Here is a 127,162-nt window from a genome sequence, read left to right as displayed (position 1 = left end):
TCTCACCCAGCCCGAGAACATGCATTCAGCGGCAGGCACCGCGTCTGCAGCTGCATCGCCGACTACGCAGACCCAGTACGTTGCTCTACCTCAGCCGCAGACCCCGGCAAGTTCACGGCCTCACTGGTGTTGACGTAGAAGAATGGTTAAAGATGTACGAGCGCGTCTGCAAGGTGAACAGGTGGGATCCTACCATAATGCTGGCCAATGTCGTGTTCTACCTCGATGGAACACCGCGAACGTGGTATTATACACACGAGGAAGAGCTCACCAGCTGGGAGTTGTTTAAAGAGAAGCTGTCGGATGTTTTTGGCAATCCGACCGGTTGACAGCTAGCCGCCAAGCAACAACTCGCCACGCGTGCCCGAACTACTACCGAGTCGTACGTCTCCTACATTCAGGACGTCGTCGCCCTCTGTCATAAATCGACACGTCATGCCAGAGGAGGACAAGGTTGGCCACATTATCAAGGGTATCGCGGACGACGCATTCAACCTTCTGGTCTTCAGAAACTTATCGACCGTCGACGCCATCATGAAGAATGCCGCCGTTTCGAGCAGGCGAAGAGCCGCCGTATACATAATCAGTTTACACGGCTTCCAAATACTGCAGCGACCTCTTCTTGCACCGACCTAACCGACCAATCTAGCGTGCCACCACCAAGTGAAAACGTGACCCGCATTGTGCGCCGCGAACTCGAAGCTGCGTTTCCTGTCTCGCCTCAACCGACGTCTTGGACCAACACTGCTGAGACGATATCGCTGATTCAATCCGTGGTTCGCCAGGAAATTGCTAATATGGGTCCTCCCCAGCGCCTGCTCCTTGAGTCGTCCTGACCCCGGCCCCACCCCTATGCCTGGGTCCTATCGGGGTCCACCCTCCAGTGCCCGTTATCCCTACTGTGCCCGGAATCCATCGGACTGGCGTACACCTGATGACAGGCCGATCTGTTTCTGCTGCGGCCGAATCGGTCACGTTTCCCATCACTGCCGTAGCCGTTGTCGTCCCCGCCTCGAAACCGTTCTGGAATACAAGTTCGCCCCGCAGTTCTTCACCCGTTGCTTCTACGACGCTTCCGACGCCGCTAACCTCTCCTCGTCGCTATACTCGCTCGCCCTCGCCTCAACGTCGCCAGCCACGTCCGCCCCAGTTTCACCGCTCGCCCTCGCCGACCTACCCAGGACCATCCTAGCCGAAAACTAGGCAATGCGGCACCTCGGGGTAGTGCTGCAATGTCGAATTCGCCGCAAAATCCTCCTTTGACACTGTTTACGAAACATAACCTTCTCGACGTCCACGTTGATGGCACACCCGTCACAGCACTCATAGATACCGGAGCACAGATATCGATTATGACCAGCCGCCTTCGCCGCCATTAAGGAAAATGTTACGCCTGCCGTTACTCGGGTCGTACGAATCGCCGACGGCAGCATGGTGGCCGTGGTCAGATTGTGTACTGCACGCGTGAGCATTTCCGGCCGCCATACTGTCGTACTTTTCACTGTGCTTGACCAATGCCCCCATGACCTCGACTTCCTAGGCCTCGACTTCCTCTACTAGGCCTCGACTTCCTCTCTGCCCATTCAGCGCTCATCGATTGTTCTTAAAGTACTGTGTGTCTTGACCTGCCTCTGCTGGACGACCCTACAACACCTCACGAAATTCGCCTGAAACCGACTGATTTTGTTCCCGTTCCACCACAGGCCTTGCAATACATCGAAATGGCGCCATCTATGCCAGTTCCCGATGGTGATTACATCTCCGCTCCAATAACTGCCATCGTTCTCAGCCATAACGTTACTGTCCCGCATGCAATACTGAGAGTCAAAGACAATCGCACCTATCTCCCTGTGGTGAATTTCGGGCTTACGAAGCAAATTCTGCCTAAAGATATTACCCTGGCTACGATCATTGCTTTAGAAGTTCACTGCGTTGAAACTTTTGCCGTCGACACGTCCTGTGAACCTTTCCGGTCTACCAATTGTACTGACCACGACATTACGAAATGATCGCCCCGGGTCTTCCCCCTGTGGAGGCTGAACAGCTCTGCAGTTTATTGTTTTCGTTCAAGGATATATTTGACCTAAACAACCGTCCCTTAGGCCAAACGTCTCTTGTCAAACACCGTATACATACAGGCGATAATCCTCCCATCCATCGGCGACCCTACCGAGTTTCAGCTTTGGAGCGCCAAGTCATCAAAACGGAAGTGGACAAGATGCTCGCGAAAGACATCATTGAGCCATCGTCAAGTCCCTGGGCGTCACCTGTTGTGCTAGTAAAGAAGAAGGACGGCACATGGAGATTCTGCGTCGACTACCGGCACCTCAACCGCATCACGGCGAAAGATGTCTACCCACTACCTCGTATAGATGACGCCCTTGATTGCCTATACGGGGCACAGTATTTTTCATCCATCGACCTACGGTCCGGATATTGGCAATCGCTGTGGATGATCTCGATCGTGAAAAGACCGCCTTTATAACGCCTGATGGTCTTTACCACTTCAAAGTTATGCCTTTTGGGCTCTGCAACGCTCCGGCTACCTTTGAGCGTATGATGGACTCATTACTCCAAGGATTCAAGTGGTCGACTTGCCTCTGCTACCTAGATGATGTTATTGTGTTCTCGCCCACTTTCAGCACACACCTTGAGCGCCTTTCAGCTGTACTTGCTGTTTTTCGCAAGACTGGTCTGCAGCTCAACTCGAAGAAATTTAACTTCGGCCACCGTGAAATTACAGTCCTTGGCCATGTCATCAATGCGTCTGGCATCCGACCGGACCCGGAGAAAATTCGCGCCGTGAAAGATTTTCCTGTCCCACAGTCCGAAAAAGATGTCCGCAGTTTCGTGGGCCTTTGCTCCTACTTCCGTCGCTTTGTTAAAGATTTCGCCACCATAGCACACCCTCTGACGGATCTTCTGAAGAAAAATGTGCCGTTTTCATGGGGAGACTCTCAGGCCGCCGCCTTTTCTCGCCTTACCACCATACTCACCACCCCGCCGATTCTAGGACACTTCGATACGTCAGCCCCTACAGAGGTGCGCACCGATGCCAGTGGCCACGGCGTCGGTGTCGTCTTGGCACAAGTTCAGCACGGCCGTGAACGTGTTATCACGTACGCTAGCCGTCTTTTGTCACCTGCGGAGCGGAATTACTCTATTACCGAGCGCGAATGTTTGGCACTTGTGTGGGCAGTAGCTAAATTCCGCCCCTATTATACGGCAGGCCCTTTTCTGTTGTAACGGACCACCACGCCCTCTGTTGGCTTTCCTCCTTAAAAGATCCCACAGGGAGGCTTGGACGATGGGCTTTGCGGCTACAGGAGTATTCCTATTCTGTGGTGTAAGAGTCTGGTCGCCTACACAATGACGCTGACTGCTTATCCGGTTACCCTGTACCCACGCCCGCCAACGCCGACACGGATGCTTCCGCAAGTGTTCTTTCCATTTCCCAGCTTTTGGACATGGCCCACGGGCAACGCCATGACGCTACCTTGAGGACCCTCATTGACCGAGTACAATCTGCTCCCACTGATCCATCGTTACGGTGGTTCGTCCTCAAAGACGGGATATTGTACCGCCGCAATTTTCATCCTGACGGTCCTCCCCTTCTATTTGTCGTTCCCCAACACCTCCGCTTAACCGTGCTTCAGGAGCTGCATGATGCACCTACTGGCGGACACCTTGGGGTTGCTCGCACTTACGACCGCGTGCGCCACCGCTTCTACTGGCCCGGCCTCCCGCGCTCCGTACGGCGATACGTAGCTGCTTGCAAGTCCTGCCAACATCGGTGTGATGGGAAACGACAAACTCGCCGGTGTTTCCAGTTGGGCCCAGGATCCGTTTAATAATGACACGGCAGACGGGAGCTTGCTACACGAAACACAGACTTTAACAGACACGCTAGCACGATACAGACTATTTACATGCACATGTACGTGGACTAGAGTTCGCGAATCGTTTGTCCTAAATAAACATGTGCCTAGCACTCATGCGTCACCACTCGCCCTACTGCCTCGTCGTTGCGGTGCCCGTGACGGTGGTTGTGCCGGTGGAGCGTCGTTGTGGCTAGGTCGCTGCTGTCGCGCCGCACCTTGTCGCGACGTGGCAGCAGGAAGAAACAGGAGGCCGGTAGAATAAAAGGCCACTGCTGTAGCTGGCCAGTAACGCCTGGCCTGTCACGCCTCGGCCGCTATAACGCCGGGCTCGGTCGGCGGACAGGTAGCTCAGGCGCCCCGGTGGCCAGCAGGAAGCACTGCACCAGGCCGCTGTCACAGCAGGCCGCTGGTAGACAGGAGAGCAGAGCCACGAGCGGGACACGACCAGGTCCGCACGGTAGCAGGACGCCCGGTCGCCAGTCCTCGGGCTCGCTCAGCAGGCTGGTAGCTCAGGCGTCCCGGTCCAAGCAGGAAGCACTGCACCAGGCCGCTATCACAGCAGGCCGCTGGTACACAAGAGAGCAGAGCCACGGGCGGGATCCACGACCAGGTCCGCACGGTAGCAGGACGCCCGGTCGCCAGTCCTCGGGCTCGCTCAGCAGGCTGGTAGCTGGTAGCTCAGGCGTCCCGGTCCAAGCAGGAAGCACTGCACCAGGCCGCTATCACAGCAGGCCGCTGGCGCGCAGGAAGGCCCAGCCACGAACTGGATCCCCGACCAGGTCCGCACGGTAGCTGGACGCCCGGTCGCCGGTACCCGAGCCTGGAGCCGCCGTTTTTGCGAGCTTGCGTTCGAGGCTGCCGCTCGTTCTCACGTTCTGCGTGCTCTCGTCGCTTCTTCGTTCGTGGCACGTGTCGTCTTCTTCCATTATGATCATCACCAATGCCCTTCTTGGTGCTGCCATACAATCACCAACACTTCAAGTTGGCTTGTCACGCACTTTGTTTTGGCACCGCCACACGCCACTATCCACATCATCACAAGGGCCCCCCACTTAAGATAGTTGCGCGCAACTATTCTAAACAACATAGGAGGAGGGTGCGCATGAGTGCTGGCACGTGCGATCGTTCAAGAAAAGTTCTTGGCTTTCAAACAATTCATGTTTACACACTGATCACAAAACACATGGAGACTTCGGAACACAAGCCAAAGTTCTCACAAGAAAATCGAAAGTTCTAACATAATTCAAAGTTCTAATAAAAAACTGCCGTACTGTGCGCGGCAATCACCATGGCACAAAATAACAGTGTCCAAGAAACACGAAAAATCATTCACATCTTTGTCAGAGTCCAGAAAACAGCGCGCCGGTGCAGGTACAGTGAGTTATGTTACCCGCTCCCAAATTAACCGAACCGCGGATGTCTCAATCCTACTTATCGGTCTTTCATGTGGTAACCGCGCACGCCAAGCAACACCAGATGTGCTGCGTCGTGTGAGGTCAGCCACTCCTAAGCGCCTGGTGTAAGCTTGCACAAAGCGATTGTCTGATAATCCTAATCTTGTTGGGATCTTAGAATCGAAATCAGCTGTTGAATTCCACGAATCCACTTTTTCATGATTCAGTGGAAGATTCCGAACATCTGTCTGCTCGTCTCCGTTCACATTTGAAGGTGAGTGACTACGCGCTTGATTATTACCTACAGGCGATTCATTGATAGACCTTCGGTTCACCTCACATGTTGAATTTATCATCAGCTGTTGAGATAGGCTGCTCACGCTTACATCATGTACCACTGGGGTCATTGACTGGATAGTAGGCATTTCCTTAAAACTCATGGATGAGTCCACTCTCCTAGATTGAGAAAGATTGGCTGGGTGACTCTGCTGGCAATCTCTATCGCTGGTTATACCAGAATACAAAGTTGTGTCTTCTTTTGTGTCATGGAGGACGGGGCTCACATGAACTTGCGTTTGCGGAGCAGTCTCCACGATTGAAGAGCATGGTTCCAACAAACAACCAGTACCTAAAGACTTCATTGATAGTAAGTCACAATTACATTCTTGCGATTTCTCTTTGTGGCTTAGGGCAGTTCTTGCATTAGCTTTTTGGACATTGCGAGCTTCGTGATCATGGAAAGCACATAATGCTTGCTCACGCGTCAAGCAACCTTGAGCCACCTCATCGCCCGTTTTCAAACCTAAAGACTTGGTTGCGGGAGGCGGGGAAAAGAGGGCAATAACCCCATTTTGAGCTTCACCATCGGATGGAGTCATGCTGCCGAAAGTCGTAGCGCTAGTGAGCGCTTCACGAGCTGCGATCTGCAATTTGAGGACGCATAGCTCTTCCTCATGACGCACTCGCTCAGCTTGAAGCTGCACTGCATGGCGAGCTTTTTCCATTTCTCTTTCAACAGCACGCCTCTCGCACTCCAATGACCGCTGATGTTCCACCCAGTCTCTCAACTCCACTTTCTCTAGTCCCATGCTCTCGCCTAGCTCGATTAGTTCTTTTAGATGCATTGCCTTTCTGTCCTTGTTTGCAAGCTTACAACCTGCCTCGTCCTCTCCAGTGGCTACGCGTTCGAAACTCTGGAGATTCGCGGGGAGGTCGTCACGTCGTTCGTCGAACAGTGGCAGTAACTTCTGGGGGTTGAAGCAGGGTTGCTTTGGTGACGATACGGGCGCGGCTGGGGCGGATATCTCGCTCTGCGCTCCTTCTTGAAGCTTGAGCTTCAGCTGCAAGATTTGTCGCTGCCTTTCGTCGGCTAACCGCTGACTTTCTGCTGCTGCTTTGGCTGCCTCTAGCTCAGCTGCTCGTTCGTCCCTCTGCCTAGCCTGTTCTTTTTCAACCCACTCGCGAAGTTCAGCGCAAGTCAAGCCTAACTGTGCTGCAGTGGTGGCTAACTTGTCTAAATCCATATCGGATGTCTAGTGCTGCGTGTATACACCCGAATGCCGGTCTCCGCGTTTGGGATGTTACTGGCGGATCCTGGCATGCTCGCCAGATTGTGATGAGAAACGACAAACTCGCCGGTGTTTCCAGTTGGGCCCAGGATCCGTTTAATAATGACACGGCAGACGGGAGCTTGCTACACGAAACACAGACTTTAACAGACACGCTAGCACGATACAGACTATTTACATGCACATGTACGTGGACTAGAGTTCGCGAATCGTTTGTCCTAAATAAACATGTGCCTAGCACTCATGCGTCACCACTCGCCCTACTGCCTCGTCGTTGCGGTGCCCGTGACGGTGGTTGTGCCGGTGGAGCGTCGTTGTGGCTAGGTCGCTGCTGTCGCGCCGCACCTTGTCGCGACGTGGCAGCAGGAAGAAACAGGAGGCCGGTAGAATAAAAGGCCACTGCTGTAGCTGGCCAGTAACGCCTGGCCTGTCACGCCTCGGCCGCTATAACGCCGGGCTCGGTCGGCGGACAGGTAGCTCAGGCGCCCCGGTGGCCAGCAGGAAGCACTGCACCAGGCCGCTGTCACAGCAGGCCGCTGGTAGACAGGAGAGCAGAGCCACGAGCGGGACACGACCAGGTCCGCACGGTAGCAGGACGCCCGGTCGCCAGTCCTCGGGCTCGCTCAGCAGGCTGGTAGCTCAGGCGTCCCGGTCCAAGCAGGAAGCACTGCACCAGGCCGCTATCACAGCAGGCCGCTGGTACACAAGAGAGCAGAGCCACGGGCGGGATCCACGACCAGGTCCGCACGGTAGCAGGACGCCCGGTCGCCAGTCCTCGGGCTCGCTCAGCAGGCTGGTAGCTGGTAGCTCAGGCGTCCCGGTCCAAGCAGGAAGCACTGCACCAGGCCGCTATCACAGCAGGCCGCTGGCGCGCAGGAAGGCCCAGCCACGAACTGGATCCCCGACCAGGTCCGCACGGTAGCTGGACGCCCGGTCGCCGGTACCCGAGCCTGGAGCCGCCGTTTTTGCGAGCTTGCGTTCGAGGCTGCCGCTCGTTCTCACGTTCTGCGTGCTCTCGTCGCTTCTTCGTTCGTGGCACGTGTCGTCTTCTTCCATTATGATCATCACCAATGCCCTTCTTGGTGCTGCCATACAATCACCAACACTTCAAGTTGGCTTGTCACGCACTTTGTTTTGGCACCGCCACACGCCACTATCCACATCATCACAATCGGAAAAAGCCAGCAGTGCTTCCTGCCGGGTACTTACAGCCGATCGAGATTCCAACTGAGCCATTTTTCCGCGTGGGTTTGGATCTCCTTGGCCCTTTTCCTGAGTCCAGCTCCGGCAACAGGTGGATCGCTGTGGCTACTGATTACGCGACGCGCTACGCCATCACTCGAGCGCTTCCCACGAGCTGCGCAACTGACGTGGCCGATTTCCTACTCCGGCTTATCATTTTATTCTATGGCGCCCCGCGACAGCTCCTTACCGACCGTGGCCGCACTTTCCTCTCCCAAGTCATCGCCGATATCCTACGCTCCTGTTCTACCAAGCACAAACTCGCTACGTCCTATTATCCCCAGACCAACGGCCTTACTGAGCGACTTAATCGGACCATCACAGACATGCTATCGAAATACGTCTCACCCGACCACAAGGACTGGGATATTGCGCTACCCTATGTCACGTTCGCCTATAATTCGTCACGCCACGATACTGCTGGGTATCTTTACTTGCTCTTCGGTCGTGACCCTGTATTGCCATTGGATGCTTCGCTCCCCTTGGTACGGAACTCACAGACCGAGTATGCCCGCGATGCCATCGCCCACGCTGACCATGCGCGCCAGCTTGCCCGTACTCGTTTGTTGGCATCGCAGGAAACTCAAAAGCACACTTACAATTGCCGCCATCGTGAGACATACTTTGCACCAGGCTCTCTCGTACTCCTTTGGTCCCCTTGCCGACGTGTGGGGCTCTCTGAGAAACTCCTTCCGTGCTACAAAGGTCCTTACCGCGTTCTACGTCTAGTGACCAATGTCACCTATGCGATCATCCCAGTGACATCCGTCGTGCCAACCGGTTCCACATCACCCGACATCGTACACGTCTCTCGGCTTAAGCCCTATTATGCCCTTCCCGATGGCCCCATCTGAAGCACCGGGACGGTGCTTTTTCCGCCGGGGGTTGTGTTACGGTGAGGAAAACAGACAAGGTCGACGAAGGAGAAGAGGACGAAGTGGCAACAGCCTCTCTGTGTTCTCAGCTGCTGTCTATCTCCTGTAAATACATTCTGTAAATAGTTTATACCCGTGAAAATATTTACACACTCAAGTAATAGATAATAGAGCCTTCCTCAGGTGAGCCTGGTTTTGGCCAAATTTATTGTGTTCGAACTATTATTTGCTGTGCTTGAACCCCATTGTCACGACAACATTGTTGAACTTTTTTTTCTAATCACTTTTAAAAATAACTGGCTCATGTATTTTTCTTGTTGTAGTTGCTGCAGATGTCTAATTTTCTATCATTTTTGCTATGTATGTATGATGAGCACAAAAGAAGGGCCCACCCACATGCATTATGCAGACATGAGCATATGCATAATAAACACTAGGAAACTGTGTTGCATCTCTGTGTGCAGGAGGTGCACAAAGGTTCCCCAGAGGAGCGCCTGCACGTCTACCAAGAAGTGTGCAGCCACTTCCACCCAGTGTTCCGGTATTTTTTTTTCGAGCAATTCCCAGAGCCCAGCCGTTGGTTTGAGCGACGCCGGGCATACATCCACAGTGTGGCCACAGGATCCATAGGCAAGCATACTTGTTTAATTGCTAGCAGCTGATATCCTACAGAACAGCATATTTTGTGTCTGTGTGTTGCCTGACAGAACGAAGGGAAACTGGTGGGCCCAATTTTTCTTATGAAGCGAAAGGAACAACCTACAAGATGCCATTCTATTCATTAAAAAAAAGAGCACCGCTTTCTTATCGTAATCATTCATTCGTAGGAGAAGTCGCAGCAGTAGCCGCAGTCGTCTTTTTGCTTTTTTATGCACGTGTTCAGACGTGATCTTTGGTGTGTTTGTCCCAAGCATCTCACCCCACAAAAGAAACACCAGCGATGTGCTTCAAGGTGTTTACAACGTCGCATAAAAGTTATTCAGAGTGACCCACTGATGCTGCCGGCCCAAGTGAGTGAACATTGTGAGAGTGTGTCGAAGAACGAGTGAAATGTAATAAATGCACCTAAGGGGAGCAGTGCAGTTGAACGAGCTTGTAAGAAAATTTAAGTACGAAGAGAATTCCTTTGTTAAAACCAATAATTGTTATATAACTGGGTTGCACGAAAAAACAACAGCCATTCAAACATTTTAATTAACCCTTTGTGGTCCGAAACTTTTACCTGCTTTCTGGCTGTCCTGGTCCGAAACTATTTTGCCAGTGTGTGGCGCCGCAAAGAAAAACACAAACTGTAGAAGAGAAACTAAAAGGATATTTATTTTTTCTCTTGCATTCTGCAGGCAACTCCTCTACTGATATTTGAGCAGCATGTGATACCGCTCGAAGCATTTTTCTGGGTGCAGTCCAGGGTTGTTACTGCAGGTTTTGCAGAAAAACACAGTTTCCCTCCTGCCTCCATTTGTTTTTCGATCGCTAAAAACAGCACAGGCTTTGCTATTTCAGCCTGGGAGCTTGTAGATGAAAGAGCTCCTCCCATCTAGCCTTTCCTCGAACTCCTTCCGCGCAGACGGGACCCCGATTTTTGGCTCTAACCCTTACGTCCCCCACCAGCTGTTGGAAGAGGATGCGGCGGTACTGTAGGTGTCGCTGTTCTCTCTCAGCATGATTCTGCAGCTGTGTGCGCCTCAAAATAAAGCTATTGACTATGGAAACCTCTAGAAGCCAGAAAAAAGTTTTCGCCACCATTTCATTGTCTTTCGACAAAATGTCTCCACCGCCGTCGCTTTGTCACTCGCTTCTGTCGAATCACTGTCATCACTATCTGATGGAGGCACGTAATTCTCTTCCTCACTGAAGTCACTAAATGCACCACCGTAAAACGCACGCGGTGAAAAAGAGGTCATGCTTCTCAGCGAAACGCGCGAACGTGCGGTTCCGCGCGCAAGTGAGAACGCTCTGGAATCCAGAAGCCGTGATGAGCATTGTGCTGCACCCTAGTGCAAAAAGAAGTAAACTTCAACAAACAAACTTTACTTATCCCTCAAGGGATGGTGCATCATGTAACAAAGAATGCGCACAAATCGCAGTGAGAAAAACCACGAAATTTAACCCCCGAACACCCTTGTCGAGCAGTGCCCGACGGCCGCGTTGCGCTGTCGGGCATTGCCCGACAACGGACCGCAAAGGGTTAAGCAGAAAGAGGTACAGTTGAGCCCACTTGTAGCATTACAGGTTTTAACAGCAGCTGCTGTACTTTTGTGTTTTGTGGTGAAATAAACCGCTTGCTAGTACAGTGTTTCCATTATTGGCTATGGCAATTAAATCTGGCTACTGGGTGTCAGTGCTGAGAAGAAAAGGAGCGCAGAATCGAGGAAATGAATCAAAACTCGAGCCGCTTTGCCACACCTGCCTTTGTGCACCCCACACAGCATGCCTTTGTTGCCCATCTGCCTTTTGCCCCTCTGATGTGGCGAAACGGTGGAAGGCCGATGATGCAAGTGTTTCCATACGCAATGCAAAGGCGAGCGTGGCAAAGCAGTGAGAGTTCTCTCTTTTCGAGGCAGTGCAATGGAGGTGTGCTGCCTTGGCGGTCAATGGGCCACTTTGTGCCGCAGGGGTGTGGCGCAAAGGCGGGTGTGACGAAGCGACTTGCATTTCTTTCTGTAAAAAATAATTTTATGTTCTTTTTTCTTTTGGTACACACACCCAGTAGCCAGATTTAATTGTTATAACCAATAATGTGGCATCATTGGAGCATTGTAGTAGGCGGATTATTTTAAAAGAATAGTCAAATAAGAGGGGTCAAAGTTAAAAGAACAGACTTTAAAAGAGGCACAACTGAGTAGAATTGTGGCGAGTCCTAGTGAGCCTGGCTGAATCAAATTTTGGTGAATCTGAGTGCCAGTGAGCCCGGCTGAGGTGAATTTTGGGGAGTCTGAGTCCGAGTGATCCCTAACCAAAATATACATTTCGTGAGTGAGTCTAGTGAGTTCCTTCGATTTTGACGAGCTATGATTATGATATATGCTTTAATAAAAGCACAAGTGAAACATTACGAACAATTAATTATTTCGATCGCACAGAGGACTTTTCGAAGCTTATATTACCGTGTGTGATCAGTATGACATTTTCAAAAGCAGTCTTGGGAGCCTGAGTGACATGCTTGCCACAAGGAGCACACCCACAAAAGGTAAAAGAAACACCCACGCAACGACCCCGGTGGCACTCTAAAGTGATTCATTTCAGGCGCAAAGAGATGTGTGCGTTTCTTTTGCCTTTTGTGTCGGCAATCATGTCACTAAGCAAGAACCAACTAGGCCAAGAGCTAGTTCTTGTGAGCCTGTTACATCTTTGTATTGGCCACAAGACACTTAGCGAACACTGGCCGAACCACACTGTGTGGATCACTCACCTTGTTGTCTGCTAACCGCGATGTGTTTACATACGAGTCCTCAAAAGACTGCTTGTTCCGTTGGTGTAGCACAGTCGCAAAAGCTGGTCCTGTGCTTCTGGCTGTCCTCTGTAATAACATCCCTGATTGCTTGTGGTGAGCGTGTGATCAGCGCACCCTTCGTTTGCCACAACCATTCAATTCTGTTGTCGCTTTGTGTTTCAAGCACATCACAAAATACAGTTGACACCATTTTAGACAAGTACAGTGGTGGTAGCATGGCATGAATGTAGCGCCTTAGCGACTCCTCGTTATGTGTTGATAATTCCACAATCTTTCTAATGTGTCAATCTTTGTCCTGTTGTCTCAACGTGCTGTGTGTTATTTGATGCCTCACAATAGTTAGAATGAATAAATACCAACCTGCCCAATGCAATGTTGCAAACGATCGACGGTTACTATGCCGATGGCTGGTAAGGGTATGCCAGTGGCTGTTAAGGGTTCGCAATGACGTTTTACCTCTCGAACATTGCATTTTCTTTAGCCCTAAGCGACGTAGGAAACATAATTTTATGGCTCTTATGTGGCTGACGTGCAGTCGTAATGCCAACAGCATGATATCCCAGACCTTCGCAGAATGGCGGCATACCTCAGTAGTTTCCCAAGTTTGTGCCTCCAGCCAACAAGAACGCTTCGCTCTCGTGTGCAGAATACAGTCATGTCCTACTGGTGGTAAAATATATCACAAGCTCGGGAATAAAAAATGGCGGCTGCGCTTGCAGTTTCGAAATGACAGGTGATCGGAATCGTCCGCCATTTTGAAAGAGCTACACGATGCCGCATTTCTTTCTTTACATTGACATTTCTAATGGGAGTTAGGTGCAGGAACGCACCGGGATGACAAATTACACTGAAAAGCCGGTTTTTGGACCAATGTACTGCCGAATTGTAACTGCCGACGCCAGCTTCAGTATGGTTCATTTTTTAGCGTTTTTAAGGGCGAGTCCGTATATAACGAACTACTGATATAATGACCACATTTTGCGGAGCTATCGAGTTCGTTATGAACAGGTTTGACTGTATTACATGAGTGTCATGTGGCAGCTATTCTAGTTTCATTTCGCCCTTTAGTATGACGTTATTTGATGGAAGGTAGTGGCCATTGATAGAAGGATGTTTCAGTTCGCTTTCAAGAGAATTCAGACACGAGTCTGTTCAGGACATGTAGTCAGCAAGCTTGACAGAGACTGCGCCTATCTCTTTAAGAATTTCTAAGAATTTCTTTTTGGCCACTAATGAGTCTATTGAGAAGTTTATTGTTAGGGTCAGGATTCGATTCAACATCACCACTAAGTAGTAGCACAAGCATACATAAGCTATCGAAGCACACACGAAACGTTCACTGACGTTGAGGATGGGGCTGACGTTGAACCTGTAACAATACTCGAAAAAAGCCCGCAGCAGGGATAGTCCGGTGATCCTTCGGTGAAGTTCAGGGCAGAAAAGCCTCTAACAAAGCCTGCAGCAGTGAGGGTGGTCAATGGAGGCTGAGCAACCATTTCATCTTGTGCACAAGTTCACAAGCCAGGCGTTCCACTAAGGCCTATTGACGACTTCACAAGGTCGCCGCAGCACCGGTTATCAGGTTACCTACATAAGTGTTGGGCCAGCTTGCCAGCAAGACAGCAACGCACATTTTGAATTATTCAGCCTTCATGGAGGAAGTGCATGACATTTCCCTCTATGAAGACGACTTTATGGTGTCATTTGACGTGAAGGCGCCCTTCACTTCAGTGCCTGTTGACCTGGCCATAGCAACGTGCAGAGATCTCCTGCTGGTCGACGACACGCTCGCTGAATGCACCCCTTTGGAGGTATAGGACATTTGCAAGCTTTTAGATTTTTGTTTGAGTAGCACCTACTTCACTTAAGGCAAACAGTTTTACAGGCAGATTTCCGTTACTACCGCCAACTTGGTCATAGAGATCACTGAACAGAAGGCCCTCGCTGGCTTCGATCCTGCGCTAAAGGTTTTCATCCGCTACGTAGACGACTGCTTCTGCATTGTGCGAATACAGGACGCTTCACACCTTCTGCGTCTTCTCAACTCAGCAGAAGCAACCATGCAATTTACAACTGAATACGAGTGTGACAATAGCCTCGCCTTCCTTGATTTCCTTGTGCGGTGAAGTGGAACGAGACTCTCATTTGCTGTGCACAGGAAGGCGACTCATACCGGCCGGTACTTCAATTCATGTCACCCGGTTTGCCACAAGCATTCTGTCGTCTCATCACTCGTGAGGCAGGCCACGTGCATCTGCTCAAGTAACGACCAAATGCAGAACGAACTGAAGGCAATTCATCACGAATTATCCAGGAACGGGTACCCCAAGAAATTTATCAACAAAATGGAAGTTAGTGTCCTCCATCCCAAGCCGTCTCAAGGCAAGTCGTCCACAAAATGTGCTGGCGTCCCATATGTGCCTGGCGTCAGCGAAGCTCTTAGCCATGTATTCTCAAGATACAATCTTTAGCCGTCCAACAAGCTGAGAAATGAGCTTGTTAATGTAAAGGATTGGCTTGAAAGCAAGAATTACCCTGGTGTTGTCTACAAGGTACCATGCACAGACTGCCTGCAGCTGCAGTTACATCGGCGACACCGGCAAATTCACAAGAAGATTAAATGATCACCAAAGGGTGATCAACAAGAAAAAAAGCCTCAACGCCCTTGCCAAACACGCCGACAATCGCAGTCACCGCATCGATTGGGAAAACACTGCTATAATAGCTAAGGAAAAGAATCCAATGACACGACTCTTGTTAGAATCTTTATTCAAACTACGGATATTAGTATCAACAGGACTGATGGAAATCAGCCTGCTAACTACACCCATTCTCTACGTCACGTTTTGGTATAAAGGCAACTTGCGGCTCTTGCCCACTCTTAGTGTGATGAAGGAACCCGTGCAGATCCCGAAACGTCTCTGTGTTATTTTCACCTTGACTTGGTGAGTGACCACAATTTATTCATCATCAAGTTATCTGACCAGATGAACTTTCGTCGAACTCTGGCTACAGACCAAGATTTACTAGAAAAGTAGCATAACAGTGCATACGTTACCACTGGAAAAAAAAATAAAACCATGTGTGCATATCTTGCATGCAGACCTAAAATGGCAGCTTCATTTGATCTTAATCGTGCACACCTGGAGCTACGTGGCTGTGTTGCAGACAGCTTGTAAGTTTACTTGGAAGTCTGAAAACATGTGTCTGCATGCTTCATTCTAACTTACTGACTACAGCTCGCACAAATTCATTCGAGAACTCCAAATCCTTATGCCACCATATGAAAATGTGTGAAATTGGTAAAAAGAAAACTGTGGTGCAGTGGCCTTGAGTGAATGTTTGCGGGACCCCAAGCAGTCCTAGAATTTAAACATTAGGATCTCTCCTTGTGGACATTTTCATCATGATGTGCACAGGACGTATTTGGATGTCAAAGCAACATTTGGACATTTTGTGCCATCTGCACTTCATATCTTATGTGGAGAAGCAGGAAAATGAGCTGGAATATTTTTAATGAATCTGCAAGGCAACAAAATCATGTGTGGAAGGATTCACTTTATTGATTGTCATGTTGTCAGCAGTAAAGTTCTGAAAGGAAAGGTGCTGAGGACATTTATTGTCGCCACTCTGAAAGCCACCAGAGTCGGGAAGCATTGTTCGTATATTGATGCGGTGCTTGGAAGCAGCAGTTGTCGGGAAGGGCCAGTGCCGACAAGGAAATGTTGCTGCCACCAGGTGGAAGCACAGGCGATGCTGCCAGAAGGATGGCCTCAGAACTGGCAGTTGATGTGGTCTCAATAAGCGATGCCTGGAGGCAGCAACTGGCTAATGACCACAACCATAGATAAAGTTAGTCTGTTGTGCTGAGTGATGTATCAGGTGCCAGCACCATACTTTATGGGAAGCCTTAGAGAAACAACTCGTACAGAAGGTTCTGTTTTATTGATGCTGAACAACTTGGTAGCTTGCATGCACCAAGCTTCTCAGTTGTCACGTGACCCATCTGGTTGATGATGACCTTCAAGTGTTCAAAGGGGCAGTCCAGGGAAAGAAGTATTTCATCCAAGATTGTTTGCAGAAACATCTCCTGGCTGGTGACGACAGAACACGGCTTTCATGAAAAAGACGTGTGGGTGATTTCTTGAGCATTTAAGGCAGAGAGTTGGGCTGTTTATAATTTTGATAAATACATGTTCCAGTGCATGAGAAAAATGTAAAAGAAATGCACAGACAAAGGAACGACAGAAAAGGTAGAACATTGGATTTCATGAGCACTGCGGTGTGCCGTCACACAGAACTGTGGCACAAGGCTTGCTTAACATCACGTTTGCAGTCCAAGTCATCTCAAAAAAAGTGCTGGTAGCAGCGTGTTCTTTGATTGTTGTCACTATAAAGAGATCAGTCTCCTGAAGGCTGCCTGAAGCCAATGCACAATTGCAAAAGTCTTGCTGCTGGCTGACAACTGCAGAATTGCATTCTGCCAGGCTGCTAATTACAGCTGCTGGGTGTTGCAGGGCAAGTTGGTAATAATTTGTAGCAAAAGCATGTTGCTACTGTTGTGTTAGTAGCACGCTTTTGTAAGTTATTCGTGGCATGGACTTGCAAAAGTCTGCATTCTTTGCTGGTTGCAGCGTTCTCTGGCTATTCTTTATTAGAAGCTAACTGACATTTTGTTTGCTCATGCAGTCGGCTATGTGTTGGGGCTGGGAGACCGACATTGTGCCAACATTCTCGTTGACAAGCACTCGGCTGAACTGATTCACATTGACCTTGGTGAGTGTACTGCATTTGAGCTTCTGTTGGTGTCCTGCCGTCCTTTAATTATGTTTGACGAGTGGTTACTGTCATAAATCTGCTGGTTTGCTCTGCAGCTTGCCCGGACATCAAGCTAATTAAAGTTCAGCTGGAGCGAAACCTTGCTTCGAATAAAAATACAGGGGTGGAAGTGTTGCGTCAATTGCACCATCTGCGCCAACACGAATTCCAAATGAAGCCATTAAATTTTAGTGGCAACCACACTCGCAGCCACACAGCCACAGCCATTGGCTAACGTTTACTCATGGAATGCCAGTCCATTATAGCATCGGCGACTCGGCTTATTAGGAGCATGAGTGTTTCGGGGTACTTGGCCGCAGGAAAATAAAAATTGGTTTGTGCTACACAATGCACTACGAATGATTAAAAGCCTTGTGTGTTCGCACGCTGTGCAGACCAGCTAGAGATGATTTTAACTGGCAATTCAGAGGAAAAGCTGTGCTGTCAGCTGAGCTGAATGTCATGCGGTCTTTTCAGCCTGTAGCTCATCAGTTTAGTTATGCTGATGCATTTTAGGGCTCGCTTGCTCTATCGATAAATCTGCCTCGATTAACGGCAAACGCTGCACATGTAGCATTCCAAGTCTATTTTGCATGCACACCACATCTGGGATGACAGTGCGGCACGGCAACAAACAGCCTGCTTGCTTCAGTGAAACTCCTTCACCGCAGGTGCAAACCCTAATCTTCACTCAAATTTCGGCTACTCCATTTTCCGCACAACCATCAGACTTTTGCAAGTATTGAATGCGAGCCAGGGATATGAAGTTTAGGTTTTAGTCAACCTTAGCAGCCAAATGGTGGTTTTAAGAAGTCAATGAAAACATAAACTGCATTTGCAGCAACAATGTTTACCATGCGACTTGTGTAGATCAAGCCCACAAAATTCACTAAACCATAGTTCGCCGTCCAAAATATTGGTCGCCATTATACATTGGTTCTATGGAGCTTGTGCTGCACAAGTTCCCTAATAAGGGAACTTGTGCAAAAAGAAACGATTAGCGGTTACATCAACCTAACGTAAACCTCGTCATATAAGGGCCTAAGTTATCCCACTGGGAACAAGCGGCTACATTCTTTTCTAAACTGTGGGGTCTCACATGTGCTCTTGGGACAAAGGAACGACAACACAGTAGTGCAAACAATCACAAGGGCATTTATTGCGCCTTTCATACACCAATGCACACTAGCCGAATTACTACCAATAAAACATTCACATGGGCGCGCGACAAATCAAGGAAATCCGACTCACCGTGACCGGATAGCGAGCGAATAGGTTCACCCCATGCTATGATACCATCGCCTAGTCGTTCACGTGTACGGTCACACGAACGGTGGCGCGTTCGAACGATCCATGTTCGTCCATACCGGTGCCCCGCTCCGAGCCACGCGAGACGTCTCGCGAAGCGTGGATCGGTGCACGCGCGGGACGTCCGCGTCGCTCACCGATCCCAACCCAAAGAGGAAGCGCCCTCGACTTTTCTCTCCCAAGTCACCCCGCCGTTCGGCGGCGTAGGCATCGCGACACTCGCGCCACCTCCCGCAATGCGCTGCAACCACCACGACCGCCGCGGGCTTAGCCATGCGGAGAAGCCGGACTACAGGAGACATGCGGGGAAAACAACATCAGGGGACGCGTGAGAGTCGCGCATCCCCACACAATGCATCAGAAGCTTCTGGCCCTGCATTTTTGGTCATTATCAAACATGAAGCACAGGCTGTAGTGCAATAATTTAATGGTCTCCATATCTAGAGATTATTTTTTAAAGATCGTTAAACGATGGGTCTCTAGCTTTTGATTGGAAAAAAGCTTCCATCGTGTGCATTCATAAATTAGGTCAGCGGAACATAATGTCTAACTATCGTCCAGTATCTCTAACATGTGTTTGTTGTAAGATCCTTGAGCATGTTTTATACTCATCCATTATGCAGCATATCGATCAACATTCCCTGTTCAGCTCAAGTCAGCATAGCTTTCGGCAAAAGTTTGCCTGCATTACACAACTAACAGAATTTGTTCATGATTTGGCTTTTGCATTAGACAATCTTAAATATATGCATTTTATATTTCTTAATTTTAAGAAAAGTTTCGATGCAGTACCTCACACATTATTAATAGAAAAATTGTGTAGTTAACTGTTGATCCTCTGGTTGATCCTCTTGGATTTCTGTGTACCTGCATCAGAGACAGCAGTATGTTTCTGTTGATGGAGCACAATCAGATACTGCTGATGTTTCATTGGGAGTACCACAAGGATCGGTCCACGGGCCATTATTATTTCTTATATGGGTCATTCCACGCCAACTGTCCCAACTTTGGCGCTCGACCATCAGCGATTTCTTTGAAAAATATTGAGGACTATCTACTTAAAGCAAGAAGTCTTCCTTTAAAACATTTTTGCGAAAAAAAATTTTCAGCACTGCTAGGAACATCTGAAGTTTTATTGTGACAGCAATGATATGGACACTCCAAGCGGATTTGTGCCGTCGTCGTCGCTGTCGCCGTGAGGTTCCGTATGACATCAAACGGCGATGAAATCATCGCTGCGCTCTGTATGTGCAAGTGAAAGCGCGCGAGGGACGTGCGCTTTCACAGGGAGTGAACGCACGGCAAAGAGCAAACGCGCGTTCTGCGCCGTGCTCCCTGAAGGGCTGCAGAATTAAGCGTCTCTTTCCTCCTTTACAATCAACATATCTATAGAGCAAACACGACTTCTTTAGCTGCGGCACCAAATGCGTATTTCTACAAAAACGTTGCGAGGCGAGAAAGTGGTAAAGACTTCCGATGTTGCTCGACGAGTGTCCCGTTCTGATCGCGTCGAAAACCTCCGAGCCGCCGCCAGAGCCACCGGCAACAGTCTGCAAACGCCGCGCGTGTTTGGTGCGAACGCCGACGCGTCGACAACAGTTCTGCGCATTGCTGGTGCTGCTACATGTCCAAGTTTATACAGCTGATAAAATTACTATCCTTACTGCTTATAGCTCTTTACTAATTTGCTATCGCAAGGGGTGCTTCGCCTTTCGGGTGAAACTGCAACATTTTTTTAGAAAGCAAGTATGAGTCGTAAAATGATGCATTGTTAAAAAATTTGCTCTTCTTAAATTAGGCGAGGACACAATTTGCCATTGAGAATGAACATAGGCTTTTCACTTAAAGGGTCCCTGAAACGGTTCGGATAAATTTTGTAGACGTGTAGGGTACAGCTACAGTAAAACATTCGCATCACAATTTAAGTGAAGCGTTTCATATTAAGAGCGCTACGGACGATTACAAGTTACCCTCCTCGCTAGCCATGCATTACCTGCTCAACTCGTTCACCGAGTGATCGGGGCTAAGCTCCGCCTTCGCTGGCTTACGTCATGATGCGATGTAATGTCGTCTACTTCCGGTTGTCCTGGAGCCAGCGCGCGAAGGCTCTCCAATCTCTCCGCTAGCCGCCCGGCCGTCGATCCCCAGCGAGAGCGATCAAGCACCATGCGTTGTGAGCATTCTGTCGCAGCGTCGAGCGTGTCCGGTATTCTGGTGACCACAGGCAAGCTGGGTGTTTTGATGGATGGGAAGAGGCATAAACTAAAGCCCCTTCATACTGCTATGATGTAGGAGCTTCGTAGACGTACGTGAGCGGCCTGATCGGCATACACGGTCCAGCCATCTGGTGTCGCAGAGCTTAACCAGCCAAATGCAGAGCTAATATTGCTGTAACCAGGTGTAAAACATTTTAAACATATAAAAAGGCAACGTGTTCAAGTTACGCTCCTGCAGAAAATTTGAGCCAGCAGCAAAGTTGAAAAAACTTGGTTACTGCTATATTAGCTGTGCGTTTGGTTGACCTTTGTGCTTCCAGGTGGCTGGCACCGTGTAAGCATTTCATGTTTGCGCCTCCGTTCATCACGTAAAATGTGATAAAACGGCCAGTACACTTGCGCTTGCGTTTACCTGAATACTGGACATGCTAAACTCTATTGTGACAATCCTTCGACATGAAGTGACGGCCGCAAACGCGTAGATGCTGGCGCCGTTTCGATACTGACAGTCCGATGTGCTGCAGCCACTCCACTCGTCTGCTGCTTTGCAGTGGGACACGATGTCGCAGTTTGACATGTCGCCAATCGCTATGTTTGCAGCCCACAACGCAACAAGGGTGAACCATGGTGCTCGCGAAAAGAAAGAACAAGACCAACACTGACCGCGCAGCTCTCGTCAACACGGAGTACATTGTAACACAAGCAGACGACACTTGCTGTCTGCCGGAAGTGCTTTTTGCCTAGTGATACATGTCCTTATGCATTCTCTTTCTGTTACTTTCTTTTTATAGAAACAAATTAACTAACATCTAAACTATTACGAACTACATTTGTTCTCCATAATGTTGAAAACATTATCGATGACGCGCCCTGGGCAACCAATCGGATAGCTGGCCCTACTGACGTGTTATGGTCAAATCGCGTCACTTGGTCACAAAACTCAGCCGATTGGCATGCTGCGATCGGTAGCGATGTACCTTTTTAAAACCTTATACAGTGGAATCTCGATGATACGATCACGGCTAATACAAATTTCCAGATGATACAAATTTTTTTGTGGTCCTGGCTGAGCCCCATTACTTTGCAACGTGCTAGAGAATGGTTGTTACGAATCAATTTTCGACCCGCGTTGGTTGATACGAATAAACGCCGCCCCACCGACGGCCGCGAAAGAGAAGAGTGCGCAGTCACGCGCTTTCTCCCTTTCTCTTTTGGTGCGGAGGCACGGACGCGGCGCCGGACAGCGCGGAGGTCGCGACTGGGCGCGAAGAGTTTGAAACGGTGGCGCTTTTGTTGCTTTTGTGCTTTTCCTCCTTTTCCGCGTGTCATCGGACGGAGTGGCTGCTGTGCTTCGGGCCGCATTCTTTGTGTTTGCGCCATTTTGCCTAGTCGCAGCGAGCTATGTCTACTGAGATACGATCTCGGCTGATTCGCGCAGCCGTACGCCGAGGCGCGGGAGCCTCCGTTGGCGCGTCTTTCGTCGACCGCATTATCGGTGCCGATGGCACAGGGCGATTGTCTGTTTCGCTGCTGGAGTCGCACGGTGCAAGATAGCGCGGCACGTTCAGTCGGGTGCTCCTCCGCTTCTCCCGCTAATCACCGTATTTTTCTTGCCGTAGGAGGCTTGCGCTTCCGTATTCCGAAGGCGTGCTTTGTCTAAAATTTCTTCTCCCACGAGCAACGATCCATCACTAACCTGCGAGCTCTCAGTAATCCGAATTCTGCGTGGCAAGTGAAGACACCGGCGTGGTTTACGAAGCAGACAACTGCGGTTGCCATCTTGCAACCTGCCACAGCAGCACGGCAGCCAATCGGAGGCTTGCTTTCATCGGAGGGACCGTGTGACTACCTATCGTTTGTGCTTTTGTTACAAGATGGCGACGACGGATGAATTGAGAAGCGGAACGGTGAAACTTTGAGCTTTCGAACGATACCAAGATGGCGGCGCTCGGTGGCGGGAAATACGAGATATGCCTCCCTGAACTGCGGTGTTTTTGTGCGATTTAAAGCTGTTTTCTCGCCCTGTGCACTGATGAATTAATCTTTTTCGGCCACTTTTAGTGCGTTTTCAGCCAAACCATTTTGATATAGTGTCACGTAGTAGTGACGCTGAAGTAAACAGTAGTAAAACTGTGTATGACGAAACTGGTTGTTTATTGGGTGAACCTGTGCCCACAAAAGCAAGCTACACTCGAAGCACAACGAAAGCGGCGAACACAGTCGGCGGTCGTCGAAATCTGATCAGCGGCGAGACGCGTCGGCTTTTATACCTGAGTCATCGAAGGTTCCAGATTAATCCCTGATGCCCGCGTGTCTTCCAGAAAGTTCTAGCCAATTCGCGTCGGTCACACAATCACATAACATAAGCGTCAGTGAAAACAGGCTACGAAAATAAGCATCGATAACGTTCTAGAAACTTCCGATACAGGCGCGTCTTGCGCCGAGCGATAACGTTTAACATTTGTTAGCTGGTGGAAAGCGGCCACCGGTGAAAGATAAACATGTATACGTGTCAATACCCTCCCCTTAAAAAGCATCGTCCCGATACTACAAACACGAAAGCGAAAACAAAACCACGCGTACAGAAAGGGACAAAAATAACAAAGCAACAAAGGGCCTAAGTTCGTCAGCGGGCGTAGAAAGGCTTAAGACGCACTACGTGGATGACTTCAGGTCGTGCTCGGCGCCGCTGTGATTGCGAAATACCGTCTTGCACGACCTCATAGTCCAGTGCGCCAATACGTCGGATGATCTTATATGGTCCGAAATAGCGACGTAAGAGTTTCTCGCTAAGTCCTCGTCGGCGTATCGGAGTCCAGACCCAAACACGGTCTCCGGGCTGGTACTCGACGTAGCGTAGTCGAAGATTGTAGTGTCGGCTGTCGGTTCTCTGCTGGTTCTTGATGCGCAGGCGGGCGAGCTGTCGACCTTCTTCGGCACGCTGCAAATAGGTGGCAACGTCGAGATTTTCTTCGTCGGAGACATCCGGTAGCATGGCGTCAAGCGTCGTTGCCGGTTTCCTTCCGTAGACCAGGTTGAACGGCGCCATGTGCGTTGTTTCTTGTATGGCCGTGTTGTATGCGAAGGTCACGTACGGAAGGATGACATCCCACGTCTTGGGGTCGACGTCGACGTGCATTGCCAGCATGTCGGCGATGGTCTTATTTAGGCGCTCGGTGAGGCCATTCGTCTGCGGGTGGTAGGCGGTGGTCCGGCGATGGCTTGTCTGGCTGTAGCGCAGGATGGCTTGAGTTAGTTCAGCCGTGAAGGCCGTACCTCTGTCGGTGATGAGGACTTCTGGGGCACCGTGACGCAGGAGGATGTTCTCAACGAAGAATCGGGCTACCTCGGCGGCACTGCCTTTGGGCAAGGCTTTTGTTTCGGCGTATCGGGTGAGATAGTCCGTAGCTACGACGACCCATTTATTCCCGGACGTCGACGTCGGAAAAGGCCCCAGTAAATCCATCCCAATCTGCTGGAACGGTCAGCGAGGTGGCTCGATCGGCTGTAGAAGTCCGGCTGGCCTTGTCGGCGGTGTTTTGCGTCGCTGACAGTCTCGGCATGTTGTTACGTAATAGGCGACGTCGGCAGAGAGGCGAGGCCAGTAGTATTTCTCTTGTATCCTCGCGAGCGTGCGGGAAAAACCGAGGTGTCCAGCCGTTGGGTCGTCATGGAGAGCTTGCAGAACCTCTGGACGCAATGCTGAGGAGGTAGTTGGCTCGGAGGGGCGAGAAGTTCTTCTTTAAGAGAATGTCGTTTTGCAAGAAAAACGACGCCAATTCTCGCCTGAACACCTTCGGCACAATGACAGTCTTGCCTTCCAGGTAGTCTACAAGGCTCCTTAGTTCGGGGTCGGCTCGCTGTTGTTCAGCGAATTCGTCGGCACTGATGGGTCCCAAGAAAGTGTCGTCATCCTGGTTGTCTTGTGGCGGTGGTTCGACAGGGGCGCGAGACAAACAGTCGGCGTCAGAGTGCTTCGCCCGGACTTGTAAACGACGGTGATGTCGAATGCTTGAAGTCTAAGACTCCATCGTGCGACGCGACCTGAAGGATCCTTCAAGTTAGCTAGCCAACACAAGGTGTGGTGGTCGCTCACAACTTTAAAGGGCCTGCCATAGAGGTAGGGACGGAACTTTGATGTAGCCCAGATGATGGCGAGGCACTCCTTTTCTGTTGTGGAATAATTTGCTTCCGCCTTCGATAGCGACCGGCTAGCGTAACTTACAACCCTTTCTAGTCCGTCAGTCCTCTGCACAAGAACGGCGTCGAGTCCTATGCTGCTTGTGTCGGTGTGGACTTCAGTATCGGCGTTTTCGTCGAAATGCGCAAGTATTGGCGGCGATTGCAGGCGTCGCTTCAGTTCTTCAAATGCTTCGACTTGCGGCGTCTCCCACTTGAACTCGACGTCGGTCTTCGTGAGGTACGTCAGTGGCTCGGCGATCCGTGAAAAGCCCTTGACAAAGCGCCTGTAATAGACGCACAGTCCAAGAAATCTACACACTGCTTTCTTGTCGGCCGGCGGAGGAAAGTTGGAGATGGCTGCAGTTTTCTGAGGGTCGGGGCGCACTCCAGACTTGTTGATGACGTGGCCCAAGAACAAGAGCTCCTCATATGCGAAGCGGCACTTTTCTGGCTTTAACGTGAGTCCGGAGGTTTTGATTGCTTGAACAACTGTTTCAAGGCGCCGCAGGTGTTCTTCGAAACTTGAGGCAAACACAACGACGTCGTCCAAATAGATGAGGCAAGTCTGCCACTTCAAGCCTGCCAGTACTGTATCCATGACGCGTTGGAAAGTCGCAGGTGCCGAGCAAAGACCAAACGGCATGACCTTGAACTCGAACAGTCCGTCTGGTAGTCTTCTCCCGGTCCCTCTCGTCGACTTCGATTTGCCAGTAGCCGGTTTTGAGGTCCATCGACGAAAAATACTTTGCGTTGTAGAGTCGATCCAAGGCGTATTCAATCCGTGGGAGGGGGTATACGTTCTTCTTCGTGATCTTGTTGAGGCGACGATAATCGACGCAGAAACGTAGGGTTCCATCCTTCTTCTTCACTAATACCACGGGGGACGCCCACGGACTCTTGGACGGCTGGATGATGTTGTCGCGTAGCATTTCGTCGACTTGTTGCCTTATGCCTTCGCGTTCGCGCGCCGAAACTCGGTACGGGCTCTGCCGGAGTGGGCGGACATTTTCGTCAGTTATGATGCGGTGCTTGGCGACAGGGGTTTGTCGAACTTTTGACGACGACGAGAAGCAGTCCGTGTATTGCAGGAGCAGAGCTTTTAGTTGTTCTTTTGTTTTCCTGGGAAGGTTCTGATGGACGTCGAAAGTTGGTTCAGGTATTATAGTCGTCGTTGCAGGTGCACTGGAATCCGTGAAGGCGAAAGCACTGCTGGCTTGTACTATTTCGTCGATGTAGGCGACCGTGGTGCCTTTGTTAATGTGCTTCTATTCGGGGCTGAAGTTCGTGAGCATCACCCTTGCTTTCCCTGCACGCAGCTCAGCTATGCCTCTAGCGACGCAAATTTCACGGTCGAGCAGTAAGTGATGATCGCCCTCGATGACGCCCTCCATGTCTGCAGGCACTTCGGTACCGACGGAAATCATTACGCTGGAGCGCGGCGGAACGGTGACTTGTTCTTCAAGCACATTCAAGGCATGGTAACTTATGCTTGTATCCGGTGGTATCCCGTTGTGCGTTGAAAGCATTATCGACTTGGATCTTAAGTCGATGACTGCACCGTATTGGTTTAGAAAGTCCATGCCTAGGATGACATCCCTGGAGCAGTGCTGCGAGATTACGAAGCTCGCCGGGTAAGTGCGGTTGTTTACCGTGACTCGGGCTGTGCAGATTCCAGCCGGCGTTATTTGGTGGCCTCCCGCTGTCCGGATATCGGGTCCTTGCCAGGCCGTCTTCACCTTCTTTAACTTGGCGGCGAACGCGCCACTGAAGACGGAATAGTCGGCGCCAGTGTCGACAAGAGCGGTGACGTTATGACCATCGATGAGCACGTCCAAGTCGGTAGACCGTCGTCTAGCATTACGGTTAAGTCGTGTCGTGGCGTCGGATCACGGCTGCGTCGGCTTGCTCCGCTGCTGCTACGTCGCGTCGGCCGGTCTTCTTGCGGCGGCGAAGTGCTGTAAAGGCTGTTGCTAGGCGGCGTGCTGATATCTCGTCGTGATGATTCGCGAATCGTCGGCGGCGGCGGAGGATCTTCGGCATTGCGTCGTACAGCAACCGCACCTCCATCGGTTGCTGCCTTTAGTTTCCCGGGTAAGGGCTGGGAGATCGGCCCCGGGTGGGACCGGTGTACTGATGGCGATGCGGCGAGATGTAGCGGCCTGGTGACGGCGAGCGTGAGGGTCGTCGGGGTTGCCACTGGGCTCCGGCGAGGTAGTCGGCGATGTCGTGCGGTCGTTCACCCCGCACTGGACGCGGCGCGTTTACGGCGAACCCTCGTAGGCCCATCTCGCGGTATGGGCATCGGCGGTAGACATGGCCGGCTTCCCCGCAGTGATAGCAGAGCGGGTGGTGGTCGGGGGCGCGCCAAATGTCCGTCTTCCTTTGGTAGCTGCGCTGTGCGACGGGCGGGCGTGCTGGCGGCGGCGTCGGTGGACAACGAAACTGCGGCGTTACGGGGCCCTGGCGCGAGCGCGGAGGGGGGCCTTGACGACGGGCGACGGCGGCGTAGGTCATCGCTTCCGGCTCGGGTTGCGGCGATCCGGGAAGTCCTAATGATTGCTGGATTTCCTCCCGCACAATATCAGCGATGGAAGCAACTTGAGGCTGCGACGACGGTAGCAACTTCTGCAGCTCTTTGCGTACTATCGCCCTGATGGTGTCTCGTAGGTCGTGGGAGAGTGCTTGGACTTCGGCGTACTGTGGCGTTGAACGGCAATTGTATTGCCGGTTGCGCATGTCCAGTGCTTTCTCGATCGTCGTAGCCTCCGAGAGAAAGTCTTGGACTGTCGTTGGTGGATTCCGCACCAGTCCGGCAAATAGCTCCTGCTTAACTCCCCGCATGAGCAAGCGAACTTTCTTGTCTTCTGCATAGCGGGGTCGGTGTGCCGGAATAATCGAGTCATTTCTTCAGTGTACATACCGATGCTCTCATTCGGCAGCTGTACACGGTTTTCCAACAAGGCTGCAGCTCTTTCTTTTACGGACGACGCTCGTGAAGGTGTCCAGGAATGCGGCTCGGAACAGGTCCCAGGTTGTTAGTTCACGCTCCCTATTCTCGAACCAGGTTCTGGCACCGTCTTCAAGCGAGAAGTAAACATGGCGCAGCTTGTCGTCGCAGTCCCACTTGTTGAACGTAGCGACCCGGTCGTATGCCTCCAGCCAGCTTTCGGGGTCTTCAAATGGCGATCCGCGGAAAGTCGGCGGCTCCCTGGGTTGTTGCATCACAATTGCAGATGTTGGCGCAGGGACTGTCATGGTAGCTGCTGCCGAGGTCATGACTTTTTTCCTCTTGGTCGCTGTGGTCTTCTCGGGAAGAAGTCCGTACTCTGGCAGAAGTCCTTGCTGCCTACGGCTAGCTCGCTGGTCCTTGGCGACGTTGGCGTTGTCCTCCGGTTTCGGGCTTGGATCACGGCTTTGCGGGGGCGTTCGCTGCATGAACGCACTAGCACCTCCACCAGATGTCACGTAGTAGTGACGCTGAAGTAAACAGTAGTAAAACTGTGTATGACGAAACTGGTTGTTTATTGGGCGAACCTGTGCCCACAAAAGCAAGCTACACTCGAAGCACAACGAAAGCGGCGAACACAGTCAGCGGTCGTCGAAATCTGATCAGCGGCGAGACGCGTCGGCTTTTATACCTGAGTCATCGAAGATCCCTGATGCTCGCGTGTCTTCCAGAAAGTTCTAGACAATTCGCGTCGGTCACACAATCAGATAACATAAGCGTCAGTGAAAACAGGCAACGAAAAGAAGCATCGATAACATTCTAGAAACTTCCGATACAGGCGCGTCTTGCGCCGAGCGATAACGTTTAACATTTGTTAGCTGGTGGAAAGCGGCCACCGGTGAAAGATAGACATGTATACGTGTCAATAGCGTAGATCAGGCGTTGCAGATACCGAAACGCGTGGTTTTCAAAAATTGATTTTTCTCGCGATTTTCGCGATCTGATCCCCGCGTTCCCCCTTAATTTAGCTAGTTTTAATTGTTTCGATGATATGAATTTCGGCTAATACGAATATTTTTCGTAACCCCGTGAGATTCGTATCACCGAGATTCCACTGTAATAAATTACAGTAAAAGCTCGATGATACGATCACGGCTAATACGAATTTCCGGATGATACAAATTTTTCTGTGGTCCCGGCCGAGCCCCATTACTTTGCAACGTGCTAGAGAACGGTTGTTACGAATCGATTTTCAGCCTGCGTCGGTTGATACGAATAAACGCCGCCCCACCGACGGCCGCGAAAGAGAACAGCGCGCAGTCACGCGCTTTCTCTCCTTCTCTTTTGGTGCGGAGGCGCGGCGCCGGACAGCGCGGAATCCGCGACTGGGCGCGAAGAGTTTGAAGCGGTGGTGCTTCAAGAAATAAATGCTTTTTACGTGCATGTGCCTGAGTGAGTTAACCTCTGACTCTTTAATTTAGCCACAGTCGAATCTCGTTAATTCGAACACGCTTATTTCGAACATACCGCGTACCGACAATGCTCTTAGCAGCGCGCCAAATAACGCGGCGGCGCCTCCGACTGGCATTGCTCCGACACCGCCATAGAGCAAAAGCTCAGGAGAGACCCCTCAATGCCGCGCGCGATGGAACGGGGGGGGGGGGGGGAAGAATCCGCGGCAGAAATTTCCCCCTCGCAAATTGCAAGGCCGCCGTTTCTGCATTGCGCCGGAACAAGCGTGTACGTGCCGACTAGAGTGTTCTAGACAACCGTATTCTAGCACACACTAGTGCCGACGTCTCAGCCACGCGGATAAAATGGCAGTGAACCCTTCTCCTCTATTTTCTAGTCACATGTTGACCTTGCACGCTGCGGCAGCAGCGCAGAGGGAAGCAGCGGCGGAGGCACAGTCGGGTCAACGAAACTGCCACGCCCGCAAACGCTCGCTTCCCGATAACGGCAGAAAACGAAACTTCAGGGGGCGGCTAAAATAAGCTGGCGCCAGCACGGCGGCGGGCGCGCACTGAGATGTGCGCACGGAGTCGAAGGTGAGAGAGCTACGAGGGAGTTGAGAGGGAGGGCGAGGGGAGCCACCGAAGTGGCGGAGTTGACGCGGCCAAATCCACTTCCCTGCCGCCCTCCTCCCTCACCTTTGACGGTCTCCGCGCGCACCCGTGTGCCGGCGCCGCCCGCTCGCTCCCTGAAGCTTCGTTTTCTGTCGTTATCGGGAAGCGACCGTTGCCGGCGTGGGCAGTTTCGTGGCCCGCGCTTGCTATGCGCTTGCGCGCTGCGATATTTCACGACTCTCACCGTTCGTGCATCGTGCTATGGGGCACGAATACTTCAAAAATACGTCCTTTTAATTCGAACAAATTTTCGGGCCCCTTCGAGTTCGAATTATCGAGATTCGACAGTAGTTTTAATTGTTTCGATGATACGAATTTCGGATAATACGAATATTTTTCGTGACCCCGTGAGATTCGTATCATCGAGCTTTTACTGTACACGCTTTATGTGGAGCGCTTAAATGCGTCAAATAATGATCATAAGGACCTACTCTAACGACTCAGTACGTTTGTACAAAATCGTCAAAATCATTTCAGCGTCCCTTCAAAAAAGGTTTTAGCGATCTTTACGTTGGCGTGAGTTCTTTATACAGTCCTAAATATGCAGAACTTGGTCCATATTGGGAATTTTTTTTGTAGAAATATAACTTTTACCCAAAGGTTATATTTTATAGTACCGTATTTACTCGACTGTTATACGAGTTTTTTTTTTCCAAATTTTTGCTGCCTGATGTCAATCCTCGCATTACAATCGAATACCAAAATTCAAGTTGTCTAAAAAGTGCAATGATGCACCCAATTCTAATCAACAAGTGAAATGTGCGAGTGAAAGCGCGTGATAAACGCGTGCTTTCATGAAGATCGAATGCACGGCGGAGAGCAAACGCGACGTCTCCATTGTGCGAAAGGTCGTGGGGGAATGGGAGGGAGGGGAGGCAACGTTTAGCTGCGTCACCAAATGCGTATCTCGCGACCGGGTGCAAGGGCAACTGGTGACAATCTCCCATGCGAAAGCAGGAAGGCAGCTCCGGAGAGAGGGGGTGCTGCTTCTACTTTGGCGTACTTGTACTTTGCGCGGCTGCGGGCTGTCGGGCGCAGCTTATCTTGAAAGCGATCTCCACACGGTTTTGACCTTTGTATGTGCTGTGCTTTCGCTGCTCAGTTTCCGTTGAAGCGATAGACTGCATGAACCTTTGCCCACTGCTGTCGCCGTGCTTGCTCACGCCAGTGTTTTGACAGTGGTTGTCTGCGGTCATCGAGTGTGACCTATTCATGTTTGCTTTGCACACTGACACCATGTTTGTTCATTCAGTTAGTAAGCGAATGTGTCCAATTTTATGCAGCCGATAAAACTACTATCCTTACTCCGTATAGCTCTTTACTAATTTGCTATCGCAATTGATGCTTCGTCATTCGGGTGAAGCTGAGACTCTTGCATGCATCCAGCGGTCTTGCGTTACCTTAGTGGTTTTCTTTTTCATTTTTTTTTTTGTGCTGGACGCAACAAAAAGTCACCCCTCTCGTTACTTTCGCAGTTTTATTTTTTCTTGATGAATGCAATAAAAAGTAATCTCTCGCGTTACAATCGCGGTTGCGTTACATTCGAGTAAATGCGGTAACTACAGTTAAACCTGCTTATAAGGAACCTCCGTATAACGAATTCCTGGATATAACGAAGTTTTTCTATTCCCCGCCATTACTCCATAGAAGCACATGTATTTGAGACCTCTACGTAACGAAGTGGCAGCAGGAGACCCCCTCGATATAACGAATTTTCCCCTCCAGCAACCTAGAGATTTCGCCCCAAATTTCGTCATTTTTGCGCGAGCAGCAACCGGAAGCACCTTCTCCGCCGCGAGGAAATGCGAAGCGAGCGCACGCGTGCGTGCGTGCGTGTGCAAGGCGGGCCTGCATCCCTCGACCCGGCGATCTTGCCGCCGCGGGCGTGACCTTTCCCCCTCCCTTCATTCAAACCTGATCCTGCCGCTTGCTGCAGCTGGCCTAGCCCGCCAAGCCGGCACTCTCTTCTTTTCCAGTTGATGTTGCCGACGGGCTGGTACACGCTGTGACACATCACACTCGACGAGCGCAGACACACGCTGTCAAACGCTGGCGGCATGTGGAAGCACCGCTGGAGAAGCGAGTGAAGTCACCTTCCTGCTCTTGTCTATCGCTTCAATGCAAACTGAGTGCCGAGAACACACAGCACGCACAAAGCTACGAGCCGCCGACGCACCTACACTGCTAGACTGCCCCAACGCACATCGCTTTCAAGATACGGCCCGCGCGCTGCCGCGCAGTACGCAGTTGATGCCAGGGTACAGTACAACGCTGCCCCGCTATCCCTCCCCCCTCTCTCCCTCGCCGGTGCCTCGAGCACAACGGAAGAAGGCGCGCTTCCTCCCTGCTTTTCTGGCGCGTGCAAGATTTAGACGCGGTCGTCGGCTCCCCTCGCACGTTTTCACTCACACATACAGCATACAACGCACGGCGACTGCGTTATCGCCCTTGGACTTTATACGGAATATCTATGAGCCAAAACCAATTTTAGGGCCACAACGTGTCATAGACACCATCTTTAGATAGCAAATACGGATCTCAAGGGCCATACTTTTGCTGACGGAAACCGAAAATACGTCATAGTTGTCGCCCCCGGCACTTTGGGCGGCCAATGCCATCGTTAAGCCACCAAGCCAAGCGACATGAAAAGTGAGAATGGCCGCTTGGGCCGACGCGGAGTGGCAGTTCGCAACGTATGATGCGGGAATGGTTCCACAGTTGCGACGCAACAGCAGGGTTACCAATGCATTGGGCTCTATAGGAGCAGTGCCGGGACCGGCCGAAAACGACGTAACAGCCGGGAAAACGCAGCCCCCGGAAACGTAACAGCGGGGTTCTACTGTAACACTATACGACGCTACGACGCCATCGTGACGCTCGCTCTTCGTTACCGATGCCTCGCGCTTGTGCGAAACGACACGCGTCCACGCATCCGGTACCTGGTGTGATATTCCAAGGATGAGTGTTTCGACGAAAACGGGAAACGGGTGCGCGTTACAATTGAGGGCGCGTTAGAATCGAGTAAATACGGTAAGCGTTTCTTTTTCAAATTTTTGTGCCGAACCTGCATATAACGAAATCTTCTTTATAACGAAGTTTTCCGGGAATTTGTCAATTTCGTTATATCCAGGTTTAACTGTAATTACCAGACAGTTGTACTGTAAGTGAAAAATAATTTGGGATGGATATAACGTGAAATGGCCAGTACAGCTGGCGACAAAGTTGCGAAAAAGTGTGTTTTAGCCATTGCCCTAGCAAATATTCTAATACAAAAACTAATAGCCTATTAGGTTATTGACACTAATACAGTCTATTAGGTCTAATAGTCTAATTAGTCTAATAGATATTGGTGTATTAGTCTAATAGGCCTATTAGTCTAGTAGGTCTATTAGTGTATTAGTCTAATAGATCTATTATTTATTTATTTATTGAAAGATACCTTATAGGCCCCTAGAGGCATTGTGTAAGGGGGGAGAGTACAATAAAGAATTATTACTTATACAATAGTTAATACATATGTGAATACATATGCAAAACATATAGGGTGAGAAATGTGCTGATATACTAATACAGTGTTACAATATGACCTAGGAAACAAACCGAATGCTTTGAACGCGACAGCTCATTTAACAATAAAATATCACACAGTAAAACTTAGTCAACAGAATTACAGAGCAGGAGCGACATAATCAGGCTATAACAAAACAGTATGAAGGCGTATTTGCACATTAATAACGGGAAAGGCAATGACAAAGAATTATATGTCAGGTTATGTAGAGTTGTTTGAAAAATTCGTTGTTAGAAGAAGCCGGAAATTTTCTTGGTCACTTTCATAAACTATGATGTTAGGAAGTTCGTTCCAAAGACGAATGGCTCTTGGAAGAGCGGAGTAATTAAACGAATTGGTCTTTCCATAGATGCGCATGAAATTGAACCGATTGTACAACCGCTGTGACCTGTAATGAGGAGTTACAAGATGCAGAACTGATGGCGCTGTGTTATGGACGTATTTATGAAATAAGGATAGCAGGGCTATATCACGACGATCATGCAAGGGCTGTAGTGAGAGGTCGAGTTTAATTTGTGTAATGCTTTTAGTATAGTCGTAACAACGTGAGATAAAACACGCTGCCCTGTTCTGAATAGATTCGAGTTTTTCGATCAAATATTTTTGATGGGGAGACCAGACGGATGCAGCGTATTCAAGCTGAGGGCGGACAAATGTTAGGTAAGCTAGTTTACGAATATCTTTAGTAGAATTATGTAACTTACGGCGTATGTACCCTAATGATCTCGAGGAATTAGCGCATATGTATTCAATGTGCATTGACCACGAAAGAGTCGAAGTTAGGTTAACACCCAGATACTTATATTGCAGGGGCGTAGCCAGAAATTTTTTTCGGGGGGGGTTCATCGGTCCGACCGGGGGGGGGGGTCAAGCGTCTGCTTTCCACTACGTGACGTGATCGATAATAAGTATCGGTAGTTTAAGCACACTCTATGCATGTATATCAAAGACATGGGACCCCCCCCCCCCCTCGCATGTGTGTGTGGCACTGTGTGCTTGTGAGGACATTAAGTAAAAAGTAATGTAAGCTCAGTAAAATACAGTAAGTACGACAGGTACAGGTACAGGGGGCGTTTGGAGCAACCGTCTCTCATCGCGCCACTGAATGGACCAGTCTTCGAAAACGCATCATTGAGACGACCCGCCCGATCGGAGAAGACATCATTAATTGTTAATCTCCGTTAAGCGTAGATGGCGTCGTCCTCGTCGGGGCGAAGTGCTTTTCACAGGTCAAGGACGGCTATACATGTGAAAATGCACGTGTTACCAGGCTATACCTACTCCCATAGCAATAGCTTGTTCGCTGCGTCTTTGCGCTAGAAAACTTAAATACGCGCAAAAACGAGTAATGCTTTTTTTTACGAAGCTTTCGTCGCCTTGCATTTCCTGCGGCAAGTGCATGGGCCGCTGTGTCTTCCGCTGTGTGCGAGCGTGCAGCCGTCATTTGCCTTTACGTCAACAGATTCAGAATTGTACAGAATATTTCACCGCACTGCATAGTTATGGCATGTGTACGCATTTTAAGTAGTGCGTGCGAGTCATTTCTGCTTCACTTAGGCCGGTGCAAACAGGAAGTGGCCTTGTACCTCACAGAATCTCGACTGATTGGTGTACTAGTGATGCAGGAATGAACTCCGGTCTTGTTCAGTGCATAGCGCACATAATCAATTTCTCAGGACGCGTGAACTGCGACAAGAACTGTCCGCGCCTGCAACAAGAGTTTACCTACGCTGTACTGCGCACAGCAGTAATCCATGCTTGTCGGCTGTCTGTTTCGTGCATTCTGTTGCGAGTCGGTGGAATTTCACTGCTGGCATCAACCCTTTCGTGTGTACATTGCTGGTTTGGGATTCCACAACACAACAGCAACTACCAGCCTTTCGTAATTGCTGGTTTGGGATTCAGCAACACAACAGTAACTACCAGCCTTCCGTAGGGGCGCAATCGCAAACGAGAGACGTTTTGCGCTGCAGACTATGGCTACGTTCACATTTGGGAAGCGGCAAGCGAGTGGAGAGGCCAAAGCGGCCGGAAAATCTTTTCCGCGCATGTCCAAGTTCACATTTGTTTTGCTACCACCGCGGCCGCGCTGCCGCTTTCGTCCACATCCATCTAGTCTGCGTACGTTTGTCGGCGTGGTGGCGCTCATTATCGCATTATTTCGAACGGTATGTTCATTCACTGACCCACCCGTCATCAAAAGTGATCATCTTGCGCAATTTCGCGTGTCATCTGCGACCTTCGGTAAGTTCCTCGTTGGCGTTCTGTAATTCTCCTCACACGGGCGCGGTAGCGCTGTGTCACAGGTTGCTGCCTATAGGCGTGATTATATTTCTTTAATAGCTTTTACTTACAAGTTGTAATAACATTTCATCATTTCGTATTATTTTCGGCGCCTCCAGGACACGAAAGCGGCAACGGGAACGCCAAAGCTAAAACCCGGGCTGGCCCTTGTGTTGAGGCTCGCCGAAGCCTGCGCGTCCTACGTGAGACCTACGCTCCCAATCTATCGTCGCGACGAGAAAAGCACCCTGCGACTTCTGCAACATACCGTGCACGTGCGAGGAGAATTATGGAGCGCCAACGAGGAATCTGCCTAACTATTGTCTTCAATGGAAGTGGAAGAAGAAATGGCTTTTATACTTCTACCTACTTGTTTTCTAGAAATGGAAAATGAATAAACGGAAGACAAGAAAACCTCGGAAACGGCAGTGGTGGGTTCGCCTGGCTTTGCAAAAGTGTAAGAAGTTGGGTCACGCCAAGGCTTCGTTGCCGCACCTCCTGTCGCGCGACGTTGAATACTATCGCGAGTATTGCTGACAGTACGTTTAAGTGCCACTCTTGTCGTAGAGCAAGGGGTGGTTCTTGATCGCGTCGATCAGCATTGCAGCGTACACTTTTGGTGCCATGTTCAATGTTACGACCGGAATTTTACATGCTAGTGCAGCTTCCGGTCGAGCAGAACGACTTTCCGCCGCGTTTCCGCTTCGCCATGGCGAAAAAATCGGTCCGAGACCAATTTGGCTCGCCGCCTGTTTTTCTGCCTGTTTTTCCGCCTAGGCGGGCGGATTTTTGCAAGATTTTGCCGCTTCCAACAGCTTCGAGACCAAGTTCCTACGCGAACGCGGCCTAACCGGCACCTGAAGGGAAGCGGCGGAAATGGATACCGGAAATTTCGACCACCTGGGGACTTTAACGTGCACCTAAATCTAAGTAAACGGGCCTCGAGCATTTTCGTCTTCATCTAAAATGCGGCTGCCGCATTTGTTGCTTCATTTGTTGCGCATTTGTTGCGCATTTGTTGTTTCAGAATGCGGCCGCCACATTCGCGCCCAAAACCTCACAGAGTGTCAAGGCCTTGACAAACACCGTGACAGTTTTTTTTCCATATGCAGACATGATTCGCTGTAAATTACCAACCCAAACGGAAGCGCCCAGGAATGAAAGTGTGAAAGTAGCACCGGTTTCTTGAAATATCTCAGCGCGAAGCGACGAGAGAAAAGGGTGGGTTAGTGGGGGGGGGGGGGTGCAAAAAATTTCGGGGGGGGTTTGAACCCCCCCAACCCCCCCCTTGGCTACGCCACTGTTATATTGAGTATCATGCAAAATAGTGATGTTATTAGTGAGCATGCGAAAAAGTATAGTTCGCATGCTTGCGGGTAAAAGAAATAATAATTTGTGTATTAGTCTAGTAGATCTATTAGTGTATTAGTCTAGTAGGCCTATTAGTGTATTAGTCTAATAGGTCTATTGCTGTGAAAGAAAATGTTGCGATGCACCAAATAACGAAAAACAGGTAAAATTGATAGAAGCATTTATTAGCACAGCATGTTTTTTTTACAGATTCCTCTTTTGAGATCTTCGTCAGGTCAGCAATCTTGATTGAGAGCTTTTCGTTGACTTCGACCAGAGGACGTACTTTTGAAAAAGTGGTTAAAAAAAACCTGGGCACAAAAATACCACATATAGAAACATTTGAAAGCAGGGGTGCTAGCTCTACCACTAAACGTTTAAGCTGGCAATATTTGCTTCCAAATTAGAATAATGTGGCTCCGCAATATTTTAGAACAGTTGATATGTGCTAGCTCAAAATGTTTATCATAATAAAAAATGATGCCACCTGACATGACAGGACAATTACAAAGCACACAAAATCAACATAAGATGCGTGTTCCATCGAAACTATAGACAGATATAAGAAATTTTAGGCAGAAATCTTGCACAGTGTATCAGAAACAGGCATGTTATTGCTGCAACACACACAGCAATCGGCCCGACGGCACTGTACTTACGTCCACCGTCAGGATTAAAAAAAAAGAAAACACTTCATGCTGTACTACAGAAGCATAAATAAGAAGTATAATTACCTCGAAATGGTAAATCGGCGCCGGGAAAAACGCTGCATATAACGGGACCGCTCAAATTCTTCGAATTAACCGAAATTTCGAATTAACCGAGTTCGAATTATCGAGGTTTTACTGTACCGGTCTCTGCTTGCGCGTGTTTCCCCTTCATAGAGAAGCATCCTAGCGGTTAGGAGAACTGGGGCGGACGCAAAATTTCCCTAGTCAATGGGGGAACATCTAGAGAAGACAATCAGTTCGTCAAGTGCTTGCTTTATTAGCCAGTATTAGCCTAGCCAATTCACGGCGATCCCGTGGCGCTGCCTTGTTTGATCACCTGGTGACACGCCCATTGCTCGCCTTCGTTGCCTCCGTGTTTGCAATGGATGTACATGACGCCGGTTCGGCTCAGGAAGCCTCTGTTTCAGTAGATATCATAGGCACTGACTTCCAAGCTATCCAAAGTTTCCGCTCATGAATTGAATCAGGATTAGTGTGCTTTGCTCCTCGGTCTTCATTTGGCAAATTTATTGAAGCAGCGGCTTTTCACTTTCCTGACTCAGTTATGTTCGTCGGTGCGGTCACTATCTAATTATTTTCTGCCTAATCGCTCGCAGGTGTGCTCAGTTGCAATAGATTTGTTTTTGCTGTACACAAGGCTTGGAACGTAGCTGTTCTGTACTTTGTAATAGCTTGTAGCAAATACAGTATAGACCACTTATAACGTAACCACTTATAGTGCAGGACCGGATATAGTGCGGTCTTTTCAGACTCCCGTTAATTTTCCCATAGCATTCCATGTATACACGTATCGCTTATAGTGCAGTTGCGGGAAACGAAATACCGGTTACAGTGCGGCTGCCTGGGAGTACGGAAGTCAGCGGAGACGGCGAACACTCCCCTCAAACGGGCGCCCCAAGGAGTGCTCGAGGAAGAAAGAGAGACGCAGTGGAGGAGAAGGGCATGTGGTACGAACGAACAGCCACTGAGGCTGAAACCAGAATCTTGAGTGCGAGTCGTGAAATATCACGGCGCGCATAGTGAGCGAGGGCCACGAAACGGGCAACGCTCGCTTCACGATAATGGCAGTAAACGAAACTTCAGCGAGCGAGCGGGCGGCGCCGGGCATGGCACGGCAAAGGGTGCACGCGGAGACCGTGGAATGTGAGGGAGGAGGGCGGCAGGGAAGCGGATTTCGTCTTGGCAACTCCGCCGCTTCGGTGGCTCCCCTCGCCCTCCCTCGTAGCTCCCTCACTTTCGACTGTCACCGTGCACGCCCACCGTGCAGGCGCCGCCGCTACAGCCGGCTCGGCGCCAGCTCCCCGAAGTTTCGTTTTCTGCCGTTATCTGGAAGCAGGCTTTTGCAGGTGTGGGTAGTTTCGTTGGCCGGCCTGGGACAGCGCCGCTGCTTCCCTCTGTGCCGTAGCCGCAGCATGCAAGGTCAACACGTGACTGGAAAGTAGAGGAAGCATAAAGGAGAAAGAAGGGTTCACTGCCATTTTCTACGCGTGGCTACAGTAGCATGGCTGAGACGTCGGCACGTACGCGCATGTTCCGGCACAACGCAGGATCAGCAACCTTGCCATTTGAGAGAGAGTGAAATGTCCGCCGCGTTTTTTTTTTTTTGTTTGTTCGCGCACGACATAGAGGGGTCTCCCCCAAGCTTTTACTCTATGGCGGTGCTGGAGCAATGCCGGTCGGAGGCGCCGCCGCTTGATTTGGTTCGAATTAACGAGATTCGACTGCAAATTGAATGCAAACGTTCTAGCCGCATTCCTCGACTGTTGCATACGCATGGCGGCTCGGTGCACATGTTTTGCATATGTGCGGGCCTTGAAAATTGTTGCTTTGGTTATAGTGCGGTACTGCTTATAGTGCGGATACTCGCGACTCCGGCGACTTATGTTATAAGCGGTCTACACTGTATGTATTACCGCTTAACTCACTTACTCCTGTTTGGCCATCACGAGACATTCAGCTTCAACCATTTGTATGCTGTCGGTGTAGTTGCTGTTACCCATGCTTTGTCGCATTGATTCAAGTGTGCGCCCATTCACATATTCTTAATACGTTGGCGATGCAGTGTGCGTAAGCTTGCATGCGAATTGGGGCAGATGTGTGTGGATAACGTGCTCGAAACATACTATGCCAGAAAGCGGTGCTACTGCCTTTGTTATTGTTTAACTAGTGGTACTCACTCTTGCTAACGTTCCGGGATATAAGTCTTTTCTTTAGAGGTTAGCGATACAATGCTTACAGATGAGTGAACCTTTAAAGCGACACTTTATATGTCTAGGTGAAATCGTATAGGGCCAGGCGAAATCGTCTCTGTACAGAAAACTATCATTATTAGCATTGGCTTGGGCGTCGTCATCTTCTTCTGCAGCTGGCTCGTTGGCGCCCCTTGGGTGCTCGTGCCACTGCTCCCGCATTCGTCGTCGTCTTCTTCCACAGCTGGCTGTGTTGCCGCTAATTATGCCAGCGTAGAATTTCACTTCTCTTCTGTCGTCGTAATGGGTAGGCTGCACTTATGGGAATATGAGCCATTCATTATATTACATGACGGACAGATTTAATTTTGAAGCAACGTAATTTCGAAGAATCGCAAGCGGCAATGGGGGGCGAATGCGGCGGGCGGATGCCGCCGAACAAACTCAAGAGATCGAATGCAGCGACAACGGTGGACTGTGGCCATACCGTCAGTGACGTCGTTCTCTCCGTTGCAACCGAACGTGTGTGCAACCTCATAATTGAGAAGTACTTTAATGAACCCGAGGGATTAACTCAGTGATATAGTTACTGAGTTAATCCCTCGGGGCCGCACGTTTCAGCTTCGCTGGTTAACCATCCTCACGGAGTGGAAAGGCCAACTTTTTTTTTTGCTTTTTCTTTATCCACGAGGAAAGTCGTGCATCGTTCTCGATGCACAACTGGTGCCGGCAACACAGGCTGTTCGTATGCATGATCGGTGAACTTGGTCACACATGTTCATTCCATTGCTTAATATGCCAGCCCCTATTTTTGTAGCCAACTAATGCACGTCTTCAATCCACCGCTCCACATTTTGCCGCATGAATCCAGCACAGTGCGCGAGCGTAAACCCAGTTGCAGTTCGACGGAAACATCGCACAGAAAAAGGGCAGAAGCGATAACGGTTTCGTATTCATGCGCTTTAGCTGAGGCAACGTGCGACACGCCGCTGAAAGCGCCATCTCGTTTCTCAAGAACAAACTGCTCCACGAAAAGTGTCAATAGAGCGCATTTAACCAGACGTCGCTCTACATCGACGGCCTGCATAGCATCATCCCGCCAAACCGGGAAGTTACGCCAGTGTGTACAGAGTGTAGTTACATACACTAATATTGAGAAATGGGCGAAAACATTGTGATTAAGAGGAGAATCTGTTGCTTTATTATGGCAAATATATAGCAAGTATCAACCAGCACAATCGTGTTTTAGCAACCACGTTGGCAATGTCGCCTCGTCCTTAAATGCTTTGGCATACTTAAGTTCAAACTACAGTGGAATCTCGATGATACGATCACGGCTAATACGAATTTCCGGATGATACAAATTTTTCTGTGGTCCCGGCCGAGCCCTATTACTTTGCAACGTGCTAGAGAACGGTTGTTACGAATCGATTTTTGACCCACGTCGGTTGATACGAATAAACGCCGCCCCACCGACGGCAGCGAAAGAGAACAGCGCGCAGTTACGCGCTTTCTCCCTTTCTCTTTTGGTGTGTAGGCGCAGACGCGGCACCGGACAGCGCGGAGGCCGCGACTGGGCGCGAAGAGTTTGAAGCGGTTGCGCTTTTGTTGCTTTTGGGCTTTTCCCCACCAGAGGCATGAGGAAGCGCGGCCTCCGCAGCGAGCGAAGGTTGGCGCGGTCTATCGGTCTATCGCTTTAACGGAAACTGAGCGGCGTAAGCACAGTGCATACAAAGGTCAGAGCCGCCGCAGCGAGCGAAGGTTGGCGCGGTCTATCGGTCTATCGCTTTAACGGAAACTGAGCGGCGTAAGCACAGTGCATACAAAGGTCAGAGCCGTGTGTAGATCGCTTTCAAGATACGGTGCGTGCGACAACACCAACAGCCGGCACAAGCGCGAATGCATTTGTTGGCAGAGTAGAGCAAACGCGACGGAAGTCGCGTTTGCTCTACGCTGTGCGTTCGCTCCCCGCGAAGGCGCGCGTACCCCGTGTGCTTTCACTCACACATACGGCGCACTGCGGCAATTTTATCGCCCTGGGACTGTTGCTCCATGTCTCATGCTCCTCCTCCGCATCGCCCTCGTTGATCTCCTCTCCCATCGGTGGGCACACCTCATTGAGAAGCGTGCTCGCTACTGCCCTTGTCGGGGAGATTTTCCCGTAGAAGCCGCATTATAACCGGTATTTCGTCTCACACGGCTGTAATGTAAGCAGCATGCGTATACATGAAGTTCTATGGGAGGGTAAACGGGTGTCCGAAAAGGCCGCGTTGTAGCCAGTTCTCCACTATAAACGGTTGCGTTATAAGTGGTCTATACTGTAAATGCTTTTTACGTAGGTGTGCCTGAGTGAGTTCACCTCCGACTCTTTAATTTAGCTAGTTTTAATTGTGTTTTGATGAAACGAATTTAGGCTAATGTGAATATTTTCCTGACCCCATGAGATTCCTATCATCGAGATTCCACTGTACTGCATTTAAGAAGATGGTGGAAAGAAATAAATATGTTTAGTTGCTTGCCCTCTCTGTCTTTCTTGTTGTTAAATGTTAAATTCAAACCGAATGAGACAATGCGCTGATTTCGATAGTGTAGGTTTCACAGAAAGAAAAAAAAAACCTTTGTCAGCGCCCTCATGGCATGGTATCGAAGGACGAGTAGATGCTTCCATAACAAAATACAGTGTAGACTGCTTATAACGTAAGTTGCCAGAGTCGAGAATATCTGCACTATAAGTGGTACTGCACTATAACCAAAACAACGATTTTCAAGCCCTGCAAGTAGGCAAAACATGTAGATCAAGCATGTAGACACGCTTTGTTCTATCGCGCGCACATCGCGATTACGTTTTCGCCAGTCAGCTGGTGAAAACATAATCGCGATGTAGCCGGTGCTCTTCATGCTCGACAGCTTTGCGCCGAGTCGAAACAGCTGTTTGCCATAACCGCTGCGGAAAAAACCGTGACTGCTATCGACGTGATTATGAACGGCGACTTTGCGGTGATGAAAGCACGTGCCCGACGCACGCACAGAGTCTGGATGAATTAACTACCATTCGCTGCAACAACTGCAGTCGAAACTGCGGTCACTATCGATGCGATCATCGATAGCGACTACGCAGTTTTTTAGGCACGTGGCCGACGCGCGTACCAAGTAAAAACGAAACTACTGTTAGCCGCAACCGCCGTAGAGAAAACCACGGCCGCTATCGACGCGGCCGTGGATGACAACTACGCAGTTATGAAAGCCCGCGGCCAATGCAGTGTTATGCGCGGCGGTAAACTGCAAGAATACAGGCTTAAAAGACACAAATAGGCTCGAAGTGTTCCGGCGTTGCTGTCATCCACGTAGGATTTCAACTGATAGCTTTGGCGATGCAGACTCCGCCGCTTCGTTTCGGTTGGACGCTAGCGCCGTTCTTGCTCTTTTGCGTCGCACATTTGCGGCGCTCCTCGCTCACTGAGCTCCGAAAGTAGTCCAAATTGACCGATGTGCGGCCAAATAAGTCCGAATTAACGAGAGTTTCATTGCATTGTATTGCCACATGGTGTGGCACAGCGAGGGGACTGAGAAAAGAAGAGGCCACTAAGGTGGGCCAAACGCCAATCACGAAGCACCGAATAACGACATCCGACGACGCACGCCCCATCAAACAACAGCCTTATCGTGTCTCGCCGAAAGAACGTGAGGCAATTCAAGCCCAAGTAAAGGAGATGCTAGATGATGGTGTCATTCAGCCTTCGCACAGTCCGTGGTCTTCCCCGGTCGTTCTGGTCAGGAAGAAAGACGGAACGCTTCGTTTCTGTGTTGATTATCGACGCCTGAACGATGTTACCAAGAAGGACATGTACCCACTACCACGTATCGATGACTCTTTAGACAGGTTGCGGCGAGCTAAGTATTTTTCGTCTCTCGATCTCAAGAGCGGTTACTGGCAAATTGAGGTAGATGAACGAGACCGCGAAAAAACTGCTTTCGTCACTCCAGATGGCTTTTACGAATTCAGAGTACTTCCTTTCGGACTCTGTTCGGCACCGGCAACTTTCCAGCGAATGATGGACATCGTTCTCGCTGGTCTGAAGTGGCAAAGCTGCCTCGTCTACCTCGACGACGTGGTTGTTTTTTCGGCGACATTTGACGACCACCTGAAACGACTGCGGCAAGTTCTCGAAGCCATCCGATCGGCTAACCTCACCCTTAAGCTCCAGAAGTGTCATTTCGGCTACAAGGAGCTGATGTTTCTGGGACCCGTCGTCAGCGCGGAAGGCGTTAGCCCCGATCCCGCGAAACCTCCCGCTGTAGCCACGTTTCCAACAGCGACCGACAAGAAGGGTGTCCGACGCTTCCTGGGTCTTTGTGCATACTACCGGCGTTTCATCGAAAATTTTTCGAAGATGGCGGAGCCTCTGACTCGCCTCACGAGGGACGATGTATCGTTCGTCTGGGCCGCAGAGCAAGAGACTGCTTTCACCGAGCTTCGACAGCGTCTGGTGTCAGCACCAGTTTTGGCTCACTTTGACGAGGAGGCGGAGACGGAAGTTCATACAGATGCCAGTAACGTTGGTCTTGGTGCGGTGCTTGTACAACGGCAGGAAAGCATTGAAAGAGTGATCGCATACGCAAGTCGCACGCTATCGCGTGCAGAGAGCAACTACACCACCACAGAGAAAGAGTGTCTTGCCGTCGTATGGGCACTGGCCAAATTTCGACCTTATCTCTACGGCCGCCCATTCAAAGTGGTAACCGATCATCACTCGTTATGCTGGCTTGCCAATCTGCGGGACCCTTCTGGACGACTGGCACGGTGGAGTCTACGTTTGCAGGAGTACGACGTGACCATCGTGTACAAGTCGGGCCGCATACACGAAGACGCTGATGCACTCTCGCGCGCCCCTATCGACACTACCAACCAAGACATTGAGGACGACGGCGCTTTCCATGGGGTCGTAAGCGTTACTGATTTGTCCACACGGCAGCGCGCAGACGACGCACTACGGCCTATATTCGAACATCTGGAAGGACGAAACCCATCAATACCGCGGCATATCGCTCGAGGATTGTCGTCTTTTTGTTTACGAGATGGCGTCTTGTATAAGAAGAACTCCGCTGCCTGCAACAAGACCTACCTTTTGGTCGTTCCAGCAGACCTCCATGCCGAAGTTTTGTTCGCCTGTCATGACGAGCCTCCGTCTGGCCATTTGGTTTTTACGCGAACGCTTGATAGAGTGCGCAAATCCTACTACTGGCCGAAACTTGCCGAGTGTGTTAAGCGGTACGTCCAAGCCTGCCGTGAATGCCAGCGCTGAAAGTCGCCAGCTGTGAAGCCTGCGGGATTGCTGAATCCAATTGACCCACCTAGCAAACCTTTCAACCAGGTCGGCATGGATCTTCTGGGCCCGTTTCCAGTGTCATCTTCTGGCAACAGGTGGATAATCGTTGCCACAGATTATTTGACGCGGTATGCTGAGACAAAGGCGCTGCCTCGAGGCACAGCTTCTGAGGTTGCCCAGTTTTTCATACAGAGCATCGTCCTCCGCCATGGCGCCCCATCGCATGTCATCACAGACCGAGGCAAAGCCTTTACGGCACAGCTCATTAAGACGTTTTTAAACTCAGCTACACGACCCACCGAAGGGCAACTGCCTATCATCCGCAGACAAACGGCTTGACCGAATGACTGAACAAAACGATGACTGGCATGATGTCTATGTACGTCGACGTACAGCACAAGACATGGGACGAGATACTCCCTTACGTACGTTTGCCTATAACACTGCTACGCAAGAAACAACACGCTTCACGCCGTTTTACCTCGTTTACAGCCGGGAAGTGCAGACTATGTTAGACGCAATGCTGCCGTGCGACGACATCGATCATCTCAATCTCGCCCAAGATGCCGAACTTTTCGTGCAACACGCGGAAGAAGCCCGTCAGCTTGCCCGAGTGCACATAAAGAAACAACAGAGCATCGATGCGCACCGTTACAATCTCCGCCATCGGCAAGTCGAGTTCCAACCTGGTGATCAAGTCTTGGTCTGGACTCCCGTGCGCCGAAAAGGACTATCTGAGAAGCTTTTGAGTCGCTACTTCGGACCTTACAGAGTGTTGCAGCGAATTAGTGACGTGAATTACGAAGTCCTTCCTGACTTAGGCCAGCCTCCCCGACGTCGACAACCGCAATCTGAGATTGTGCATGTTGTGCGGTTGAAACCATACTATAGCCCCTAATAGCCGACGTTTTCAGCAGCTTAGGCTAATTTTTCTTGTTTCTCGTCCCTGAGTGCTTTGTGACTACATCGCACACCACAGTGATTGTCACTACAGCCTGTGTGTTCGTCCTAGGCCATCTCGGCGCTCTCACGTCAAGCCTATGTATGTAATCCTTTTTTTTTTTTTTTTTGAAGAGGGGGTAATGCCACATGGTGTGGCACAGCGAGGGGACTGAGAAAAGAAGAGAACAAGGTTCGTCTCGGCATCGCGCGTCGACGCTTACGCTTGCCTGGATTCTTATTCAGCGTGTTTTGTATAGCAGAGTATACGCGACAGTATAATGCATACGCCAGCCGGGAGCACGCACCTTGTTGAGAAGCGTGCTCGCTGCCGTCCTTGTCAGCGAGATTTTGCCACATTATAACCAGTATTCCGTCTCACGCGGCTGCACTGTAAGTGGTATGCATATATACTACATGGAGTTCTATGGGAGGGTAAACAGGAGTCGGAAAAGGCCGCGTTGTAGCCAGTTATGGACTATAAACGGTTACGTTATAAGTGGTCTATACTGTACAAGGGTCTTCACAAAAGTGTGACAAGTAATTTCATGGATACAGCTTCTCCAGTGGCACAACTGCTACATATCGCCAACTGAAAGGTGCCTTTCCTCAATGTGCAAGCCACACTGGGGATATCCTGCACTCGATTGCAAAATTTCACAGCCTTGCTTTGGAATGATCTGAGCACGCCTGCTAGGACGTCTGCCTATACTAGGGCATTGTACAGTCTTGTCTGTCACTTGTTTTTTTCTGGAGAAACATGGTTGCAAAAAACACGATTGTGCTGGCCGATATTTGCTACATATTTGCTGCAATAAAGCAACAGATTCTCTTCCTAATCATAATGTTTTTGCCCATTTCTACATCTTAGTGTACGTAACTGCGCTCTGTACACACCGGCGTAACTACCCGGTTCCGCGTGACGACGCTATGCAGGCCATCGGTGTAAGGCGACCTCCGGTTAAATGCTCTCTATTGGGGCTCGCATTCTTTATTGGCTAGGCTAATACTGGCACATAAAGTACTCAAATAAACACTTGAGGAGCTGATTATCTTCTCTCGATGTTCCTCCATTGACTCGGGCAATTTTGCGTCCGCCCAAGTTCTACTTACTGCTAGGACGCGTGCAAGCACAGAGACCACTATAACACATCTTCAAAATTTTTTTCTTGCTTAATACAAAAAGTAATTTGATTAAAGTTTCTCAGTCTGTAGACAATGGATGTTGCTAATAAATAGACTATTTGGCGTATTTTTGCCCCAACTACCTCAATGCTAAATTTACAACTAAGCAACAGCTAAAACTAACTTTTTTGCAACTTTTTCGCCAGCTGTACTGGCCATTTCATGTTATATCCGTCCCAAATTATTTTTCGCTTACGGTACTACAGTACAATTTTCTAGCTATTAGTTACTATAAAATATTGCCGCGTCGGTATTCGTGCACAAGTGCACCCTGGCGCCGACAAAGACGACGACCGGGCTGCTCGAGATTCCGGAGGGCATCTAGAGAAGAAGAAGAGATTCTTGTTGTTGGCGCCTCTCTGGTTCCTTCTCCCGAGTACGGCGCGGTGCTTCTATAATAAAGCGCCTGAGATTTGTGCATCGCGACACTGGTGGAGTTGCTGGGTACCGTCGCCTCATGATCGGCACTCCTACGAGCAGCCCTGCATCTAGCCCCACAAGACACCCACGCGTCGAGACGCCTGTGCACCGCACGAGCCGCCGCCTGCAAGGTTTGAGCCCCGAATTTGGCGTCTTGCAAACATCGTCTTCATCAACGGCCGCCACCCCAGCTCCAGCAATGGCACTTCCAAGCAGCCCAACTCAGGTAACCGTTCAAAACCTTCGGATTCCTGAACCATTTCACGGTGACGCGCATGAAGATGCGTTGGACTGGCTGGAGAAATATAAAAGGGTAGCGAGATCGAATCACTGGCGCCCCGACCAGAAGCTTTTCAACGTCTATTTCGCACTCGAAAAAAGTGCAAAGACGTGGTTTGAAAACCGCGAGGGAAGTCTGACAACGTGGGAGGACTTTTCGCGTCGGTTTCTCGACACATTTGGGGACACAAATCGACGTGAAAACGCACTGCGCCTTCTCGATACGCGCATCCAAAAGCCAAATGAAGGTGTCGCCATGTTTGCCGAAGACATGGCGCGTTTGTTTCGCCGCGCAGATCCCAACATGCCGGAGGCTAAAAAGCTCAGCCATCTCATGCGTGGTGTCAAGGAGCAGCTGTTCGCTGGCCTTGTGCGCAATCCACCGACAACAGTGGACGAGTTCATTAAAGAGGCCACAGCAATCGAGCGGGCGCTGCAGCAGCGGTACCAACAGTACGATCGTCTGATTGCCGGGCACCGACAGGAGCCGCAGCACTGGTTACGGACGATGAATCCTGCTTGCGCCAGTTGATACGCCAGATTGTGCGCTAGGAAATTGCGAAGGAGAACGCTAGGCTCGCACCGCCGCACGAGTTCCCGGTTGCCTCCATCGCTGAAGTGGTACGACAGGAACTCCGACAGGTGCTTGCCCCTTCCGAGCCTCGTACCGAGCTGTCATACCAGCCGAATCCATATAGCTACGCAGACGCGGTCCGCCGTCCGTCGCCGTCTGAGCCGCCGTACCAGCCGAACACATACAGCCATACAGACGCTGTTTACCGTCCCTTGTCCTCCCTGCCGTCGCCACAATACCGTCAACGGCCTCCTGTCGCAGCCTGGGCCCAAAGGGAACCTGTCAGATGGCCCCAGCTCCGTAGGACCGATATATGGCGCACTGAAGATCGGCGGCCATTGTGCTACAATTGTGGCGAACCAGGACACATCTATCGTTTCTGCCCTCATCGCCCAGCTGGCTACCAGAGTGGCCCATATGGCACTACGCGTCGCCTGGCTGACGAAAACCGTGTCCCCTTCGACGACAGCCGCACTGGCCGGCAAGTGAGCTCTTCGAATCTCCGGTCGCTCTCACCGTCTCCAGCACGTTTCGCCTCGCCGAACAGCCGCACTTTTGCTGACGTCGTGAGAGGTCGTTCTCCCAGCCCACGGCGGGGAAACTGAAAGCAGCGACCTCAAGGGGGAAGGTTGCAAGTCCTCAAATTGCCGAAAATCCCCCCTTGTTGCCGAGAACGGAAGGCGCGGAAAACGTAAATAATGCCGACAAAACTGTGACTGCCGACCTCGCTGTTACGATTGACGGGCACGAAGTGACGGCCTTAGTAGACACTGGCGCGGACTTTTCAATTATGAGCGAGCCGCTGGCAGACAAACTCAAGAAAGTCAGGACTAAATGGACGGGCCCTTATATTCGCAATGCTGGCGGCCAGATTATGACTCCTACAGGCAAATGTACTGCAAGGCTCACGATCGGGAACGCAGCTTTTGTCGCCACATTTGTGATTCTGCCGGAGTGCTGCAAATCACTCATTTTAGGCATGGACTTCTTAAGGGAGTATGGTGCCGTTGTCAACATACGCGATGGCGTAGTAACGTTTTCTCCTGCTAACGACATGGCCAATGGAACAGAGCGACAGCGCCGCACCTTACGTATTATCGACGAGGACGTCTGCATACCGCCACTGTCTTGCAGCCTTGTTTCCGTCAGTTGTGGCACACAGCTCACCGAAGAAGCGGTCGCGGAACATGCAACCACCCTCCTCTTCCGCCAAGGAGTCGCCATCGCCCGTGGCATCGTCTCCTTAGTCGACGGGCGTACAGATGTTCTATTGACAAATTTCACAAACGAACGTCGATATATCAGTAAAGGCACCGCTGTCGTGTATCTCAATGATATCGACCACACTGAAGACTCTTTTGCTATGCAAGGAGAAGCCAAGGCTCCTACAATGCCATGCACACCTGCCGTCGATATTGGACCGAGCTTAACACCTGCAGATTGACACCGGCTTATGGAACTGCTTGAACAGTTTAAGGACTGCTTCTTGTCTACGTCGCGAGTTGGTCAAACGCCGCTGACAAAGCATCGCATCATCACGGAGGAGACAGCAAGACCCATCCGACAGAACCCGTATCGTGTAGCTCAGAAAGAGCGCGAGGCGATACAGCAGCAGGTTGAAAAGATGCTACAGGATGATGTCATCCAGCCGTTGAACAGCCCATGGGCATCACCTGTGGTGCTTGTCAAAAAGAAAGATGGTAGCTTGCGGTTCTGCATTGATTATCGCAAGCTGAATCATGTTACAAAGAAAGATGTGTATCCGCTGCCGCGGATTGACGACTCTTTAGACAGGCTACGGCATGCGCGCTACTTCTCCTCTATGGACCTTAAGAGTGGATACTGGCAAATAGAGGTAGATGAGCGTGATCGAGAGAAGACGGCATTCGTGACGCCTGATGGGCTTTATGAATTCAAGGTTCTGGCGCCTTTCGGCTTATGCTTGGCCCCAGCCACGTTTCAAAGGCTCATGGATACTGTCTTATCCGGTCTGAAGTGGAAGACATGCCTGGTGTACCTCGACGATGTGATTGTTTTTTCCGCCACTTTCGAAGAACATCTAAAGCGGCTGCTGTCAGTTCTTCAAGCCATACGGTCCGCGGGACTCACATTGAAACCTGAAAAATGTCACTTTGGGTTTGAACAGCTTCAGTTTCTGGGTCATGTAGTTAGTCAAGAAGGAGTTAAGCCTGACCCCGATAAAACTGCAGCAGTCACAAAGTTCCCTCGGCCTACGGATAAGAAGGCGGTCAGACGCTTCATGGGTCTCTGCGCTTATTACCGACGATTTATTGCCAATTTTGCACATCTCGCCTCTCCACTCACCCGCCTCACTAGAGACGACGTTGCGTTTGTATGGGGAGAGGAGCAAGAAGTGGCGTTCAACGAGTTACGGCAGCGTCTACAAACTCCGCCAGTACTCGCTCACTTTGACGAGGATGCGTCAACGGCGATCCATACCGATGCCAGCAACGTGGGCCTTGGAGCTGTCCTTGTTCAGTGGCAAGACAGTGCCGAGAGAGTAGTTGCTTATGCAAGTCGAACATTGTCACGTGCTGAGTCCAATTACTCAACCACGGAGAAGGAATGTCTGGCCGTCGTATGGGCAGTCACGAAGTTTTGCCCGTATTTATACGGCCGCGCCTTTCAAGTAGTAAGCGACCATCATTCGCTTTGCTGGCTGACCAATATGAAAGACCCGTACGGACGTTTGGCACGTTTGGCAAGAGTACGATATGACAGTGGTGTATAAATCGGGAAGACAGCACCTTGATGCCGACTGCCTCTCCAGATCACCTATAGAATCACCGAGCGCAGATGCGGATGAATGCGCAGGCTTTTTAGGGATTGTTGATGCGGCCGCCATCTCTCAGCAACAGCAAGCCGACCGAGAGCTCAACACCTTGATCGAGTTCTTGGAAGGGCGAGCTACGAAGGTGTCAAGATTATTTTCCCGGAGTCTACCTTCATTCTGTTTGCGCGATGGCGTTCTCTATAGGAAGAACTTCTCTCCAACAGGGAAGAGCCATCTGCTAGTAGTTCCCGAAGTTCTGCGCCGCGAAATCTTGCAAGCCTGCCACGACGAAGCCACCTCGGGCCACCTTGGTTACACGCGAACACTAGCACGAATCAAACAAAACTACTACTGGCCTAGGCTCGCAGACGAGGTGAAGCACTACGTGAGGACATGCCTTGAGTGTCAGCGACGCAAAGCACCACCGACTAAACCCGCTGGGCTATTGCACCCCGTTCCAGTACCGGAAACGCCGTTTGCTCAAATTGGCATAGACCTCCTGGGTCCCTTTCCACTATCTGACAGCGGCAACAGATGGGTCATAGTCGCGACGGACTATCTAACCCGATATGCGGAAACCAAGGCGATTCCGAGCGGCACGGCAGCTGAAGCAGCATGATTCTTTATCGAGAACATTGTCCTCAGACACGGTGCTCCAGCGATCATCATAACCGACAAAGGAGCCGCATTCACAGCTGAGCTTCTGCGAATTGTGCTCACGCTGAGTGGCACAGCCCATAGGAAGACGACGGCCTATCATCCACAAACAAATGGGCTTACCGAGCGCCTCAACAAGACCATCGCAGACATGCTTTGCATGTATGTCGATGTGGAGCACAAGAACTGGGACACAATCTTACCATACGTCACATTCGCATACAATACGGCACGCCAAGAAACAACGAAAATGACGCCTTTCGCTCTGGTCCATGGTCGAGAAGTCACTACAATGCTTGACGCTATGCTGCCTCATGACTGCAATGGTTCAGATGCAGATGCCGCAGATTTCACTGAATGCGCCGAAGAAGCACAACAGCTCGCCCGCGTCAGGATAACTAGTCAGCAAGAACGCGACGCACGACGCTACAATCTCCGCCACCAATTTGCCGCTTATACGCCTGGGGAAAGAGTCTGGATTTGGTCTCCCGTCCGACGCCGAGGGCTCTCGGAGAAACTTCTACGCCGGTACTTCGGACCATACAAGGTTCTACGCCGTATTAGCGACGTGACCTACGAGGTGGTTGGTGATGGTTCATGCTGCTCGAAACGTCGTCAACAGGTGCCTGAGGTAGTGCACTTAGTGCGCATGAAGCCTTATCATTCAGAGTGAAGTGGACACCGCCAAGCTATCAACTACGAGTCTTTCTGCCACGATCTGATCAGCATCGGGACGATGCTCGCTCTGGAGGGAGGGTAATGCCGCGTCGGTATTCGTGCACAAGTGCACCCTGGCGCCGACAAAGACGACGACCGGGCTGCTCGAGATTCCGGAGGGCATCTAGAGAAGAAGAAGAGATTCTTGTTGTTGGCGCCTCTCTGGTTCCTTCTCCCGAGTACGGCGCGGTGCTTCTATAATAAACCTCCTGAGATTTGTGCATCGCGACAATATAGCTTTTGGGTAAAAGTTATCTTTCTACCAAAAAATTCCCAATATGGACCAAGTTCTGCATATTTAGGACCGTATAAAGAACTCACGCCAACGTAAAGATCGATAAAACCTTTTTTAAGTGAAAAGCTTATGTTCATTCTCCATGGAAGATCCTGTCCTCGCCTGATTTAAGAAGAGCAAATTTTTTAACAATGCAATTTACAACTCCTGCTTTTGAGCTTTCTAAAAAAACTTCAGATGTTCCTGGTGGTGCCTAAATTTTCTATTGCAAAAATGTTTTACAGGAAAACTTCTTGTTTTAAATAGATAGTCCTCAATTTTTTTCAAAGAAATCGCTGATGGTGGAGCGTGAAGGTTGGAACAGTTGGCGTGGAATGACCCACATACATCAATGACATCAGCTTTCAGGTAACATCATCTATAAGGATGTTTGCAGCTTATTGTATCTTATATAAACTGGTATGCGATGATGATGACTGCTGTTCGCTGCGGCAATTCAAAACTCCCATGTCCCTGCATCGAATACGTCATCGAGCAACACTGGTCTTTCTCGCTGCTGCGATTAGCTGCACACGCATGCACAAGCCGCAGCTTACAATCGCACTTCCCCACTGACTTCTCTCGAGCATGCCTGGCTCCGCGAGCCACGCCACACTGCGTGGCCACGCGTGGCGGTGCGAAAGATTGGTGCATTCACTTCTGCACGGCGCAGGCAGGCGCAGCTGGGCGTGGCCTCCGAGATCTCCCGGCGCAATATCGGGGGGTCACGCGCAACTGCACGCGCCATATCATGCTGTGTGGCTACGCGCCGCGGTGTTAAAGATTGGTGCATTCACTTAGTGCCACGTAAGCAGCCGCAGCTAGGTCTGGCCTCAGAGACCTCCCCGGCGTGTGGGTCATGCCCTGCATTCACTTCTCCCTCTGGCTGGCAGCTGGGCGTGGACTCCGAGGTCGCATTGGCATTGGTGCAATCTCGGAGTGCGCGGCGAAGTACGCTTGCCTCCTCGATCACCACGTGCTGCTCGACCATGACGAGCCAAGTGGAAAGCGGACGCGAAAGGTGCTAAGTCGCATGTTACACACACTGAAGATTCTTTTGTGGTTTTATTCAAATTTCATCGCATGTGTGGCCACGTAGTGGTTTCGTAGGCAGCGAAGCCATCTTCGTATTTCCATGTTTACAATTGTGCGCACCACTGGCCATATATTGCAGTAAATGGCAGTAATGGATATAACGAAGCAACGGACATAACGAAGTAATGTCGGCTCTCTTTCAACTTTGCTATAACGAGGTTCGAGTGTGTTAGACTGGAAACCACTAGGTTTGTGAGGCCTCACAAAGTGCACTCCGTGTTGTGATATGATACTAGCACGCAAAATGTTTTCAGCTGCTTCACAGTTGTGCCTCGTCTTTTGGTGCACTTGTATGTTGTTGTTCTTTTTGTTTTATCTAGTGATAACACACGACTTTCATTTTTTACATCAGAAGTTGTAACCATGAAACTTTCTTTCTTTTTTAGGCTGTGTTGACAGTGTGCTTACGTTGTTGTTTCTTATTACTTTTTTTTTTACGCAAGATGTGCTGAACAAGTAAATCTGTTCGTGTTTCTCTTCTTGTTGGTGCACCCTGTGTATGCCTCTGAGTGAGTGCACAATAGTTATGTATCGAAACCCCATGTCATGCTTACCTGCTTTAATTTCTTATGTCTGTAAAGCCCCCCACTGTAATGCCGATAGGTGCTGTGGGTAAACGATAAATAACTATAAATATATAAATTTAAAAGGGGGGGGGGTACGTAGGACAAGCACAGACTCTCACTGTGTACTCACGGATAACTAGGAGATACATGACACAAACAGCACATGCACGAAAACAAAGCTATCAAAATGCCATCTACACGTGCGCGTCAAGGGAAAGTTTCCGTTATACAGGTTGACGAACTGACACTATCATTTTCTTTCCTTGATATTTAGAAAGGCTTCTTGGGCCATTCTGAAAGCCCCGTTTTCGCGCATGTGCCATGCGACATTGACGTTTCCTATGCTACATGCGCTGCAAAACATGTGGGTGAATTATGCTTATTGCAATTGGGTTGGCGGCTATAGTTGCGAATGGCGACGTACGAAGGCCCGCAAGGAGATTTGTTAATACTGGAATAGGGAACCGAGTAAGTGGCGGCATTTTTTTGTGAGCAGGGTTGGCGAGTACTGTGGGGAAGCTGCCATTGTGGGTGCCTACACTCAGTTGCGCGTACCTCACACCTTTTCTTGTTCACATAGGATCTAGCAGCTGGAAAACGTATCATATGATCATATTTTGGTGACTGAACGTCGGTGCCAAAAAATGTTTTCCAGAAACATATTATAACTGGCAAAAAAGAAGCATAACGGTATTGGGTCACTTTTTTGCATTTGCAATCACAAACGTTGGCACTGGAAAATCGTACAAAACTGGATCGTATCAACAATGTTCTGCTCTGTCTTTAACAATATTACAGTGGAACCTCGTTGATACGATCTTCGCGAGAACCAGAAAATAAAACGTATCATCCAAAAATCGTATCATCCAAAGCAAGCCCCAAAACCTACGAAAACAGGTTTACTTGGTGACAAACTCGCAGCAAAACTTCCTGTGGCGTCGAGTGATACTGCTCTGCATAGCATGCGTGTTATGCGGAGCAGCATCACTTGACATCACACGAACCGCAGCTGAGCAACCTTAAAATAGCTCGTCAGGTTTTGCTGAACTTTCTTTTTTTTTTCAAGACGTAAACAAGTTCTTTTGAAAGACGAAGCCGCCGTTTCCTCACTCAACTGCACATTTGCGATGAAGCCCCGAAGAGGGTCTCACGCTGCGAGTGCGTTGCCAGCAGTTGAGCACCAGTCACCGCAGCTGTCACGACCTCCTTCGGTGCTGATGATATCGAGTTTTTCTTTCAAAATCAGCACCTTGCGTTTCATTGACATAGCCATGGAGGTCACGGCGCCACGAGGCCAAGAATTCTGAAACAAACGAACACTGTAGAGCAACGTTACACAACGGCTATCGGACGAGGCCAGGCGCTTCATTCAGCCACGTGACCGCATCTTGCCTGAAAAGCTAACCAAAACAAGTGCGAGCAGACGATACTGCAAGTGCAAAAATAGTGATTGGGCGGGTCCGCATGATACCAATGTTCTTCCATTAATGAAGGCGCAGCTCTCATTGGTCTGCTTTGCTCACGGCTCGTTTGCTGCCGGGGCACGCGGCAATTTAATTCCGTTCGGGACCGATCCCTCCCACGGCACGAAAAAACCTGCTTCGCGGCCGCTTTTGAGGCGCACGTTTTTCCACCAGTGTCACCAGTCCTTAACTCGCTCGTGGGTCGTTGGAATGTAATTTAATCTAGTACACTTAAATGTAAAGCTACGAGTTTTAGAAATACCAGTTTGCAGTCATATCATCCAATCTCAGGTGAAAATGCGATCAAATCAACCGCATGAAAATACATTGCTCCTATGAGGCATTGGCCGGGAAAAAAAACACGTATTACGCAGAATCGTATGAACGAGGTTGCACTGTACTAGTTGTATTAATAGTACTAGAAGGTGTAACACATGGAAAATGAAACAAAATGCAAGCAAGTGCAAAGTATTGAGAATTTCTCGTTAACTTTCAAGAAGTGCTTGCAAGTATTACATTGATGGTTCTGCTCTTGTGGAATTAACTACTTACAAATACTTTTGAGCCCACATTAACGCTAACCTCCTTGGCAGCCGCACATTAGTTATGTTGTTGATAGGGCTAACCGCATGCTTGAGTGCTTGCACCTCTTAAACTCCTGTTTTGTAAAGCTTTTGTTCGTTCCAAACTAGAATATGTATCAGCTCTGTAGGATTCATTCATTCAAAGTCTCACTAGCCACCATTGAAGCTGTTCAGAATTGAACATGTTTCATTTTCTGTTACTACTCTCATCTTCCTAGCGTATTGACACGTATACATGTTTATCTTTCACCAGTGGCCGCTTTCCACCGGCTAACAAATGTTAAACGTTATCGCTCGGAGCAGGACGCACCTGTATCGGAAGTTTATAAGGCGTTCCACGCCAGGCAAAGAGGGATCCTTATGGCCCTGCAACTGAACTGCAGTGCTGATGGACAAACCATGGGCCAGGGCACTGACAGTAAGGAAAGCCAGGTGACCAACTCTGGGACTGGCAGTACACACACTTCAGGCATTGCAGAGGGCTCGATTACATCTATGAACCTTGGTGGGCAACTCTACCGCAGGCTGGTGATGTATGTGTAGGTATCCTCGGGGGGCACCTTGCAGACACAAAAGATGAATGGGGAAGCATTGTGGCCTTCACGCAGACTGTGCTGACGCAGCTGCCGCCACTCTTCTAGCACCCGTGTGTAGCGAAGCACTTGATTGGTCTTGTTCATCTCCATAGAAACCCTCAGCAGGCCCCGGTAGTCGTACTTCAGACCATATGCCTCTCCAAACAGTTTTGTTCCAATGGCAATAGAACGGAGGTAGAGGTGCTCAGCCTGCTCATAGAGCTTTATGTCATAGTTGTAGAGTGAAGCTAGGTGACCGACCGACAAGGCCACCTCGTAATCCTCAGGTCCAAGTAGTCTCTCTTTGATGTCAATCGCCTTCAGATGCATCTCTTCCGCCTCCTTGAAGCGTCGCATCGACTGGTAGAGACGACCAAGGTTTCCATAGTGCTTGGCTGTCTGAATGTTTATCTCCCCAAAGGCCTGGCATGAGAGGCGCAGTGCTGACACGTGTAGATCCAATGCTTCCTGCAGCAGCCGCATCTCTTGCTCCTTGTCGGTGTTGTCAATAGCTATCTCCTCCAGGATCAGCGCTTTCACTCTTTTTGAAGAAGCCAGGAGTAAATGGTCTTCAGGAAGCAGACGGGTCATGATCTGCATGGCCTTTTCAGCATGGTCTCTTGCATTCTGAAACCTTCCAGGTTGGTACTCGAGAACATAGAATGAGTAAGCAAGATCTTCATGTGCAAGGGCAACATAGAGGTTGTTGCCACCGTGGACACTTTGCCGTATATCCAAGACTTTCCTATAGACTCGTACAGATTGACTCACAGAGTCTGTGTTCAGCAGGTAGAAGCCATAGTCAAGAAGGGTGTCTGCTGTTTTTGGGTGTTCCCGACCAAAATGCTCCCAGGCCATGTGAAGTGCCTGCTTAATCAGGAGCTCCGCCTGCTTGAATTCCCTTTTTACAACACATGCTTTCGAAGCTTGTCGGAGGACATTAATAATTGACTTAGGGTGTGCATTGGAATTAAGGTGCATTAGAGCCTACATAGCCCATTCATATGCCTCTTTGTACTGGCTACGGCTGGAGTAGAGTGATGAGAACTCGGAGTAGAGGCCCGCCAGGTTGAGCGAGTGGCCCACATTGGTGAGCTTGACAATGTACTGCTTGGTCTCCTCCAAGGTATCCATGGCCTCTGTGAACTTGCAGTACGACTGCTGTACGTGCTGGAATGTTGCCTTAGGCAACATTCCAGCGCAGACACCCAGTGCTTGTAGTCATCTATCTTACGACACAATGAAAGACAGCTAAGCAGAACCTTCTCACTCTCACGGAACCAGCCAGCATCGCTGAGGAAATTGCCAATAGATATTCCTACAGATATTAGGTACTCAAAGGAGTAGTGGTGTGGTGAAGCATTTCGTGATGCAGATGCACACCGTCGGTGATAGGACTCGACTATGATTGCACGCTTCTGATCCGCGTTGTTCTTGGGTGGCAACTTGGGCCAATCGCTCCAGTCGTGAACTTCGTCCGGGTGTCACTGGGAAGGTCCACAGGGCGCACGACGTTGGGCTGAATCCATTGGCCCACCTGTGGCTCTCTCGCAACGGTGTTGGCTGCGATGCTGGAGTCCAAGAGCTTTGCACTGGGTGTGCAAAGCTCCTGTGCATCCGACGTATTGGCGCACTGGACTATGAGGTCGTGCCAGACGGTATTTCGCAATCACAGCGGCGCCGCGCACGACCTGAAGTCATCCACGTGGTGCGTCTTAAGCCTTTCTACGCCCGCTGATGAACTTAGGTCCTTTGTTGCTTTGTTATTTTTGTCCCTTTCTGTACGCGTGGTTTTGTTTTCGCTTTCGTGTTTGTAGCATAGGGACGATGCTTTTTAAGGGGAGGGTATTGACACGTATACATGTTTATCTTTCACCGGTGGCTGCTTTCCACCGGCTAACAAATGTTAAACGTTATCGCTCGGCGTCGGAAGTTTCTAGAACGTTATCGATGCTTCTTTCCGTTGCCTGTTTTCACCGACGCTTATGTTATCTGATTGTATGACCGACACGAATTGAGTAGAACTTTCTGGAAGACCCGCGGGCATCAAGGATTAATCTGGAACCTTCGATGACTCAGGTATAAAAGCCGACACGTTTCGCCGCTGATCAGATTTTCGCCGATCGCCGACTGTGTTCGCCGCTGTCGTTGTGCTTTGGGTGTGGCTTGCTTTTGTGGGCACGGGTTCGCCCAGTAGGGAGTCAGTTTCGTCATGCACAGTTTTGCGACTGTTTTATTCAGCGTCACTACTACGTGGCAGTATCATCAATGAAAATGCCGTTACATCGCCCATCACTTCCGTCTCGTAGAAAAATAACATGTCTCACCTTATTTAATAAGATTTATTACCATAATTCTCATAGCTTAAGGAAGAGCTACTGTCCCGTTCATACCTCGTATTGACCGTCATCATAATGCTAACCAACACTTTCATTCTTCCATTTCTGAAGCATGTAATGACAGGAGCCACTTGCCCGCCTCCTTCGCTGTGGCTATTACCGATTCGAGTGACTTTAAAAATGCACTTCAAGATCATATTGTGACCTGATAATTGTATTTGTGTTTACAGTATTTGATGTCCCTACTTCCTTCTGTAATGCCCTGCAGGTATTTAAAGTAAGCAAATTATTGAATAAATAAATTATACTTAGTAAAGACGAGGACAAATAGATTACTCCATCTCCCGCTAAAGGGAACTATGTGTGGATGCGAAGCACCGGAGAGATGGTTAGCTTGAGCGGGAGATGGTTTCGCGGTAGCGGCCCGAGCGCTCATCGCAGCGCTGCACAGGAGAGAGAATGAGGCGCTCGCACTCCGTCATTTTCATACCACGGAACTAGCGTGGCGCCCCCAGCGGAGTATGCAGCTGTCGCACCACCTGTCTAGCGCGCCGCTCCGGATTCCTAGAGGAGAGAAAGGGGTCGAGCTTAGGAGAGGAGAGAGAGGGGAGGGGACGCGCATGCGCTGTAGGGGTGTGGCATGTGGGCTCCGCTCCGTAGAGTATTCCTAGAAGAGAGAAAGGGGGAGCATAAGAGAGGAGAGAGAGGGGAGGGGACGCGCATGCGCTGTGGGGTGTGGGACGTGGGCGCCGCTCCGTACAGGATTCCTAGAGGAGAGAGAGGGGGAGGGGATGCGCATGCGCTGTGGGGGTGTGGGATGCGGGACAACAGACTGAGCCACTGGCAAGAAATGCTTCACATTTGAAAAGGAAACACACGAGCATCTCCTTTTTTGTCCTCGTCTTTACTAAGCGCTCCATTACTGCCATTCAAGGTGAACCAACAAGCCCATCTCGCCATACTTTCTTACTATGCAGCGAGCGCCTTCAGACTGAGCACAAACACTTCTTTTATTAAACAATCAACAGAGGTGTGCACTCTGGTCTCGGAATGTGCCTCGCACAGTTTATTGATAACGCATGCTGATGCTTGTCCCTCTACATGTGGTTTCCAAGTAGCAGAAGCGCTTTACACGATGAGATTTTTGCTTCCTTTACACCATTAAGCAGGTTTCGTCAGTGTTGAAACTGCCCTTTGCTTTCCTCAGGTGTTGCATTTGAACAAGGCCGTGTGCTCAACACACCGGAGACGGTGCCGTTCCGCCTGACTAGAGATGTTGTGGATGGTATGGGCATCTGTGGTGTGGAAGGAACATTCCGTAGGTACGTCCTGCTTTCACATGTTCGTTCTCAATACCTGATTGGCCAAGTTGTGCTTGTTTAATGAAGCTTAAGAACCATGATGCGTGGCATTGCATTAAAAGCAGCCATTGTCAATATCGATGATACGAATCTCACGGGGTGGGCAGGCAGGCAGTGAACTTTATTTTAGGTCCTGAGGAGCGACTCCGAGAACCCCTTACGGGGGAGGAGCCACCGCGGGCCGCTCCCACGTTGGGACGGGCAGGTCTTGCCTGACCCTCACGGGGTCACGAAAAAAATTCGTATTAGCCGAAATCGTATCATCGAAACTCAATCAAAACTAGCTAAATTAAAGAGTCGAGAGGTGAACACACTCAGGCACACGTACGTAAAAAGTATTTGCAGTATAGACCACTTATAACGTAGCCGTTTATAGTGCAGAACTGGCTACAACGCGGCCTTTTCCGACTCCCGTTTACCCTCCCATAGAACTTCATGTATACGCATACCGCTTACAGTGCAGCCGCGTGAGACGAAATTGCGGCTTCCTTGGGAAAATCTCACCGACAAGGGCGGTAGCGAGCACAAGGTGTGCCCACCGACGGGAGAGGAGATCAACGAGGGCAATGCGGAGGAGGAGCATGAGATGTGGAGCATGAGTCCAAGGGCGATAAAGTTGTCACCGCGCACCGTATGTGCAAGTGAAAGCGCGCGGGGGACGCGCGCCTTCATGGACAGTGAATGCACAGCAGAGAGCAAACGCGACTTCCGTTGCACGAAAGGCCATGAGGCTATGGGAGGGAGGGAGGGAGGGGGGGGGGGGCGACGCTGTGCTGCGGCGCCAAATGCATATCTTGCAACCGAGCGCAAGGGTAACTGGGGACCCAAACTCCCCACGCGAAAGGAGGAAAGCGGGAAGGTAGCGCAGGAGGGAAGGAGTGGGGGACGGCTCCTACTCTGCCAACAAATGCATTCTTGTACTTTGTGCCTGTGCTGGCTGTCGGTGTTGTCGCGCGCACCGTATCTTGAAAGCGATCTCCACACGGCTCTGACCTTTGTATGCACTGTGCTTACGCCGCTCAGTTTCCGTTGAAGCGATAGACCGCACTAACCTTCGCTTGCTGCGGCGGCCGCACGTGGGGAAGCGCGGCCGCTGCAGCGAGCGAAGAGAGAAAAAGAAAAGCACAAAAGCAACAAAAGCACCACCGCTTCAAACTCTTTGCGCCCAGTCGCGGCTTTCGCGCTGTCCGGCGCCGCGTCCGCGCCTCCGCACCAAAAGAGAAAGGGAAAATGCACGTGACTACGCGCTGTTCTTTTTCGCGGGCGTCGGTGGGGCGGCGTTTATTCGTATCAACCGACGCGGGTCAAAAATCGATTCGTAACAACCGTTCTCTAGCACATTGCAAAGTAATGGCACTCGGCCGGGACCTCAGAAAAATTCGTATCATCCGGAATTTCGTATTAGCCGTGATCTTATCGAGATTCCACTGTATACTGTTACAGGGAGAAGGGCCAGTACATTCATAGCAGTGTGCACTGTTGTTTTTGCACATCTTGTGAGCAACTTGTACTATCACCTTTTACTTTTTATACTCTGTTTTCGCGTCAACTCGTTGGTGGTTGTCTCGTGTTTACAAAATTCTGTTCACTCCTCTTGTAAACCTGTACATTTTTTTGTGATGTTGATTTCTTTTCTAGAGCTTCGGACTTGTTAAATTGTCATTTTTATGTGCTATATGCGATCTTTGCCTCTTGGTTATTTTAGTTTTGAGAGCTTTTTTTTTTGTGTCGAAGGTATCCGTAAGTTAAAAGATGGGAACCAGGCTAAGGGCATGCGGCCTTGATGACATTCCTGCTGCTATTATAAGGAATTGTGCGGACGCGTTATGCTCTCATTTCACTCAGTTGTTCCAGAAGTCCCTCAATGAAATTGACATGCCTTATGATTGTAAGTTAGCGCAAATCGTGCCCATACATAAGAGTATGTATGTATGAATGGAGTGAAACTCCATTCAGAACTACAGACCCGTTTCCCTAACTATAGTATAACCTGCAAAGTTATGGAGCATGTAATATATAGTTGCGTTATGGTCCATTTAACCAAACATAATCTCCTAAGCCCCAGCCAACATGGTTTCAGATGTGGTTTACCTTGCAATACACAGTTGGTAGAGTTGGTAGAGTTTATTCACGATTTAGCCTCAGCAATTGATAAGGAACTAGTTGTGGACTGCACTTTCTTAAATTTCTGTAAAGCATTTGATGTAGTCGAACACAGTCTCCTGCTTTCCAAATTAAAAGCTTATCACTTGGATGGTAAGATAATAGAGTGGGCATTGCCAAATATTTGTTATTGCGGAAACAGGCTGTTGTTCTGAAGGGTATATCTTCACAATATGCACCAGTTGAGTCGGAAGTTCCCCAAAGCGCAGTGTTGGGACCACTATTGTTTTTGTTGTATATTAATGATATTTCAATTGGTATACGGTCTTCATTCGAGGTGTTTGCCAATGAGTGTTGGCATATAGAGTGGTACATATGTGTTGTATATAGAGTGGTACATATCAAGAGTAGCGGTAAATTGACAGTCATGACTTGGTAATGCCTGCCGTATGTGCTCGATCCCACTAATTTCTTATTCTCGAGTGAATTTTCTTGTCTTGATCAGGATCACCTGTGAGTAATTGGCCTAAACAAACATACTCTTGCTCTAGATGGTGATCGTCAGTCGTCAAATAGTTTAATAATTGGCCATACTGTGCCAGAGGTGCAATAAGTGGAGATTCTCAGCATGCTTTATTGTTGGCACAGAAATGCCCCATGATGGCACCATGCCAATCTTCTATAGCTTCTATGGCTGTTTCCCTCCAGAAAATGGCAGGCTTTTTCTATCTTTATGGCAGGCACATGATGGATACAGTAAAACCCCGGTGATACGATCCCGGCTGGTCCGAATTTCGGTGTGATACAAATTCGTAACATTCCCCGGCCGAGATACATTGCTCACAATACGAAAAAAATCAGCTGTTCCGAACGCGTTGCCGCGCCGCTGCGGATCATACGAATGCGTGATCAACAGCGGCGGCAGGCGAGCCAGCGGAGCGACCGGCACAGACACGTGGCTCTGCAAAAACGCTGGTAAATGGAACGCGAAAGCATTTGCGACGGTTAATTCGAACATAAAATGCTCTCAGCAGCGTGCCAAATCATGCGGCGGCGCCTCCGACCGGCATTGCTCCGGCACTGCCATAGAGTAAAAGCTTATTAGAAGAGACCCCTCAATGCCGTGCGCGAACAAAAAAAATTTAAAAAAGAAAGAAAAAAAACGCGGCGGAAATTTTACCCTCTCTCAAATGGCAAGGTCTCAAATGGCATTGTGCCGGAACACGCGTGTACGTGCCGACGTCTCAGCCACGCGGAGAAAATGGCAGTGAATCCTTCTCCTTTATGCTTCCTCTATTTTTTAGTTACGTGTTGACCTTGCACACTGTGGCTACGGCGCAGAGGGAAGCAGCGGCGCTGTCCCAGGCCGGCCAACGAAACTGCCCACGCCGGCAAACGCCCGTTTCCCGATAACGGCAGAAAACGAAACTTCGGGGAGCTGGCGCCAGGTTGGCTGGAGCGGCGGCGCCGGCACGGCAGCGGGCGCACACGGTGACAGTCGAAGGTGAGGGAGTTGACAAGGAGGGCGAGGGGAGCCACCGAAGCAGCAGAGTTGCCGAGGCCAAATCCACTTCCCTGCCGCCCTCCCCCCTCACCTTACACGATCTCCACGTGCACCCGTCGCCGTGCCAGCGCCGCCCACACCCTGAAGTTTTGTGTTCTGCCGTTATCGGGAAGCCAGCGTTGGCGGGCGTGGGCAGTTCATGGCCCTCGCTCCTTATGCTCTTGTGTGCCGCAATATTTCACGACTCGCACCGTTCGTGCATCGTGCTATGGTGCACGAATAATTCAAAAATACGTCCTTTTTCGAACAAATTTTCGGGCCCCTTCGCGTTCGAAATATTGAGATTCGACTGTACGTGGAAGTCAATGAGGTTTAGGTCGGGACCGCGAAAACGCGACGTAGCAGCCGGGAAAACGCAGCAGCGAGGAAGGTATCAATGGGGTTCCACTATTAGGAATCTCTTCTGGTAAAAAAATTACATTTTTTCTTGATTTTGCGTATGTTTTGATGATACGAATTTTGGGTGATACGAATATTTCATGTGACCCCGCGAGATTCGTATCACCAAGATTTTACTGTATTTTGGTGGATGTTTTCAGCCTTTGAATGAACAAAAGCACAGACGGTACACTGCATGATTCGATGTCACCGCTCTGCATGTAACCTTAATTGTTCCCAGAGTAAAAAAAAAATTATGGGAAGAAGCAAGTGTGAAATGAGGCACCTGGTTATGAAAGCTACAAACATAGCACCTTCTGATGACACATAGAAAGTTGATATATCTTCACACACATTATACAATACACCTTGTAGTAATCAGTGTAGATTTGAAGGTGTCTGCTGGTAATTTTCTTTTTTTTTTGTGGTCTTGTTTTACTACCCCACAATGTGTCCCATGACTCTTTAGGGGTGGTATGGCAGCAAAAACTGGAAATGCATGTGGAAGGTAATGCTGTGCATCGTCTCGTGTATGTCCACGTCATGCCTGCAGAACAAGAAATTAGAAAACCCCTTTACACCTGCTATGTGGCACAACATAACATTTCAACTTTGCAATCTGTAAGGCTGCTTTCTTGGGCCCAGGTCCATCACCAAAGCTGTACCAGCATAGCTGAACACCAAACGTCTATTGCCGACACATATATCTGCACAACATGTACCTGCGCGTATATGTAGCTGACTGTTTCCCAACTGTGCTAGGGTGAGACAAGGACAGAGTGAGGCAGACACATGCACTTTAGCAAATGACGTTATTGAAAGTTGACGTCATCGTACAGCCATGGGATGCTGCTGAGCTGTACGAGCATCTATAAATGTGGACATGCAGAAATAAGGGCATGCCTCACTCTGTTCTTTTCTGTGAAGCACACCTCATGCACAATATGAATTAGCAACTCACCAAAGAAGCAGCACTCTTAATGTTTCCCAATGTCTTGCCAATTGTCGGCCAGTTCAGCTATATGCACAGTCATGTTCCCTGGCACATGTGAGCGTGGAATGTGAGCTTGTGCCATCATGGCCCCAGATGCTGCGAGCGCACCATGGAGGTGATGCGTGCCTCCCGAGAGCTGCTGGTGACGGTGGTGGAGGTCCTGCTGCACGACCCGCTCTCCTCGTGGACCTTGAGCCCCGAACGTGTGGCAGCATTGCAGGCTGACGGCGACGCCCTCCCCCCTCAGCGCCCATCCCCAGAGTTGCCCTACATGCAAGGTGAGGAAAGGCATGTGCGATGCTATGACAATGCATAGAAGCCCCTTTAAAAGAAGACTGCAGACTTCTTTTACGTTTACGACTACAACAGCAGCGGCAGCATTCTTGTACAGCAAAGTCCCATCTTCTTGCTTTCTCTGCCTGCTCGCCTGAGTTTGGCTTGGCTGCTGGTCGGTGTCTGTGAGTGTATGTATACATGTGCGCCGAATGCAAATACCAGCTGGAGCTTCTCTCCCCGTGTTCTAACAATACGTGGAGGGAAGCACTGCACATTGCTACTGCATGGCAGTGCCCAGGCCTCGATGGTGGGCGAGACAACAGAAAGCCATTGTTGGCATCACTTTCCACCAACCGCCTGATTCTTGGCACATCCTTTATAGCGCCATGTGTGAGGCAGGTCGCCTATACCTGTTTTGTGTCACTGTTATCATGAACATGACGAAAAATTCATTTACAGTGGAACTTCGTTGATACGATCTTCGCGGAAACCAGAAAATAAAACGTATCATCCAAGTATCGTATCATCCAAAGCAAGCCCCAAAACATCACAAAACAGGCTTACTTGGTGACAAACTCACTAGCTAAGATCCTGTGTCATCGAGTAATATTGCTCCACATAACACACGTGTTATGTGGAGCAGCATCACGACACCACACGAATTGCAGCCAACACACTTTTATTGAGCAACTTTAGAACAGCTCGTCAGTTTTCGCTGAACTTTCTTTTTTCAAAGTCTGTAAGTAAGTTCTTTTGAAAGCTAACAAGTTCCATGACGTAGCTACAGAGGTAACAGTACCACGAGGCCAGTAATTTCAAATCAAGAACACTGTAGAGCAGCGTGACACAACGAGCGATATGACTGGTGGACGAGGGCAGGCGTTTCATTCAGCCACGTGACCGCATGAAGATCTCGCCTGAAAAGCCAATCAAAACAAGCGTGAGCGAAAGCTGACACAAGCTGACGCAAGCAGACAATACTACGAGCAACGTTAATAGAACCAACTCAGTTTCACAGCTCCACTGAAAACATGGGCTCCGTGGCAGTCGTGAGAACTAACGGCGCTGCGATCGAGTCGCGCTACCGGCAGCGCTTCCAGTTGCATGCCTTTGCTACAGCTGCGTCCCATGTGGTTGTTATGGTGCTGCGCATTTGTTGCATCCTGCAGAAATTCGTTCGGAGGTTTGAGTGCTTGAGCTGGTCTGCGGAGGTGTGAAGCCTGGCTTGTGTCGAGCATGTGATATGCTGACGTGTTTTGCGCCGGGTTGCACAAGTGGCTACAAGTTGTCAGCTAAGCACTACTTTTAATGCGTAAACATTCTTTGGCGAGTACCACAGGTCCATCAAGCAAAATGTGTAATTTGCGAACTTAAAATGTTTATTCATTATAATATAAATGTAGATGATTGGTATCTTTATAAGAGATAAGGAACAATAAAAACATTGATCAGAGGCAATACCCATAGGGATACATAGGGCTCCATAGAAAATGCATGGGGAAGCTTATAGTAGAGGTGAGCCGAATGAAATTTGGGGGTTTGGGGGTTGGCCAACTCCAAATTTGGATGGGGGCCAACTTGGGTGTGGGCCACCGCGCAATACGACTGTAACTTTCTCCAAGGAAGTGCATAGCTTATACAGGGTGTCCTAACTATCATGCACCAAGACTTAAAAATATGCAAGTACCACGAAGCTGGACAGAGCCAAGGTAATGTTGTTTGCCATCGCATGGAGATACCCAGATGGATGGATGGAAAAACTTTATTAAGCTAGTGAGTTTGGACCCTTCAAGGGCCCAGGGCCTCCGCACAGCCCTCACATTACGCGCGTGTGTCATGGCACTGGCACCCCGGTTCACGCAGCGAAGTTGGGTGTCCGGGTCCTGCGACGCAAGGAGGGCCTCCCATTCCTCCCATGTTCCGATGGCGGGCTGTTCCCGTGGGGGAGGATCGGCAGGGCAGCCGAAGAGGATGTGGTCTAAGGTGGCATGCGACTCTCCACAGAGTGTGCACTCTGGTGAAACGTGGCGGAAGTGGAATAGGAGCTGAGGGGTGGGAAGAGTTCGGGTCTAGAGTCGCCTCCAGAGGTTTTCTTGGGAGTGGGATAGTCGGGGGGTGGGGAAATGGGTAGCATCGAGGCAAGGCGTGCTTGTTTGGTAATATCGGAGAACGTGTGTGCCCGCTCCCTCGAGAAAGCCCGGCTGAGGTCGCCATTTGCCCGGCTAACAAGTCCTCGGGCTATGTTATCGGCGGCCTCATTTCCGAGATTGCCAGAGTGAGCTGGCACCCACACAAGCTCTATACGTCTATCAGAATTTTGGACGCACATTCTCGATATTTGCCACGCTGGGGGATGGACACGTCCGCGGGCAAAATTAAGAATGGCTGTTGTAGAGTCGCTAACTATGTAAGCCACATTGGTTTGAGCGATTGCTAAGGCAATAGCAGCTTCCTCTGCTTCTTCTGGGGTACAGGGGGAGTCTATGAACTGGGTGAGTGGGGGGGTTGCTGGATGATAAGCCACAGCTACAGAACGGTCTGGACCACAAGCGGCGTCCACCCAGCGCACATCCTCTAAAGTGCCATATGCGTTATGGAAAGCTTTGGCTCATGCGATGCGGTGGGATTGATGGTGCTCCGGGTGGACGTTCTTAGGGAGGGGTTTGATGATAAGCGCGACACGCATGGTGCAAGGGAGAGATATTAAATCTACATGTGCGGGTATGCGAATTCCGAGAGAGTCCAGTATATGCTGTCCTATTTCTGTGCCAGCCAGGCGAAAGTATTGTGCTTGTCGATGTGCCTCTATAAGTTCTTGTATAGTATTGTGCATTCCTAATTTTAAGAGCCTGTCCATGCTAGTGTTCTTTGGTAGGGTGAGCGCTGCTTTGGTAGCCATGCGGATTAAAGCGTTGATTTTATTTTTGTCCGCACTGGAGAGGTTCAGGTTAGGATATGCATAGAGAATGTGACTGAGCACAAAGGCATGCAGCACCTTGAGATTGTCTGCTTCGTCTAATCCGGCTCACGAGTTTGAAATCCTTCTAAGAAAATGGATGACGGAGTAAGTGGACTGTTTTAGTGATTTCAGGGTAAGATTGTTTTTTCCCGTGTCCTGTAAGTACAGGCCAAGAAGGCGGAGTGTGGGTGTTTGGGGTATGGGAGTTTCAGGCAGATAAATCATGATGGGGGCGACAGGGACATGCCGCGGCCGGATTATGAGGAGTGCTGACTTTGTGGGGGAGCATTCAAGGCCAGTGTTTGCCGCGTGGGTAGCTATAGCTGTGGCTGCTTATTGAAGTGTCGATTCTATGTCGCCATCCGAGCCGTATGTGGTCCAAACCGTGATATCATCCGCGTAAAGTGTGTGTCCCAAGTGTGGGATGCGGCTGAGAGCTTTGGCCAGGGCAATGAGGGTAATATTGAACAGAAATGGGGATAACACCACCCCTTGCAGGGTGCCAATGTTACCAAGGGTGAATGAGGGCGTCTGTATATCATCTATATTCAGGGAGGCAGTGCGGGGCCCTTTTAGGAAGGCCCAAATATACTCATAGGTCTTAGGTCCTAACTGCAGCTCTTGGATGCTCTGCAGGATGGCACTGTGCTTAACCTTGTCAAATGCTTTACTGAGGTCTATGACCAGGATTGCTCTGGTGTGGTGTAACATATCATTGAGGATGGCATGTGAAATCTGTAGCAGGGCGTCCTGTGCCGAGAGATGAGGGCGAAATCCTACCATGCTATGGGGATATAGTCCATGGGATTCCATCTGTTGCGCAAGACGGCTGAGGATGACATGCACAAAGAGTTTGCCCAGGCACGAAGTCAGAGAGATGGGATGGAGATTTCGGGCATTGATGAACTTATTGGGTTTGGGGATGAAAATTATTTTTCCACGCTTCCATTCAGCATGTAGCTCCCCCATTTCCCAGCACTCATTGAAGTACTCTGTGAGAAGGCAAACAGAATGGTCATCTAGGTTTCTGAGCATGACATTAGTGATTTGGTCATCTCTAGGAGTTGAGTTTCGGAGCTTAATGACGGCTGTTCTGACTTCAACCTCCATCATAGGAGCATCGAGGGAGGGTTGATCAGGGCCTGTGTAGTCGGGATATGATACTGCTTGGCCCACAGTGGTATAAGTTGATTGAAGTTCGCTTAAGAGTGCTTGCTGATTACATCAATTTTTATGGGTAAGCCTTTTCAGTGTAAGTCGGGTTTGCTTTTTAGTTTGAGTGGGGTCGATCATATGTCGAAGAAGATTCCAGGCCCTGGCGTTGGAAAGATTACCTCGTAGTCCGTCACATATTTGGTGCCAATTAGATTTACTAAGGGGGGCACTGGGCTCTTCTATTTGTTTTTCAAGTTGTGCCAGTTTGAGTTTTGATTCTGTTTCTGGGTTTTCCAACGCGTGAGAATACTGTTTTGTGCTTGCAGTAGGTGCGCTAACCTACTATCTGCAATCGGAGTTTCATGGGTGGCGTCGAACGTTTGCGTAACAGCTTGAACGTCCTGCTTGAGTTCTGTCATCCATGTGTGGAGGTTAAAAGGGGATGTTTTGCCCTCTCTGTGCTTACAAAGATTATCCCGGCTAGTCATGCGGGCAGGGTTGCTTTTTAGCTTTTTTGGCAAAGTCAAGCGTTAGGATATAATGATCACTGCCCAGAGCCTCATTGGAGTTCCGCCAGACTGGTGTGGGAAGATTGCGGCCAAAGTTCAGATCTGGGCTAGTGTTGGGGGTGACACACTGTTGCCGATTCTCGTAGGTCTGCTGAAATCATTATATATAGAAAGGCCCTGCATCTGAAGGGTGTTCTGCTCCTCTCTTGTTGGTGTGCATGTGCGCAGTTGAAGTCCCTTAAGATAATGAGAGGGTCCTTCTTTGCAACGGTGGTGGTGGCTTTAATGAGAGTGATTAATTCTGAGACCGGTTGCCTCAGAAGGAGGTAACAGTTAAGGATGAAGAGGGGATGGGATTTGTGAGTGGACGGGATTAATTCTAGAAATGTGTGGGCTACCGGAGAATTCAGTACATGGCAAGTGTAGGTACAAAGTTTTGAACATAAGTGGTGACACTGGGGTTTGTAGTGATGTCAGAGGGTACCAGAGCATATCCTGGCAACGATACATTTGTGCCAGCATCCTGGAGTGCTACTGTATCAGAGGGTGTGGAGGAAGCAGAGAGTAGCTGCTGCAGGGGGTCTCGTTTGCGGCGAAACCCCTTGCAGTTCCATTGTAGAATGGGTAATGGGAGATTATTTCCCGTCAGCAAGGCCATGCTGGAGGGTGGGGAGGGCAAAGCATGGGAGGTGCTATGGGGTTGCCGGCTGGAGTATGTGAAAACATCCTAGCAATTATTTGTGGCATTTTTTGAAGAATTATGGTGGTTATCCTGACTAATAATCATTTGTGTAAGCTTAGTGATGGTGGCTGCAATATAATTTTGAGTTTGAGCCAGAATATTGGCTTCTAACTGTTGGGCAAAGTCTTTTAATTAGGAATCTGTCTGGAGTGTCGTCTTGCCGGCGTTTCTTTTGGGGATGGGGTGTGGCGAGTTGGGGTGTTGGTAATGGAGGGGCTGGGAGGGATAGAGTTAACGGCTGCCCTGAGATGCCTTACCTCTTCCCACAGGTGTATTCCTCCCGCAGTGAGGTTGGGGGTGTACTAATGGCTTTATTTAGTCCATGCTCGTTGACGATCTTGATGAGGCACTAGGGGTGGGGTTTCGTCTGGGGTTTCGTCACTGTCTGTTTTCGAGGCTGGGGTGTCCTAGCTTTGCATGAGCCTGTACCGGTAAGGTGGTTCCCACCACAAAGAATGCATTGTGGCTTGCAAGGGTCCTCTTGCGTATCGTGCTTCTCGCCACACCATAGGCAGAGTCCAGTTTTTGGAAGAGGGCATACATCGTACCTGTGACCAGGTTTCCGACAGTTTGTAGAGGCATCAGGGCTGCCCTTGTTCTCGGTGCAGCGGTGTACCACACACATATATTTAATGGTCTGTTGTACAGGACCAGATGCAAAGGTTATTAGAATGGATGCAGTTTTCCCCATGCGTCGGGCCGCTATGATGTTGGCCTCCGAGTTGCAATGCTGCAAGTCATTTAAGATTTGTTCTGGTGTTTCATTCCAGTATGCTCGGGAAATCACACCTTTGACTGCCGCTGGAGGGGCCGCGATGTACGTGGCTACCGGGTATTTGTTCCCATCTATAGTGATTTCCTGTATTTTCACCAAAGCGAGAGCTGTTGCCTCCACTACCATTGCCACCGTGAATGTAATGTTTGTGGGATGAACTCTGATGTACACTTCACCCAGCACTGAGCAGCTGGGTGTAGTACGCAATGCCTGCAGGAGACTTGGAGCTGGAAGCTTCTCCAGGGAGAGCCCCCCTCGCGGGCGAAAAACAACTCTTATCATTCCCGCTGGCAATGCGGCGAGTTGTTTACTTCTTTGTACGACCGCGCGCGTCGTGCGTAGCAGCTGTGGCGTCTCTTTGAACGCGGCTGGAAGGGTGACAGACGCAGCGTCGGTCGGTGCACTGGCGTTGCTGGCGTTTGGCTTAGCTTGAACCGAGGCCGTTGAGATCGGTTTTGGGGGTGAATTCGAACCCGGGGCCCAATTTCGATAAGCACAGTTTGCCACTCACCAGGGTGATAGTCCTGCGGGGGAATGATCTCTCCTTCCACTAGCTCCCTCATGGTTGTTGGGGAGTGAGGAATGCGCCGCGCCGGCGAGGCTCACTTCGATGAGGCGAGGCTTAGTGCAGTGACGTGGCTGCCAGAGGATTCACTGAATAGTTCTCAGATATCACAGGGCGCATCCAAAAGATGGTAGTGGTTAGGGTCCGTGTACCTTCCTGGATCCGTTGAGCGCCTTGGTGGGTCCTAGGAAGGATTTAGCTGGGCACAGGAACCAGAAATTGGCGGAGCCGATACGAACCGCGTCCGCACACTCTAGTCCCCTAGCGGCCTCATACCCAGATTATTTTGTGCATTCTGCCTAAATACATAATTAGTCTTAATTAATTAATCAACTTCTCGAATATTGTCGGAAAAAAGACGACGACGTAGTGTCTCTTGGCGGAGTGTTGTTTTTATACCTCTGGATATTTTTGTGAAATCTCCAGTGTATCGATCAGGCGTTGCGCCTTGTTCGGTGGCGATGGACGTGGACCGCCCAGGGCGTCTGCTGGATCCGGCGGCGTCAGCGACGGCTGCCTCCAGGAAGCGGATCGGGCTCCAGACTGACAGCGACAGCGAAGGCACCCATATGTACTCGCTCAGCAGCGAGGACCCTTCTGACGACGAAGGCTTCGAACTTTTGCAGATCCGCAAGGCGAAGAGAAGCTAGGAACACCAGGTCCTCTTTGTCCTCCAGTACTGTTCAGCCCATGCGGAACTCCGACGCCAACACCATTCTGTTTATGCCTGTGATACCCAACGGTAACATGAAGCGGCTTATCAGGCAATCTGTCTCGATGCTGCTGGAGACCGTGGTGCCAAATGAAATCACGGACATTAGAGTGAACACCTGCAAAAATGTACTGGTGGTTGATGTTCTGCATGTGGGTGCTCTTAGCGCCCTACGCAAGGTAACAGATCTTGATGGCATGCAGGTGCGCAGCGCTCTCACGTACCACTGGGCTCTGATGTCATCACTGGTGTAATATATCATGTAATATATCATGTGGTGTAATATATCCTCAGCAATGACTTGCCGATTCTGGTTAAAGCAGCAAGTGATTGTGACATCATTGTTGATGTCTACCACCTGGACAACTCACGTTGCGTGAAGATTGTTTTCAAGGGCAACTGCCTCCCGTCTCATGTTAAGGTAGGCCACTTTCGGCATCCTGTCCGGCCTTTTATTCCGAAGCCTCTACAGTGCCGTAAATGCATGAAGATCAGACACGTGAGCAGCGTCTGTGAGAGCGAGACAGTGTGCCCCCGCTGCGCTGAACCACACGCAGCGGATAAATGTGCCGCCACTGTCATGAAATGTCCAAACTGCCACGGATCTCATGAGGCCTCATCGAAAGACTGCCCTAAGATTAAGAAGGAAATTGCTATCTTAAAAGAGATGGCAAGAGATCATTCCTCTCATCGAGAAGCCGCCGCTAAAATCAGGAAGCGACGCTCCCATCGCCGAAGGTTCTTCATGAAAAGCTTCTGCATCGGTGATGCGTGTGCCATGTCCACAGTCAGCTCCTCTACTGCCACCCAGGCCATTGACATCAGAAAGGCCTACAAAGGACAAGGGCACTGTGAAGAATACGGACACCGAAGCCTGGCCTGCGTTGCCAAAATGGCAACCACCAGCAGAATCGCTGGACGCCGATGGAAGTCGACCATCCTGGGCATCTCCTGCCGGCAAATTGACTGAACAGGATCGGCAAGTGGTTATAATGGTGCGATCACTAATGAATACGATTCGCATGCTACTGAAAAAGCTGCAGACACCAACAGCTCAAAGCGCATTGCAAATACTCGATGCACTGAATCCAGTACTTGCAAGCCTCCTATAAGCATCATGGCTCACCCAGTACTTTCTTTTCGCACTGAAGTTAGAAGTGCAACGATTTTTCAATGGAATGCCAGAGGCTTGAAGTCCCGCATATCGGATTTGCACCAATTTGTCTTGAAGAATCGGTTCCCTATACTTGTTATTTGTGAACCGAACGTATCAAAGCCCTACAGACTATCTGGTTACGAAGCGTTTGCTTCTTCCACATGCGAGGAACGGAGCAACGTTCTCATTTGCATCCGCATGGACTTGGAACTATGTTTCGCATGCTGTTCAGCCTCATGACTACAACCAATACGTATGCCTCCGCGTCAAAAAGAATAAAATGGCCTTTACTCTTATTGGTTGTTACATCACCCCATCAAGGCGGTTTGACCCTGAAAGGCTGAAATACATATTAAAGGAAACTGATGGCCCCTGGGTCATCACTGGGGACTTCAATGCGCACCACTTGCTTTGGGGAAGCACCAAGATAAACTCCACGGGAAGGAATGTTGCGTTGCTTGCCTCTGATTATGACCTCTGCGTCATGAACGATGGTAGCCTGACGTATCTGCGGTGTCCTACGTATAACAGCTGCCTGGACTTGACTTTGGTGTCACGGAACTTCACATCACATGTTAAATGGTTTTGCGACATCGAGACTCATGGGAGTGATCACATTCCCACCTACCTAACGATTAATGGACTCACTCGGTCTTTCTCTCGTGGTATCTTGAAGAGGACTGACTGGACTATGTTTACGTCGCTTATGGAAGAAGCATGTGGGGGAGATTTCGCCGGCGACATCGTCGACACCATCGCAGAAGCACTTAAGGTTTCCAAGTGTTCATCATCATTGTCATCAAGCCGAATGGATTTCGACATTGAACTTGAAAGACTTTGTGCGATTCGACGGCGTGCAGAACAACAATACAGACGCACTAAATCAATTTATGATCTGAGAGACGCACGTCACATTCAGAAGAAAATTCGGCGTCGCATAGACAAACTAGACAGAGAGCGATGGAAGACATTCTGCAAGTCACTGGACCCTCGCAAGCCGCTTTCACATATCTGGAAGACAGTACATGGTCTTCGTTCATCCCCACAACAACGACGCCCATTTGCAGCTTTGGCCCTCCATCTTGGCCAAACAGAGCTTGGTGTGGCGGAGGAATTCTGTGCGAGAGTCACTGGCGAGCCTGTCAACATCAACGTTGATGTAGGTGACCTCCCAGTGGCTAAGGTACCGGAAATGGATGTGTCATTTACCATGGAAGAACTCGAAGCTGCCCTGGCAGTCTCTAAACGATCATCCTCTCCAGGCCCTGACGGTGTCACCTATTCTGCCCTGGGACACCTTGGACAAGAGGCAAGAAGAGCACTTCTGAACAGCTTTAACAACTCATGGCTAGAGGTACAGTTCCCCGGCAATGAAAGTTAAGTCGGCTGGTACCATTACTAAAGCCGGGAAAATCTCCGTTGGGCTTGGTGGCATATCGCCCTATTGCTCTTGCCAGCTGCATCGGCAAGGTTATGGAAAGGATGGTCCTTGCACATCTAGGATGGTATCTCGAGCGTTACAATATCTACCCCGCTTCCATGGCAGGCTTTCGTAGGGGTCGTTCTTCAATGGACAGCGTCATTGACCTCACGACATTTGTGCAGCAGGAGAAAAGCCGTAAGCGCATATCAGTTGCGCTCTTTCTTGACTTGAAAGGCGCGTATGACAACGTTGCACATGATGCCATCGTCACCTCCCTGGAGACTATTGGAATCGGCGGCCGCATGCTTCGTTGGTTATCCGACTACATAACTCGCCGGTCGTTTTTTGTGCAAACAGAAGACTCCATATTCCGTAGTGTTGAGACGCAACCAAGGACGGAAAAAAATTCAGGACAGGAAAGAGCGTCACTTGCAACTATGATTGATTCGTTACCCAAATGCTACCCATTGCTACCCAAATGCTACCAATGCTACCCATCGTTACCCAAATGATTGGGTAACGATGCAAACTTTGAGTTACGTGCGCAAATGTACGTGCACACAAGGCCATCTTCTCCTATAAATTTGACTCTTGTCTGCTTTCAATAAATTAGTTGCAAGTGACGCTCTTTCCTGTCCTGAATTTTTTCCGTCCTTGGTTGCGTCTACAGACTCCATGCTTTAGTCGTACAGAGCTCTATTTCTAGGATACCTACGCTACAGCCTTCCAGTGTTGTCCAATATATGCAATTCAAATGTTCGCTCGTTAGAAAACTTACAGGGCCAACATTGCGCACTTGCTTAGGATTTCCTCGCGGTGCGTCAACACCTGCAACAATCGTCCTCACCAAAGATCATCCGATCCAAACATACGTTGCACTCGATTGTCTCGGAGCGCATATCCATCATTTTTCCCACGTCCCCGATCATCACTTGGCGTTTTTGCTTTCGCAGAGACCTCGTTCCACGTTTTCTGAAGTTATTGTCACCAATCCAGATTGCCTTCCATCAGGATACAGCCCAGCAGCAAGGCCTTCATTCCCCTTGTGGTGCCTGCAACAGCCTCAGGTGCGTCTAAGTATTCTGGACGTAAAGAAGAAGGCCAATCACCCAAGAATAGCTCTGCAACAGATGACGCTGCTATTAATTAATGGGACCTACTGGGACCGAATACACATCTATACTGGTGGTTCCGTCTCATCTACCAGTTCTTCAGGTGCTGTTGTCAGTCCGGCTACGAAAAACACACTCAAGTTCAAACTGTCACACGTCACAACATCAACGGTGGCAGAGCTTGCTGCCCTGCATGCTGCTGTACAATACCTCCTGCAAGGGACACCTCAGAAATAGGTCATATTTTGTGATTCTAAGGCAGCACTTCAGAGTCTGCATTTTGCCATTTATCACAGGACTCATGAGCAGCTGGTATATTAAGAGATAAGAGAAGACCACCATGAAGCTATCGCTAAAGGGCATGAAATTATATTTCACTGGCTCCCGGGACATACCAGCATTGCTGGTAATGACCTTGCTGATGAAGCCGCCTGGCCTGCTCACCTGGAAGGCCGACCAGACCCAATCCCCCTTATCCAGGACCGACACTGCAGGAAAACTTCATATCGTGGCTAAAGCTATGACACATAAATATTGGTCTTCTCTTAACCCGAAGTGCCATCTCCACAAAATTGACCCATCCTTGATGCTTCAAGTGCCATCAAACATTTCCCGCTCTGAGGCGACAGTATTGTGCCGCCTCTGGCTCGGGGTGGCATTTACAAAGGCCTACTCGTTCCGCATTGGAATGGGGGATACGCCAATGTGCGACTCTTGTGGAACCAGAGAAACAATTGAACATGTCTTATGTATTTATTTATTTATTTTATTTATTTATACAATACTGCAGGCCTTGGCGTGGCCCAAGCAGGAGCGACATACAATGATAAAAAGAGATAATACCAATACCAGACGTAAATTAAGAGTGCGCAGAATACCACTCCAATCCATCAGCTGCGAGTACAAAGCACGGAAAAGAACACTTGTTCGTGTAATGAAGAAATTTCCAAAACAAATAAAGAACATGTTTAGAAATGAATCAATACAATTTAAGCGAAGTAAAAGAACAATAACGCAAGGATCAACTTCAGCAATCAATTCACAAGAGAGCAACATGTCAATAATTGAGATTGTCAAGGGAATCAATGCTGGTTAGTAGCGACTGAGGTAAATTGTGCCAATTCGTAATAGTGCGTGGGAAAAAAGAATACTTAAAGACGTTACTTCTGGCATTATAGGGAGTTAAAGAGTCAGCGTGGCGATGCCGTGTTCGGCGTGCAACCATTGGCGTTACATAAGGCTCTGGGGTGAGGGAAAGGAGGTTATTTTTAAGAAGAAAAAGAAATTTTAACCGCTGGATTTTTCTTCTCATTTCCAGTGTTTGGATACCATGTTCTTTAATTAGTGCTGTCGGGGAATCAGTCATGCGGTACTTTGAGAAAATAAATCTGATTGCTTTACGCTGAATTCTTTCTAGTGCATCAATGTTAGTTTTGGTGTAAGGGTCCCATACTATGCATGCATACTCAAGTTTTGGTCTTATTAGTGATGTGTAGGCTAAAAGTTTAGTTTCAACGGGAGCTAGCTTTAATTTATGACGTAGCAGACAAAGTTTACGAAAGGCTGAGTCACATACGTTAGTAATGTGAGTATTCCAGTTTAGGCTATTTGTTATTGTGACGCCAAGATATTCCCTCACCTCGGTTAGCGGTACAGATCCTAGGGCATAAGGAAAAGATAGGCTATTTAATTTTTTAGTTATTTTCATGTACACTGACTTGTTAGCATTTAGTTCCATATTCCAGCGACTGCACCAACAAAGAAGATTTTGAAGGTTATTGTTCAGGGTTATCTGATCACCGCGGCTGGTTACTTCACGAAACAGCACACAATCATCGGCGAATACTTTTATTTGAACAGGTTCAGTGATTACGCTGGTAATATCATTAATATATATTAAAAACAATAAAGGCCCTAGAACGCTACCCTGAGGGACACCTGAGGTAACTGGCAGTTCACGGGAATTGTAAGTGTCAATGCTTACAAACTGTTGTCTGTTCCTTAGGTACGCTGAAACCCAATTAATAATGAAACAAGGAAGGTTAATTAATCAAAGTTTTTCAATCAATTTTGAGTGCGCAACAAGGTGAAATGCTTTCCTGAAGTCTAAAAATATTACATCTACCTGGCCGGATTTGTCTAAAATATTCGCAAAAGAATGGATAACCGATGGTAATTGGGTGACAGTGGAAAAACCCTTTCGAAAACCATGCTGCGAAGGTGAAAGAACGTTGTTATCATTTAAGAAATTAGTAATGAAGTTAGCTATAATGTGTTCTAGCATCTTACAGCACGCTGACGTTAGCGATATTGGGCGATAGTTACTTATCAGTGTTAGGTCACCCTTCTTCGGTACTGGCACTACACGTGCAGTTCGCCAGTCAGTAGGAAGGGTTGCTGTGGATAATGATGCACGAAAAATAATAACAAGAAACAGGGACATCATTTCTGCGTATCGACGCAGAAAAACATTCGGTACGTTGTCGGGACCAGGGGTAGATTTGGTTTTCAAGTGAAGGAGCATGGAAACTACGCCAGGTACAGATACAAGCTCCGGGTTCGCACCGGACGATGAAGAAGAAGGAAGCGCAGGGTCATTTGTATTGGTAAAGGCACTGTGGAAGTATGCGTTGAAATGTTCCGCAATACTTTGCTTTTCGACGATAAGAATGCCACCATCAACTATTTGCTCCACTGGTTTGTTTTTTTTACTGAGGAATGCCCAAAATATTTGTGGCGCTGTGCGAATAAAATTGGGTAAGATATGATTAAAGTACCGCCGTTTCGCATGCCCAATAGACGAGCTCAACGTAGCTTGCGCGTTTTGGATTTTTGTTCTAGGGGCGTTCTTTCGTCTCCAGCGTTTTATTTTTCTTTTTAAGTGAATGACTTCTCGCGTCACCCAAGGATTAACTTTCGCCGTTTTCTTTGTTTTGCTTGGTACGTAATTTTGAATACAGTATGTGCAAAGTTCCTTGAACCGGTCCCAAAGTTCTCTAACGTTGCTTCCTTGAAAGCTGCTAAGGTGAACATCTAGATAATCTAAAATAGTTTCGTCTTGGGCAAGCGAAAAGTCCTTCACTAAAACACTTTTCGTTTTACTCAGATTGCATTTTTCCAAACTACGTGAAAAGCACACCATTTCATGGTCAGATATGCCGTGTTCTACCGACACTGAAAAAGTTTCGATTGTTCTACTAGCAAACACAAGATCAAGTACTGATGACGAGGAACTATGCACGCACGTGGGTAAATTTACAACTTGTTGTAAATTGTCGCATAGGATTATGTCACGCATATAGCTGACATGGGGAGCAAGTTCTACACTGGAAGAAATACGTTCCCAATTAACTCCTGGAAGATTAAAGTCTCCTATTAAAAAAATTGTTTTGTGTACGAATGACGTGATATGCGCACACAAATCACTCAGAAATTGGGATGGTGAGCCAGGCGCTCGATATACTGCAAAAAACAGGAAAGATTGTCCCCAGCAAGAAACCTTTATGCTAATAGTTTCTATATCGTCAGCCTGACGCAAAAGAGTGGCTGATATATTTTTTTTAAGCAGCACAGCAGCCTCCTCTGGTTGATCTATTGCGACGAAAAACATGATAACAAGGCGGGAACACGTCTTCATCATTGATTCCGCTGTGTAGCCAGGTTTCGGTTAGAATAACTATGTGCGGACTATAGCCCATGATAACAGCCTCAAGTTGATCAGATTGGTTGACAATGCTACGGGCATTGATATTTATTATTCGTAGTTCTTTATTACCGAGGGTTTGAAGTCAGTCTTTCTTAGAATTGTTGTACTTTCCAATTTTTACTCTAGTGTTTTCTGTGTCATTCCAAATAAAAAGGTTGGCATCTATATGAAGTTTCTCGTTGATTAAAGCGACTTTCCCTTTTTGTTGTCTTTCTTCTGAAGCACTCTCCCACAGAAGTTTACGCTTCCTGAGTGTGTTTGGTGAGTAATCATTTTGTACAGATATACCGGTACCTTTCAATTTGTAAGCATTCTTAATAATTTGCTGTTTTTCTTCGTAAGCTTGAAAGTGCAAGATGACTGCTCGGGATTTACCAGGCCTACCAAGGCGATGAATTCGGCCAACTGACTGGCATGCTATTTCAAGCCTAGTGGAGAAAATGTCAGTTAAAACTTTGCGGCGCAGCACTGCCTCTGTCTCGTCTTTATCCTGTGATACGCCAAATACCACTAAATTTGAACGTCTACTCCTGTCCTCCAAATCAGTAATCTTGGCCTCCAAGGATTTTACCGTGCGTTCAAGGCTGTCCACGCGTGCAGCTTGCTTTTCTATTTCTGAGAAACGAGCATCCCAATCTACAAGACGTTTTTCCATGTTTGTTTGTTGATTGCGCAGCGCCGCTACATCCTCGGCTAACTTATTCTGACCCAAAAGTATTTTTTCCAGCAATTGACGAGTACTAGAGTCATCTGTGTCAGGGCCGGGATTTAACTCAACGTTGTGGGTTCTTGGTGTCTCACAGGAGACCAACCACCGCGGGTTCGAGCTTAGCGAGCCACAGGGCCGCATCAGCCGTCGCCTCCAGCACCGCTCGCGCGCGAGCTCAGAGGCCGCAAGGGGCTACCGAGCGACACACGCAAAAACACAGTAAAGCCCTGAGTTGACGGAAACCGTTTACTGAAACCATCGGCACCAGCACTGCACAAACGCCCGCGCGGCGGGGAGCCAAAGGGGTCCCGCACCAGGGCGAAAATACAATAACAGGCGCCTATAGCACGTCGCGGCGAGAGCACAGGCTCAAGCTGGGACACGCCGCTAGGAAAAGTCCCGGCGGCTATGCTACTTGCTCTGGCGATAACCAATGGGTCAACTCGCGAGAGCACGGGCAATATCCTTCGGCTTAGGCTTTCGGCAAGTGCGGCTCGGCGAGGTACGACCTCGCGCGAGCACTAATGGCACCGCTCGTCGGCTTAGCGTCGGGAAAGGATCAGCACAAAGTACGCGCTCCCCGCACGGGCAAAGGCACCGTGCGCGAGCTCCAGTCCTAGTCACAAAGGTGTCGGCGGACGAGAGGAAAGCATGAATGTACCGTGTGCTGGTCCCGGAGAGAAGTCCACGCTTCCCCGCTAGCAGCTGACAACCGGCCGCGTCGTGACGTCAGCGCTCCGCCCTCACCGCAAACCGCCGCGTGCGCAGCGCCACCGCGGGAACCGGTTAGGCGGCGCGGGCGGAGAAGGAGGCCAGCGGGGAACGATGGCGAGGGATGGCAGAGCAGGCGAAGCGCGCGCAATCATGCCGGCGCAACCCTCAATCCCCACAACGTCTCCGCACAAGAGAAGCAAGCACATACAGTACACATCATATGCCATTGAGACACAGTGCTGTGGGCACGGCAAAACCAAAAGACAACGACAATCGCTCTTTAAGGAGCTGTAGTAAGGACTAACCTGCACAAGGCAGAAGAATGGCCCATTAGACCACATGCTCATTCCCGGTCTGCCGTGCCCACTGAAGTGGAATGCCTGAAGCTCTTGCTTTATAGCCTGATGCAGTGAAGTCACGTGAAGGAAAGATGGCGCTGTTGGAACGCCACGCGTCAGCGGAGATATGATGCCAGGAAGGTGAGGCACCGAGCACTGCGACGTTCGTGACGCTGCTGTAGATTGGGGTCGCGTGGTGATGTTTTGAAGAATCTGATGATCGATCAGTCCAGTGAAGCTTTCGTCTTGCTTCGTTGGTCCGGCATGTCCAAAAACAAGCGCCTGCACAAGGCAGAAGAATGGCCCATTAGACCACATGCTCATTCCCGGTCTGCCGTGCCCACTGAAGTGGAATGCCTGAAGCTCTTGCTTTATAGCCTGATGCGGTGAAGTCACGTGAAGGAAAGATGGCGCTGTTGGAACGCCACGCGTCAGCGGAGGTATGATGCCAGGAAGGTGAGGCACCGAGCACTGCGACGTTCATGACGCTGCTGTAGATTGGGGTCGCGTGGTGATGTTTTGAAGAATCTGATGATCGATCAGTCCAGTGAAGCTTTCGTCTTGCTTGGTCGGTCCGGCATGTCCAAAAACAAGCACCTGCACAAGGCAGAAGAATGGCCCATTAGACCACATGCTCATTCCCGGTCTGCCGTGCCCACTCACCCCCATGTCTCTGTCCCCAGTTCGACATCGAGCGTGAAGCTCTCCGGGCAGCATTGAACCGGCTGGACTCTCGACCATTTTCGGAAATGAAGATCCTTGGACCATGGCCGTATGCGTCGATGGCACAGAAAGCCACGAAAGCCTACCTCAAGTCGACAGGTCTTGGCGACCGTCTGTAGACTTTGTGCGAAGTTTCAAATGTGCGCGAAACTGTGCTCTCTCTATTTCCTTTCTCTCTTTTTTCATCCCTATACGCCCTTTCCCCAGTGCAGGGTAGCAAACCGGACGTGCGTCTTGTTAACCTCCCTGCCTTTCCTCTCTTCTATTTTGTGGGGTCTCACTCGGGCTCTTGGGACAAAGGAACGACAACACAGTAGTGTAAACAATCAAAAGGGCATTTATTGCACCTTTCATACACTAATGCACGCTAGCCGAATTACTATGCATAGAATAATCACACGGGCGCGCGACAAGTCAAGGAAGTCCGACTCACCGTGACTGGATAGCGAGCGAATATGTTCGCCCCATGCTATGACACCATGGCCTAGTCGTTCACGTGTACGGTCACGCCAATGGTGGCGCGTTTGAACGATCCGTGTTCGTCCATACCGGTGCCCTCCTCCTAGCCACGCGAGACGGTCTCGCAAAGCGTGGATCGGCGCACGCGTGGGACGTCCGCATCGCTCACCGACCCCAACCTGAAGAGGAACCGCGTTCTCCCTTTTGCGCCCGCCTAACCCCCCACCGTCAGGTGGCGTTAGCAGCGCAACACTAGCGTCATCTCTCGTAATACGCTGCAACTCCGCCACCATAAAGCTACGCGGCGAAGCCTTATTACGGGAGCCATGCGGGGAAAATAACATCGGGGGACGCGTGAGAGTCGCGCATCGCCACATCCCCCTAACCTTAAATCACTACACATACTCCGGCGAAACATGTCACAAGGTCTATCAACGCGTGCGTCGAGAACAAAAGTTAGTACATTGAACAGTGGCCGTGCTGAGAAAATGTCCACACGTTACCCACAACATGCGAGCCGACATTGTCTCTGGGGTTCACCGCTGGCGTCCATTGGTCACAGCACCACCTCTGCAAATCCGATGGCACGACTCCAGCCCAGGACTCTGGAAACGGCGACGCAGAAGTCTGCTCGAGCAAGTGTTGCTCGCGCCGACGCGCCCTGCCGACGAGAGCCGCTGTAGCCGTTGGTGACCAGTGGCTCTTTTCCCAGCCGCCAAGGGTAGCGAGCCGGACACAGGCAGTCGCCGAAATCGCTGCGCCGAACTGCCCACAGGCATCTGCATCGCCTGGGGTAGCTCGATTGTAGTCTGGGGCAGCAGCGCTGACTTTGTCGAGGAGACAGCAAACCAGGGGTGACTCCGCTCACGCTGCGTACACTCAACGCACTTGACAAACACCAAAGTAGTGCAAGGGAGAGGAATTCTGTATGCGCATCGCCCACGTGGTATGATGTTCAATTCGGCTAGCAAAATTTCGGGCGTCTATTCATATGCTAAGTTCACGCGAACAAAGCTCGCTTTCTTGAGTCGAACAAGTAATTTCAATTTGTGCCAAGCGAACTAATGAGGGAAGCAATGTGCGACCCCTAAAAACCACGGTCCACCAGGTTGTGTCCCTCCACATGCGACAGGCGGCTTCGTAAAGCCTTAGGCCTAATGCGTCGTTACCCTGACAACAACCGGTATAAAAAAAACATCACCCAAAATGGCACAACAGGCAGCTGTGAGGAGACGTGAGCTCTGCGAGGTGGTCCTACCCCGCTCGGTGCACACAACATGACGGCGCCCACCGTTCCAGACGGTGTCGGAGCACCCGGTGCCAGGCCGCAATACCAGTCAGCCCTTAACGGCACCCGTGGCCCACGGCCACCCGGCTCCCTGAGCTGCGACTTCCGAAGTCAAAGAGATAGAAGAAGCTATTTACATAAGAAATTCAGACCACCCACGAGGCTTCCGTACTCACTCGCTTCAGGCTTGCCAATGCTCCGCGGGTGCTGGGCCTCGCTCTCCCAGGATGCAGACCCCGTGGCTCTTGTACTGATGAGTGTACTCCAACAAAACACTCGCGAAAAGGGTTAGCATGTTGAAAAGTTCAAACACGCTACAGCAACCGTCGCCTCGTTCAAGAAAGCACGCCGCCGACACTAGTGATCAAAATCCACGCTAGGACTACGCTTCGGTTGAAACAAAGGTTGGCTCGGACCGAGAAAAACTGTTAAAATTATTGTTCGATGCCCCAAGAGGTCCATGTTGGGCAGCCAGATGTGAAGTCTCACTCAGGCTCTTGGGACAAAGGAACGACAACACAGTAGTGTAAACAATCAAAAGGGCATTTATTGCGCCTTTCATACACTAATGCACGCTAGCGAATTACTATGCATAGAACATTCACACGGGCGCGCGACAAGTCAAGGAAGTCCGACTCACCGTGACTGGATAGCGAGCGAATATGTTCGCCCCATGCTATGACACCATGGCCTAGTCGTTCACGTGTACGGTCACGCCAATGGTGGCGCGTTTGAACGATCCGTGTTCGTCCATACCGGTGCCCTCCTCCTAGCCACGCGAGACGGTCTCGCAAAGCGTGGATCGGCGCACGCGTGGGACGTCCGCATCACTCACCGACCCCAACCTGAAGAGGAACCGCGTTCTCCCTTTTGCGCCCGCCTAACCCCCTGCCGTCAGGTGGCGTTAGCAGCGCAACACTAGCGTCATCTCTCATAATACGCTGCAACTCCGCCGCCATAAAGCTACGTGGCGAAGCCTGATTACGGGAGCCATGCGGGGAAAATAACATCGGGGGACGCGTGAGAGTCGCGCATCCCCACATCCCCCTAACCCTAAATGACTACACATACTCCGGCGAAACATGTCACAAGGTCTATCAACGCGTGCGTCGCGAACAAAAGTTAGTACATTGAACAGTGGCCGCGCTGAGAAAATGTCCACACGTTACCCACAACATGCGAGCAGACATTGTCTCTGGGGTTCACCGCTGGCGTCCATTGGTCACAGCACCACCTCTGCAGATCCGATGGCACGACTCCAGCCCAGGACTCTGGAAACGGCGACGCAGAAGTCGGCTCGAGCAAGTGTTGCTCGCGCCGACGTGCCCTGCCGACGAGAGCCGCTGTAGCCGTTGGTGACTACTGGCTCTTTTCCCAGCCGCCAAGGGTAGCGAGCCGGACACAGGCAGCCGCCAAAATCGCTGCGCCGAACTGCCCACAGGCATCTGCATCGCCTGGGGTAGCTCGATTGTAGTCTGGGGCAGCAGCGCTGACTTTGTCGAGGAGACAGCAAACCAGGGGTGACTCTGCTCATGCTGCGTACACTCAACGCACTTGACAAACACCAAAGTAGTGCAAGGGAGAGGAATTCTGTATGCGCATCGCCTACGTGGTATGATGTTCAATTCGGCTAGCAAAATTTCGGGCGTCTATTCATATGCTAAGTTCACGCGAACAAAGCTCGCTTTCTTGAGTTGAACAAGTAATTTCAATTTGTGCCAAGCGAACTAATGAGGGAAGCAATGTGCGACCCCTAAAAACCACGGTCCACCAGGTTGTGTCCCTCCACATGCGACAGGCGGCTTCGTAAAGCCTTAGGCCTAATGCGTCGTTACCCTGACAACAACCGGCATAAAAAAAACATCACCCAAAATGGCACAACAGGCAGCTGTGAGGAGACGTGAGCTCTGCGAGGTGGTCCTACCCCGCTCGGTGCACACAACATGACGGCGCCCACCGTTCCAGACGGTGTCGGAGCACCCGGTGCCAGGCCGCAATACCAGTCAGCCCTTAACGGCACCCGTGGCCCACGACCACCCGGCTCCCTGAGCTGCGACTTCCGAAGTCAAAGAGATAGAAGAAGCTATTTACATAAGAAATTCAGACCACCCACGAGGCTTCCGTACTCACTCGCTTCAGGCTTGCCAATGCTCCGCGGGCGCTGGGCCTCGCTCTCCCAGGATGCAGACCCCGTGGCTCTTGTACTGATGAGTGTACTCCAACAAAACACTCGCGAAAAGGGTTAGCATGTTGAAAAGTTCAAACACGCTACAGCAACCGTCGCCTCGCTCAAGAAAGCACGCCGCCGACACTAGTGATCAAAATCCACGCTAGGACTACGCTTCGGTTGAAACAAAGGTTGGCTCGGACCGAGCAAAACTGTTAAAATTATTGTTAGATGCCCCAAGAGGTCCATGTTGGGCAGCCAGATGTGAAGTCTCACTCAGGCTCTTGGGACGAAGGAACGCCAACGCAGTAGTGTAAACTATCAAAAGGGCATTTATTGCGCCTTTCATACACTAGTGCACGCTAGCCGAATTACTATGCATAGAACATTCACACGGGCACGCGAAAAGTCAAGGAAGTCCGAATCACCGCGACCAGATAGCGAGTGAATATGTTCGCCCCATGCTACGACACCATGGCCTAGTCGTTCACGTGTACGGTCACACCAACGGTGGCGCGTTCGAACGATCCGTGTTCGTCCATACCGGTGCCCTCCTCCTAGCCACGCGAGACGGTCTCGCGAAGCGGGCCGGCGCACGTGTGAAGCGTTCGTGCATGTTGGTCGCCGATCCCAAGCCAAAAAGGAAGCACCTTCGACCTTTCGCTCCCAAGTCACCCCGCCGATCAGGTGGCGTTAGCATAGCGACACTCGCGCCATCTCTCGCACTGCGCCGCGGCTCCGCCGCCGTAAAGCTACGCGGTGAAGCCGGATTACGGGAGCCATGCGGGGAAAACAACATCAGGGGACGCTTGAGAGTCGCGCATCCCCACAGCGAATCTTTATTTTTTTTTTATTTTCAATACTGCCACTCTCAGTTGAGAGCATAGCAGGTGGGCATTACAAAGAGACAATCATGCTAAAAAAATCGACATTTTGTAAACATGCGCTCTTATACAGGGCATTTAAAGCAAAGATCACGCACAAATTCAGGTTAACATTTCAAAAACATGCATACTGCGCACACGAAATGAAGTACAACCACAAGGAAGGATTACAACCAGTTTGCCAAGCAAAGAGAATCAACGCCTTGTCGATCATGCACAATGTGCAAATAACAGGAAATAATACTGGGAAAGAAAAATAAAAACGCGAAGCACAATCAGGCAAAGGATTGCAATCTGTTAAAAAAAAGGGAATGGAATAAAGAAGCAAGCAAGTGATAGTATAAGAACGAAGTTATGTGCAACAGCATAACCAATCCCTTTCACCAAGAAAACCGGTACACATTTCATTGGCCATCACCAGCAAATATTAGGAAAGGAAATACATCGTATAAGTGCAGCAATCTAAGAAAACGGAACTAGCGTGCAAATGAGAGAGTGTGCGTGGCAATGGCGATGGTACTAGAGGTTAGATGTTCTTCTTCTTTCTGGGGTTTTACGTGCCAAAACCAGTTCTGATTATGAGGCACGCCGTAGTGGAGGGCTCCGGATTAATTTTGACCACCTGGGGTTCTTGTAACGTGCACTACAACGCAAGCACACGGGCGTTTTTGCATTTCGCCTCCATCGAAATGCGGCCGCCGCGGCCGGGATTCGATCCCGCGATCTCGTGCTCATAGAGGTTAGATGTATGTTCTAACTTTGCACTGAAAGGGGACACTGTTTCAGCACCCGTGATATCTGGATGTAAGCGATTCCATTCACGTATCGTAAGTGGGAAAAACGATTGCCCAAACGAGTCGTTGTTGAAAGAATATTCAATTAATATGTATTTATGCTTATGACGAGTCGGGCGCGACTGTGAAAATGCGACATGCTTAGACACATCTATCTTATAGCAGTGATGCAGTAGTTGGTACAAAAACTTGAGACGTGCCTGCTTTGCTCTTGTGGATAGAGTCCTAATGCCAGAAGAAGTCGGAAGGTTAGTGGGAGAGTCCGTGCGTTTATACTTGTTATACACAAATCTTATGGCTTTGCGCTGTACTGACTCCAATTTTGTTATACTAGTTAGGGAATAAGGGAACCAAACCGTGTTAGCATATTCTAACACTGGTCTTACGAATGTAGTGTATGCTAGAAGCTTTGAGGACGCGGGTGCCATTCTTAAACATCTTTTTACATAGAATGGCTTGCGTAGTGCGGCTGCCATGATGTTGGCAACGTGTGTGTCCCATCTGAGGTCTGACATCAACGTAACGCCTAAATGCTTATGTTGTTGAACACTCGCTAGTGGTTTACCATTAATAGTGTAAGTGAATTGGGACGGGTTCTGTTTACGTGTTACTGCAATGGTTACGGATTTTTTTAAATTAATGGACGTTTGCCATTTAGCGCACCAGTCTACTAACTAATCAAGGGACGCGTTGAGTTTAAGGTGGTCTGTGAGGCTGTGAATTTCCTTATAAATAATGCAGTCGTCTGCGAAGAGCTTGATACTACAGTCAATATTTTCTGTAATATGATTTTTAAAGATTAAAAATAATAGTGGTCCCAGGACGGAACCTTGAAGAACTCCAGAAGTTACAGGGACAATTTCTGATTTAATACCTTCGAAAAGCACGAACTGTGAGCGGTTTGTTAGAAAATCTTTTATCCATGAAAAATTTAATCCCTCTCTGATTACACTTTTTAGTTTTGCGATTAGTTTACTATGACATACGCAATCAAAGGCCTTTGATAAATCAAGTAAAATCATGTCCATTTGGCCGCGGTTGTTGATGTAAAGTGCGAGGTCATGAACTACCTCGGTTAGCTGGGTGATAGTGGACAAACCGCTACGAAATCCATGCTGATTAGGGTACAAGAAGTTTAGTTTCTCAAGAAAAACGGTTATGTGTTTTAGGATAATGTGTTCGAACAACTTACACGAAGTGCTAGTAAGAGATATCGGACGGTAATTTGCTACTGAAGACTTATCTCCTGATTTGTGAATGGGTATTATTTTGGCAATTTTCCAGTCATCTGGTAGCTGAGACAAAGTAAGTGATTTACGGAAAATTAGCCCAAGATACTTGCTGCACCATTCCGCATATTTTCTAAGGAATTCATTTGGAATATCGTCTGGGCCACTGGATTTTTTAGGATCGAAGTTTAGCAGTAGGTTGAGTATTCCTGCATCTGTGAATTCAAGACAATCAATGCTTGATGGACCAAGGGATGAAATGGGAGGATCGATACCGTTATCTGGGGTGAATACTGAGCGAAAGAAATTGTTGTATGCATTAGTTTTTTCCTCTCTTTCCTCGGGACCCGTGTGCGACGCCGTGAAATTATTAGTGCAAAGGTGTCCCCAAAACCTGTTAGGATTGCTTTTAATAAAACTAGGAAGGGTGACGCTGAAGTAGTATTGTTTGGCATTTTTTGCTTTCTGTCGGAACCCTGCTTTCGCGCAGTGTAGTTTGTGCCGAATGGACAGCTCGCAGTTTGTGTTTTTCACCACCCTGCGCAGTCTTTTTATTCTTTGCTTTGCCTGAATTACTTCACGTGTTATCCAAGGATTGTTCACTGTTGGTTTCCTTAGTTTCGTTGGTATGAAGTTAGTAATACAGTGGATAACAGTAGATTTGAACCTGAGCCAAATTAGATTAGTATCAGTGGCTGCATCGGAAGCTAGCTGTGAAAAAAATTCAAACTAATCTGCGAGATGGGTTAGCACACTGTTATCGTCTGCCCTTTTAAAATCGGTTGCAGTTGATCTACGCTGTTGATCTGCAAAGCTAAAGCCGAGCGGCAGCAAGCAGATAGGTATGCTATGGTCAGATATGCCCTCTACTACATCAGTTTGAACCTGGTCTATTGGAAAGTGCTGGCTAATAAGTATCCAGTCAAGTATATTTTTAGTTGTGTTTTGTGTGAGCGTTGGAGATGATACGATTTGATGAAGGTTAAAATTCAACATTAGGTCTATCAGTGCGTCCGCGGCAGCCGATGTGTGGTTAAGTGTAGTCCAGTCAATGTCCAGAATGTTAAAGTCTCCCATTAGCAGGACACGAGAGCTGCGTACGTGATGTTGCATGAAGTCTTGAATTGTGGTGATGCACTCGTAACCTGAAGATGGGCTTCGATAAATGCAACCAATAAATATGGGGGTGCCATCACAAAGAAGCCGACAGAAAATGGCCTCGGCGTCTGTCACAACGGGAAGGCATATATATGAAAGGCATTTTTTGATTAGTAAAGCGACGCCACCACCACGGGAAGGTCGGTCTTTGTGAATAATGACATAATTGGGAGGAATGTGTCCAAGTTTATGCAGCCGGTAAAACTACTATCCCTACTCCGAATAGCTCTCTACTAATTTGCTATCGCAATTGATGCTTCGCCTTTCGGGCGAAACAGCCACATTTTTTTTTGCTTCTTCCCTCATTAGCTATTCTGTTTTTGTCCCCCTCCCGCATAATCGATTATGAACTGCCTGATGTGGCGGGCACATCTAGTCACAATTGATGTCGCAGTAGCCTTTCAGTGTAGCATAGCCGTTGAAATCCAAGCGTTCACATCGCCCTCAGGGTTCGTGCTGCGCTTGCGAAGCTGTCATTCATAGGGAAAACCATGAACTCTAATTGCAAAGGCAGTATAGCTTTTCAGTGGAGCAGAAATTGACAGTCACTTTAGCATACGTCAAACAGGGTGAAGGCGAAAGCCTGCGTGCTTAAGAGACATTCATTAAATTACTTGACATTCTCATTCCAATGCATTGTTACTTCTTGCTTGTTTTTTTGACCAAAAGTCACCGGTTCGAGTGCCTTAATTGATGCTACCTTAATTAATGTTGCCCTAATTAACAGCAAAGGCCGTGGGTTCGAGTACCTTAATTAACTGTATATTAATTAAATGTACCTTAATTAATTTCGCCTTAATGCCAAAGGTGGCGGGTTCGACTCCCACATAAGTTCGAGGGTTAAACTCCCACTGATGGTCGCAGGTTAGAGTGCCTGAATTAACTCGTATCTTAATTAACACAATGACGATGGTGACCTGCGCACCTTTATGATTGTTGCATGAGCATTGCTTACTTATAGAAGACGATAACGATGGTGACCTGCACATCATCACAATTGTTGCGTGAGTGTTTGTATATAGGTAAGATACGATGAGTGGTGTAGTAAGTGAATTATTACACCGAGTCGTCATCGTGTACGATTTCACTTCGACAACACAGTTTTTCGCTCGAGGACATTGAAGGTCGACTGAAAGATAAGACATAAAAGGCTTTCGCCTTAATAAATTTACGCAGACGAGCGAATGCGTGTGCAATACCAAGCTGCCGCGCCACTGCAGCAGCAGCCAACGCGGCCAACCGGTAGCCGGACTCGACTGCAGCGCCGTTAGTTCGTGCGACCACCGCGGGGCCCACGTGCTTGCGCTGGCCAATATGCGGAGCTCCGAAACTGAGTTGGTTCTAGTAACGTTGCTTACGAGTGCGAGAATATAGCCTTAGGGCTGGTCCGCACGACACCAGTTTCCCGCGCCACGGTCGGTCTGGATGGCGCGCGCTCCCTTGCTTCTTTAAAAGAGCCTCGAGTCCGGTCGTGCCCGCACGTACATCACTGAAGGGGGCAGCACTCAGTGGTCTGCTTTGCTTGCGGCTCGTTTGCCGCCGGGGCGTGCAGCAATTTAAATTGGGCCAGGACCGATCCCTCCCACGGCACGAAAAACCTGCTTCTCGGCAGCTTTCATGGCATGCCGCCGCCGCCGCGCAGCATGCGTTTTTCTGCTATAGTCGCCGGCCTTTAACACATTGTTCATGGCTTGTTGGAATGTAATTTAATCTAGTACACTTGAATATAAAGCTACGAGTTTCAGAAATACCAGTTTGCAGCTGTATCATCCAATTTCAGGTGAAAATGTGGTCATATCAACCATATACCAAACACATATCAATGTATTTTCATATATATATGAAAATACATTGCTCCTATGCAATGCTGGCCGGGAAACAAAAGAAAAACGTATCATCTCAAAAAACGTATTACGCTGAATCGTATCAACGAGGTTCCACTCTATCTCAGCATACTGTCAATCAGTTGCTGGGATTTTTACAGGAGGGGTTTTGAATACAGGGTATATATGTAAGGACTTACATACTACGGTTCATTTCGTAGCATCTTCAATGTTGTTTGCAATAGTCAGCGCACGTTCAAGACTGAGCAAAGTTCCTTCTAGAAGTAGGTGTTCCCGAAGAACATGGTTGCTCGTTTTCGCTAAGCTGGTCAACTTCCTCACCGAAGTCGCAACTCGATGAAAGTTCACGGTACGCGTGGCGAACGCAACTGCGGCCTCCTCAGGCTGTTGGGTGCGTTGTCCGAACCAATGTCACTCCACGACGACGTTTGTTTAAAAGTGAAGTAGGCGTCCAACGTATCCACCGCTGCATCATACTGATCGCTCGTGCCGCTTTCGTCCTTTTGCACTGCATGTGGTGTCGACGCTTTCTTTTTCGGCAATGCGTAGTACAAGCGTTGCCCTTCCACACCCAAACAGTGCAGCAGTAATGGCACACAGGTGGGTTGGCGTTGCTCCCTGATGCTAGGAGACAATTCTTGAATAGGCGGTGCCACTGCATCCAAGGAATGGCTGGCATTCTGGGCATACGGCAGCAACATGTGGGGGTACGATCCCCAACCTGTAGCGCGTGCGATCGCAGCTACGTAGGTTTCGGGCGAATAAGGCAACAAGCGAGACAATTCAACAACATTTATTGCTGTGAGCAATAAGACACACTTGCAGAGGGAAGTCCACTCTATAAAAAGGAATAAATAGGCTTGCCTCGTTGCGTGTAGAAGTCAAGCAAGCGAGGTCACTCACGGGTTGCAGCGGGTATATCCATAGGGGCAGGTCAGGTGTAACGAGGTCAGAGAGCCCTGGGGGTCCCTTGGTTGCGCTCTTTTATACCTTTTATTGCGATAGCAATTATATGGACACTCCAAAGCAGATTTCTGCCATCGGCGTCGCCGTCGCCGTGAGGTTCCGTATGACGTCAATGAAGATGAAATCGTCGCCGCGCGCTGCCGAACGCTGTATGTGCGAGTGAAAGGGCGCGAGGGACGCGCGCTATCACGGGGAGTGAACCCACGGCGGAGAACAAACGCGCGGTCTACGCCGTGCTTCCTTAAGGGCTGCAGAAGTAGGCGTCTCTTTCCTCCTTTACAATCACCATATATGTAGAGCAAACGCGCCTCCTTCTGACACACGAAAGGCCATGGGGGGGAGGGGGAGGGAAGGGAGGCGAAGTTTAGCTGCGGCACCAAGTGCTTATTTACATCAGAGGCTCTGGCAACAGTCACCAACACCGCACGCATTTTGTGCGAAGGCAGCCAAAACGCCGACGGCGTCGGCAAGTTCTGCATGTGGCCGGTGCTGCTGCATGTCCAAGTTTATACAGCTGATAAAGCTACTATCATTACTCTGTATAGCTCTCTACAAATTTGCTATCGCAATTGATGCTTCGCCTTTCAGGTGAAACTGTGACAACTTTTTTTACCTTCTCGCGAGGGGAATGTCCTCCTCGCCCGTCAGATGCCTTCCCTCTTCCCGTGCGGGTGCGTGCGTCGCGAGAGGCGAGCGAGAACGGGGAGAGGTCAAAGTGCCTCTCTCTTGTGTCCGCCCGGCTCCAGCTGCGTGCGCTACGTGCGCATGCGACGACAAGCGTACGCAGGAGAAGATGGCGGTGTGAGCTCCCCACAACCTCGGGCGGCTTGTGCAGACTCGTTGCTTCAGCACTTGGTGATAGAGGTGATATTATTGCAGAAGATTCAAAACTAGGGCGCATGCGCCAATTATCAGGTCGGATTTCCTCTGGCAGAAAAGGCGTCATAGCCAACACATAGGATGGTGTTTTAGAGTGTACCACGGCAGCTGGCATAAAAAAATCTGCATGAGAAGCTCCTTCCAGCTCTGTGGAAGCTACTGGCGCCTCAGGCAATAAGGAAGGCGAACACATCAAAATGTTTTCATCCGTGATTTGTCACCTGCAACCGATGTCTGTAGCATTTTAAGCATCCGCAGTGTTCGTTGTTGTGCAACAATATGCAAATGTGGCATGGTAGTAGACGTACAAATTATATTCACCTTGTGCAAGCACCTGTGTTCTCATACCTCGCAGCCTTCTGCTAAACGCCGCTTATGAGATACTCCACTGAAGGCAAGTGTTAAAGCGAAGCCTTATATGGCTAGGCGAAACAAAAAAGGGTCTGTCTATTTCCTGTGCACAGAAACTATCATTGCATCAGCATCATCTTCTTCGCAGCTGGCTTGTTGGCGCCCCTTGGGTTGTGCTCGTGCTCGGCATGCACTCATGCCACTGCTGCCGAGTTTGTCGTCTTCTTCGACAGCTGGCTCCGTTGCCGCTCATTATTCCACCATAGAATTTCTTCACTTTTGTCGTCGTAATGGAGAAGCCGCATTTACTGGGGTATGAGCCATTGCTTAGAGGGTATGAGCCATTCATTGTCTTACGTAATGGACAGATTTAATTTTGAAGCAATTGAATTTCGAAGAATTGCAAGCGGCAATAGCGGGCGAATGCTGCTAACCACGCCGCCGCGCAAACTCGAGACATTGAACCCAAGCGACAACGGCAGACTGCGGGCATATCGTGAGTGACGTTGTTCTCTCTGTCGCAGCCGAACGTGTAACCTCATTAATGCAAAAGAAAGTAAGAAAGAAAAAAACGCAGAGCTTTTCCGCTACTGTGAAGATGGAAGCCAGCGAAGCTGTGACTATGGTGGGTCTGCTATAGTGAATTTATATATTATCATTATTGATTATATTGAGTGTCTTCGGCATGTTCGTCAAAGAGTAAGGACACCGACGTCTTGTTTTCTCCTGGCACAATGGCCAAGTAGTGTGTTTGCTGCGCCAAGTCTGCCCCATCTTCATAGACCATAGTATGAGCCACTGTGTTCATAGCCGTGGCACACTGCACAGCAGCATCAGGATCCTGTAAGATCTCTCCCGCTCCTGCTCTCGGCGGCTCATACCCACATATCCAACGCAGGTATGAGCCACACGTGATTTATTTCTTTCCTTCCTTCCTTCCATCTTTCCTTCTCATTCCTGGCTCATACCCATATTTCCCTGTCTCATACCCACATATCCAATGTGGGTATGCGCCACCCGGGATTTTATTATAGTTAATCGTAACATAAATACGAACACGTGATATTATTGATGTCATGGCTTATCAGTCATGTCAGTCATCCGTTTTGACAGCTGTGCTAAGGCATAACTGGCGGGAAACCGCCACGCACATGGAGCCAAACCACCACGCACATGGAACCGAAATTGCTGTACACGCCGGTCGGTCTACGGTCGTGATCTGCGCGTGCCGAGCACGCGTGCTTGGCACAGCATCCAACAGCACGAGTGCAAACCAAGGGGTGCCAACGAGCCAGCTATGGAAAAAGGTGACGATGCTCGAGCCAATGCTGATGATGATAGTTTTTTTCTACACGTGGACATGATCCTGGGGAACCTAGGCCTTAACAGCTTCGCTGTAAAAAACAAAGATGTAACCAATAATTGAGAAATACTTTAATGAACCATCGGAATTAACCCAGTCATAAACACCGGGACCACACGTTTCAGCTTCGCTGGTTAACCATCTGTACGGAGTGCTTGGGCAGTGATTTTTTTTTTTATAACGAGATGCCGCCTACGTCGGGTCCCCAGAACTGCTGTATAAGCAGGCCATTGCAGCGAATGCGCAGCCAGATGCCGGCGTCGGTGATACATCACAACAGCAAATGTTTCGGTGCTGTAACTATAGGCCGAGTTTAGTGCTGGGGCTTCATTTGATTTGCAGTACTTTTTCTCAGCAGTGCCTTGAGGTTTGCTTAGCTGATAACACGGGCAAACATCCTTTTGATGTTGCTCACCCACACCACGTCATCTGCCTAGTTGGCGTTTGCTCGTCGCCGTCATTGTGTACCATACAAGAGCGGAGTAGAAAATAATAATGTAACACGCCGAAGTGGCTCAGTTAGCTAAGGCGTTGCACTGCTGAGCACGATATCGCGGGATCGAATCCCGGCCACGGCAGCCGCATTTCAGTGGAGCGAAATGCAAAAGCGCTCATGTGCTTGCGTTGTAGTGCACGTTAAAGAACCCCAGGTGGTCAAAATTAACCTGGAGCCCTCCACTACGGCGTGCCTCATAATCAGAATTGGTTTTGGCATGGAAAATCACAGAAAGAAGAAAAATAAAATAATAACGCAATGAACGATTAGGCTTTTAAAACGTTCCGCATCAGTGCTAAGGCTGTGGTGCCATCTGCTAGGTTAAAATCAAACCCGTTTTATATCTTGGCATCATCTGTGTAGGCCTAACAGCATCAAAACAAAGAGCTGATCTCAATAATGACAAAACATAGATAGTGTCCTGCCCTCAGAATGAGGCAAGACTTAGTGATGGTTGATTTCGCCTTTTATTTCTTGCCATCAGAGTGGAGAGCAAGTAACGAGCGTGGATTTGGATCGAAGTGGGCGCATGCAAGGTAGCATGTGAGAAGCCATGGCTAGTGTATAAAATACAACCTGGAGAGTGTTGACAGTTAGACTGGGCTGATTATTCTTCCTTATGTAATATAGCTTGTACTAGAAAATAAACGAAAGCTTACTCTGTGTGTGAAATAATGCTTTTATAAAAGACCTACTTATAGTTGATGAGAAAATAAATTCCTATTTTTCTGTATGGCCTCATTAGTTATGAACTTTCTTGGCAGTGCTTATGTACAGTGATGGAGAGGAGGTTGGAGGAGGAGTGGCGCTACATTGAAAACTGGTTTTATCTAGGGACTTTGTCAGTGAGGAAGTGCGATATAGTGAGCTTCTAAGCAGGATCGTAGCAACGTGCGATGGTGCGGGGGCGTTTTGAACTGCCGCGGCGAAGGAGTGCCAAACCCTGCAGAAAGTGAGGTACTCGGTGCGCAACGGCCGGGTATGTTTTTGGTTTTATTGGTTTTATTTTATTCATTATATCCATTGGCAGGATAATTTCACTTGGTTATAACGAGGTTCGAGTGTATCTATATTTTCATGCCTACCCATGTGTTGTTTGTTTCTTTTTTTAAGTTGTGCTTTGTACTTTTTCCAGTCTAAACACCCACCTACAACAATGCCTCACAGTGAATGTATGTATAATAATAATAACAAACTGTTTGTAATGATTGAGGCATTCTTAAGCGTTGGGTTTTGTTGCAGGGGACAATCGGCTGGCGCGGCGCATGCTCCTGCGGCTGGAGCAAAAGCTGCGAGGCCTGGAGGAGGGCGCGCCCTTGAGCGTAGCAGGACAGGTGAACCTGCTCATCCAGCAGGCCAGGGACCCACACAACCTGAGCCGCCTGTTTCCTGGCTGGCAGCCCTACGTCTGAGCATCAGGGACAGCTCCCATTGTGGTGCGCCTTCTCACTGACCAGCTTTGGCCAGCAGTGTCTCATAGGACGACCTTATAACTGTGCCTTGCAGGCTAAAGTTGCTGGTCACCAAATGTAGGCAGCCGGTCCACATTTTATTGTGAGCTGGCCAGAGATGCCATTCCAGCCAGCGGGAATGTTCTTGTTTGTTCCTGGCCGATCGCCATCTAAGGTGGCCGCTTGGGGTGCCACTACAGTGGCTCTCCCCCAGTGTGTGTGGTAAAAAAAGGAGAAACATAAAAGGCAAGCAACTAAAGTTGGATCAGGCCACACAACTAGGTCAATGGGTGTGAGTGACAAGAATGTGCTCAAGGCAATGAAACAACACATATACAGTGTGTCCCAGTTAACTCGGACCAAGCTAATTAAAAAATGAGATACGAAGGTGCGGCCAACAGCATGTAAGACTCGGAAAAAAATAAAACTCGCCTGCAGTGAATTCCTGAAGAAAGGAACAGGACTGAAAGGAACTATGTGTACAGCGCTGTGTCCACATCATTCCTTTCAGTCCTGCATTCTGCTTTGTGCACTAAAAAAAGTTGTGGCTATCAACTGTATGAAAAGCAACTTATGCGTGCCATCTTTATCACTGCGCAGAAAGGCTTTTCGCTTATGCCTATTTCATAAAGTATTTCATCATCATATCCTTAGCAGTGAGCTCATTCTAGCACCTATTTATCTGTCATCTCGACTTGATCACCGTCATAAAGTAACAGGCACTTTTTGTCACACAAACAGGTTTTTATGTTCATTTATTCGACATGCAATGAACGACTGGAACCACATTCCTGATGCTATCGTGTCAATCGAACACAGAGCACTTTTCTGCCAAACCTTGTTTGCTTTTTGTCAACTGTGACCATGCACGTGGCCACATGCGCCGTATTCGCACAAGCGCTGTCGCGCCGTATTTTCCTTTTGTCTATTTCAGATGTTGCTTGGTTTATATAATTTGAATGTCATAGTATTCTTGTTATTTGATTTCTTAATGATTCCATCCATTGCACATGTCACTTGCATTATTTAAATTTGTTGTAATCATTGTTATTGTTTTTCGCATGTACCCCACTCACCTATATAATGCCTTGGTGCTTGAGGGTATGTGAAATGAATAAATAAATATATAGATAGTCAGCTTGAGAGAAGCTCCTCACCTGCACAGCCTTGCTGTGTGTCTCTGGAGCATCTTTTGGGGATATCGTTGGCATATCCAATTGCAGCGTTTGACGATGTTTGTGTCAAAGTGTTAACAGCTGCAGGAAGGCTAGGTGTAGTGATGTTGGCATCGGAGAGTCGTGTGAGGTGCAGGGTGACAGTAGCATGTGAGCTGTGACATTCCTATCGTTTGTAGGGTCTCACACATGCTCTTGGGACAAAGGAACGACAACACAGTAGTGCAAACAATCAAAAGGGTATTTATTGCACCTTTCATACACTAATGCATGCTAGCCGAATTACTACGCATAGAACATTCACATGGGCGCGTGACAAATCAAGGAAGTCCGACTCACCGCGATCGGATAGCGAGCAAATATATTCGCCCCATGCTATGACACCATCGCCTAGTCGTTAACGCGTACGGTCACGCGAACAGTGGCGAGTTCGAACGATCCGCGTTCGCCCATACCGGTGCTCTGCTCCTAGCCACGCGAGACGGTCTCGTGAAGCGGGGATCGGCGCATGCGTGGGACGCTTGCATCGCTCACCGACCCCCACCAAAGAGGAACAGCTGAGCCTTCTCCCTTTTGCGCCGGCGTGACCCCCCGCTAATGCTGTAGAATTCGTCAGTGTTGCCCACTATGTCCTTATGGACTAGAAATCCTACCCCGGATTCTCTCTTATCTGGAAGACCTCTGTAGCAGAGGACGTGGCCGTTAGTCAGCACTGTGTAAGCCTCACCAGTTCTTCTAACCTCACTAAGGCCAATAATATCCCAGGCAATGCCTGATAATTACTCAAATAGTCCTGCTAAGCTAGCCTCACTCGAGAGGGTGCGCGTGTTGAACGTTGCCAGGTTCAGTTTCCATTGGCAGTCGTCATAATAAAGCCGAATAAGAGGTACAAAATGAAGGTAGTACAAGCCTACGCCCCAACTTCCAGTCACGATGATGAAGAAATAGAACAGTTTTATGAAGATGTCGAATTAGCAAGGAGAAAGGTGCAAACTCAGTATACTGTAGTCATGGGCGACTTCAATGCAAAAGTGGGCAAAAAGCAGGTTGGTGAGCAAGCAATTGGCAACTACGGAATCGATTCTAGGAATGCAAGAGGAGAGATGTTGGTAGAATTCACAGAAAGGAATAGGCTCCGAATAATGAATACATTCTTTAGGAAGCGCAGCAACAGGAAGTGGACCTGGAAAAGCCCTAATGGAGAAACAAGGAATGAAATAGATTTCATACTCTCTGCCGATCCAAGCATAGTGCAGAATGTAGAAGTGTTAGGTAAGGTAAAGTGCAGTGACCATAGGTTAGTGAGATCTAGGATTTCTCTCAATTTGAAGAGAGAAAGAGTGAAATTAGTCAAGAGGAAACAGGCCAACCTAGACGCAGTAAGGGTGAAAGCAGACCAATTCAGGCTGGTGCTCGCAAACAAATATGCAGCTTTAGAACAGGAAGATGAAGAAAACATAGAGGTAATGAATGAAACCGTAACTAGGCTGATCTCAGAAGCAGCAATTGAAGTGGGAGGTAAGGCACCAAGGCAACCAGTAGGGAAGCTCTCCCAAGAAACAAAGGACCTAATAAAGAAACGTCAAAACATGAAAGTGTCCAACTCAAGAGATCAGATAGAATTCGCTGAACTGTCAAAACTGATCAACAAGAAAAAAGTAAGGGATATTCGAAATTATAACGTGGGAAAGATTGAGGAAGCCGTAAAATATGGACGCAGCATTGAATCAGTAAGAAGAAAGCTTGACATAGGACAAGGCAAGATGTATGCACTGAAAGATAAGCATGGTAATATCATCAGCAATTAAGATGACATAGTAAAAGCAGCGGAAGAATTCTATACTGAACTGTACAGTTCCCAAAACAGCCAAGCTACTTCCATTCAAAATAGTGATGAACCGGATACAGAAGCTCCTTCTATAACTAGCGATGAAGTTAGAAGGGCCTTGAAAGACATGACCAGGGGAAAAGTGGCTAGAGAAGATGGAATAGCAGTAGATTTAATCAAAGATGGAGGAGATATCACGCTTGAAAAGCTTGCGGCCCTTTATACGCAATGCCTCACAACTTCAAGTGTACCAGAGAGCTGGAAGAACGCCAACATTATACTTAGCCATAAGAAGGGAGACGTTAAAGAATTGAAGAATTACAGACCCATTAGCTTGCTTTCAGTATTATATAAAGTATTCACCAAGATAATTTCCAATAGAATCGGGGCAACACTTGACTTCAGCCAACCAATAGAACAGGCTGGCTTCAGGAAGGGATATTCTACGATAGATCATATTCATGTCATGAATCAGGTAATCGAGAAATCTGCGGAGTACAATCAACCTCTCTACGTGGCTATCATAGATTCTGAAAAGGCATTTGATTCAGTAGAGATTCCAGCAGTCATATATGCATTGCGTAATCAAGGAGTACAGGAGGCATACGTGAATATCTTTGCAAATATCTACAAGGATTCCACAGCTACCTTGGTTCTCCACAAGAAAAGTAGAAAGTTACCTATGAAGAAAGGGGTCAGGCAAGGAGACACAATCTCTCCAATGCTATTTACTGCATGCTTAAAAGAAGTATTCAAGCTCTTAGACTGGGAAGGCTTAGGAGTCAGGATCGACGGCGAATATCTCGGCAACCTTCGGTTTGCAGATGATATTGTTCTATTCAGCAACAATGGAGACGAATTACAACAAATGATTGAGGACCTTAATCGATAAAGTATAAAAATTGGGTTGAAGATGAATATGCAGAAGACAAAGATAATGTTCAATAGCCTGGCAAGGGAACAAGAATTCATGATCGCCAGTCAGCCTCTAGAGTCTGTAAAGGAGTACGTTTATCTAGGTCAATTACTCACAGGGGACCCTGATCATGAGAAAGAAATTTACAGAAGAATAAAATTGGGTTGGAGTGCACACGGCAGGCATTGCCAAATCCTGACTGGAAGCTTACCACTGTCGTTGAAAAGAAAAGTGTACGATCATTGCATTCTACCGGTGCTAACATATGGGGCAGAAACTTAGAGGTTAACAAAGAAGCTCGAGAAAAAGTTAAGGAACGCACAAAGAGCGATGGAACGAAAAATCTTAGGAGTAACGTTAAGAGACAGGAAGAGAGCGGTGTGGATCAGAGAACAAACAGGGATAGACGATATTCTAGCTGACATTAAGCGGAAGAAATGGAGCTGGGCAGGCCATGTAATGAGTAGGATGGATAACCGGTGGACCATTAGGGTCACAGAATGGATACCAAGAGAAGGGAAGCACAGTCGAGGACGGCAGAAAACCAGGTGGGATGACGAAGTTAGGAAATTTGCAGGTGCAAGTTGGAACACGCTAGCGCAAGACAGGGGTAATGGAGATCGCAGGGAGAGACCTTCATCCTGCAGTGGACATAAATATAGGCTGATGATGATGATGATGAACCCCCCCCGCTGTCAGGTGGTGTCAGCAGCGCAACACTAGCACCATCTCTCGTAATACGCTGCAACTCCGCCACCGTAAAGCTACGCGGCAAAGCCGGATTGCAGGAGACGGGAGCCATGCGGGGAAAACAACATCAGAGGACGCGTGTGAGTCGCGCATCCCCACATGTTGTGACCAATGCGTGTGCAATTTGTATGCTCGCCTGGCACCTGGTGTCCTCGTCTGAGGTTTCGCTAAAGTGCATGTTGGGGGGACCCCACGAAGCATACTCGACCATGCGAGAGGAGCTGACTCCATATGTGCAGTAGCACAACTTCGTTCAGAGGCCGGTGCATGCGTATGAGAGAGTCAAATGGTGATGAATCGTTCCAGTTACTATGGCATCAATGCCACCGCTTGGCAGTTCTTCACCCTGGAAGCCAGACCGGACAATCCTGTTTCACAAAAACTCACAGCTTCCTTTTTGGTCTCGGCGCTTCACGTGTCTTGGGCTTCCAGGGTTAAAAACAGCCGAAATTTGGTCGGTTGTTGACTCCATTCTTCACAGCTAAGACAAACTAGGAAGACTGCCCGTTTCGAGTGGTTATCTCCAAGAAGGGCAGCCAGCAACCGCAATGGTGGCCCACTGGTAGAGCATCTACTTCATGTGTGGGAGGCACTGGGTTTGAAGCATAGCACTGCGGGAAATCCTAATGCGTAGAGATGTCCTCTGGCCTGGTGCTAAGCCATGTAGGATCACCGATTACATCGCAGCCACTGAGTGGAGACCTCGACGGCCTTCCCGTTCACCGTCTACGGGACGCTACCTGTCGCCACAGCGCCGACCATACACAGGCCCAACCCGGGGCCAGTCCATGAGCCCACATCCGGAAAACTAAAACCAGCAGCCAATGGAGGTGTGGTTGCTGTCCGTCGAACTGACGGAGAACCTCCGCCGCCACCGAGGACACTGAAAAGAATATCTCGACGACATATCAACAAGATGTCACCATCCTGATGAAACCTAGAAGCAAAAAAATATGCCTACAAAAGAAGACCTGACGACGCGACATTCCAGCCACAGGTCAACACGATGCAACCGTGATCCGACGCCAAGACCAAACTGCAACGCAAGACACAGAACCACCGAACTCGACGTGCTTCTCGACAGCCACGCTGTCACTGCTTTAGTCGACATGGGAGCTGACTATTTTGTCATGAGTGGACCCATCTCAGCCCAGTTGAAGAAAGTCAAGACTGAATGGGAAGGCCCTTAAATTCAGACCACTGGAGGGCACCTAATAACACCGACTGGAATCTGCACGGCAAGAATTACCATGCATGACCGCACCTACCCTGCCACTTTTATTATCCTCCAACAATGTTCACAAGACGTCATTCTCGGCATGTGCTTCTTGAACCAACATGACGCAATCATCGACCTGAAGTCAGAAGTTGACAACGCTATCCGAAGACCAAGTGATACCGCCGGAGAGTGCTCATAGTCACCATGCCTTGAGGTCGCTCGAAGATCGTCAGCATCCCGCCTCGCTCCAGCATTATCATTTCTGTGGGCACCGAAATGCCCACAGACATAGAAGGCGTCATCGTGAGCGACTAACGTCTACTCCTCCACCGGGAAATTTGTGTCGCAAGAGGGATCACTCGACTGCACAGAGGGAAAGCGAAAGTGATGCTGACAAATTTCAGCCAGGTGTTCAAGCACTCAACAAGGGCACGACGACCACATACATCACAAAAATTGTGGAAACCAGCAAGGCGTTGCATATACCTCGACGACCATAGTTCCCGAACCAAACTTCAACATAAATCCTGGTCTCCCCAAAAGTAAGCAGCAACAGCTCAAAAGCCTTCTCTGACAATATAAAGGCTGCTTTTTGACGTCATCGAGGATTCGACAAACATGCAAAGCATCGCATATTAACTGAAGAGTGTGCTCGACCGTACCGCCAGAGCCCTTACCGAGTTTCGACGTGAAATGGGAAGCTATAAGGCAACAAATCTCTGCATTGCTACACAACGACATCCTCCAGTCGTCGAAAAGCCCGTGGGCATCTCCTGTAGTGTTGGTGAAGAAAAAGGACGGAACCCTACGTTTTTGCGTCGATTATCATCTGCTGAACAAGATCACAAAGAAAGACGTATGCCCCTTCCCATGGATAGACAATGCATTGAATCTCAAGACTGGCTACTGGCAAATAGAAGTTGACAAGAAGGATCACGAAAAGACCGCCTTCATTTCACCAGATGGCCTCCATGAGTTCCAGGTCATGCCATTCGATTTGCTCAGCACCTGCAACCTTCCAGCGTGGGATGGACAGGGTGTTAGCAGGGTTGAAATGGCAGACCTGTCTAGTCTACTTAGATGACGTCGTCGTCTTCGCCGGGAATTTCAAAGATCAGCTTAGGAGGCTCGGGACAGTACTAGAGGCCATCTAGTCATCAGGGCTCACTCTGAAGCTGGAAAAGTGCCGCTTCGCTTACGATGAGCTTCTGATCTTGGGCCACGTCATAAGCAATTCTGGAGCCCGCCCTGATCCGTAGAAGACATCTGCCATCGCTAAATTCCCACAGCCCATCGACAAGAAGGGAGTGCGCAGATTCGTTGGCTTGTGTGCCTATTACAGGTGCTTCGTCAAGAACTTTTGGTGCATCGCCAGGCCCAATAACCTCTCTCACAAAATCAGACGTCGATTTCAAGTGGCAAGCAGCGCAAGCGGATGCCTTCCAACAGCTTAAACAGCACCTGCAGTCACCACTAGTGCTCGCCCACTTCAATGAAGACACCGACATCTACACTGACACGACTAGCCTAGGCCTCAGTGCCGTCCTAGTCCAAAGGAAAGACAGATTTGAAAGGGTCATTGCTTACACTAGTCGGTTGCTGTCAATAGCAGAAGCTAATTATTTTACGACGGAAAAGGAATATTGACTTGCCATCATTTGGGCTACTACCACGAAATTCTGCCCTTACCTATATGGCAGACCGTTCAAAGTTGTAAGCAACCACCATACCTCGTGTTGGCTGACAAATTTAAAGGACCCTTCAGGATGCCTCACACGCCAGCGTCTGAGACTCCAGGAATTCGACATCACCGTCATCTATAAATCGGGACGGAAGCACTCTGATGCTGACTGCTTATCACGCACCCCCATTGACCCGCCGCCGCAAGGTGACGAGGATGACGACGCCTTCCTAGGAACAATAGGCGCAGAAAACTTCGCTGAGCAGCATTAAGCAGACCCAGTACTAAAAAGCTTCGTCGAGTATTTGGAAGGCAACACCGACGTTGTCCCTTGGGCATTTAGGCGAGGATTGTATTTGTTTTCGCTGCAAAATGGCGTCCTCGTTTGCTAAACGACGGCCAGCGGGATTACTACAGCCAATCGAGCCTCCTTGTGGACCATTTCAGCAGATCGGGATGGATTTGTTGGGACCTTTTCTGACGTCAACATCTGGAATTAAGTGGATCATCATGCCTGACTGCCTTATTCGCTACGCCGAAACGAAAGCTCTGCCTAAAGGTAGTGCGGCCGAAGTTGCTAAATTCTTTGTCGAGAACATCCTGCTGCGACATGGTGGCCCAGAAGACCTCATCACCGACAGAGGAACGGCCTTCACTGCAGAGCTCACCCACACCATTTTGCAACACAGCCAAACAAGCTACAGGAGGACAACTGCCTATCACCTACAGACGAATGGCCTTATGGAGCGGCTTAACAAGACTCTCGCTGACATTCTTGCAATGTACGTTGATGTCGAGCACAAGACGTGGGATTGCCATCCTGCCATACGTAACCTTCGCATACAGCACGACAGTGCAAGAAACAACACAGATCACGCCGTTCAAGCTGGTTTATGGCAGGAACTCGACGATGACTCTCGACGCCATGCTGCTGCATGTCACTGACAAAGAGAATCTCGACATCGCCGCCTATCTCCAGCGCGCCAAAAAAGCCCGACAGCTCACCCGCCTGCGCATAAAGAACCAGCAGAGGGCCGACAGCCAAAACTACAATCTTCGATGACGCTATGTCGAGTACCAGCCTGGCGACCGTGTTTGGGTTTGGACCCGAATACGCCGACGAAGATTTAGCGACTTAGCGAGAAACTTTACAAGATCATCCGACGTATTGGTGCACTGGACTATGAGGTTGTGTCAGACGGCATTTCGCAATCACAGCGCCGCCACTCACAGCCTGAAATAGTCCATGTTGTGTGCCTTAAGCCCTTCTACCAGCGCTAACTCTGGAACTTTGTTTCTTTGTAGCATCGGGACGATGCGATGCTTTTTAAGAGGGGGCATTCACACGCGTACTTATTTATCCTTTTCTCGGGGACTGCATTTCACCCACTAACAACTTAACGTTATCGCTAAGCGCAAGACACGCCTGCATGATTGGAACTTGCTCGAATGTTATTGATGGTTCTGTCCGTTGACTGTTGTCACCGAAGCTTATGTAATCTGATTGTATGCACAACGCGAATTGTGTAGTGCTTTCTGGGAGACACACGGGCACCAGCGATTTCTCTGGAACTTTCGCTGACTCATGTATAAAAGCCGACGTGCTTGATCGGCAGATTAGATTACGATGATCGCCGACTGTGCTTGCCGCTATCGTTGTGCTTTGAGTGTTACTTGCTTTTGTGGGCACCAGTTCGCCCAATAAAAAGTTAGTTTCATCATTTACAGTTTTGATGCTGTGTTCTTCGCCATCACTGCCACGTGACAATATTCACAAGTCTCTGTAAACCTCTTGCATTGTCCACTGGTAGCACCACGCCATCTGCAAACTTCATTCCAGGGACCTTCTGTTGCACTCTTTGCCCATTACGAATCCAAGACAAATCAAACCCGAATTCACCGTTTTCCAGTCGTTCTATGCCCCTAATATAATGCGGGAACAAAAATGAAGACTGAAGACATCTTTGGTTCAGTCCACAGTGAATTTCCGCCACTTCACTTCATTGCATTTCCGGGCTTCCTATGCAATTTGTACTCAGTTGTTCCTATAAATCTCTCTCATTATTCCACGAATTAGTCATTTATGCCTTCATGCTTGAGAATATCCCATAACAATTTCCTGTCTATGTTGTCATAGGCTTCCTTAATATTGTCTCGGTACACAGGCCTGTAGGTATACAGGTAGCGTAGGTGATAACACGATCACATCCCTGTTGGCATTGAGCTAAGACGGCTCCGATACCGTGACCACTGGCATCGGTACAGACGTCTGTAGGAGAGGATGGGTCAAAGTGGGCCAGTATAGGTGGCGTGGTGAGAATGTTGGTCAGGTGGGTAAACGCGGCAGTTTGAGCGGGACCCCACATAAATGGCACGTCCTTCTTGAGAAGATCAGTAAGTGGTCGGAAAATCACTGCGAAGTCTTTAACGAACTGATGGAAGTAGGAGCTGAGTGCTGCAGGGCTTTGGACGTCTTTGACAGACTGAGGTACAGGAAAAGACGTGACAGCACAAATTTTCTCCGGGTCTGGTTGAATACCGGAAGCGTCGACAAGGTGGCCCAGCAGTGTAATCTGCCGACGACCGAAGTGACACTTCGATGAATTTAGTTGGAGCCCAGCCTCACGGCAGACTTGAAGAACAGCTGACAAGCGCTCAAGGTGTGTCTCAAATATAGGCGAAAATACGAGAATGTCGTCTAGGTAGCAGAGGCATGTTGACCATTTGAACCCTTGAAGCAGAGTCCATCATACATTCAAACGTGGCTGGGGTGTTACATAGACCGAATGGTATAACTTTGAATTGATATAGACCTTCAGGGGTGATGAACGCAGTCCTCTTTTGGTCCTTTTCATCTACAGAAATTTCCCAATAACCAGACCGAAGGTCTATTGATGAAAAGTAGTTGGCACCATGGAGACAATCGAGGGTGTCATCAATGAAAGGCAAGGGGTAGACATCTTTTTTGGCAGTTCGGTTTAGATGATGATAATCTGTGCAGAAACGCCATGTGCCATCTTTCTTTTTAACAAGCAAAACGGGCGACGTCCAAGGGCTCGACGAGGGTTCAACAATGCCTTTGGCAAGCATAACCATAAGGCGACACAGAGCTGCTGCTTGTTCAGGCAATAGGTCTGCAGCAATCACGGGACGAAATGTTGCATCAGGGCAAATAGCATCCTGTGGACATGGTGAAGAATCGGAGCAGACGTCTACGGATAACGCCGGGACGTGGTCATCTCCTATAGCAGGCAGCCTTGCAACTGATATGCCGTGGGGGAGAACTCGCTTTTGTCAGGTCAAAATTCACGACGAGGAGGCATGTCCGGTTAGCGGCGACAATTATGGCGGAGTGGGGCACAGTGATATTGCACATCAAAAGGACATCAGGAACAGGTGTGGCGACGTAATCATCATCGGGCACAGGGACATATAATGGCAAATCAACAAAAGTCAAGGCTTTAGGCGGCAGGTGGACGAAGGCAGTCGTACTAAAGTTGTTCGGCACGAATATGCGCGAGTAGAGGAAGTTCGAGGCAAAGGGTACCGGCAGAACAGTCGATCAAAGCTGAATGCGCCGTAAGAAAGTCTAGACCATGGGGACAATTGGTCAGCACTGTAAAAAGAGCTGGAACGTGGCGGTCATCGATACTTATACGGGAAGCACACATTCCAGTGACGGAAACAGTGCTGCCATTGGCAACGCATACAGCTCGTGTAGTAGCAGGCGTGAGAACCTTCTTCAGTTGACGACGGAGGTTATAACTCATTATGGACAACTGGGCTCTAGTATCTATTAACGCCATCAAAGGGACACCGTCAACATGAACATCAAGTTCTCGTTCATTGGGAGCGTCAATGGAGGATTTCGACACGATGAAGATAATGCAGCAATATCTAGAAATGCTATCCATAAAGGTGTATTCCAAGCTATTGAAAGCTTGTCCGCACTTTTGTTAGCAGACAAGTGCACTGCAATGTGACATGCCTTTTTCTACTCCCGACAGAAATACGCAGCTACACAATTCCTGTGGGCATCAATGTTGAAATGACGCCCTTGTCCCTCATCCATTACACCTGTCATGAGCCACAAAATGAAGAAAGAAAGAAGAAAAAGCAGAAGATAAGAAGAGAACAAGAAGACTCGAGGAGTTGGTGGCAGAAATAAAGAAAAAAGAAGTTAGAAAATAAGAGCGGCTGAATAAAAGGAATGCAATATGAAAGTAGAAGAAGAAGCGCAAAAGTGCACGCGCAGCTACGTGGCCAACGGGAGAAGGGACACGTAGCCGAGGAGAGCAGCCCAGCTACGCTCTGGGACGCAGGCAGGCAGAAGGAGCTGGAGGCCGAACAGGACGGGTGAATCGCGGAGACGGCGGCAACCCAATGGAAGCTGTGCTTCAGCTGCCGCGGCCACGACCCGCGAGCTGAGCGAACGCCCCATCGGAAGCCGCAGCTACAGGCTGACGGCACCGCTTCCCGGATTCCCTGCGGCTACGATCCGCAGGCTTGCGGAGTTGACCGGGCGATCCAGGCGCCTCGGTCACCCCACCATCCTGACCCCCGAAACAGGCCAAACAGTGGACTGAACGTCGGACACAGCGACTTCGAGTCTACGACGCATCGGCGGGCCCAACGACGTGTCGCCGGAAGCCACGACGACGAGGTGACGTGGCCACGTCGAGGGACGCCATGTAAATATTTTGGACTTATCAATTCAAGGTAGCTGAGGACTTTGGGGTATTTCTAGAATTGACTTGTGCTGTAAATTGTTTGTTTAGTGCTGTTGTCTTTGCCGTTTGTTTTTACGATTATAAATGTTTGTCTTAAACGTTCGACTTGTCCCTGTCTGTCTTTAGTCCACCGAAAGCCGTGACAACACCCAAAATCGTGCCGTGTGGTTCCAATTTAACAGAGCTCCAGTACCGGCACCTGGCTCTGCTGCATATAGATGTGTGGGATGTTTAAAACAAGTCAGGCTTTCCTAGGACTGTACAGGGCATCCCGAGATTTCCTGAATCTACATCCCCAGGGCCGTGTACTGTCGATTAATACCAAGTGTTGCATCACATGCTGTCACTTGTGGGGATGCGCGACTCTCACGCGTCTCCTGTAATCCGGCTTCACCGCGTGGCTCAGCGCCGGCGGCGGTCGTGGTGGTTGCGGCGCATTGTCGCGATGCTAACGCCACCGAATGGCGGGGTGACTTGGGAGAAAGAGGTTGAAGGCGCTTCATCTTTGGCTTGGGATCGGCGACCAACAGACACGAACGCTTCACGGGACCGTCTCGCGAGGCTAAGAGCAGGACACCGGTATGGACGAACACGGATCGTTCGAACGCGCCACCATTCGCATGACCGTACATGTGAACGACTAGCCGATAGTGTCACAGCATGAGGTGAACATATTCGCTCGCTATCGGGTCGCGGTGAGTCGGACTTCCTTGATTTGTGGCACACCCATGTGAATGTTCTATTGGTAGTAATTCGGCTAGTGTGTATTAGTGTATGAAAGGTGCTATAAATGCCCTTTTGATTGTTTGCACTACTGTGTTGTCGTTCCTTTGTCCCAAAAGCATGTGTGAGACCCCACATCTGGCTGCCCAACGGGAACCACTTGGGGCATCGGACGATAATTTTAAGTTTTGCTAGGTTCGAGGCAACCTTTGTCTCAACCGAAGCGTAGTCCTAGCGTGGATTTTGATCGCTAGTGTCACCGGCATGCTTTCTTGAGCGAGGCGATGGTTGCTGTAGCGTGTTTGAACTTTTCAACATGCTAAGTGCTTTCACGAGTGTTTTGTTGAAGTACACTCGTCGGTACGAGAGCCACGTGGTCTGCATCCTGGAAGAGCGAGGCCTAGCGCCCGCAGAGCAATGGCAAGCCTGAAGCGAGTGAGTACGGAAGTGTCGTGGGTGGGCCGAATTTCTTATGTCAATAGCTTCTTCTATCTCTGACTTCAGAAATCACGGCTCAGGAAGCCGGGTGGCCTAGGGCCACGGGTGCCGCTACGGGCTGACTGGTATTGCGGCCTGGCACCGGGCGCTCCGACACCGTCTGGGACGGTGGGCGCCGTCAACTCGGATGCTGTGTGCACCGAGCGGGGTAGGACCACCTCACAGAGCTAACGTCTTCTCGCGGCTGCCTGTTGTGCCCATTTTGGGTGATGTTTTGTTTTTGGATGCCGGTTGTTGTCAAAGTAGCGACGCATTAGGCCTAAGGCTTTACAAAGCCGGCTGTCGCATGTTGAGGGACACAACATGGTAGGCCGTGGTGTTTAGGGGTCGCACATTGCTTCCCTCATTAGTTCGCCTGGCACGAATTGAAATTACTCGTTCTACTCAAGAAAGCAAGCTTTGTTCACGTGAACCTAGCATATGAATAGACGCCCGAAATTTTGCTAGCCGAATTGAACATCGTACCACGTGGGCGATACGTATGCTGAATTCCTCTTCCTTGCACTACTTTAGTGTTTGTCGAGTGCGTTGAGCGTACGCAGTGTGAGCGGAGTCACCCCTGGTTTGCTGTCACTTGCACATCGTCAGTGCTGCTGCCCCGGACTACAATTGAGCTACCCCAGGCGATGCAGATGCCTGTGGCCAGTTCGGTGCAGATATTTCGGCGGCCGCCTGTGTCCGGCTCGCTACCCTCGGCGGCTGGGAAAAGAGCCAGCAGGGCGCGTCGGCGTGAGCGACACTTGCTCTTGCCGACTTCTGCATCGCCGTTTCCGGACACCTGGGCTTGAGTCGTGCCGTCGAATCTGCAGAGATGATGCTGTGACCAACGGACGCCAGCGGTGAACTCCAGAGACAATGTCGGCTTGCATGTTGTGGATAACGTGTAGACATTTCCTCGGCACGGCCATTGTCGCATTTGTTCGCGACGCGTGCGTTGACAGACCGTGTGACATGTTTCGCCAGTGTATGCGTAGTGATTTAAGGTTGGGGGGATGTGGGGATGCGCGACTCTCACGCGTCTCCTCTAATCCGGCTTCACCGCGCGTGGCTAAGCGCCGGCGTCGGTCGTGCTGGTTGCGGTGCATTGCGAGAGATGGCACGAGTGTTGCGATGCTAACGCCACCGAACGGCGGGGTGACTTGGCAGAAAAAGGTCGAAGGCGCTGCGTCTTCGGGTTGGGATCGGCGAGCGATGCGGACGTGCCGCACGTGCGCCGGTCCACGCTTCGCGAGACCGTCTCGCGTGGCTGGGAGCAGGGCACCGGTATGGACGAAGACAGATCGTTCGAACGCGCCACCGTTCGCGTGACCGTACACGTGAACGACTGGACAATGGTGTCATAGCATGGGGCGAACATATTCGCTCATTATCTGGTCGCGCTGAGTCGGACTTCCTTGATTTGTAGCACGCCCATGTGAATGTTCTATGGGTAGTAATTCGGCTAGCGCGTATTAGTGTATGAAAGGTGCAATGAATGCCCTTTTCATTGTTTGTACTACTGTGTTGTCGTTCCTTTGTCCCAAGAGCACGTATGAGACCCCACACACTTGAGTGTGAAATTCCTGATGTATTCGTTATTCAATCTTGCAGGAAGTTCCAGCTGCACATTTCACTACCTCGAGGTTGTCCCAGGGCTGCCATCATCATCAGCTGCTGCTGACTTGAGCTCACTTGAACAATGGTGGCTACACTGCCAGCTGTGCCATCCACTGTGGAAACCAACCTGCCTGTTGCTTAGCCCAATTGTAGTGGTGGCCATATTGGAAAGTGACCTGACATGTTCTGTACTTATTGAAACAGTTGAAATAAGAAAGTGTTTATGGGTGCCTAAAGTTAAGTGAATACTGTGAATATCTGGAGCAGGTTCTTTGGTTTCTTTCTTTTTTTTTGTATGTATTGCGAATTCAGTAGCTTGGGAAAGCACCTTGCAAATTATACTATACTACATTCAAAAGTAAGCAGTGAATGGTTTTTTATAGCTATTGCACATCACAAGCTTTGGTACAGAGTGAATTTCGAGATGCTAGGAAAGTATTGTGCTACAGGAGGGGCCAGGGCGGTGTAAAGCCACTCTGTTTCCCGAGGAAGGCCTTGTGCACTGTGGTGATGCATGTTTGTGCTGTCAGCATGATATGAGAACCCCTAAAATATTGCCGCCCTGTTTACTGTAGTTGATGATCTGCCACCATAATACGCAGCATGCATGTGCAAGTTGTCACACAAGGGTTTAATGTGCCTTGCCATGTAAGTTAAAGCACTGGATGTGGTCATGTTCCCAATATGTTTTGTTTAGCTGTAATTCTCTCTTCTTTAAAATCTGTTGGGTGCCTCTTCACATTACATTTGTCACTTATATGTATTCATGCAAATATGATATGCACTGACTGTAATATCTCTTTTCGTTAATTCATGCTCAACAGAGTTGTGTGCCACCAGGGAGTGGATGTGATTCCGATGAGGCAATTCTTCTGATGTCTGCGTTTATTTGTTCAGTTGTGTGTTATGTTCTCATGTAGTGGTAGCGGCCATTGTTACCACTTTCAGCCGTGCCATAGCACTCTTCTTTAATGCACTTTGATCTGGCTTCAGACATCAGACAACCAAGTCAAGGAGTGGTGGATGTTCTAGTTTCTCCTTGCAACATACTTGTTGAGGCACTGCTGAAAAAAAAAAAAAAAAAAAGCTCAGCCTTCGCCAGGATATTGTGTTGTGCAAGGTCACCATCTCATGATTGTTTGTAATGTTGGTGTTGGTATCAATGGTATTGCACTTGTAACACGAAGTACCCTTGTGAATTTTATTCCCTTCAACTTCCAAGAACTTGGCCACCTGTGTAAGGTTTAGGGCATGATGTCGCCTTCTATTCCTACCCTGCCAAAATTTCTGTCATTCACACCCTTGCTTCTTCGAGGCCTCGTTTTCCCAGACAGTCACTTGGCAGCTGGAACCGAGTGTTACACTATTGTTGCAGCACCATAATCTGCAAGTCAGTTCAGGTCTGAAAGTTTGTGGTAAATGTTTGAACTGCACAGTATGTTGCTCATGCATAGAGTCTCACAAGTTGCTGCATTTAGTTTTTGCACTTACTGTTATAATCTCAGCTGCTTGCTGCCAGAAGGAAACCATTTGTTTACTGCACTTGAGGTCACAAAACTTTAGAAATGCCTCGAACTATTTATTTATTTCAAGTGAACTTTCCTATTGTGCATTTGTTTACAAAACCGTTCTTTCTGTTATATTCATTAAGGTCAACAATGTGATCATTTCATGCCTGCTTAAGGGGGTCCTGAACCACCCCTCGAGCTAGGTTAAAAAACACTTTCCACAGATAGCACATACTGAACATCTCAAACAAATTTTGCACTTGTGCACGGGGTGTTAGGCTCGCAGGCGGAGTGCAGATTCCCCTTTTTCTCAAACACTCTCTCTTCAGTAAAAGCCTTCGTCTCAAAGGTGCTGCTGGCGGCTTCCATATTTCGTCATATAGCAGATTCTCATACATGGCTGCTATCGGCCGAGATCAATCATGATGCGTGAGCCAACTGTCGTCTGCTCATACTCAGTTGCGCCTGCCCATGTAGGAATGAAACCTTGCTTATTGGGTGTCGTTGCCATCAACTCTCACTAATTTTGATTAGTGTGGAGCACTCGACTAGCGTTGAACTATGCGAATGGGGGGAAAGGTAAATATGGTGCTTGAAGTATTGGCGCTCGAACTAGGTCTTACTGAAAAATTATTTCACTTAAGTATTCCTAGGGGGTACCATACTCGTTCGAAGATATTTTCGAGACTTCAAAGAAATGTGGTTCAGGGCCCCTTTAACATGCTTTGGCTTATCAGTTATCATTATGTTTCACTCGTAACGCTCAACTTATTTTGTTTTTTATGTGCAGCATGTTATTTGCTTGGCTCACTGTGCACTTTACTTCAATCTGTTTATTTGCCATAGTGACAGATTTTGTCCGGTGGTTTCTTTTCTGTTTTGTCTAACATTGCAGGGGATACAGGTCCTACAACTACCTCAAGAGCATTTTATTCAGTGCAGGTTTCAGTATGATGTCATCAAGCTAAGGCTCATGTGTGCTTTTTTTACCTGGTTTAGTCGGTTTCATTTTTGATTCCAGTTTATACACAGTTCTTGCACTGTAGCATTGTGCTAAGTTACATTATTCTCAGGTTTCCTATAGCTCCGAAAGTTTGCACCTACCTCCATAGTGTACTTGTTCTAACCTTGTTATTATAGGGGCAGAAAACAAACAGAACACTTGTGCTCATGCCTCTGATAAATGGGATACACACTGTGTGGGAGCAGGCTCTTCAATGCACTCAGGTATTCATTTCAATACATTTTCTCAGGAGAGGTCTTATAGGTAGCCATATTTTTTTAATATCTTTGGTAACAACTTTTCCCTATATAACATGAAATGGGATATGTCAATGAATATGCCTTGTCTAACACATGTGCATGACAAGCCTGTACATGCACTGATGTTGGTTGTGTTTGTTGGTGTTCACACACTATGTAGTAAGCATTTCCCATGGACGAATGCACAATCATGACACTTTGCACAAAAGTGCTTTCAAATGTCTTGCCACTACCATGGCTTTCGCATGAGACCTACAGTAGTATAAGCAAAAGGTCAACTAGTGCATGATTCATACTTTGTTCTGTGGGCACAATGACTAGTGATAACTGCTACGGCTACACTGTGCTTGCATTAGCAGTTTAAAATGTGAGCACTAAAATGCTGCTCTTTCATACAACTTGTTGTTTGAACTTTTGTACATTTTTCTTTTTGCAACCGACTCTTCAGTTATGCACACTATATACAGCATAAGTGCCCCGTGAGCTGTCTCAATAAAGGTTTTCTGACATTTATTTTGCTCAAAATGTTGTGTCCACCCTTGCCATTAGTGTGGGCAGTGCCTCTTATAAAATAGATGCCTGGAACAGGGGCGTAGCCAGAAATTTTTTTCGGGGGGGGGGGGGGGTGGTTCACCAGCCTGAGCGCGGGGGGGGGGGGCAAGCATCTGCTTTCCTCTATGTGACGTGTTCGCTAACAAATATCGGTAGTTTAAGCAGACTCTATACATGTATATCAAAAACATGGGACTACCCCCCCCCCCTCGCGTGTGCTTGTGAAGAAATTAAGTAAAACGTAAAGTAAGCTCAGTAAAATACAGTAAGTACGACAGGTACAGTGGGCGTTTGGAGCAACGGTCTCTCATCGCGCCTATGAATGGACCAGTCTTCGAAAACGCATCATTGAGACGACCCGTCCGATCGGAGAAGACATCATTAATTGTTAATCTCCGTTAAGCGTAGATGGTGTCGTCCTCATCGGGGCGAAGTGCGTTTCACAAGTCAAGGACGGCTATACACGTGAAAATGCACATGTGACCAGGCTCTATACCTACTCCCATAGCAATAGCTTGTTCGCTGCGTCTTTGCTCTAGAAAACTTAAATACGCGCAAGAACGCATAATGCTTTTTTTTTTCAAAGCTTTCGTTGCCCTGCTCTCTCATACAAGAAGGTTGCATTTCCTGCGGCAAGTGCATGGACCGCTGTGTCTTCCGTTGTGTGCGAGCGTGCAGCCGTCATTTGCCTTTACGTCAACAGATTCAGAATTGTACAGAATATTTCACCGCACAGCATGTGTACGCATTTTAAGTAGTGCGTGCAACTCATTTCTGCTTCACTTACGCCGGTGCAAACAGGAAGCGGCCTTGTACCTCACAGAACGTCGACTGATTGGTGTACTAGTGATGCAGGAATGAACTCCGGTCTTGTTCTGTGCATAGTGCACATAATCAATTTCTCAGGACGCGTGAACTCCGACGAGAACTGTCGGCACCTGCAACAAGAGTTTACTTACTCTGTACTGCGCACAGCAGTAATCCATGCTTGTCGGCTGTCTGTTTCGTGCATTCTGTTGCGAGTCAGTGGAATTTCACTCCTGGCATCAACCTCTTCGTGTGTACATTGCTGGCTTGGGATTCCACAACACAACAGCAACTACCAGCCTTCCGTAATTGCTGGTTTGGGATTCAACAACACAACAGTAACTACCAGCCTTCCGTAGGGGCGCAATCAGATACAAGAAACGTTTCGAGCGCAGACTAGATCCTGCGCGAGCGCGGCCTAACCGGCACCTGAAGGGAAGCGGTGGAAATGTATACCGGAAATTTAGGCCACCTGGGGTCTTTAACGTGCACCTAAATCTAAACGGGCCTCGAGCATTTTCGCCTTCATCTAAAATGCGGCTGCCGCATTTGTTGCTGCAGAATGCGGCCGCCACATTCTCGCCTAAAACCCCACATGGTGTCAAAGCCTTGACAAACACCGTGACAGTTTTTTCCATATGCAGACATGATTCGCTGTAAATTACCAACCCAAACGGAAGCGCCCAGGAATGAAATTGTGATAGTAGCACCGGTTTCTTGAATTATGTCAGCGCGAAGCGACGAGAAAAAAGGGTGGGTAAGTGGGGGGGGGGGGTTGCGCAAAAAACATTTTTTGGGGGGGGGGGGGGTTGAACACCCCCCCCCCTGGCTACGCCCCTGGCCTGGAATGTTGCCTCCACGTAATTAATGCACGCATTGATAAGTCTGTTAAGAAGGTGTGCACTTGGGCAAGTGGGTAATTCATTTATAACTTGCTAAACCACATTACTGCCCTCATCGAGCAAAGAACTATGGTTTCTTGCATATTCGCCTTGGTCACATTGAGGGCAACATTATCTGTTGTTTTTTGTACATACGTTCTGTTACCCTTGCATTAATTCCAGTTGGAAGCAGCACCGTGTTTGTCTTACATGTTTCTTTGTCTACAAGTCCCATCAGTAATGCACTTTAGCAAGCTAAAGAACTCTGTTAAGTTTTTTTTGTTCAACCAACCTTAAGCTTCAGGCGAGCGGTTCTTTTCTTGTAAACACCACAGTGTCACCCACAAGAGCCATGTGCTATGTGTGCTTTACGGTTCCCGAGTTGGAGAAACATACGATAGAGCTCTGATGTGACAAGCTGAAAATAGTAGTTATATTCTAATAGCACATGTGCATGATGGTGTCGCGAATTTCCTCCATGGGCAGCGACACAGACCCTCAACACTAGTTTGTCCAAATACTAGGCTACAGAGAGCACTGAAATGATGTGAGGAACAGATTACGGGGCTCATGTTATCTGTTCCTCTTGTCTTCATGAGTTTAGTGTTGCATATAAAGAGGGCTTGGACGCACACCAGTGCAACCACCTGGGAGCAGCTACAATGAAATGGCAACTTCACATTGGAGAAGTTTTGGGTACCTGAAACAAAGTCGGTCAGAAAAGTCTCTTTGCTATAAAGGCCCCCTTGGAAACATACCTGCAGGAGCAGCTTCACGTTTCACATGGAAGCTGCTCCTGCTTCACATGGAAAAGTGTGAACAAGGCCATGTGCATCTGTGGCAAGGCATACATATTGATAACTAGATAAGAACCAAGCGGAAAAGAAATGTCTATCTTCATAAAGCATTAGAACCATTGCAACTGACAATGGAACTATTCACAGTAAGACTCGGGTGGAGGCTGTTGGCTAACCTTTCATTAAAACGTCTGCCAAACATTTCTATTGTCCCCTTTTTTCATAATGCAGTGTAGACCGCTTATAACGTATGTCGCCGGAGTCGCGAATATCCACACTATAAGCGGTACCGCCCTACCCAGGTAGCACAAAAGAGATACATAACGTTTTTGTAGCGTTTATCCAAGACGATAAAAACGGTTTAAAGAAGACATCAGTGAGACAACTTCGTCGGTAAAACGTCGTATATATCGGCTAATGTCCGGCTTAATTACTTTTCTGAGACGATCTATAACATGTCTTAGACATATTCGAAAAGCTCGTCTAGAAATAGGATTGGAAAAGAAACAAATAAGCCCTTTGCCAAAGCTATTCATATCCAATTTCTAAACGTTTTCAAGACGTTATCAAAAAGCTGGTCTAGAAATGGTCTTGGAAGGTTTACGATAATCTGAAGCTAATTTTCGGGGGTTACAGATGAGTCCAAGCGTCGGTGTCGAGTGCAAAAGAGCTCCTGGTGCAGTGCCAAGCACTGTTGCCCATCGACGCCGACGCATCCTCTACCATGCAAGTCACATGAAAATGAACAAGTCCACGAAAATGAATCTAGAATACTGTCTTTGGTATGCAGCAACGATGTTTACAACCAAAATGGGAATGAAATCCCGCTAAGAAAAAATGGGCGTGTCTGGATGAGCGTCCAGGCCCGGGCTTTTGCGCCAAGTGCGCATGGAATGAGGACGTACAGTACGACGAAGCAAAAGTTTATTGAAAAAATGCAAGATTTCAGCAAAATGTATAGAAATACAAAGTAAATTAAATTAAAAGTACCCCAACAATGACTAAAGTTTGGAGATACAATTTTTAATGAACTAGAAACCGATAAACAATGACTACAATATGCAAACAAAACTCGTAACGTTTCTTATTTAGCAAAGTAAACAGCCGATTCAGTCAGATGAACAGACTAGAGTTATTTAGAGATTGATATCACAGCAACTGCAAGAAGCAGACTGAGAAATGTGATTTGATCGCATGGTAGCTGCCTACAAGCAATGTTACCAATAATCTAGAAGCTTGAAAAGAACACAAAAATGAATAACGCTGCATTGTATCAAAAACAAACACTGGGAACATGTTAAAAAAAAAACAATACTACCTTTGGGATAAGTCCAATGATGTAATGGTGTAAATTAAAAGAACCATAAAACCAAAAAGCAACAATCAAGTAAAAATAGTATAAAATACTCAAACGGGGAAATCAGTGTCACAAGTGTACATCATTGTATTGCAGTGTACGATGAGACTGAGCAATCCTACATAAATAAAATAATCTTAGCATTCTAGTACACGAGACATGGATGTATAAGCCTGATATTACAAACTTATATAAACCTGGAAATTAGAACTATTGCACTGAAAGCTTCATTCAAGTAACCAAGGAAGTAATTCTTGGTTTATATGTAAAGCATTGTACAAGAGGCACATATGTACCACTCTGGAAAAAAAAAAAAACAAGCATAAGGTCGCCATGAATCATCAAACCAGTGAATACGTTTGTACACTGCCATATTACACTTTACACACATCTCCTGTTTCCTAAAGTAAAAAAAAAAAGCGCTCTGAATGACAAGAAGCTTTTGCACATGTAACCCCGAGGAAACGCTTTATCATTTCGCCCTCTAGCAGCCATCGTCATCTTCCTCAGCCGCTTTTTATACAGGGTGTTTCACGTAACTTGGCCCAAACTTTAAATATGCAAATGCAATGTAGCTGGACGTTTGTCGCCGCTTGGAGATACTCAGATTATTTTTTTTATTCCACCTAATTAGATAATTAGTCTTCAGTAATTCTTCAACATCTCGATTATTATAATTAGATAAGTGTCAATGAGAAATTGTAGAGCAACATGAAAACCTCCCGATACAGCTTTCTGTTGCTCAATAGGTGCTACTTAAAAACGTTTTTAAGAATATGATAGAAGCCCCCAAACACACTCAGAACTGCTGCGTGACTGGCCGCTCGAGCCAGTTTGACACTTATCTCATTGATAATTAACTATAACTGAGAAGTTGATTAATTATTGAAGAGCAATTATATAATTAGGCAGAATGCAAAATATTTATTTATTTATTTATTTAAAAATACCTTACAGGCCCAAAGGGCATCGAGTAAGGGGGGTTTACTTAATACAATGAAAGCACAAGCAAACTAGTATGAACAGGGTTACAATGCAAGTGAACATCAAAACGCAAAGCAACAGAGTAAATTGCAAAATGCAAAACAAGTCTCCAACGCAAGTGAAGAAAAAAAAATGCAGCACAACAGAATACGTTTGCGAAATAAGCACTAAAAGAGCCTTTGAGCTTGCAACATGTAGCAAAATAAACAAAAGAACTTAAATGACGAGACCATGTTACAGCTTTTATTTAACAAAAAATATGTACCTCAAGCTTGTGGCGAAATGTGTTAAGGTTATCAGAGGCGATATCATCGGGAAGATCATTCCACATGCAGATGGCTTGTGGAAGTGCGGATGTGTTAAAAGCGTTCGTATTGCCAAAGATGCGCGTGAAGCTGAGGTGATTATGTAGCCTGCGTGACGTGAAAAGGGGGCGTTCAAGGTGTAACGAGGCTATTTTATTGCTGTAGATGTACTTGTGAAACAGGCATAGGAGAGACATTTGACGGCGAATAGCCAATGGTTTAAGGGAATGATCAAGTTTAAGTTGAGTCACACTTGAATGATTGTCATAGTTCCTTGAAATGTAACGGGCAGCTGTGTTCTGAACTGCTTCAAGCATGTTAATTTGATAATGAGCGGAAGGGGACGAAACAGATGAGGCATACTCAAGTTGTGGGCGGAATAAAGTTAGATTTGCGAACGTTTGAGGGGCAATGACGGAGGTTATGTCGTAAATACCCTAAAGTTTTTGAGGCTTTCACGCACGCAGCAGTGATGTGTTCAAACCAGGAGAGGCCTGGTGTAAGGTAAACGCCAAGATATTTATAACATGATGCCCGCGAAAGCTTGTCTCCCTGTATGTGGTAGGAAAAAATGGAAACGTCACGCTTACGTTCGAAAGAAATAATTTTATATTTGTTTGTATTTAGGGTCATGGAGCCAGGTGCTAGACCAGATAGAGATAGTGTTGAGATCGTCTTGAAGGATCAGGTGGTCGTCGGGACTGTTTATTGCTCTGTATAACATGCAGTCGTCAGCAAATATTCTAATACTTGATGATATGTTATTTGGCAGGTCATTTATATAGATCAGGAAAAGAAGCGGGCCTAGAACGCTGCCCTGTGGAACGCCAGAAAAGACGTAGGAAGAGTGAGAGGAAGTATTATTAACAATCGTGAACTGCTTGCGAAGTGAAAGGAAATTCCAAAGCCATGATAAAGTGAGAGAATCTAATCGAAGGGCAGATAATTTAGAAATGAGGCGGCAATGGGCGACGCGATCGAAAGCTTTGGCAAAATCAAGAAATATGGAATCGGTCTGTAGGCCATTGTTCATGTTGGAATAAAGGTCAGTGGTCAATTCCAGTAGCTGCGTTTCGCATGCCATGCCCTTCCTGAATCCGTGCTGGTTTGGAAAGAAGAATTTGTTAGTCTCCAGGTGATTGTAGATGTGGGAGGCGATTATATGCTCAAGAAGTTTGCAGCAGATGCATGTGAGTGATATCGGACGGTAGTTTTCAGGTAAATTCGTATTTCCGGATTTAAAAATCGGTATTATTTTAGCAATTTTCCAGTCGTCTGGCAGCTGTCCAGATGACAGTGACTGTTGAAAGATGTGGTATAATATTGTGCTGGATATAAAAACGGTATTTTTTAGCATTTTGGAGTTAATATCATCGATACCGGTTGATGTAGATGCCTTAAGCTTTCTAATTTTACATGCGATACCATCCACTATGATTTCAATGGGCTGCATGTACTGGTAGTGGTGCTCCGAGACATATGGCACGTCGCAATGATCTTGCCGAGTGAATACAGATGAGAAAAACATATTAAATGTAGACGAGCACTCGGAATCTGAGAGAGGAAAGTTGTTATCATCCAGTAATGATAACTGGTTTGTGCCTTGGCCAGGGGATATGAAGCGCCAGAATTTCTTTTGAATATTTTGCAAAAGGGAAGGCAAATAGGTGTGGAAATATTTATCTTTGGCATTGCATATTGCAGAACAGTAACTGGTCAAGCATTGTTTGTATTGTTCCCAAGCAGAAGATGTACCAACGCGCTTCGCATTATAGTACAAGGTTTTTTTTCTGTTTCTATGTTTACGAAGGGATTAGGTGAACCAAGGGTTTCATTTATCATTAGAAATTGTGATAATTGGGATACATTGGTCAACGAGTGAGGACATTTTATCTCTGAAAAGTGCCCAGTTTTCATTTACAGACCGATTGTCAAAAGAAGGTAGTAAAACTAGATTTAAAAATGTTTCGACCTCTGCGTTCATTTTGTTATAGTCGGCCATGTTGTAGTCCCGGATTTTCTTTTTTGATATTCCTGTGAATGGTAGAGGCAAGTCCAATGTTACTTCAATTAAATTATGGTCACTAAAGCCTTTTTGGCAACACACTGCCTTAAGTGTTTCCGGAGCGTTCGTCAGTAACAGGTCTAACGTGTTTACACCACGGGTCGGCTGATCAATGAGATAAATTACATCTGTGGGACACAGATCTTTGGCATTAGTGATACTAGCACGAAGTTCGTGTACAAAGGTATTGCTAGAATCCGGCGGGCGGTAGCAAATGCGAATTAGGATTTGAGCGTATTTAGTCAGACTATCCAGATGATTTCAAGGGTCGAGTCCAGATTTAGCGCGTACGAAGTCAGCATGTTTTTTACACCAAGAAGGACACCGCCACCTCTTTTGTCGATGCGATCTTTGCGATATATGTTGTAGCGTTTACTATCGGCAAGAACCTCGGTATTTGCGATTGCAGGGTACAACCAGATTTTTGTGAGCGCAAGAATATCGGAATCATTGTCTTCAAGTAAAGAGCAGATGGCGTCGCACTTTGGCATTATGCTTCGAATGTTCGTAAATGAAAGGAAGGAGTGACAAGAGGTGGCCCTTGGTGGTGCTTTCGCGCACATGTGTTAGTTGCGAGCTATCTTTCCAACAAAACAACAGCTTTGCTCACACGGTCGAGTATATGCCGTCCATGCACATCCTGTCAACTGAGAGTTTAAATGTTTTCTTTTGTGCTTTAGCAAATTCTATCAGCATTTTCCTTGCCTGTCGTGTAGCCAGGGAAAAATCTTCTCCAATCGAATATTGCGATCTCTTAAGTTTTCAAGCAGATGCAAGGACTTGCTGCTTATCCTTAAAGAAAGTGAATTTGGCTATTATGGGTCTCTGTTTGCCGTCTATGAATTTACTTAACCTATGCACACGTTCGAACTGTGCGCCAGTCATTGAAACGTTCAATTTTCGGAGCAGAACTTCACAATTTTTTGTCCAGGTGCTGCCCAGCCCTCGTTAGGATCGTCTTGTAACCCGAAGAAAAGCAGGTTTGATCTTTTCTGTCTATTTTCAGCATCTTGTCTATCTTCGCACCTGGGCGTAATTTTTGTCAAATGCCCTGAAGTTTGGTGCAAGGCATTATCAGCCGTAGCGGTTTCCGTTGCTGAGCGCGACGTGAAAGTTGATTCAAGCGTTTTCAGTCGCTTGAATCAACTCTAGTATCTAGTATAATCTGAGTATCTCCAAGCGACGGCAAACATTACCTTGGTTCTGTCCAGCTACGTAGCCTTTGCACATTTTTGAAGTTTGGCCCAAGTTAAGTGAAACTAGAGGCTTGGGCTAGTCGGTACATACTCGACAGAGGAACAGCGCGAAAAGACGAAGGACAAAAACAGGAACACACACCAGAGCTGATGTGTGGTCCCCTTGTCGTCCTTAGCCTTTTTGCGCTGTTCCCCTGTCGAGTCTGTATACGGCGTACTCCGGCGCATGTCTCGTGCTGCAAGGTTAAAAAAAAAGGAAGAACAAGAGAGCTTCTTCTGCTTCTGCCATCGGTCTGAACGGTACTAAATTCTTTTACTGAAGGCAAGACTGCGGATCGTCGAGGTGCTACAGCGGGACGGTCGTTGTTGCTACGCAGCACCTCTTGCTGAATTGTCAGCGATGCAGTTGGCCAGCTCGGCATCCAAGGCGACCACCCAATTCTGCGGCAGGCGCTGAAGGAACAGTTCATGCAGCAGCGGCCTGTTTGTGTCCAGCCCAGTCACTCAGAAGCCGCCGCATACGACATAGAAGTTCCGACGCTCGACGAGCTCCTGTTGGTTTAGAAGCTGCTGAAGCTGCCTGCGTGCAGACACGGACTTGCGATCCTGCATCGTCGATTTGAAGTGGTAATAAGGTGTGGTGTCGTGGGGCAAGTCCACAACTTCTTGAAACTCGTCAACTACTTCTGTCTAGAGAGTACCGAGACAGCATGGAGAAACCACGCGCACTGCGAGGTAATGTGCCGAAGGTCGAATATGGCCTCCACCTGAGTAAATCAGGTTGCAGGATTTTGTGGCCAAAAGGACGGCAGGTGAATTTCCAATGTGGCGAGGCCCTCTGCGCTGGTCGTTGATCTCTCGTTGGTGGCATCGTCCATGACGGGGTGCTCGCCGTACGATCACGTCCGGGTCACCACGTCTGAGGTTAGGTCCACTACAACAATGTGTGTCAGCGAGCGGAACATCTGAGAACCGTTCGGACCGATGGCAGGAGCAGAATCAGCTTTTATTTCCCTCCTTTTTTTTTTTATTACCTCGCAGCACGAAGCACGAGACACACGCGACAGAGTGCGCCATATATAAAAGGCGGCCGAGGAAGATGACGATG

The 127,162-nt window shown here is 48.8% G+C and overlaps 2 protein-coding genes across 2 annotated transcripts; one reads left to right on the top strand and one right to left on the bottom strand.

The window, feature by feature from the left end:
- Positions 1 to 5,879: 5,879 nt before the first annotated feature.
- On the top strand, positions 5,880 to 117,619 carry LOC119462600 (serine-protein kinase ATM-like). The gene is made up of 7 exons (XM_049673053.1): positions 5,880 to 5,921; positions 9,425 to 9,590; positions 17,104 to 17,190; positions 61,128 to 61,242; positions 66,414 to 66,598; positions 99,015 to 99,208; positions 114,334 to 117,619. Exons 1-6 carry the CDS (start codon positions 5,880 to 5,882, stop codon positions 99,182 to 99,184), a joined length of 765 nt encoding a protein of 254 aa, XP_049529010.1. The 3' UTR covers positions 99,185 to 99,208; positions 114,334 to 117,619.
- On the bottom strand, positions 57,499 to 58,980 carry LOC119461887 (amyloid protein-binding protein 2-like). The gene is given in 1 exon segment (XM_037723255.2): positions 57,499 to 58,980. A coding segment is annotated over 1 exon segment (1,254 nt). The 5' UTR covers positions 58,776 to 58,980; the 3' UTR covers positions 57,499 to 57,521.
- Positions 117,620 to 127,162: the final 9,543 nt, after the last annotated feature.

The sequence above is a fragment of the Dermacentor silvarum genome, chromosome 8 (assembly GCF_013339745.2).
Source record: "Dermacentor silvarum isolate Dsil-2018 chromosome 8, BIME_Dsil_1.4, whole genome shotgun sequence".
NCBI lineage: Eukaryota > Metazoa > Arthropoda > Arachnida > Ixodida > Ixodidae > Dermacentor > Dermacentor silvarum.
The sequence above is the reverse complement of the archived record's forward strand: the minus strand, read 5'-3'. Positions and strand labels throughout refer to the sequence as shown.

Bases quoted from the DNA above. Each gene is read 5' to 3' on its own strand.
- LOC119462600 (XM_049673053.1), top strand. From the start codon at position 5,880: ATGGTTCCAACAAACAACCAGTACCTAAAGACTTCATTGATA. The intron at 9,591-17,103 runs GCAAGCATACTT...TTGCTCATGCAG, and splicing joins TGTGGCCACAGGATCCATAG to TCGGCTATGTGTTGGGGCTG. The intron at 61,243-66,413 runs GTACGTCCTGCT...TCATGGCCCCAG, and splicing joins GTGGAAGGAACATTCCGTAG to ATGCTGCGAGCGCACCATGG.